This window comes from Adelges cooleyi, unplaced genomic scaffold (assembly GCF_023614345.1).
Source record: "Adelges cooleyi isolate 19-005CV unplaced genomic scaffold, UGA_ACOO_1.1 ACOO_flye_CR_arks_rails_tigmint_CR_PRNA_108, whole genome shotgun sequence".
In the NCBI taxonomy this organism is placed as follows: Eukaryota; Metazoa; Arthropoda; class Insecta; order Hemiptera; family Adelgidae; genus Adelges; species Adelges cooleyi.
The window spans coordinates 6,144,504-6,249,133 of record NW_026095761.1 but is presented as its reverse complement, the minus strand read 5'-3'; the positions used below and the strand labels follow the sequence as shown (position 1 = coordinate 6,249,133).

The window sequence follows — 104,630 nt, the reverse complement described above, 5'->3', positions numbered from 1 at the left end:
CAAAAAATAATAATAATAATAGTAATAAGAATTGTAGTATAACGCGAAAATTCTGGACATCGGTAGCCCATTTCCGTCAGTAATTTCATACGAATTTTAAAATTTAGTAAATATTAGTAATGATACGCTTTTGTTGCATACATTATTCAATTATACTAAGTACTCAATATTTTTGAAGAAAAAAAATAGAAAATGTATTTAAAATAATAAATTGTAATAATCTTATATTATGTTAATACAGTACAATCATCATGATTTGTAAAAGCATTTATAGGTATAATCTCTTATTTTCTTTAACACAGTACTGCAATTCCTCATTACTATCTGTATCATATTTTCTATTTGCGCTATTTAACGTGATATTATTGGATAAAACTAGAAAAATGTAGATGGACCTGAAGAAAAAGAGTTTTTACTTTGTTACCGACACATCAAATCTAGTACAGTAAGTCATGGTCGCTGGATTTGATTCCACAGATGTACACAAGGTCACGGGCTTGGAATTGAAATACATTTAAAAGCGACCAATGTCACAGAACATTTTTTTAACTTGACTGTAAAAACTTCCTCTCACCACAAGAGAACAAAAAACAATTTATATTAACAAAATTTTAAGATTTAAACAGTTATGCATATTATATAAAATATATAAATAAGAACTAAGAAACCCATGCTATGGTCCTAGAAATATCGACTACTTTAAAACAAAACATTTTATCATAGAAAAACTAGTACACTAATTATCAATATAATTATACTAAACAGCATAGATGCTAATTGTAAGTATTTATTTATACTACCCTAGCTACCTAGTTTTTTAGATAATTCTTATAAAGTAATATTTGTTTTTAACTATTGATGGTAACAATAAACATATAATTCTATCAAGCAGTTAATGCGTATTACACAGCGTACTAACAAAAAAATTATATTATACAAAGCCGTAAAAAAAAGTATTTTACATTAAGTGCAATTATTATTTTACATTTTATTGAAATAAAACTCTGTATTAATATTATAACACATAGGATTGGTTATAGTATGATAGAGTTAAAAATCATAGTACAATCTAATTTATCAATGATATCCATTTTTTAATATTATTAGTCATAATCGCATGCCATTCTTTATAATGAGTATTGTACCTAAGATTTTTACGTTCATGTAAATTATGTTGCCTATACCTTATATTGCAGGCGAAAATAGAACAATTCAGTAAGTCATAATTTTAATATTTTTAATGTATTATTAGTGGCGTACTGATATAAGGCTAATATTAGGTCGGCAGCCAGCTACAAGCCCAAAAAATGCCAAATCTAAACCGTCTATGCTAATCGGTAGGAATAACGGACATTAAACGTAAGAGAGAGAGAAATGTATTATTAAAATCCAAAATTTGCAGCACTCTATATGTTGATTAACGCTGACCAATGAACGTGAGACATACGCTTAAGTATATCGGAGTAGTCTTGTTGACAAGTAAAACTTGATACTATGATACTTGATACTTGATTGAATTTCTAAGTACTACACAACAGCCAGCGAACGTAGCCCACACTAAAACTGTAATTAGCCAGTAACGCTTATTACGGTTGTCAATCGAATTAGAGACTATTAATTCTGACTATAATCAAAGCTAGACCAGTGACTATATCTTCGTGTCGAACTCCAGAAGTTAGGAACTATATTCATATACTTACTACAATATACCCTATATATATATATATATATATATATATATATATACAACATAAGTTCGCAATCTTCTGTTTATTTTCAACTATTCATTTTTAAAACGGCGGCTAAAGATTACGAACTACGTATATAGTAAGTTACACTCTTTGTGGAAGGGGGAAGTGTGATTTATTTCAACATTCACCTCCCCCTTCTATGTGGAACTTAGAAGGAATTTAGGTGTTACATTTACTATTATTAATTTTCATAGTTAGCTGTGTAAACTATAGGTGATTGAACGAGGTGTAGAAGATAGAGCTCTATGAAGGTGTAGGACTATGGTGACCGACCCCATATAGTTGGGATTGTAAGGCAAAGATAAAAAAATAGAAGAAGAGCTGTGTAAACAATTCATTTATTTTTTCAACAAAGTTAAGATGTATTAGTACAATTTTTTAAAGAAACAAAAGTAAATTTTAGAACACACGTCAAATGAAACAAACATCATTAAAAACAACTTTACTTTTAAAATCTCAACTAAATTATATCAGCGTAGTATTCTGGATGCAAGGCTAATTTCATCTTCAAGAACATTGCAGGGCACATCATAATAGACCCTAAAATATAAAAATATTTGTTTTTAGTTTAGAAATAGTTTTCATTAGAGTTCTTTAGAAAAATTACAGTCTGAAAAAAAGGTATTCATATCGCTGTTAGGTGTGTGAAATCTTGCCTCTTCAAGTTCATAAATATCGAGCAAACCATCTTTGTTTAAGTCATAGATAGCGAATTCCCACATATACTGTCTAACTTGAGTTATAAGAGGTGCCTGCAGAATCATCAATGTACAATTTTATTATTCGTATCTTACTATATGTATGCACAATGCAAACAAAGCATGCAAGCCTAATAAATTCAAAATTTACAACATTACACTTCTGTCATATTCCTCATTTTGTTCCGACCAAAAGACCAAAAGCTCTTGTAACTCCAGAGCGGCTGATCCTATAAATAATGATTGGGTATTATGTTTTTTTTACGAAAATGATAGTTGTTATATTAAATAAATTATATAATATTATTATTTTATGCTTACGGACGTGCTCGAAATCCAATAAAAAATTATACTTTTTGGGAACCATTCCCAGTGTTTTAAATAACTTTTTTTGTTTCTTATTATCAAGGTATTTTTTTGTACTCTTGTACAAAGCTTGGCATTTGTTTATCTGCGCCTCGTTCAGGTGTTTCAACTAAATGGTTATAATTAAAAATATACATATAACAAATTATTGCGTTTATTGTGGTCATTGGTAATATATATTATTGTATAAGATGAGAAGAAAAAAGTGGATTTTTTAAAAATATATTTCTTATATTTTGTCTATCAAATGTTTGTGCTTTTTACAGCCTATACATTTTTTTATTATGTTAGCCTATAGATAAATCATATCATATACATGAACAAAATTTAAAAAATTATACATCTTTTTAAGGGGTATTATTTACCCTTTTTAATTTTTAACTTTCCTATAATCTTAGGATATCTACTGATTGACCCAGGAAAATTGAATACAAGAAATGTTCAATTTGTTTTTATTTCACTTATGTCGTGGTTTATGGATTTTAGATCCAAAATTAGATCAAAAGTATAGAAAAGGTGTCTAGACTGTAGTATGAACTTAAGTGTTGTATACTTAGGCATAAATGTGTAGTGTGACCCTAAAGACTTATAACTTTCTAAAAAATTAATACCTATTTAAAATTTACAAAATCTTATTTGATCATAATCTATATTATGGAGGTATACAAACAGAAAATATTAATTAAAGAATTTTCTTACTTTGGATTTATGTTTCAATATTGCCGCCAAGTACATCAATACATTTATTGGTTCACCGTCTAAAAATAAATTGAAACTCTTAAGTTTATTAAACTAACCTACTCTTAAACACAATATTACCTGGAAATTCATTCTTTACATTCTGTTTATGTTCATCTGTTTGATTTCGGAGGTTATTAAATAACTCAATTATTTCAGATCCGTTAAGGAGCCCATCGTGTACACCTCTTTTATCTTGTACAATAAACATTCTTACAAACAATTTTACTTCATATGTTGTGAAACCTTCATTCTGATATAATTTTAAATACAAGAGAACAAAGTAATAAAATTAATTAATCATTTTTTTATTCAAATATAGTCATATATGTTAGGAGAACATTATAATTATTAATAATATAACTTAAACCTAATTTGGAGTACCTACAGAATATGTTTTATATTTTCAATATATTTATATTAATCCTTGACGGGGACTCATGATTTCAAATGTCATCACTGTCCCCAAAAGGGTTATTGTAAGTAAATAATTTAAATTTGGATTAACTTATTCGGTTTTACCTTCCAGCAGTCAGTGTTCTTATTGTTATCGGCCAACAATATCAAAAAGTCCGGCATGGTTTTAATATTGACCACAAATTCTACACAAATATATTGGCAATTGAGAAATAAATTAATAACACATTTATTAAAAAATATATACTAAGTTTTTAACAAAACTAAAATTGTGCACTTTTGATTTGATATCTATTAATTTATTGTACACTTTCCTCCACTCCAAATTTCTGAAGCACGCCAATGTTTATGTATAGTAGTATTATTATGTATTAAGACAAATATTAAAACATTACCTTTTTCCTTCGATGAGCAGAACGGAAGGGATTGTTTTTTTTCAAGTTTTTCGTCATCACCTGTGTAGCCCACGTCCGATAAGTAATTAATGTTCGCATCGTTAAGAAATATACTCTTACTATATAAACACAGTGCTTCCAAAACAGAGCAACTAATTTGCCTATTGATTTCGAATATTATAGTTTTTTGTGTACAGATAACATGTTACTAGCTCAATGCACTTTGTTAAATCAATGTAATGAAAACATTGTTCGGATATTGATCGGAGGGCCAATCGGACAGGTGACGGAAAGGAGACCAGACACGGAGAGACCTAGGGAACGTTCCAGACGAAGATGGAAGGATAGAGTGGTCAAGGACTTGAAAGAACTTGGAATAGAGAATGGGGAAGAACTGGCGAGAGACAGAGACCGATGGAGGCAAGTGGTTGTTGCGGCAATGGGCCTAAATGGCCTGTAAAACGCCTGGAAGAAGAACAAGAATGAAAACATTGTGTTGTCCCTTGTAAAATTTGGGCTATAACATATTAGGAAGTCCCTACTATTCACTTTTTATATAATGTTATGTTTTTTTTTATAAATTAATAATGTGTATAAATAATTTTTTATACAATTTCCCCCACTCTACATTTCTGAGACACGCCAATGATTATGTATGAGTAGTATTATGATGTATAAAGAATAATATTTAAATATTACCTTTTTCAAATTGTTTAAGATCACCTGTATAGCCTACTTCTAATAAGTAAGTAATGATCACAATGCTGCGGAATGTACCCTCATCATTGGGCAGAGCAACTAATTTTCTAATTTGGTCCTTGTCTAATCCAATGCTCTGTAAAGAACCATATACGCAATGTAATAATTAAAAAAAAAAAGCTTTTATATGACTATAGTGAACTTATTATACTGTAAATGCTTAATTTTTAATTGTTAATATTCTCTGTGTTTTTCTTACCCATGTTTCCGTAAAAAAGTATAAGACGCAAAAAAGAACGGACGTTTTGAAAGGCATTATATTTTTTTAGTTTTTAACTGAAATTCGCTTACGTGTAAAACGAAAGTATCTTCTGTACTGAAGTCGAATCAAACAGTTAAACAAGAATGGTATGTGTGTAAGGGCTTTTTTTATATTAACTCAAAATTTACTCAGGTGATTTGCACATTTAATATAAATCTGAAGTTCGTTTTTTAATTTTAAGTTTTATATAAATTATTCGTATACATTTCTACAGTAGCTATTATAACTGAACGTGATAGTTTGCATGATTAAAATGGCTCATATAGATCGATTTTTGTCAAATATTATCTATATTTTGCCCCTTAAAAATAGGTAGGGTAAAGTGTGGTGACCGTAATTAAATAGGGCAAATGCTACTGAACAATTGTACATAGAGTTCATAAACTTGTTTTATTAATGTATTTAACGTTGCAATACTTTAACAAAAGGTAGTTAAAGTGATTTAATTAAAATTGACTATTTATCATTTTCAGTTGAGAACATTAGAGCTGTTGAACTTGCCCTATTACGTGGCAGCCACTTAGCTCTTTTAACCGTTCTTTTTGACATGGAAACCACCACAATCTTGTTTTAACTGTCATGGCTTTATTTTACACTTCATATATTATTTTAAGTCGGAACAAAAAAACTACGGACTACCTATTACATGGACTTTTATATTAAACATAAGCTTATTAAAAATTAATAATGTAATCGTTTTAGAATTTTAAAACGATTGAAACGTCTTGAAGTTTCTTGTAAAATGTGCTCGAATAAATAAAATACCGCTCATCGAAATGATTTAGTAGTAAATTAGTAATAAATGAGAACGTTATTTTACATTAATTTGTTTATTATAAATCAATTTTGAAAACCCTATTGAAATATTGGCATTAAATTAGTTTTAACGTGTTTATGTTAAAATATATAAAATCTGCAAAAATTATAGCTAGTAAATGTTGAAAATTGAAAAATCGTATACTTCGTTTTTTTTTGTTTTTCCCGATTTTGAGGGTGGACAGTGTATTTTTTTAACTCTCTCCCCCTCTCCACCCTTAAGGTACCAACTAGATAACATTTATAGAGTTGCTACTCGAGGGAATTGGTTTAGTATAAACAAAGTTACTAAAAAAAACACACATCATTATAAAACCAATAGCCTTTCAGCTCCGCATCAAAACTAAAAAATTTAGCTGTATCATTGTAAAACCAATAGGATAATTAAAGGAAGCTATGACCGATAAACCTATTCAACCGGTAAGGCATTAGACTGTATAGTATACAGTGTATACATTATACGCATGCCCTTTGTTTAGTGTTGGTATTGTTTTGATGTTTAATTTTTGCAGTTCATAGTTACAAATGAACTGCTATAAAATACAGGTAGGTAGGTGGACGTTTCTGATTGAAACATTGGTGCTGTCTATGTTATATTACTGTAACAGTTAGTATGTAATACTATGTTAAAGTTATTATTTACTATGTAAATAGTAAATGATGGTATAATTTATATCAATAGCTTATTATTATTAACGCATTCCCTCGAAACGATTATTTAATAACAAAGTAAGTAATGTATTTTAATGCTTTCCTAGTGGAAACTAGGAAAGCGAGTAAGTATGTACATAAAAGGCAAGTTATTACTTAGAAACTGCACTTTTAATGTAATTATTTTTAATTAAGTTGTAATAATATGTAATGAAATTAACATAAAGCTAAAACCTGAAATCATGTTTACACCCAAAGAGCTTCTTACTTTTTTGCTCCACTAGTAGTTCTGTAAATGTACTTATAGAATGTACTGTTAAAATTATTGTTGTAACTATTACCATTGATTATAAATAATCAATGCTATTACCTAGCCTGCAGCCTTCTTTCAATAAAATAAACACGTTAGTAAGATTAATTTAGGAATATTTATTAGCCATAAAGCCATGCCCCAGTATTAAATTAGTACTTTAATCAAATATGAAAACCCTTGATAATTCCTAAACTATGAATGACAAAAAAGAACAACTGTTTGAAATATTAGTATTTCTTCTTCAAATATTATAGTTAGGTATTTACATAAAATAACATTATTCAATATTCTCGCCCCGTATTTCGGTCGGTTTAATAGTATTGTGTATTGTTATAGTATAAAATTACATAAATGTTATTGTTTTGACTGCCGTTTACTGTAGTACTGTAATATCTGTTCAAGTTCGTGAACTAACTAGGCAAGGTTATTTTCCGTGCTTATAATTGCTAGCAAGTAAATTTGTGGAGACTGCACGAGGTTAGGTCAACCGTAGAGCGAGGACGAGATGACATTTATTTTTATGCGCTTTTTCCAAATAGATTCATTATATTTTTTCTAGTCGTACGATAAAAACATACTAGTCACAGCCTAATTATATAAATCCAGACCGTCATCGATGGTATATTTTCTTTTGATTATTATCGGTAATTATACAATTGAAATGAATCCAACAAACCATTTACGAATATAATGATTTTCCTAGTTACATAAAGTATATATAATACATTACACGTTAAAGGTGATCGAATCGATGCAAAAATATGTGATTTATGCGTCATAAATATAATATGGAAAATTCTTAAACTTTTAAATTTTAATTATGTCAACCAATTTTTTGCATTATAATTTATTAGTTTGTATTACATATTAGTCACAATTTTTTTTACATGAACTATTGTTATTTTGACGGTGAAAATATATTTGCGATGAAATACTCTCGTGCCTATGACTAACCACAGGGAAAAAAATTAAGTAAAAAGTTGGACTTATTCCAACTCATATTGTAGAGGTTAGTAAATCGAAGTCCATGCACCTTGTTGGAAGTCTTCCTCTTGTCAACATAAAATGTAATGTAATCAGACTTCTCTTCGATTTGCGAAAGATTAATTTTTTATTTGACTAATTTATTTTAAACCGTTAAAATCGGTAAAAAAGTAGTCTTTACTCTTTTATTGGTCAACTATAGTGTTCTACAAAAAACAGATTTAGTTATAATGTTTTATATACTTTACACAAATGGGTTTTTATGTCTTACCGAGGTAGTTATTAGCAAATTATTTTTTATACCTACTGGTTTATCAAGTCTAAGCGCCAATCTAGGTTTGCGCGGATGCACATCCTAATGGATTATTTCCTGCACGTAAACAATTGTTATTCTGTTAACCATCTTTAATGAAATCACATAACTATGCTCATTTGTATTGTACCAAAAATTAATTTTTTTGCATTTTTCGGTTGAGGTATTTTTGCATTTTTGAGTAACATTCATAATAATAGGTACATAGTTAATATGGTCAGAGAAGTCATGGTAATAAAACTAGATTTAAACCTTTAGTTAACTTACGCAAACTAATTGCGCATGTAAAAAAATAATCGTACTTAGCTCAGTTAATATATTTTTAATGCTTGAGTTCAGACGGTGCCTGAAAAACAACAGTACAATCGTGTAGTTTTTGGTGTGTAAATGGATATTTTAGGTTTAGAATTAGAACTGAACAAAACACAAAAAGGACAAGTAAATTTTAAATAATTTACTCATTTAATTTTCGCAAACGGATTGCATGAAAATTCATGTATAATGTATTAGTTTGTACAGTTTTACTGAACGTGTAAACCCACCTTAAGAGGACGCCACACACCCGTTTTTTCTCAAAAAACCCCGCCTTGCGCGGATTAATTTTACAAAGGCTGTAATCAAAACTAAGAAACCAATATTTCACATAATACAGACAACAGCATTGTCTGTGCTCTACCTTGGCAATTTTTAATATTTCAACCAGTTAATGAATAATTAATTAGTTAAGAAAGGACTTTTTTTACTTTTTTAAAAATGATATAGCGTCGGTTGTATTAGGTATATCGAAAAAATATGGATGATGGAGCACAGCTAATTTTGTCACCTATAGTATGCATGAATTTCTTTCTTTGACTATATATGAAGCCTGAGAAAAATTAATCCGCGTAAAAATCAACTTAACAGAATTTTTTTTTTAAATCGCTGTCAAGGATGCTGTGAAAGTCCGAAAAATAATTTAACTAACAATAAAGTGTCCTAACTACTGAACTAATAATTACACATCACAGTTTAACCAAAGTTAAGATTTTGGAAAAAATTGCCTATACTTAACTCCTTAAAAATGGGCGGCGTGTCTCTTAACACAATCTTAATACCTCTGGGGTTATGGAATCTAAAATTTTAAAGATAGATCTTGTTTGTTTTTTTTAAATGTGTTTCTAAAACATTTTAAAACCGACTTTGTCAAATATTTGTAAAATCATACATACTCTAGGAAAAATTTATTTTCACTTTTTTAAAAACGTATCAAATGCTATCGAAACATTTTTAAATTATCTCAATTTAATTTATTTTATTTTATCTATTGTTACATTTTTTTTTTTTTTTAATCTAAATTGAATTTAATTATGACCTTGCAACACTCAGTCATAAAGTTTTGCTTTTAGGCTAGTCTTACTTTTCATCATACATGTTAATTGTATTATTTCGATGGTATTAACAAAAATGATTTATATTAATTAAAAAACTAATATTATAACTAAATATCTACAACTATATTAAATATACCGATATAATTATTAATCATAATTTGTAAAATTATTACTATTTGTTAAAACTTATTTTGATAATATAAGAAACAATATCTAAATTCTAAATCACCTTATACCTAACTAGTTATACTTCACACCTACTCACACTTCAATGATTACGCAACCGGAAGTTCAATAAACGAACATGAAAGTTTCCTAGGAGGTAGTAAATCCATAGAAAATGTAAAACAAAAGAAGAAGAAGATTTTCCCGACTATAATTCACTAGCAGATCATATAGCAATTTTTATACGGCAAGTTATAATAACATACCGATTTCGTTGTGACAATTTCATAAATGTAAATTAAGAGTCTAGGCTCTAGTGTATTTTTAAAATAATTTATAAAAACCAAAATCTGTAATCATCTAGAATTCCCCAGTGAGTGTTTTTAACTCTGGCTTATAAATTCAATGGACTCTTATAACAATAGTATCCGACATTAAAGAAAAACAATAAGATTTCGTGTCCTGGATTGTAAATTGTTTGTTTGTTGCCTGTTCAACCGCCAACCGACGGATAGGTAGCCAAGCGGCGTCGCGCGGCGCTAGCGTTGTGTTATCACCGACCATATCTTGGCGGCGAAAACCTGTGTTAAAGGAACCACGTTGCCCGTTACTCGTTAGTCCGGTGGTGAGCGAGCACACCGGCCACCGCTGCCGCGACTGCTGGTTCTTGTCCGTCGGTGATATTTTCAGTGTCGTCCACGATATAGCGAAGAACGCGCGCGAGCGAATTACACCGCTGTTAATAAAAAAATAGTGTACAATTTACTATTCTCGTTGAATTGAATTGATTTTATTTATTATTATTGTTGTTATCATTGTACAATTTATATTATAATATTATCATTATTATCAATATTATTATTTCAACGAGTATTGTTTACAGTCGACTGCGCGTTCGAATTCTAATTATTATTATTGTTCCCGAAAACAACATGTTGCGATTCGAGTCGAACGCCGACGACGCCTACGGTTTTAAAGTATAATATTATATTCAGAGAAGTTATCTCGTGTGTAGTCGCCGTGATCATTTTGTGAACAAATTTGTACATCCAATAAATCACCTACTGTCGTCTACACAATCGCAAGGTATTTATAATTAGTTCATATTTAATTATTATCAGTGTTATCGTAGTAGTAAGTTTTCTCCATACCGGGCCTAGTTGTCTATGTTTATGGTCTTCTCTATAGCATCTTGTTCTGACTTCTGTGTAGGTACTCATAAGGATTTAATTTGCATCCTGTTTGAACTTTGTGTAAAACGTGAATTTTACTTACCGCAGATTGGTACAGTTATTTCATAATAATAATTTAGCCACGTATGTGGCAATTTCACTATTCAATTAAACATAACACTCGGGACTTGATTGTTGACAGAGTTCGTACACGTATTTTACTCATTTTTTCTACTTAGGAATAAGTAATAACTAAAAACAATACTCAAACAACGTATTTGGACCTGAATCTCATTTAAGTAAAACCCAGGTGACGAGGACATTTATAATTTATATTTATATTTAACCTAAACTTGTTATCTTAAACAAATAAAATCTCCTTAGTCATTACTAATACGTAATTAAGTAAATATTATTAAATATATATTATATGGTATTATGATAGTGTTTTGGATTATAAATATAGATATATAGATAGATAACTGTAATGTAACAATCGACAACATACTTCATCACAGTGGTAAAACAGATATGTATTATAGACTTAAAAAACTAAAAAAGAGGAGCGACAAATATTAATAGTTGGCATTTTCCAACTATAATTATATACCTTGTTTTTGTTTGTAAAAATAGTTATTGATTAAATATTGCATAACTTAAAAATAGTTTGTGATATATATATATATATATATATATATATAGGTACCTATCATTTTTATAATCGTTTCTATAATAATAATATATTTATGTGGAAAATGGTGTCATGTAACTAACGTTTTAATAAAAAACTTTTTCCACGAATTTATTCGTCAATAGCTTTCGTCACTCGAGCACTATACTTTTATATTGAATTATTAATCTCATTTCCTTTCCGGTTAAAGTTTGAATACATTTTTTTTGTTTTTGGTACTATAATTTTAACGTTTTACTTCTTTAATTAGTAGTAATTATTTAAACTAAATTAGACCAATAGAAATAGGTTGATTAAATGCTTCATATTGTTTTAGAGGAACTGAGATAAAATGTCAAGTTTAAATATGTCAGCAGTCAGACATCAGTGTGAATGTGTTAACTGTTAAAGCTTTAACATGGTGGTTTGAAATATTAACTTGATAATCTTTGGATAGATATCGTTGATTCATTTCTGATGATTCGGACTCATTGTAGAGTCCATCCAGTTTCAAAGAGGAACTCTGATTAGCGCTCTGAAGATGGAATCTGCAAAGAATCCGAAACGTCAGCAACTAACAAAGACATGAAAACATCCTAAGATTATCTTTCAAAATTCAACTAAAAAATAAAAATGCCTGCTTTGTTTCATTGTACATGCCATCAAATGTTTTTTATATCTATTCAATATGCTGAAATTATTCATCGGGCATTATTTTTATTTATAATTGCATTTTTCTTTTAACAACACCTTGTCTCATCTACTAACTAGCAATCTCCTAAAAAATTATAAAAAGTAACTAGCTACCATTTTCTTTATATCTATATGTATATTTTCAAAGATCACTAATTTTTTGATTTTGTAAAAATATCTTCACTTGCACTTGAACGAATAACTTCACGGTGTATTGAATTAAACTGATATTAAACCATAGACTTTTACCTATTCATAAACTAGTTATATTTATAATGTGATTTTAGTGTTCTCATAGTCTCATTTAGTTTGTCGCTATGTAATAAACATGCGAGGAAGCGGCAGTGGTGATAACAATGAAATATCGCATATAATAATACAATAGATAAAAATATGTATGAAGTATGCCGTAATTTTACCTACCACTAAAGAAGCTGATTGATTGTAATCAAACGGTTCCTGCAAGCCATTATTATGACAATTTATAGAGCTCGTTTTGATTCTTGAAAATTTAAGATAACTCAAAATACTTGCCTTTTTTTATTTAGTTAAATCATTAAAATACATTACATTTTTACAAGAACGTAAACAACTTGTCAGTTTATTTTTTTTTAGTCATTTATTTTTATTTACACATAGTTTGACAATTTTTTTTTTTTGAAAGAGAAAATTCAGATATGCAACACGCCACCAAAAACAGCTATTGGTTATTATATATACCTATTTTTAGTCTGCTTTATAATTAAGTGCATGTGTAGCGAAACTAATTAAAAGTGATGCTTTTAAAACGATTTGTAATTAGTAATGACGTTAATGCTTGTAATGTGTTTATTTTTTCGGTTTGTTTATTAAAACTATACAGTTTAGTTTACGATTTTGTATAATAATTGGTGATGGTAAAACTGTATGATTACCTACGTCGAGTTACAGTGTCGGCGAAAAGCTTCTATCGTTAGACAACTATATATTATGAGGAGCGATATTGTATGCCAGGTATCAGGTATATGTGACTAATTATTTATTTAAAGTTGTTAAAATTAATATTGATGCGGTTTCTTATACGACATTTATATAGCTTTTGTACGGATTGTAATAAGGTTGCAGTTTCTCATAGCATACCTGTAGTCTGTACAATGTACACAAACATATTTGCATAATATTGCGTTATACTTCTTATTTTGTTGTGTACCTATCTGATATTGCCTTGGTTGGCCGTAGGGGTTGTATCTTAAGATTTTAGCGTTATCGTTTTAGTTTACAAGACCAAAAGCATTACAGGCTTTTGTAATAAAAAATATTATGATTGTTGTTGGCTGTATGTTCATCATTTTAGTGTAATGCCGACGAATCCATGTGTAGGTATAACTGTTGTTGTGTAATTATAATATACATATTATGTGTACCTTTACAGCTGTAACGTATGGTTCGTTAAAATGTTTTGGAAGCACACTTGCGTTTGCACAAAATTCAACGTGAACGCTCACATATCGTGCCTGTTGTATGAGAGTGTATGTGTTGAATTCGTATATGAGTATGTGTTTGTATTTCATACAATTATTAATCGATAATATTATAATGACTGGCGGAAAAACGCGTCGTGTCGCGTGTAAACTGTTGGCGATGTTTTTGGGAATAAATTGAGTGAAAATGTTGATTAGAACAATCACCACCACCCCTAGTTCCTACTCGAAAGGTTACAAGTTATTATAACATATAACTCGTCAGTTTGTTAACGAGTTTATAATATTCTACCTTGTAACCGCCACGAGCAATTTATTGTATTTTACAATACGAACGAAAGTTCGTTCACGATGCGGCTAAGTGGTTTATTTAGCCAAAATTGTCACCGAAAAAGAATTAGCGCTTTAGCTCAATTTATAGTTAAATGTTTTATTATATTGCTTTGCCGCTCTGGTTTGGGTGACAACTCAAAATTATAACATGTTATCGACATTAAATTTATTACTTTTGAAGTTTTGGCTATAGTGTAAAATCATCATTTTAACAATGTAACCTGTCACTATTTAAAATAACATTTTTTTGAACTATTGGCTTATAAACCTTAAATTCGTATATTATTATATAATAGAGATTACTATTAAATTGTCACTGTAATTTTGAGTTGCTGCTGATTTGAAATGAAGCGTCGATATTACCTATATCTGCGCACAGTTCAGCCGAGTGTGTTGTTAACAATTATTGTGTTTCCAATTTGCGTTGACATATTATTTTACTACATATAGAGCTCAACAATACCCCTTTACGTTTACTTGATTAGCTTTGGTTAAGATATCGAATAAAAATGCGGACTTTATGTGAAAAAGCTATGCTCTATGTTAGGATATTTTATTTCTTTTACTTTGATAGCTACTAGGTAGGTTGTAATATTATGATAATTCCTGTTTTGCGTTAACTCGGATGGTCCATGGCCGGATGGTCACAATATGATAACCCACTCTTACAACAAAAACTTGTTTATTTTTGTTATTGTTTTTTCCGTAGATTTTTTAGTTAATAAATATTATTGATTTCCTCGCGATAAACGTGTCGAAATCGATCAAGGCAACAAATTAATGTAATATTTAAGACGGAAATCAGGAAATTCAGTTTTTAATGCCTAGCCCAACGCATGCACCATAAATTGTGTGTTTTTGAATGCACTGATAAAATATTATTAAGTATTACTTTGAAATTAGCCCATCGTTATTGTATTTTAGAGGTACCTACTGCAGCGTTCAGGAAGCTTAGCGCTATAATTATTTTGAAATGAGTGACCTTGAGTGTGCTAGCCAATGAATAGGAAACCGATAATCGTATGTTGCGCTCAAACAAAATATTATTTTACTATTGATGTGCATACGTGCTTACCTATTTTTCATTTTTTTTACACTAATTTTTGGGTCATTATGATTTCAATGGTTGGACTATTTGTAATACTAAATTCAGCTTTTTCCTAAATAATGTCCGCGAGTTGGGTTTTCCTGGGGAAATTTTTTTTAAGCAATCACTAATACTTTGTATGTATTATTCGACTGAAGTATAAGCCCCTAATTTGCATAATTAATGATCTTTAGATTGTATACACTATATAATAAAATATACATAAAATATATGCTATAAAATATACACGTAGGTTAAATATGATTTGTTATAAATAATTTATAATACATTAGGACAAATGTTTTATTTATTATTTGTATTAATTGCAATCCACCTACATTCATGTATCTATTATATTATGTTTTTTACTTACTCTGCATTATTCGTATTTTTAAAAACAGTAGTATAAAATGTATTAACACTGTATTAATAACTCGTATTAATCGACTCTAAAGAAAAACATTTTTTTTATCTAAGTATACATATTGTAGTACATTATGTATATAATATAAATCAATGTATCATACACCGTGAGTGTACAAAACTAAGTATTTTTAATTAAAAAAAAATTTTTTTTGGAAAGACCCTGACAGCAACTGAGGTTATAACCCCTTATATTATTAAATTGTCCCTGGGCATTGGGCACCCTGTGGTTTTGTGAGGAGGTCTTCTAATTCATAATTGCTTATAGTATAATAAGTGTATATATTTATAAAGAGTAATGTAATAATAATGATAACGTAAACAAACTATGCTGAATTTAAAATAAAAGTGCTAGTATATTATTGTAACTCGTATTGTTATCTAATATTACTCCAATGAACTAGTTTTTAGTAATTACTTATTAAGTTTTATTCACGAGTAATAATTATATTTCACTTACTATTTTTTTTTAATTATATAGAAAAAAAAACTTTTTTTGTATCTATGTGTATTAGTTAAAATGTTATCAAAAATAAAAGAATAAAACAGCACTCAATTATTAGGAAAAGCTTTTGTGATGATTTTGATAACAAAACGCCAAGGTCAAAATTGGTATGTATACTGTGCCGTCGCCGTTGGATACCGATTGTGCCTTTTTTTCTTGTTACCATTTTGTATTATAGCGTTACATAGCATGTGCGTAGGTACTTGGTTGGGTTGGGAAGGTTGATTGATTTAGCAAAGGTTTCATGAGGTTTATACTATAGAATATGTAAAGACTCAATTAAACTTTAGGTAAAATGTAGGTGGAATGCACCCCATGCGTAAGTTGTATTACCACATTAAGTCTCAGCTGAACAAGTATAGAATTAGGCTTTGTTTGGGTAGTAAGGTGAAAAAAGAAACGTGTTAATTCCCACGCAGTTGACCCTTTGAGAGTACAACGACTAAAACAATAAGTATTTTTCAAAACGGAATAGCAGTACAATAAATAAGATTACAGACAAACAGAATAGATTAGGGTAATTTAGAGTATAATTTTAATTTATTAAATAATTGCAATATTTTTTTCAAAACTGTAATAATATATTTTTTTTATTTAATAAAAATTGATATTTATAGTGTCTAAACATGTTTATAAATGCATTTTATATTGCTGGAATTAAATTTATTCTTTTGTATGTATCTTATATTTTTAACTACACATTGTAAAAGATAAATGATTACAAATCAGTTGACTATTGCTCTTCAATAATAACTGTTTCATTAACGATAAGAAGACATTTATGAAACCAAAATTAATTCATAAAATATACACGGATATTCAAAATTGTCCATATTTAGTTCTGTTATCAACAGAGCATAGTATATGTGTAACATGCACATATTATACTAAAGTCTGTTAAATTCAGTTAAGCAACATGCTTAACATGAGTTTGTAGTAAATGTCTTAATTGCTAACTTATCATTTCATTGTGCTTTTTGCTTAATTTCTGCGCACAAAACTAAGACAATTTAATTGAAAAATTGAAAAAATTACAAATTTATATCTTAAGTGGGTAGTAATAATATGTGTAGGTACTTTATAAACATTTAATCTTATCCTATTGTTGTAACTGCATGGTTATATTTATAAGTAGGTATTAAACGATGTGCCTTAAATTGTAGATTATATATTCAAAAAAACAATTTATTCTGCGTCATATTATTTGGCTTATATCATAATATACTATTTCAAATACTGCGTTTTTTTTTTTAATCACACATTAAAATAATTAATTGGTAAATTCAAAATATACGTAAATAAAAGAGATAACGTTCTTACATTAAGTAACATAACAAAAACTATTGTAAATATGTGGTTTTTTGTTATAGATTCTGAGTAAATGTAAAAACTAACATCAAAGAGTAGGGTTTTATTAGTTGGTAATATACATTATGTTAAGGTGGACTTAGACAAACCACGCAAACAAACTGTAGATAATTTGTAAATAATTAAAAATCGTATGAATGCACAGCTATAAAATGAGAATTGCGTTAGTTCAGGCGGTGTCTAAAAAAAATGTAAACGAAAATCTTTAGAATTTGAAATGAACATGTATATATTGTCCAACTTATTTTACTCAGATCATTTTCGCAAACGGACTGCACAAAAATACCATAAAATATGATTTTGTGCTGTTTTAATGAACGTGTGAACCCACCTTTATACGACGCATTGAGTATAAATTACACGGTAGTATAATTTAATTGTAAACATTATTAGATGAACTAAACTTACTCATCGATCCGGATATTAATATTATTCTAAAGAGACAATAGAGCAATTGTACGCAGCTACTATAATTTTTCGAGACAAAGAACCATGAAATGAAAGTATATATTAATATTTGTCTGAGGCTAATGACCATTGTGATGGCAAGGTCAATCATGTGCTTACCTATACTTAGTTTTATTTTGTCCACAAACGTAAATTACACTTCTATCCAAACGTATTCGATTATTAGCGATAATAAATTATTTCCAGTTTTTAAAAAAACTAGTACACAATACTTAAACTGTCACTTATCTTGCACCGAACGTTTTCAGTAGTATAATCGCACCACACTGATTTATCATATTAAAGTGGGAGAAAAGTAATTATTATTAAAGTTAAAAATAATACGTGCTTACCTATATTATATCATTAACAGAACCGTAAGAGGAAATTACCTTGGTATGGAAAACAATACAGTTGTTTTTTTCGAAACACCTACTAATGAACAAAAATCAATGAGTACTCTATTACAGATTCAAACAAAAGCCATAAAAATTAGATATGCACATATATAGTCTTATTAGATACTTTTATTATTCTTTACAAGCAAATTTCTAAATATAAATTAATATATCAAAAAACTTGTGTGAAGTTTAATTTTATTAGATTTTGTTAACATAGATTTTTTTAATATCATTATTGAAAAATAGTTTTATATATATATATATATATATATATATATATATATATCAAATGAATAGCTAAGAATTCGCTATCCTGGACGGCTCGTCAGTTCGACTTCGAGGAGAAGAATGGTTGATACTTTTTTAATAATATGTCTTGCTAAAATTCAAAAAGTTAATTTTTATTAAAATGTATATTATAGATAAATGTATGTTCAATGTGAAGCTTGTTATATTACATTAAGAATGTTAATGTCTAATGATTTTAGAGTGCTGGTAAACTTATAATAGGTGAATGCAGGCTAAAATAAATACAAATTTGATTAACCTTCATTGAGTTTATAGAGTGAATTGACAAGGCCGAGGCATTTCAAGTTCTTTAAAACATGTTTGCCTTTCTACTTCGTAGGTATTTTACTCAAAACGTATTGGTTTTTATTATCATTTTATACCATAACATTACTTACTTAACCAAGTTTTGGTTAAATTATCATATTTAGAACAGGCGTATAAACAACATTATAATATATTATATACAATATTATATTACTAAATGATTACACTGTAAGAGTATTAATGTGAAGACTGGATATATTGCATTCCCCAATCCTTATACTAATAAATTATAAAATAAAAATAGTTATGAATTATTAACATTTGGAAACAAGACCAGTTTCTTAAGTACACTCGGTGTCGATAGTAAAATGTAAGTCAAGAAGTAACAATAATGTATTGTGATGTATTTTATAAAAGATTTTAAAAATTTAAATGTTCACCCATTTATTATTTTGAATTTTGTATTGTAATTTGTGGGTACATAAGTTTATACTTTCACGTTACTTTTAAATAATTTAATGGAAATGTATATTATGATCACTGTATGTACAAGTATGTATAAAATATAGTTATTTCACAAATGTGTATGTATCCGTGTTAAATAAATTAGGTGTTTAGTGTATGGAAACATGGTCGTTGTATTGTGTACCTATATAATTAAAACGTAAACCAGCCAACCAAAAATGTGTAAGAGACACATTACAGTTGTTACAAAATACAATGCAATCCATATTGCGCTCATGACCAGAGGATGGTTTTTGAAATTTTAACTGGAGACAGGTACTGCTATTACATGATACGTTTATTTGGGATTAATACAGTGGAATTCGAACGAATAACCTTTAATAAATAGCACTTCTAGCTACGTTTTACATTCAGTCAACAACCGAATAGTGGTGAATGGCTTTATTTTTAATTATTATTAAATGAGATTTAAGTGTACTGGCTTTACAAGTCATCAACGTAAATGGTTTTTTTTTGTTGATTTATTCTTATTGAATTTTTTTGAAAGCATATCAATAAATTCAATGAACCAATGAATTGATAGTGTTAAAAGTTGTATATTATTAATTATTATACATAATAAAATGTTTAAAATAATACATTTTTATTAAGTACGTAACCGGCATGACTCAACAGCACAGAGCGTATGCATTACTAATGCAAAACGGTTTTGTGATGTGCTGTACTTCCGGTGATAGACTTATCTGTGTGTATCATACTATAATGCACCTATAAGTTTATAGGAATTAAAATACTATTGACTTATGAACGATGTTTAGTGCTTAAATTTAAAAAAAAATCCTATCACAAAAAAAAAGTTAACTTCAAAAAAATAGCTGATGTTTGTGTTAACCAAATACAATTTAAGTTGAACAGACTTAATACAGACCTTTCGCCAAAGCTGACGAGATATTATACCGATAAAGCATGAGGATCGTGTAAAGAATGAGTATTTAGATAAAAAAAAAAATCCAAACCAGTTTCGCGTAGTAGACGTTTCATGGAAACAGGAAGTTTGCTTGTTTCAAGGTTACGGCAGGCAGTATAAATTATTATAAGCAATCGAATTTACCAATACAATTATAAAATAATATAACACACGATCCGTCGTAATAATATGTGTACATACAATAAATAGTTAAACATTATATGTAAAAGGCAGCTATTTCTCGTCTTCTAATTGAGAAGTTAAGTTTAACTACTTTAGGGTTCACAGACGCAGTACATTTTGAAAAAAAGGTGTTTATCAAAAAAAAAAAATGTATTTCTAATATTAATGACCATATTGAACTACATATTGACCTAATCAGCATTAGGTCGTAATAAAAAATAAATTAAAATTTGTATTATGTTTCAAATAATAGTCGATACATTTATAATAACGATAATACTGTATTGTTCGTAAAACTCTATTCCTTCGTAAATTATGTATACTATTAGCTTAATTTACTCCTTACAAATAATACAAATGAAAACTAATGGAAGCTCTACAACAATCAAAAAGTACATATTCCAAAAATATGTATTACACTCAGAAAAAAAATCTGGTGATATTCAGTCGTGAGTGGAAGATGCGGGAACATAATACGCTTCAATTGCTTCAGACACGTGACTTATAAATTATGGTATGTCTGTTTAACCCTTTTTTTCAAAAGTCATGTGATTTAGTTTATTATGTCAATAGTTTTATCGTAAATTACGAGAGTTTTAATGACGTTAGTTTGATAAACGTTAACACCTCGATGAATTTTATCTCGTTCGAGAGGTTTTTTTAGATGTTTTTTAGCATTGATAAATGAATAGTGTTTATTTTATATTCGTTCGCTGTTGCTAAATTATTAAAGTTTTTTCCGCAATATTTTTCCACACTTCTGAAACCGCTATAGACAGTACATTTCGTTTAAATGATTGAGGTAATTATTTTTAAAATATTTAAAGTTAGTCGACTTAATTTATACACAAATATAAAGGTAAATCACTATCGAATACATAAATTACGCTTATTTTTTGTAACTCAATGGAACTTATCCGTTATCATGCAAAACAACTTAGCAGTAGAGTTACTCTAAAGCAATTCAATAATTCTGTAACTAGTAGTAACTAGTAAGTTAATTTCACTGCTTTAACAGTTTTTGTTACCTTTTTTCAGTATTTTAACTTATTTGTAACTATTTTATTGAAAAGTCAAATTTAAAGTAACACAATTATTTTAAAACAAAGTATAACTAGTAAGTAGGCACATGTAAACTACTTTAATAATAATAATAAAAAGTTATAACAGTTTTAACAATAAGTAAAAACAATTTAAAGTTAATTACAAACTATTTTACGAAATGTTACTATAGTTTGTAAACGTCTTACGGAAAAAACAAAATATTAACTTTACTAGTTAAAGTTCAATCTTGCTTCTACTGTATTATTTAAATTCAAATTTCAAATTTATAGTATAGCATTGAGTAATAAAGGGTTAAAGTAATAAATATTAAAGGAGTAAATTAATAATTTGTACAGCCAATGGTCGTTATATCGGGTCATAGGAATATAAAACATGTATTGAAATGACACAAACAAAGTGTTGAGAATTAACATGGTATAATTAACAATGGTATACCAAAACTATGCATCCAGCTTTCTATCAAACAACATAATATATTATTATACTCGTTTTTCAGCAGTTTAATGATATTCGTTACGTCGAATAGACATTTAAAATATTTTTATGCAAAAAAAAAACCCTATATAAAATATAGAGATATAAGTACTATGATTTTTGATCGAATAACATAGAATATATAATTAAATTAATCATTTTTGATAACCAGTTAAAATCAATTTGTTAAGCCGTTTTAATGCGAATCGTAAAGAAAAAAAATACAAATTTAATTATGAAGTGAACTGTTATGTATCTGCTTGTATTGAATATATAATAATTTTACTATAGGATGTATCACAATTAGATGATTAATCTGCGAATGAGTGTGTTAGATAATCGTGATGTATCCTGTATAATATTTGTTGTGTACGTATATATTAAAACGTGTTTGGCTAATGATCAAAACAAATTCAAACACGTGCTTACATACATGAAATACGCATATAATAGCCTAGACACTAGAGAAACCTATTGGCATGATAATTACTCGTTTATACTTCGGTGTCGACGGTTGTCTTTCTGGCAAGTGTGGTAGAAGCAGTTTTTAAAACATACCTACTAATAATAGTTGCTTATTGAAAAAAATATTTTTTAATCGCTTGCATGTAGTAATATTTTGATATTTTTAAAAAAAAATTTTTTTCTTTACTATTTATTTATATATAATATAAACACATTTTTTAATGGCATTATTATTGACTGGTTATTCTCTGTTAATATAAACAACAATAATTTACACCGACAACATATATTTCATATATTTTAATTTAATTTACCATTTTTAAGCAAAAAGTAAATTTACAATAAATATACCTAATTGTTTTGTTTGTTTATTAAGTAGTTTTTTCAAATTGGATAGATAATATCGGACGTATTATTTTAACTATAATTTGTTATGATGATGAAAAATAAAATATTATTATTATTATAATTTGAATAATTACTATTATTGTTTTAATCTATAAGTTAATATATATATTTCGTATTTTTTTTTCTATTAAATATTTTCATCGCTCCCTCTCTCCAACTAAATCATAACGGAGTTTGAAATCGAGTAGGAAACGTTTCAACATTTAGTTAATGGTTAATGAACAACAACACAAATACACATGAATCACACGAATTAACTAAAACGATATTTCTTTATGTTTAATTATGAATTATTATTTCGGTTTTTTAACAATTAATTACAAATATTTTATCACTAGTTCACTATTATTGGAATTCATAGATCACAATATGCGATGGCAACTGAAGAGCTTGGAACAACAACCACTTTTTAAAATTGTTCAGGACCGTCAAAAGAAAATCCATTATCCCGTTTATTACTATAGACGGGGAAAAATGCGTTTTGTAGTATTTTTGTAGGTATTAGTCTGATTTTACTGTTTGTTCCGCCAAAATGTAGATAATTTTTTCGTGAACATTTTCCCATGAAAAAACAATTTTTGATAAAAATGGATTTATCTGGTTGTTGTTCTAAGCCCTTCAATTGGTATTTTTACTGCACCAATAGGTTAAATGTCTTCGTCTTATTGTCCTTTTCGTTTAAAGTTATCGACTTTTGTTTTAATAGAAATAATGTAATGTAATATATTATATTTTTTAAGATAAATTTTTCATGAAAAGTATGTCATGTTATATATTATAGGAATAAAAATACCTTGACAAACATTTTTTGAAAATTCTCGAGTAAATTAGCAGCTTAAAGCTTATTAGCTTATACGATAATTATTACTATATGATCAATTTTGACCCGTTTTGTGTTCTATGAATAATTTCGTTGTTCTGACCGAGATAACGATTTCTTGATGGACAGTCAACAAAGGATCAATTGAAATATTGATAAAAAAAAAAACCTACATATTTCTATGGTAGTTAAACATATTGTCCTTGTGGTTATTTGCGAAAGTTATTGGAAAATTGAATGAAAGTAAAATTCTTAGTTGCATAAATATTGTGCGAAGCAATAACATAATAATAATATAGTGTATAGTAAATAGACGAATATTGTATACAGTGTTGTTGTACTATACAATTACATGTAATATACTATGTATTATAAAACAAAAATAAGAGCCCTGCGCGTCAGGATGTCGGACCGATGTTCCAAATCCCACGACCTACATTTTTTATGGATATTGCAAAACTAAAATAAATGCGTTTAGGATACGACATAGGCCGCGATACTATTAAGTAATAACTAATAACCCGTTTTTGGACACACAACAATACAATATTACTATTTGTAACACTAATATCATATCAAAAGTGATAATTTTGATTTTGGTTGCCGTAAATCGACACAGGATACAAGGACGCCCGCAAGAATACATTACCAAGAGGAAGGGCAACTAAATTGTATTGTACGTTGTAACTATATTGCCGCCCCGGTAGAACAATGACACAACTGCAAAATTTGGTAAAATGGACTAAATGCTTTAATGTGTTTAGATATAGCGAACGCATAAGGTAGAAAAACGGCGGAACTGTAGTTGTAATAATTAATTCTGCATTCATGAATTATTAACATTTTAGTGAAAAATAATTTGTTTTTTTGGTTTTCCTGTAAAATTTCAATTATTGCAGTTGTGTCATTGTTCTACCGGGGCGGCGATATGATAAATAATAATATTGATATGCACTCACACTTTTTATTTGAAATTGATTGTGTAATGAAGTAAGTAATGAAAAGGTTTTACATCAATAAATGTATAAAAAAAATACCCTCTCAGCATCGCATTGAAGCTAAGGTAATAAAAATGTTGTGTTAGTTACACAATGCTCGTAAATATATTTTTTTTTATTTTTTCTTTTAATTTAGATTTAACATATGTTTAACATATGTTAACTAGTAATTATTGCGACCAATTTGGTTTGAATCTTTCTGAGGCGCACGAGATCTGTAAACAACGATAAACAAGGGCTTACGTTAATAGTTATAATTTGAGAGCAGCTGATAAAACTGCATAAATACAATAACATTATAAAGCAATAGCCAATATGCTAAATAGCCGTATTATATTGCTGAAAAAATCGTCGTTAAATATTGTTTATGCACCGTTTACAAATAACAAAAAATAAAAACAAAATTCGTTATCTCGTTAAACATATTTTTACCATTATTGCGCTTGTTTAAGAATACTAATAAATAATTATAATAATCCTAATTATTCCTATTTCAGTAATGACGTGTGTTTGTGCGAACGTAACGCCGATAACGTTCTATTTACACTTAATTGTGATGTACATGCGTTTTTTGTGCGCGTATAAAAATAATATATTATGTACATGTAATACACACATACTGTAATTCTATATAGCGACCATAAACAGTTGGACGATTAGGAAAATAACCTGTGGTTGACGGTTTAAACGATATCAAGGTTCTGATAAAAAAAAACGTTAACCTTTAGTGAAAAGAGAGCATAATATTGTATTTTCGCGACATCCAAGCCGAATCCTATTTCAGATTAAAAGCAAATGGATTACAAAATTGTATAATTATGTGCAATTAATATAATGTGGATGGTATGGTTGGTGAGGTCATACGCGATTCAAGTGTAGTGCAGTATTGTGTTATACAGTAAAGAAAACAATAATAATTAGTATTTATTTCACCTGGTTGTAGTTTACCGAAATAATTTATTTATTTTTTGTGTTTTAATGTTTTAATGCTATTTTCCCCGTTAAAATATTATACCAAACTGCAATGTGAACTCGCTCGGTTTTCTTATAATCAAACAGTATTATATAGTGTAACACCGACGATTCGATCGAGTTCTTGCAACGTCGTCAAATGGTTTTACAATTGAGTAATCTAATCATTTTACGAGCCGATGAGCTGTTTGCGGTCGTCATTCGTTAATAGATCGTACACACGGTCGAATTAAAAATTGTAATCTAAGTTATTAAAAAAAACAACAGTGTAATAGCATACGTGACGAGTATTTGGAAGCACCAATTTTGATGGTACTAATTTTGTAACTATAATAGAAACCTAACCGGTCAGATTAGTAGTGTCCAGTGCGCGCTAATGAACTAGTTTTCATTATCATAAAGGCCCAATTGTCATACGTATACATGTGGCTGTCAAAATCGTCATTTTACTTGCCCGGCGTGCCTAATATTTACACCAGTGTCTTAAATTTGTGTTTTTTTAGTTTCAATCCGTGGAACAATGATATTTTTGTTTGTGTCTGTCCACGCGATGTCTACAAAAAGAGTTAAGAAACCTAGGTTTTTCTTATATGTAAAGTTTATCGATCAGAAATCATAAGCGGTTGGTATTTTGAGGCCTGAGGATCAAACATTGAAAAACTTACCCTTTTTTTATAATTTCGCAAAAATAGTTTAACTAGTCGTATACACCAAAAAGCAAAACATTGAGATTGACGCTCTCTTATGTAAGTAATTACACGTTTTGTATCTTATTAGTGTACCATAGTCCATACGCATATTGAATATATTTATTTTGTTTTAATGTCTTACCTTCACAATTTATCAGACATTAATTTTTTTAGTCGGTTGTTATTATTTTACTTTTTAGATTAATCGTATTTTTATACCCAACTTGACTACATCTTAGACTTGGACTGGGAGTGGTTCAGCTTACTGTTCTAGGCCAGCACGAGTTCCAAAAATGTGTACTTGAGGCAAGCTACAGAGTTGGACAAAATCTGGAATATTTTTAATTCTAATAATCCCATAACCCACAATCTTAAAACTAGGTAATTGAAAATAAAAATAAATTTTTGAATGAAAATATTTTTTATTTTAAAGTTTGAATTTTTTGATTCCCAAAATTTTTAATAGCTATTTACATTTGGCGAAATTGAAGAGGTGGCACAATGGCCCGGATTTGTCCGATAGCACCTCTTTATCTTAGTTTATGCTCGGTCATTCGATTACTGTTACATGAATTGCAACAATACAAGAACCCTGTGTTATAATCATCGCTGTTTTGTAAACGATATTCATACAGCCAAAAAGACATCACAATGCACCTAAAATCTCTTCATAATATAGATTTAATAAATCGACTTAGTGTTTTTTTTCTCCTCAAGACACTAGTTGTGGTTTATACGTCACAAATACAAAAATTAGCTCTGTCTTAACAGTTAAATTTGGTATATCATAGGTATATAATGTCGAAACACAATGTATAACAAATTTGTTTGTGTTTCGAAACTGACTATCTACTGGAAACAACTGAAAATTTAACTGTATTATCCACAGACGGGTTATTCACATTCAAAACGATAGTACCGTATAAGGTCTGACGCTAGGAAGTGATTGTAATTGTGTATGAAGCGCTACAACCGGTGAACCGTGAAGTGACATCGGCTGACTGCTGTTGCCGCCGTTACTGCGTTAGTGACAATTCAGAATAAAAAAATATATTCAAGTTCACTCACCCTAATATTTATCAATCATTTAGCTATCATTTAACGTTGTAATTGAAACAAATAATAATATTTAGCCTACTGAAATTATTTCAATTGATTATGCCTGATGTAGCACTTGAACGGTAACAATTATATTCACAATACGATCAGTATTATAATTACACATTTGATATTCCAAACAAAAGAAAAGCACAATATTAAAATCATTAAATTTTCGAACGTTGAAATTGTAAATAACGACGTTTTGCACAAACGCCGACCTCGCGGACATGGTCTGACTTACGATAACCACTTATTTTGGTATACTTACATATATTGTTTACTTTGGTTATGAAAATTTCTCGGTATACGTTGCCTCTTATCGCCATGGTCAATTACTTTTGAATAAATATGAATGCCTCGAGAAAAATCGAAAAAAATAATCGCCAATGCTCTGCCGTAATTAAATACATGACGGTAGTCATCATTAACTTATGAAATATATGTCAGGAAATCCGCTTTTGTTTTTGTTAACTCTGCAGGGTATAATTTTGAAATTGTCTTTCCGTCTCGACCGTAGTAGTTAATTTATTTGTATTTACCTAAGTACCCGCTTTGGGCTATAGCTAAATAATTATTGTTTTGCTTTTGTGTTTTAGTTGGACGAAGTGATCCGTTGGAGCTACATAACCATTATTTCAGTCTAGTCGACGCTGCCATAAGGCGCCGCCACTCCTTTCACAATTGTGGCATCTGTCACAAGAGATTGGCTAACGATGGCGTTGGTCGTACCGGAAGAATCACAAAGGCCGTACCGATTCGGCATGACGTTGGTGTGCATTGGTGCGCTGTTCAACTGGCTAGGGTTGGCAGACCATCACACCAAACCGGTGCCTGCGGTCAGATACATTGGAGTTGGTCTGGTCGCCTCCGGTGCTGTGCTCATATGTATGGCCATGTGCTTTTGGATGAACAGCGTACGCGAAGAAGAAGATGACGTGAGTAACGATATAATATTATAATTTACAATTTACTTGTGTTAACGCCCCGACACCTATTGACCATGAAAAATACACTACGTTAATTGAATACGCCTTCCGGCACTGTCTTAATATTTTCGAAACGTCACATTACACATATCTGACTCGTTAACCCGAAAGGTACACGACGCCCGCAGCCGATGTCCTCTAAAAAGGCTTTTTAGTGTCCCGACGAGCAATATATATATATATATATATAATAATTTGTAATATAATATTATATTTTGAAACGCTTCCCGACTCAGTACATTTACATTATATGCTGATTAAAATAATGTCTTAGTTTAATAACGGGTTTGGCTTATAGTTCAGTTTAGCTTTACGACTGTTAAAAACATTTGCTGCTATTACACAACTTTTCCATTATTATCTATGTGATCTCTGTTTTGATCAATTCTTCTTAGTTCGTTTAACGTATTTCTTCCGTATTTTCATTTTTTCTAACGTTTCTAAAAATGTTTTTTTCGTCTTTGCAAGTTTTCAGTTTATTACCGCTCTTAACATTTCATTGCTATAACATATTTATTTATTCTTTAACCCTTGGCAAATTTCTTATAAATGACATACCTTAATTTTTGTTCTCTTAGCCAAAATATGTCTTTGTCTACATTCGATAACAACTTGTGTGTTAAGAATCTTTAAAACTATAACGAATTGTTTGGACATCATCTAAAAAAGAGTTTAAGAGGCCCAAAATATTGGAAGCCCAGAGGACGATCACCCTCTCGCTCTATAGTCCCCTCTTCATCTGGCTATTGGCCTTTGTAAACGAAGGGGTGGAGCTGAATTTTAAAATAAATATTTTCAAGATATTAGTATTTATCATAGTTTATTAAATATTCAATAAATAATGTAATATTTATAAATGTACTAAACGTGAACTGTGTGCAATAAAATTATTAAAGGTTTTCTTTTTTCGTGTGATTAATTTGTAATCCTTTAAAGGTTAACGACTATACCTTATATATACGTCCTAGTCCCACTATTGTCGTTGATCAGTAAAACCCTATATTGTCATTAGCTGTGGTACTTAGCAAATTAGACGTCATGTTATCTTGACTTAAGAAAATTGTATCGTTATAAACTTCTGTCGCTTTTGTTTTATAATCTACAACCTGGTAGTTAACCGATTTATTTAAGCTACAGATTATGTTTAAGTAGAAAATACTAATACATCAACTGTGGCAACAATATTTTATAGATAGGACGTCATTTCTTTGGATTTCATATAGTAGTAAAACTATAAAGAAATCCATAATAGGGACGGAAAGTCAATAACACGCGCATCATTTTTCTATGGTGTAATTTTATCTTTGTTTAAACAACGTTTAATAAACATCAATTTGTCGATTCTACCAATTCAAAATCAACCTATATTGTGTAACAAAACTTATTTACATGATTTTTAAACAATTACCGATAGCTATCTTACTTTATTACAGTACGACATAATATACAGTTAAAAAGTGTCGAAACATCTTAAGGTTTACTTTTTTCTATAGATTACATTATTTACTTTTTATCTTATTTAATGGATGTAAGTTTATTACGTAAATAGGCACTTAAAAGGTCTGATGCTTTATTTATTGTGGGGGCCTTGTTTTTTAATACATATTTAAGATCCGTTTTAAATTGTATTCTTAGTTCAACGAACTCTTTTTCACTATTTTTATATTAATTTAATGAAAAACATTTTTTTTAGCAAAAAATGTCAGTTTTATATTAAGTTTGCAATTAAATTTTAAAAAATGTCAGACCTATTACTCATAATACCAAGTCAGAACAATTATCTTATTACGTATTATCTGCGTTTTCTGCGATTAGTTACTGCACTGGCGCGTTATTTTAAATGTATTAGCAAAATTACTAACATAAAATAACACTACATGGACACACTTGGCCTAGTATGGTTTTCCTATATACCAGGCAAATGCACTCACCGCGTACCGTATATCTCAGTAACCATATAATAATATGCACGTTGTCTACAGTAGTTCCAGTGTGTTCTACATAGGTAAAAAGAAATGAGGAAACCTTCGTTCATGGTTATTTGGCAATCGGTGGTGAGCGTGACGGGTTTTTTACTTTTTTACTTAGCCCGTACTAGTACGCCTGCGTTCATTTCTCACAAAGAGGGAGGCGGTAATAATTTCTCAGAGTGATATAAATGTAATTTGACACGTTTTCTGATTTTATCTCGAACAATATGTTTGTCAAACTGCGTTGCTGTTCAAGTTTCACACAGGATAAAAGATACTGTCGTTTTATATTATATATTTACCGATTTACATTACACGAGTAGTGGTTCATTGTACCTAACTACAAGTACATAATATATTTTATCATTCCGCCAGTAAAGAATTAAAAAAAAAAAAGTATAATATATTTAATTTTCATATTAAATACTGCTGTAAAAATTGTTAAAACATTTTCAAATAGAAATAATTCATTTACTATAAATAATCTTTAAATTGTACCTTGATCGATGCCTTGTTGATGTTATTAACAATCAAATGTTTTTTTTTAAAACTTAAATAGGAATATTTTTAGGACTGTACTATTGTTAAAAGTTGAAACATATGTTTTTGTACAAAAGTAAGGCCTATGTGCGTTATAATTATTGAAAAATAAATAAACATAAAAATAGATACCTATTATATTAATACACGAGTTTATAAACTTTAGCTCAATGTTAAATTTTATTGAAAAATTGCTTTTATAATGTACATTAAATAATGTATCCTAATAATATGTATTAAAACTAATAGTAAATAGGTAGGTACAGCAATATTGTGCACCTACGAAACAACATTTACCGATTGAAACAAGGAGGAGAAGTACATAAAAGCGATACATTGTACGCAATATTTCTTCATACACTAAAAATAAAAGATTTAAAATAGCGCCTTCCCGATTTTGTATAGGCCACACAATGTTTGCATCAATAATCATTACGTCTTATTTAAGGGGAACGTAACTAACCCAATTGTATACAAATGAAGACTATGTATCCTTATCGAAAATGGAACAATTTAGCATTCATACAGTGTATATGTGCGCGCGTTTGGTCGTTCATCTGCACAATTATTCCCATATCGGTCGGTACCTATAGCGCCTATGCGGATTTGAATTTTTTCCTAAAATCGTATTAGAGTTGGTTTGTTCAATCGACTAGATGATCAGATTAAATGTTGGTGGCGACGCGCGAGAGATAGGGTGATAATTATTTCATTTTGACGGGAATTTTATTTTTTTCTAAATAATTATGTTCCTATAATTGGGAATCCGATTTGTTCACAGAGCATAATGTTAAATTTGGTTTTACAGGATTCGACGGACCACGTGCACGTGATTTCGGTAGATCCGCCGGTGCGGCTGGACGAGAAGCCTCCGGATTACGCTTCGGTGGTGGACGTTCCTCCCAGCTACGACGACGCGATCAAGCTGGATCCTCAACGGTTGTTGGTCGAGAGCCAGATGATGGACACGTGCGCCATAACGATACCGGACGACAGCTGCGACAAGACGAATATCAATAATTCTTCGTCCGGCGGCACGGTTACAGGCGGACAACAGTCCACGTTGGCCCAAGCCATCAGGAAAAGTATACGCGACATACGTAAACAGCTGACGAACACTGTGAACGATTCAGCATCGACTGATGACAATGAACAGCAGCAACAGAGCCACAGCCTAAACGGTTCGAATGACGGCGCGGCCACGGGCAAATCGACGACAAACACGACGCACGCCTCAACCAATTAAAAAAAAAATATATATTAACAAATAATATTTTGGCGTTAAAAAGTTTTCAACAAGACTGAAATAATAATGATATTAGAGTATAAGGATTTTAATCTTGATTATTATTATTATAATATAATACGCGATATTATCGCAATAATTAACAATTGCGACGTATTATTATGATTTTTAACGTAATATACCTAATCTTTCATTTTCCTAACTTGCGGGAAACATAATTGTGTTTGAAAAATAATGGTTTTTAAATAAATTATTATATTTTTAAGATGCGTATTTTGCTATAAATTATAAATACAATTTGTATCGCCTATTGATACGACGTACATAAACGTGTTGCTACAAATTACTTTGTGTATACAATACCATAAGTGCCTAATCATTTTTCTGTTTACTTGAAAAAGACTACAATCATAAGGTTAGCTTTAGTAACACAAATGAGTATAATATACATAATAATTGTTACTTATATATTAAACACTGTCTCCGCGATTATTTTTAGAAAAAGATAAAATAATATTTTTATAAATATTAATGCTATGTACATTTGAAAAAATTGCAGACAAAAATGTGATATAATGTAACTATTGTATAATTTTTTAACGTTCTCTTTTGTAATACATTGTGTTATTGCTCTACAGACTACACCATTATGAAAAATAGTTGTACATATAAAAATTATAATAAATATTATTACTATTAAATATTGTTTACAAAAAATATCAAGTATTTATGAATAATGAAATTTGAATAGAAATTCAGTTATTTGTTGTTAAGGTGCATCTACACTTGCATATTTTTTATTGAAAACAACACATTCTAATATTAATCGTAGTATTTTGAAAACAGACATAGATTTTTCAATACTTGCTAGTAGCATGATGTAGGGCGTAGGTACCTATTGATCGAAGTACATTTTTAATGTTATTGTAAACAAGTAAAATCCAATAAAAATCTTATAAAATTGCAATTTTTCTCAAAGATATTGTAAATAAATTAAAAAAAATATATTAAGAATCCAAATGTTTTTATACAAAAATTGAACCTGTATGGGTTATAAAGTAAAAAAAAATTAAATACCAAAATAGAACCCGTTCCTATGTTAGAATATATATGTTTAAAAATATAAACTTACTGTTAAATTTTATTGAAAAATTGCTTTTACAATGCGCCCTATATAAACTAAGATGATAAAATGCTAGTATTTGATGTCCCATAAGCTGAAAATGGTTTTTTAAACATTGTTTTTTTCTGGATTTTTACTAATTGACAATCTTATGAATATTAAGCTAATTAAAAAAATCTTTATTTTCAAGAATTTATAACATTTCATATAAAACCTAGAAGGTTATTAGTTGTTTGTATACGTATATATTATATTTTTCAAACATTATATATGATCAATCTAGTTTAGTTACAACAGTAATTATTATAAGGTTTTTTGAAGTAGTATTTTATCTACTTTCTGTAACAGTGTCATACATATCAAAATGCAATTTAACATCAAAGTAAAAAAGTTATGCTCATATTTTAAAAAGCTTCGAGTGATTAAAAATGCATTATTATAATAAAATAAGCAAAAATTATTTTGTGAAATGAAAAATAAAGAATTACTTAAAGACTACTTTTACTTTTTGACACATTACTAATATTAAATACTATGCACATTTTGGGGGTGAATGAGTTGACTTTATTAACTTTTGTCATAAATGTATTAATTGCATACAATTGCAGTTTAATACAGATGCTACTTAAGTAAATTGGTCCACAGGAAAAAAAGGTAATATGTCTTTACAAATACAAATTCTTCATAATAAATTATTTTTTTTACTTGGTAGATTTGTTAACATAATATAATTTCTGAACATAGCAAAAATGTGATATGAAATATGAAAATTACCCATAATTGTACTTGAAACAAATTATAGAACTAAAAATAACAGTTAAAGTAAACTTATCAAGAAACTGTACACGGATTTATCAATAATAATCTTTTAAAATTAATTATTGTCATTATTATTTCTTTAAAATTATTTAAGAATTTACTAACTAAATATACACAAAATTATAATTTAATTAATGCGCAACAAGAAGGCAAACTTATTTGGTTAAAGATTATATCTACATAGAAAAACTCAATGACGATGTACTAGGAGTTGCTCTTGAAGATTGGCTGCTGCTTTCTCTGTTATCGTTTGAGTTTATTTGCTAAAAAATATATATTGATAAATTAGCCTTACGTAACATATAAAATATGAGTTTAACTAATAAGATGTTAAAATTCTTACTTCGTGAAGTACCATTAAAGCATTCAAAGTGTCTGGGAAAACCGGCCTTACAGAATTAATTTCCATTGGTGTTAAATGATTCAGAGATGCCTGTACCCGACCATCTTTAATAAACAAATCAACAGACGATCGTAGTTTTGCTATTCTCAAATCCCATAAATCCTGTGAAAAAAAAAATTATTCATAATTAGTATTTTCTATTTTAATTTTTTTAACTGATTATTTTAAGATAACTGATTTAGGCACACACTGATGGAAGTTTGTTTAAATAAATTTTTAAAATTTGTGTATAGACTTGATTTAAATAATTTGTTTTACAATGTAGATTTAGACACTAAAAGTTGTACAAAAATTGATACATTAATTGGTTTATGTAAATAAGCATCACTTTACAATATGTTTGAAAAACCACTAAATGTCTACTGATTCATTTAACCTTAAGCGAACATTATTATTTTATCTTATTTGGTTATAATTATATTAATCAAGTTTTATTTGATTTAAAACATGAGTAACATCAACATGAGAATTATCAACTGAAACAATATTTTTAATAATCACAAGGCCGTTTTTAGGTTTTGCGAGGCCTACATATTCATTAATAAATTATTTTACAAGCAAGTATAATACAATCAATCAAGACCTTTAGCAGTCTACCCCTAAGGACGGTAATAATATTGACCAAAAAAAAAAATTTATAATTACATTATTTTAACTAAATATTAGTTAACAACAGTCATTATATATTTGTTTGTGTGCCTTAATCTTTGAGAGATCTTGTAGGCGATATTTACACCGCCTATTTTAAAGGAAAAAAAACAAGCAACATCAAAAAAGCATCAAGTTAGTCTAGAAAGACTGTCAGGTATTCTCCAGTTACAAAACATAAAGTATAAGCCAAAAATGGTTCTAACGAAAGTTTTAAAGCAGTACTAGCTGCGCCTTGCAAGCGATGGTGAACTTTTAAATAAGTGAGCGCTTGAGGTTAACGTACACTTTATAAATTTAACAAAAGAATTTTAAATATTAATTTCTTTACATTTATGAGTACAAGTAGCTACAAGTAAATTACTTTAACAGCTGTTTTAATTTCATTCGCTTTTGGAATATCTTCACTTGCAACAGTTAACAACATTTGAGTGATTTCCAAATAATAGTTAGATGGTAGCTTTGTAAAAAACCTAAAAAGTAAAGTAATTAAAACAAAGATATAGATAACTCAGGAACATTTTAATATTAATATCAATACTTGGATGTTTTTTCCTCTTCAATCTTCTCTTGTAACTTCTCAACATTCATCCAATCGGGAGCGAGAATTCTGCAAATTTTCTTTTGCCGCAAATTCAGCGCAGTCCAAACTGGTACGTTAAGTGGTAATCCGGCACGAAATGGACCGAACGAACCACATATTAAATGAACGTGGCTAGCATGGTTGAAATTCGGAACAATCTGTATGATTTCGTTTTCGGCCAAAAATTCTATTTCACTAGGGTGCATCATCGTGATCGATATATATTATACAAAAAAAACAATAAATTATATGTTATATGGAAATATTCAAACGCGTCTAAATCCTGAGTTTTGATTTCATGGTTTATATTTTCTAAATTGAGAAGCTATAACTTAAAATAATAATGCATTGCGTTTAAATGTGTTATCATCATAATGGTTATCAAATATCAGAAAATGGCGGGATTTCCATTCAATATAACCACAATATTTCAGCTGTTTTATAATAATTTATTATCAAAAAAATATTATGTGACCTGATAAGCCGTACTAGACGGCCTACGCTAAAAATTAAGTAAACTAAAAAAACATAATTCGGGTCCTAAATTATAAAAATAATTGTTCATTAAACGAACAATAGTAATAACTAAGATGTGTACATTTTTTTAATAATAGTTGTAGACATCATTTATCAAAGTAAACTTTCTTATCGCCAAAAAAAAATTGATAAAACGTTATCATCGGCAACAGAAAATTATCATTATATTGAAAGTTGCCCTGATGTTGTTGGCTTAGCTATTGCTGTATTATCAATTATGTTACTTGTGTTTTAACTCTGAAGTCTAAATTGGGATGTCAAAAACATTAGTCAAGACAGAATTAAGTATTATAATTTATTTACGAACTTATAAGCCTTCAAATTTAAGTCAGTTTGACGTCAACTATTTAAAAATATCAAGAATTCTATCAATACCTTAAAAACTTCAGTCTCAAGAATTTGTATAAAGATAATTTTAAAGTAAGTAAAACATTGTGTATTCAATTTTTTTTAGTTCAGATTGTGGCAGGAATAGGCTGGGATAAGTGTATATTGGCTCGGGTCATTATAAAATTGAGCATACAAATGACTAAAAAATCAGTCTTCCTCAGTTAGTTTGTATAAAAATCTCAAGTGACCCAAAACCTAAGAATTCCCGCAAGTGATCATCCTCTTGCCCGTTCTGCCAATGGATTGTTGAACATTAATTCACACCAGTTATACTAATTTTCTCTTAATTTTTGCTTAAGATTAATTAGCTTTATAACTATAAATGAACTTTGCATTGAACTGTAAATATATATATATACCTGTATAAACATTTATTAGGGTGGCTCTTATATTAGTTTTTTTGTGAAATTCCACTTTGAATACCTATCAATCAGCTCTAAATAGGAATTAAATAGCGCCAACATGATTTCAGATTTTTATTACATCCCATGAGTCTCGCTGTTTGCACGTCAAATTCATAATTATGTGGAAAAATGTATAATTTTACATTAGATCCAAATTAAGTTTAATACCTTAATTTTGTTAATTTAGATTTTAGGCTATTTATTTGGTTTTAAGTTCTTAAACATAATTTTTAACAGGTCCCAAGTAATCTTTGTTTTGTTTATAAGCACTTGTTTTCAAATTTTATGACATGGCATTAAACATTTTATAGATTATTTTATTATTTGCTTGAATAATTTTTTTCAGTCGGAAGATTGTGTTATCAGTTATACAATGCGTCATTTACTAAGACACATTTTTTCAACGAGCCAGTGTTATTGCAAATTGTATTTTCCTGAGTTCAGAATGTGCTTGCCTGCAGTACATCCATCCAACACGCCGCTGTTATCTACACGCCTGTACAAAAATAAACGAATTGTAACGACTGTCTATTTTGCTGATGATCGACTTTCTAAGCGCCATAAGTTAAAAAACGCCATTCGAGACAAACAAATTATTATTAAAAAAACCAAGGAAAAATTACAAACCAAAAGCAAAATCATATTTGACGATATAAAAATGACAAAAATAAATATACACGAAACCATAAAAGAAAATGTCTGGACCATACCGAACATGCTATGTATGACACGGATAGCTCTAAGTCCATTTTTGGGTTACCTTATTGTCAATGAATATTTTGACTATGCTCTATGTTTTGTCTCCATTGCTAGTATAACTGACTGGATTGACGGTTGGATCGCTAGAAGCTTTGAAGGTCAAAAATCAAAATTAGGTAGCTTTTTAGACCCAATGGCCGATAAAGTACTTGTAGGCACTATGTTTCTAACATTAACTTACATAGATTTAATACCAATTCACCTGACTGGTCTAATTATTTTGAGAGATTTATTTTTGATTGGGGCCGCTTTTCATATTCGCTATATATCCATACCAAAGCCTATAACGTTCTACAAATTTTTTGATGTCACAAATTCAAATGTTCAGTTAGCACCAACATTCATTAGTAAAGTCAATACTACAGTTCAGTTACTTATGGTATGTGCTACTCTCGCTGCTCCAGTGTTTGATTTTGTCGATCATCCAACACTAAAAGCATTATGGTGGCTGACGACTGCTACTACCATTTCATCTGCAATTAGTTATATAATTCATAGAAAAAATACTTACAAAATATACAATAAATACAGATGATAGTTTGTCAACTTTTGTATGTACCTATTATTATGTTTCTTATAAATAGTATTTATTATAGTACAAAAATGATAAGTTTTATTGATTACATAATAACACTCAAAATACATTTAGATTTTATGTGTCATTTCAATTCATTAATTTGTATGCGTAATATTTTATGTATACCTATATAGTTCAATAAATATTTTTAAGATTTAGTTTTTATGTTTGTTTAAAAAGAAGTTAAATAAATTATTCTATCTTTATAATTATGTGTTTAAAAAATTATACAAATTACTTAATTCCCAAATTATACATTTTATAGGTATTTCATTAATATAAATTTCAAATTGTTTAAAACATTTAGGTTGTTTAAAAAAAAGTTAACCTTTAATAACTTAAAAAGGATACTTACTATGTACTAATAACATTGTTTACACATAATAAAATTATGGTGTATAAAGTTTCACAAGATATCTTCTAAAAATGTACTTGCATGCATATAGTTGTGATCCTATGCCACATTTTTACTACGGTTTCTAATTTGTGCTCACAATTTTAGGGGACCCCTTATCTCTGTTATGAGTTAACGAAATAGAAATGTACATTACACCAGATAAAATTTAAGATTCGGGCTCTAATTAAATTTAACCAGGCCCTATGTGTGAGAATACATATAACTAATAAATACTGCAGTATTGCTATGAAATAGTTTTAACAGATTAATTCTTAAATTAGAGTAAAGAACTACCCAAATTGTTATACATGTTGCAACGTCAATATTTAATGGCACATACATAATATTAATTATTTATTATAAGATATAAACGATAATAAGTAATAACCCATAAAGTAAAAAATTAAAAAACTCAATTAGGTATATAAAATTAATACTATAAAAACAATATATATATTTTTTTTTCTGATCTCGATTTAATACACTAAATGTGCTGATGATTAAGCAAATTTAAAAACGCCAATTCTTCACTCTTGTGGAAACTGGAAATTACACTTGCGTATTACCAGTTCCTTAAACTTAACAATAATAAACTCGTTAAAGCATTTTTTTTTTTTTGAGCGATAAAAAAATATAAAATTATAAAGGTAATTATTTACAGGATTTAGTTATTACATGGCAAATTACATTAAGCCAAAATAATATACCGTAAATATACTTATAAATCTAATAAAAAATTAATTAGTCGAACAGTTTATAACTTTTTTTAACTTATTAGTAAACGTACGTATAGACATACAATATTTGAAATAACAATATAAAGTGTTACAAATAACAATATGTACTGTAGTTATCACTTATCTCTTTATATTAGGTTAATCAAACTTGATATAATTAGAAACACGCGCTATAGATAAATTTTAAATTATAATTATTATTCTGCAGGATTCGTTGCCCGCACTATAATATTATAAATTATTATACTTGTCTGCCGTCTAATATACGATTCTAAATAGGTACGCCAAATGATCATTTCGAAAAACCGTTCGTTATGGATTAATATGGTTTGTAAGTAATGACTTATTATTATAATATTACAGTAATAACAACAAAACAAATAAGGATAGTCAACAACATCATTGCGGCGGTTTACCAATAGTTGCGATGAGCGATCGCAATGGCTTGCGAGATACAGCGTGTTTACTGATTATGATCTGCGAGTAATTATTATGAATGAATATTAAAGTCGCATTAGTGGATCAGTTCCTGCCGTTTCTGACTTCAATCACCACGCCGCCGTTGTTGTTGCTGAACCCGTTGATTTTGCCGGCCACCGGGTCTCCGCCGTTGTACCGGCTCTTGGTCACCGTTTTCGTTTCGCTAGACTCGATGGTCTCCACGCGGCCGTCGCGAGGCACCGTCTTCTTGCTAAAGTTCTGCACCGTGTTGGTGACGCTCGGCCGGTACGGGTCGTCCGACTTGGACGTGATCCTCACCGTCTCCGAGTAGTCGTCCTTGCTGCCGCGGCGCGTCACGCTCCGGTTGGTCACCTCGCCGCCGTTGCTGCTGCGGTGGCTGACGGTAATCGGCGACGACGAATGGCCGCTGCTCGAGTACGGGCGGTCCACTGTTCTGGCTGGCGAGTACCGTTGCTGAGCTCGATCGTCTTGGTTGTTCAGTGTCTTGTACAGCTCCGGCGCGTGATCCATCAGACCCTTCATGAATATCTTCTTCTTGGGATCATCTCCGCGCGGCCTGTATGACCCACCGCCGTTGCTCAGCTCGCCCGGACTCGCCCAGCTGCCCGACAATGACCGGTACCCGTCGTCCACTCCCACCGACTGCAGATCCTTGGTGCTCCGGCTGATGCTACTCACGATGTTCGGACTTTTCAACGGCGGGGGTGACTCCTCCAGTCGGTGTAGCGTGCTCACCGAACGGCGCGAGAACTGTCCCGGGTCAGCGGGTTGCACGTTGAAGCTTTGGCTGCGCAACAGTGACGGCTTGGAGAATGTCCGCAAAGGCTTGGCCGGTCCGTTTGCAAACGATACGTTGATCATGCTGCCACCCGTGTTCGTAGCCGAAGGACGGTTCAACCCGTTGTAGTCGTTCTCGCGGGACGAATTATACACCTGCGAAAAAATCAAAACATTTGTATCACTGAATTATAAATTATAATTGTCTAACAAAACTCATTTCACACTTTTTTTAGCTTCATTTTGATTCATAAATGTCTGAAGGAACCCTAACCTGTGGGTTAGGCCAATATTTTGTCAGAGAGTAAAGCACTATCTATCAAACATTTTGTACACCAGATAACTAGACATTTTCAAAAATGAGTACATTAATTACAAAGGCGGTTTACCCTACTGTACTTTGTTTTTATTTGATTCGTAACGCCATTTCTACACATGTATACAGACTACTCACGACAGTACTAGCACTTAGCAGTACCCTGCATTTTTATAATATTAATTATACGCAAACTGCAAATACTACTTATTGTTTGAGGATACGCTTACTCAATTTCACATACTCATACATCTAACTTACATTTATATACTTTTTTTGGTTATTTTACGGTAGTACTAAAAACGATTTGTTTTATTTCAGTAAATTTATTTATATAAGTATTTGACGTTGGGTAAATGGAAAAATAAATTAGCTTCGTCATCGCTGTCAATACCTATAGTTTCAACAAACGACGTTCCTCTTTGGGTTTTAAATAACTTCTCCCGTAGCTATTTTTTATTTTTAATAACATTATAGGTGTAGTATGGGTATGGACTATGGTATCGTAAATAACATAATGATGCGGCGTTTTAATATTAATGTAATGTATATAAGCATCAAGCATGTATATTATGAAATGTGTAAATGTTTGTAATATCCAGAATTTAAGCTTAGTCCACTTGTACGGATAATAAGCCAAACATTGTAGTATTTTATAAATGTATAACACTAGACCTAACTAATAACTCTCAAGAACTCGATGCTGGTTAAAACGTTAGATGTGTTTATTTCTTACTTGTTTCTTTATTTTACTCTCGGTCCGAAGCTTCCTGGGCAACGTTTGCGATCTATCTGTCGTGCCGGTACTGTAATCGTCGGACAATAGGCGTCCTGTAGACTTGCTTAATCTGCCCAAAGTAGTGCTGGACGTGTTCACCGGTATGGTCCTGTGAACGACAACAATAATTAAGAGTTACAATAAATCATACACAATACCGGTTTGTATCAAATCAATAGCGTGCAAAATATTATTGACCGAGATAATCTGTTGATGACTTCGCACCCTTTAGCGATCGCTATCGGTTATTACGGGACTTCCATCGAACGGTGTGCACTTATTATGTCACTTCTGACCGCTCAAAGCAGAGGAACCCATAAAGTACCTAACTATCACGAAGTGACGGTTAGGTCAAACAGTTTTTCTCGTGTAAAAGACGGACCTCGCAGTCTTGGCCTAAATGTGTAAGCACATATACACTATGTTTATGTGAACCGAGAACGGCACGATTTTTCAACAAAACCACCAATCGTCGAAGCAACCCGATTATTATCACACACACATAATAAGTATACAGTGCACTCTTACAGGTATCGCATCTTGACGGCGTGACTTTAATACACATTTCTGCAGTATAATATTATTATAATAAGGGTCTTTCGGTCTTTGCAACGGATAATGCACCTACATAGTTGCATGTTCACATTTGTCGGGTGTCCCATTAGTTTGGAAACCGGTTTCTATATTATGCAAACGGGTGAAATTTCTAAATTTGTTGAATATCCTGTAAAGAGTCTACTTGGGACAAAGATCTATAAGACACGGGTCTAGCTTAAAAATGAGGTTCTATTTTTTACCCATTAAAAATAATATAGACTATAACCAGAGTTGATAAAATTTTTTTGGCATTTTTTTGAACAAGGAAAAAATTTACTTGTTTTTTTTTTTAAAGTTATTGTAAACATCTATTCTAAATAAAATACCCTTAAATTCTTAACGTAACTACCCCGCCAATAGGCAAGAACAAATTATTGTAAAATTGATATATTATTATAAATTGATTTATAGTACGTTATTTACAATCTTTTCATATCGCGCCTACGTCTAGCCAGCGAGGATTGTTATTTTTCTTCTACGCGTTTTCTGACGTTTTTTTATGATACAGAAAAAATAAAAACAGTAAGTCGGATATTGCCGGATTTGGCGTTTTCGCGTTGGAGTACGTATTTCTGCGATGCAAAACATTAAGTCTCGGCTAAGGATGTCGTCAGAAAATTAGGCTCTGTGGGCCCACGTGGATATGAATTAATTGCGAACCCCCCTTCCCCTACTCCCCCCCGATGACCAGAGCACTCCCCTTCGAACACATAATTGGTGTATGTATGCAAATGAGAATACACCTGTAGGTAATAACAATAAGATATATATATATATATATATAACATGCGATATGACCTTGAACACCGAATACGGATAAGGCCCAAGCCGGGAATACGACTAATATATGTGTCGTACTCACGCGTTTCAAAACTAGCTCCTTACACAAAATATTAATGGAAAATAAATGAAACAAAAAAAATAGGCTGGCCGTCTTGAAGGATAATATTATACCAACAATTAGCTTTAGCTTCTCGAGAGGACGCAGTGTGACCTTACAGAAAACCATATTAAGAGTTAGAGCAGACGAATATTATTTAAAAACTATTTTTGAGTGAAAAGTTAACCATTAGACGTGAAAATCTTCTTGTGTGAGAAATTCCAAATTTTCATTTTGTTAGGAAAAATGAGTGCATTTCAAAAGGATTAAGTTGCTAATAGTTTGAATTAACGATTTATAATAACATTTAAGCTCGAGTGAACCTTTAAGTGACAAAATTGATAGTAAACCAATAATAATTAGCAAAATCGTACATGCAATAAGATTTTTTTTCAGTATTTAGATCTTAGTGATTTAAAAATTACATCATCCAGATTTTTGCACACGAAACACGGAATCATTATTCATAGTAATATGTTAATTTAGTTTTATATTATTGGGTAACATTGACCAATCGACAATCAGTTTTAGTGTCTTTATCGATGAGAAAAATTGCCAACGTGACACGATGACAATCGGGTGTGAAATAGGACTTACATACGTCAAACTTTTTGATTCCTTACAAAAAGAACGATTTCCACCGAAAAACCAACATCAATAAATAATAATATGATTATTATATATTTCTCCGAAAATAATTCAATATAATAATCTATCCGAATTAATCAGCTAATAATTATATTAATAATTACTGTTATTATATCTTAACCGTCATGTTATACGCATATTATATTTTAGCTATCCGAACCGAAGTATTATAGTGACCTCCTTGAGGTACATATCTAACGTGTTATTACATTTTACTTTGTTTACACAGTTGAAGAATCTGCAGAAAATTATTGTTACCTTGAGAACCGCTGACACGGAAAATCTGTAATTGGACAAACGGATAATAATATTATAAACCATTTCTTCATTCCTATCACTTGTTGTTGTTTTGCAAAAACATAATAATATTATTATAGACATACCCACTTGTTACAATAACTACCAACGCGAAAACCGCCATGTATGTATTCTATGTAAAACGAATTTAATATAAAATCTATATGTCTTTTGTATGGTGGAGTTATTTCTATACCTATTACTGTGTGACTCGCATATTATCAAAAGGGTTCTTTGTATATAGTGCAGAGTACAATACCAGTGCAGTATAGTGCAATACCAGACAATCGTACCTAAGTTTTTCTGGTACTTTTAACTGCTGCAACATAAATCACAAAGGTGCCTGTTGATTTTATACAGATTTTTGCATGGTTGAATTTCTAGAAAATGTACAGTTTATAAGAGTAAAATTATTCAGGTATTCGGGTAGAGGGAAAATCTAATAAAAAAAGGCGAGGCGGCTAAAGTTATTGTAGCTAGGGTCAATCTGAAGTTAACAAATTCGGTACTTCATCTCAAAAATCACGGATTTAACATACAGGCTATTGCTTATATACTTCCGACTCATTTATATGTCAGTACACGGTAATTAAAATGAGTACCTATGTATGTCTTGGTAAATACTCGTTAATTTAATGCATTTGTTTATCCTATTTTGCCTAGCAGATAAGTGAACAGCTATTATAGCGGTCGCTTTATACATTCGCCACTGAAAGTCACTGACTACAGTTTAGGTTATGCATGCATAACCTAAACGGTAAATCGGTCAAACGTTCTAAATGTTACATAAATTAAAAATGCGTTTTGAATTCATCATCAAATTAACCATCAAATTTATAATAACCAAGTCCTAACCGTACTAGGAGAAATTATATTCGTACATATGATTTAACTGTTACATTTCATTCAGTATGTAACATTAAATATTTCTATAATAAATGTCCGTTGTGGAATCTCAACAACTTGTTTGTGTCACTTGTTTATGTTCTTTTTATTTGTGACATAATACTGAAACTATTTAGGTTGAAATATATTTAAATTTTAGAATATCAAGTACAACATTAATGCCGTTGCTCGCAAGTCTCTTAGACCCTTATTGTTGGATAAAAGTTGGCGGTCTCTAACATTGAAATACAAAAGTACATATTGCCAAGTACTTTATTTTAACAAACAATTCTAACACATACCTTTGAGAGTTTTTAAGGAAAAGATAAAATGTTTGTTACGTCATCGGGGCATAACCCTAAACAAACTTTCATGGCTAGACGTTTGCACAAGTGAAACTTTGTTGTCCGCCTACACATATGGACCGAGCACCCCTCCTTGGGCCCGAGGGGACTCCGCTTTCGTTCGCACACGCAAAAAAAAAAAAAGTGATACTGCTTGTACCTAATTAATTATAAACGCTTCGATGGCAACACGCCGAACGATCACCGGCACACCTTGTGCGAAATTTTTCATTATATTAAATTATTTACTATTTCTTTCCCCCCTCCTCCCCTCCTTTCCTCTCCACTTCGAGTTTCACGACCATTTTAAGGCGTCAGCACACGGCACTGACGGATTTGCACGCGTTTATCAATATATTTTCGCCCGTGCACAAAAATGAAAAAGCACTGATCGGAACGCATAAATAACATACAGCGCGTCTTGTACGATTAAGATATTATGTACCTATTCAGCGTTGGCGTTACCGACAGGAGTGTCTCCCATAGAATGCTAATATCTTACAATATCTAACGCGATATTGTGTCTCGATCCAATAGCCTTCGCTGCTCTGCTCTGCGATTAAATAAATAACAAAACGATTAACAATGGATACTTAATAGTTGATGAGTTACACGGTATGGCAACGTATAGGTTAATCTAGTTGTGCTTAACGTTTCTTTTTCACTCGTGGCAACTGTACGCTGCTTACAATGTACTACCAAAGAGTAATATTTTCAACTTGTCACAAAAATAGTGTTTAAATGTTTGCCTCGACTAAGCAATATTCAATTGTCGATATCGGGAAATACAACAATGTACTTTCGATTTTGACGCAATTTAAGTAAATTAATATCTAGTTTAAGATTTAATCAACACGATTTTATTTACCTCGCCCAGGCTTGCTTCATAATATAATTAAAAAATTATAATCCTTAGAACATAGAATTATTAAAATGTTATTTAAATAGAAAACCGAAATTTGTTGGTAACCATTCAAATTATGCCAACACCCAGCGAATCAATTTTGAATAAGTAATATATTATACGTTTTTAATTTCAATTTTTTTCTTTTGTTTTTAGATTACAAGGGAAAATTGGGTGCGGGAAACCTAAACATTGTTTAACTAAAATGTGTTACACTTAACAGAAAGCATAGGTATTAGTGTGTTTAAGAATTATAGCGTGATAAATAAAATATGATAACAAGTTTTAATACAATCTTATTGTGTTACGAACCTAAAGCAATCGTTAGAAGTTATAACAATAAATATTGTGTGCTTTTGTTCAAAACTGCGACAACTTGGAAATGATTAATACTAATACGTTTTTAATAGTTTTTTTAATTTATTTGCTACAAAATTTAATGTAATACATTTTAATAGTCATTATTTAAAAAATAAGAAATTCTTTATGTTATTGCAGCTTTGAACTAACTCGTTAATGCATGAGCAAGCAGTGTTTGCGTGCAGCGACAAAAACCTACCTATACATTTAAATATTTTATGGTCGACTCACGATTATAAATTGTGTTAAAAATATTGACATTCAAATATTGTTATTTTTTTGGTAAAATAAAATATAGTAGGTAATTTTAAGCGCTAAAATAATATTTCAAAACGAACATAACAACAATAAAATGTATTTTTCAATAATTAAACAATAACATAATAGTATAGCTTATAATGTTATAATGCTTATAATGTTTTTTTTAAATACAATATTTTTAATACAACAATTGATTAACGTACTTTTCAATTATAACTATAAACATTATATTAGCTAAATATATTTATATAAAAGTGAATTAAAATTAATTTATTAAATTTATCTACAGCCTCTATAGTTTCACGAATGTTTGAGCAAATAGTATCCAGTAGTATCAGGCGTAGTAGTTATTTTTTTTATAGTATAATAAATTAATATAAAGTTGTTAGCAGTTTATTAAAAACAACGATACGAGTGAGCGTCAGGGAAATAAGAAAAATAATAAATAAATACATTGTTTGGAAATTAGCATTAAAATCGTGACAAACGATTTGCCGTAAAACTTCTATTTAAAAAAAAATTATAATAAAAAAAATTGTTAGAGAAAAAGTAAAATTTACGAAAACAAATTAACTGTCGCGTGTCATTGTTAATGTTATTAATAGCGGTAACAAAACTACGGGTGAAGGATAATAATTAAAAGCGATTTGTCGTTACCTTTGAACGTAGTAAGTGGATCTAGACTGTTCGTGACCGTTGGGGACGCCGTTGGACTTCTTCTGGTGTTTTCGCTTGTACGTGGTCACGCCGTCGTATTCCTTCTCGCGACCGTAGATACTTCCGCCAAACGGATCCTCGCCCAAGTAGTAACGCTGGACTCCGTTGCCGTTGCTGGTGATGCCGTTCATTGCGCGTGACGGTGACGGTTCGCAACTAACGTCGCGTTTGTTCGCTGCGGTCCGTCCGTTGCGGTGTCGGTCCAGCGTTTGCGTGCTGCCGAACAACCGCTGGTGGCGGTCGGCCGAAGCGCGTCCGTCGTCGTAACTCCTGTAGGCGTCGTCGTGGTGGTCGTCGTCGCTGTAGCCGTCGCTGTAACCGTACTCTCCGCCATTACTCGGCACCGGTTCTCCCGCCGCCAAAGCCACCGTTTTTTTGCGGTTTTTCTTCCGGTCGGCGGCGTCCTTGTTGCCCGTGAACTTGCTCACCAGCCTCCGAAACGACTCACCGAACGACTTTTTCCGGTCTTGCTTTCCCGGCTGTTGCGCCAGCCGCTGTTGTCCAGAAGCCGGTGGTCCGGCCTCGGTGGCGAATCTAGTCTTCTGGTACACTTTTTTGGCCCGTCCCGCCGAACCGTTGCTGGCCCGACGTTCCGGTTCCGGCGAGTAATCCGGTTGCGGTTCCGGTGCAACGATCTTGTCCGACGACCGTCGCCGCCTGTCCCACGATCTGTACGCGTCCGGTGATTCGGGCGTCTTGGAACGTCTCTCTGATGACCGGTCCGTCTGCGAACAAAAAAAAAAAATTCAACGTTGACATCGATATTGTAAGAAAGTACCCTTGCACCCCCCTGAGGATTCCTTTGAATTAAAATAAATATTTTCTACCATTGTTCCTAGATTTCCATCAGAATTTATATAACAATAACTCTAATTTATTACATCTAAGCTTGCATGGCAGCTATGCAAGTTTGTTAATAAATAGCTTAACAAAATAGGTTACTTTTTTTTTTATCGTGTAACTGTATTACATGTATAATTTATTAGATTGTCGTTCTGAGAAAACGTACGCATAGGTATTAGAACTTATTGTTTGTAACAGACAACAGTGAACACGATGAAGATGTTGCGTAAATATATTTTGCCATTTTAGTCAGACGCAATTATTTTCTTTAAATATGTGACGATGCCCACTTGTATTTTGTTCTATAGCGTAACCTTCAATGTCAATATTATGCCATTATACAGTTTCTACATTATCTATTCTTATGGAGGAAGTGTATTTTGTAGTTTTATTCTACTGAAAGTTCAACACCTACCTACTTATGCGTTACAACTGATTACAGTAAGTATACCTATTGGTACATAAAAAAAATAATAAAAACAAGAGTATATTTTAGTAGTAGAGTAATATTACAAATTATAAGAACATTGTTACAAAACATTTATGCAATTATAACTAGTAATTAATACGTGGAACACCTACGGTCTGACTACGGAATACTTGTGGAGTGTTGACATTATTAGGATGATTGATTAGACATAAGCTTTACGCTTAGAATACATTATGTGATTACATACAAGTTTTACTTGACAGGAATAAATTGAGATCGAATTACACCATTTCCTAAAATTATAGTGATTACATTTTTTAAAATTGAATAAATTAGTTTAAATATTATACAAGTGAAAATGATTTAAAGTTAAAACATAGCTGTATAACAACTGTTAAATATATAAATTACAGTATATAGTGATATTCAATTCAACGGCGACGGACTGACGACTCGTACCGAAAGCGAGTGCGCTAAGAAACTATATCATGATGGCAACGTTGGAGGTCCAAGGCCTGAGTTACACGATGATGATGATAGTGATATTCAAAAGGTTTTTCATTGAAAATAATTAATTTCTTTTTATAAAATTGCAAAATATTAGTATATGAACAGTATGATAATATATTCAATAATATAAGTACTTTTATGTCACAAATTTGTTAAAGTAAAATAATGTTTGATACATTTTTAACATTATAGGTTCATGCCATTTTTAAAATAGAAAGTATGATTACTATATGACCACTGTTAGTATACTATAATTGTTTACTACAGCAATGAACAAATTTACATTAGTAACAAAACTGTATATTCTGTACATTAATTAATTATACCGCGTGTGTTATTGGTATGGATAAAAATAAAACAAACATAAATTGTTCTAAAACCTAACCAAACGACAGTAGTCCCTATTTTGTGTTATATAGCTTATGTAAGCGACACATAGAACCTTCACGCATATTACCGTGGTGTATCCAGAATCAAATTACAGTAGAAATTCCAGAAATATTTCAAACAGACGGCTATTATTATGTTACCGTCTACTGATGATCCTGATTTGTGTGACTCAAATCTCATTTAACAAAATAACATTTTTATTAGATATTAAAAAAAACCACTATAGAATCATAAGGGATAACGTGAACAAATGTAAATAACATAAGACTATCCAAATCCTCTAGTAAGGAATAAGTATTAAAACATTTTAGTTGTTATTATAGAAAAAAAATGTATACACTACTTATGCATTTACCTACCCGATTCGTTTGCTCTAAAAAAAAGGTTACAATTTTCCCTTCCAGTCGTCCAGGTATTTTGTCATTAGAATTCATCGGTGTGGGCTATTGAACATGTTCTACGTGGTAGTATTTTTTATTAGAATATTTAATTTCCCCCCTCTTGTAGTCCATATTAAAATTCCAACCAACTACTGTTTACACTTTGTTAATACCTACTACCAGCTCATGTTTTTATTATTAACTGCGCCCTTGCGTGTTGTAATTTTCTCGATCCGTATGAATATACACTGAATACTGTGTAATTTATCCTGACCAATAGGCGTCCGCCCCAACATACCTGAACACATCTACTTTCTCTTTACATTTGCGTTTTATACCTTTTTCGGTAGGCATATCGCATTTGTTTGATTCAAATAAATTCTATCCTAGAATCGAGATTCGTGTACCGCGTGGCTCGCGATGCGAATTCCATATCATTACCGTTTCGCTTCTGTTGGCCTGTTATTAAAATATTAATAATACAACATAATTATTATTATTGTTGTTGTAGTAATATTTTGTACCGATATCGGTTCGAATACTTTCATATTTCGGTAAAAGCGTGGTGTCGCGTCACGTACACAATAACCTCGGCCCGGTCGAATATAATAATATCGTGTACGTTTATTAGTAATTATACACGGACATCTTTCGGTTTGGATAGAACGAGGAAAATAAAAGAGAGCTACTCGAAGAACAAACTATTCGTTCTCAGGATAAGGACAATTGATCTCCCCTCTGACTTCGGTTAGACCGCTAAGTATTGCGCCTTAATTGCGCGTTGTGGCAACCTATGCGTTGTAGTAGCTTACCGGGGAGGGAGCTCAAGAATCAACACACACCAATGCGGTAATCACATTTAAATCCTAAGCCATATCAGCGGCAACCCCGCGGCCGTAATGCGTCGATGATAATTTCTGATTAGATTTAACGTCTCACCTGAACGTATCCGCCGTTGTGGTGGTGCGACTGACTGTATCCGTTAGACGACGAGTTGCGGGCCGACAGCTTTTCTTTGGACATTTCGTAACCCTGAACTCTTTTCTGGACGGTGTTGAACAACGGCAACGATTCCAGCTCGTTGACCGCGCTCTCGTTGACTTCAGCGGCCCTTTGTTCCTTTTTCCTCCTGGCGGGCCGCACGACCGGCGCCGGGTCCTTAGCCTTCCACTCGGATACGCCTTTGAAGTAACCGTTGACCGGCGGCGCGTCCGTTGACTTCATGGTGACGTTTATGAAACTGTTGGACGTGGTCCTCTGCGCCCGGTCGTCTTCCTCTTCTTCGGAGAGGTTGCCGGTCGACGACCTGGTCGACTCACTGCCGAAATGGTGTTCGAGCCATTTGGCCGTTTCCACCTGTAGGAAATCATACATAAATACCATCATAAAGTGACTAGCACACGGTGTGTCAAACTTTGTGTACTTACCTTTCGGGTACGTTCCTCTTCGTCGAAGTCCGCCAACGTCTTGCCGGCCACCGCCGGCTGCTGTTGCTGCCTGTCGCGCATCCTGCGAATCCTTTCAGACAGGCTCTCCCAGCCCGAGGTATCGTTTAACATCAACTGTTGGTCCACGTCGCCCGACCTGCCCCCTTCCTCGTTGATCGCTTCGTACCGCATTTTCTCACCGATCTTCTCGCCGTCGGCCAAGTATTCGATAAGATCCTGGTCCTTGGTCTTGACGTAACGATGCGAACTCTCGCGAACCGAATCCTGTAGCGCCGACGTGGGTAATGGCACGCTGTCCGGTTCGTCAACGCCGTTCACCTGAGGCAACGAATGTTTTTTCAATTATTAAGCGCGAGAAATTATCAATAAAATAATTAAAAAAGAGTCAAAAACTGTGAACTAAATGCTATGGTAGTGTTTTACGCAGAGAGCACTGTTTGTCGTAGAACGTTACACGTACTAATACGACTGAAGCTCATTTAGTGTGTCGCACATGTAAACGAGTGGAATATTAAAAATGTGTTTAATGAGAACCGAGCAATACAACTAGTATGGAATGCAAATTGAAACTATACTGAAACAAGTGCCAAGTATAGTGAAAGGACGCAACAACGCCAATAAATGAAAAGAAAGGTAGTAAAAAAAAAATTGTACGTTAAAATATACATTTAGCAATAACGGTAAGGGTGATATCAATTGTAAAATTCAACCAGCTTTAGAAATACAGTTCTTTATTTAGGTGACACTAATTTATATTACAATGTAGCTATCTGTGGAAATCGTAGTTAATATTTTTAGCTTCGTTACGGAATTGTGATTTTAAAAGGCCTTTTTAAAAAAACTTGTATATTTATTGCCAATTTCCGCTGCTTACGGATTTCATAAGCCGTACGACTTAAGGAAACCCATATACGATTCAGCCTCAGAGACTAATGATTTTAGCTGGCTCTCTTAGGATCAACTTGCCTCTGGCTCTAGCGGTGTAAACATATCCGTAAAATCGTACGGTAAATCGTGATACAAACTAAGCAGTTTTTACTATTTAGAGCATTCCTTTTAAAAATCAATGCAAATCCAATCACTCGTCAGCTTTTTTTTTTTTTTTTTTTATCACTTGTCTTTGTATTGCTTACAATTAACACTGAGCCTCCAAAATCCCAAGGGCGGCCTTGATAGAGAGTGTTATTATTACCGACTTAAAAATTACCAATATAACTAATATTTGAGAATATTATTAAAAAATATGGAATATTTTTAAGAGTATACCTAATACAATTTGTTAAACCCGCATTCACTTATTTTATCGGCTAAAAACAACAGTTATGTTCTATTCCTCTGTAGTAAACGAATGACATTCAAGGAACAAATTTTGCCCTTACTTGCTAACCGAATACACGTGAATCATGTGCTTACCTCTTCGTGTTCGGTAGTTTTCGACGTTTCCGTGACAATTTTACCGTCTTTTTGCACCTCCCTCGTGTGCCTCGTGTCTTCGGTGTCCGTGACCTTTTTGTTTTTGCTGCTTTGATGCGTCACACGGGGCCCGGTACTGTTCACGTGTACCAATTTGTGGTTGGATTCTTCGAGTGCCTGTCGAATGTCTTTCTTACTCTGCACGGCTTCCTGGTACGCCTGCAACGACAAAAAATTTACAGCGCATTAACACAGCGATTTTTTTTCTGGTCTACACTGGATAGAGCTGTTTACCGCAGGATTATGTCATGGTATTTTTTTGTTTCTGGTAAAAGTGAAAGCGAAACCCGAGAGATAATACATTCGACAAGTGATCGGCTTTTAAATACTGAAATATCTAAGATATAGAAATGGACACAATGGACGGCGGCAACTTCGATTCCGGTGATTGGGATACGCACGATATAATGATGCGTGCCCGTGTCTTACAACACGACACGACAATAACCTAACCGAACCGTTCTCGTTAACTGTTCATTTACGACTCGGGTGCATGGTCGTTGCTTAACGACTTACAAGGTCACTATCACGTGCTGCACCGAAGGACGCGCAGCGTGAACAATAACTTTTATATTAGAATATCACCACCTAACCTAAGTATGCGCGCATTGTTAGGTACCTCAAATAAACATATAGGTGTAGATATATATATTACACATATCGTCATTATAATATTATATCCAATATGAAAACGATCGGATTCGGACTGGGGAGCCCTTACCTTGGGTATTGATTAATCAACACAACGCTAGCTGCCGGCGCAGGGCTAATGATGCTCATACAGTATAGTATAAGTATAATGATATGATATCTCCGTGTAGCTGTGTTTAACTAGCTCGGGGGATGGCGGGTCTTGGATTAATACCGCAGACAACGCAATCTTACTGCACTACTACTCAAATGTATGGCCGGGGTTATGTTGTTATTGTGATTTCTTTTAAAAATCTTTTATTCCTAGTACTTATAGTCGCGCGTTGATCGGTCGAGTGTTTGATGTTGTCATTCAATTAAAATTCTTCGGGACCGACACCGGTGGGGGGTACCTAACATTCACGTCGAACAATCCGCAAACTCGACGGGTGCGCGAATAATTTGCCATTGTGACGACAGTGATCGTTTTATAGATCCGTCCATGTATTCGCGGTTCATTGATCTGAGTGGTCCGGCCCAAAAAAGTGCCCAAACGGCACTTTCACCACGCGATTTGACCTTTACCGGACCGGAGCGACTTCTAATATGAAGTTTTTAAGCCGACATAATACAAACTAATTTGTTTAAAACAAACTACAATGTTGTTTATGCCCAAAGGAACCGATAATCGTTAAAGCCGAAGTGTAGACACTAACTTATTTAGTAAAATATAGAAAAGAAACAATAACGCTAACGTGGTTTTTGTATTTAGAATATTTACAGCTTTAGGGGGTATTCGTGTAAAATTCCAATTTTTCATCTTCATTTTGGACAAACGTTGCTTTGCTTACACAAATTATCTTTGAATGACATCGCCTTTTGTATACTTTTCACACCAACTAAGCGCGAATTGCCATACACCTACACTAGACTGTTCTTCTTCATCTCTTCAACGTTATAACGTAGCCTCTAAACTATTGAACTTTCTAAAATGCTTCTTTTCATACATCTCTTCTGAACTTCATCCGCAGTCTTTCTTACATTTTCCAAACCAGCTTCGAAATATATTCTGTTAGGTTCGGTCCAAATAACGTGCTATTGATCACTTTTAAGTTTTTCTTTTTGTTTGCAGAATAATTATTAAGCTATGAAACCCATTGATAAAAGTTTGGTTTTTCTTTGATACTGTAACAATTACGGGTTGGTTCCCAGCGCGTTATTTGGACCGATCCTTCATTTATTAAGTTTTAGGGTTTTTTATAATATGCAAATGTTTGTGTTTAATACATGTTTCCCGTAGTGACGATAGGCGTCCCAAACACACACACAAGTTGGTGACAATGTAGGCGACCGACTCTGTAAAGTATACCGTTAAGGTGCCATTTGTATTGTGATTGGTTTTTTCGGAAAATACTGATTCCAAAGACCCATTAAATTCGTTTTTCCGGCTAAGTCATTTTCCAAACAACTAGAGTAATTCCGTGTCTCCCCGGTCGTTCCTCGATCTGACTGCAAAACTAATTATAGTAACAAAGGCCGCGGTAGTGTTTCAGTTCCAATATTACAATATTACAATACAATATTATATACAATTATACGCTACCGCCTTGTTTGTAATCTGTACCCAGAGACCTTATGGTTTCATAAATGGAAGTTAGAAAAAAATAATATTAGAACGGTCTACAAATATGTAGTAGGTATCAAACTATATCAACTGCAATCTTTGCAGCTCATGCCGAATAAAATTGCTTTCTACACAGACTCATTATCGAATGTCTCCCGGCTCCCGCACCATATTGTTATGGCCACACGCGAATGACATAAAATTATACGTGACCGTGTATAGACACACAAAAGGCGGTTTCAATTATGGTATTGTATCTGTTTTAATTATACGACTGTTGTGAATTTATACTACCAATCGCCCGCGAGATATTGGTGAAAATCTATGCTCGATCTACATTATGTGTATACTGGAATAAAGCATAACATGTAAGTATTACCAAAGTACTTATTACGGCCGTGATAGCACACTGACTGATCTCGGATCGCAAAATGTGCTGATAGCCAGTTTAATGTCATCAATTGCTTATCAGATCAATAAGAGTCACTCGAAACAAGACCACTTTGGGTCCTGAACTCGTTGGTGCTTTACGAACCACGACCTTGCCATTTCACGTCAAGCGAAAGTCAAATTTTGGGAAAATTGGATATTTTTTAGTAGGTCTGTCCAAGACAAGGTGACCCTTGTGAAACAGTAGCCATCTACACTATTGACTGGGCTGTTATTTTATGTAAACCTAATCTGATTATTGTAAATCCAATGTCTTATAAAATCTCTTGAATTGTTTTGTAACCTAATTACTATTGTTTTAGAAAAAACGTTTGGATTTTTAGAAATTTAATGGGATTCGACGATTTAGGTAAAGTGAACGTTTTTTTATTGTTTTCGGCCCTGAATTGACAACCTCGAAACGACGATCTATGGTGAAAATGAGATATAACTGTATCCAATGCACTATCCACGACAATTTGAGGACAACAATTTAAACCCCGTAACACAATGTTATTAATGTATTTTCTACTATTATATTATAAGTGCATGATAAACTATACATAGCAACGTTTCTACAGTGCGTTCTCGTGGAATCGCATCCCCGGGGCTTTGAATTCTTTCTTAAGTCCGGTCACGGAATATGTAAGTATACTTTCGCGATAATATTTATTACGGCCGAACCGATCGACCGAGCCTCGAGTATATTTTATTAACTCTAATAAACTATACAAAAACAGTAACCGCACAATCTACTGCTACAATATAGACCATAGTGTTTTACATCGGCAGATACCAGTAATGTCTTTATGTCGGCTTCATATACAAGATTGTGACTCGTGACGGCATTTTGATGTATTATCACAATCAGACGGACACATATTAACGCCTAGTTTTTACGGTCAAAAACGGGCTTATCCACATATTATACAGTGATTATAGGCCTGGGCGGTACAGAGAGTTACTCATCGCCCAGGGTAGAAATATAAGCTGCATCGCCGGCAATGACCTTAAACGGAGCTAATTATCGTAAATATAGGAACGCACGGAATTATTATCGTTTTTTTTCTTAGCGGACGAAGCGAAACGTATAATATTGTTCTATGTATATACTGTAAATAAAACGGCAAATGCCTCGCCGCAGAGACTTCAACGACGTGTGAATACGTATAACGGTAGACCATGAAGGTGGCTGTCACCGGGAGTTTTTGAGGGCTGTTGGCTGTTGGAAAAAAAATGGTTTCAAAATGTAAAATTTCATTAAACGATCATCGGCCATTATGTTATCGATTTACGAATTCTCGGTACTACGCGAGTTACACAATATAATAATAACGATAATATGTTAGACGTGAAATATAATATTAAAAAAGGCATACGACAACGACCGCGTATAAGTGCGCGTGCAGTGTAAAGCCGACCATCGACACACAATGTGCATACATACAGACACATTGCTATTCGTTCGCCTCCGGTCCGAATCCATTATTCACGAATCGAACACGGCAGACGGCATAGAAGTCGTTGGACTCGTCGGTGGAAACTTGAACGCACACCTACACGGTGCCGGAGACTATAGTGCTTGTAGGTACGAGTACAACCAAAGAAACCCCTTTGTCGCGGTGAAAACGGCGTTTGGCCGTACAGTGTCTTAAGGTAAATCTGAACACAAGCACTGCAGCTGCGGTACAAAAGTGCAATTCCTTTAAATCAATAAAAAAAAAAAACAAAATTGAAATTCGTAATTCTCGCCTGTTATTTATTAATTTGGCACGCTAAATGAAAAATAAGAAAGAAACTCGATTAGACAGCAGAAAAACTGTTGGAAATTCGTCTGTCTGCGCATATTAAAATCAAGGGTTTTTTAAACATAATTTATGCGACCTATTCTTTACGACGTTATTATCGAATTATAGATTGTTATTGTTGTCCGGCGGATTTTTGTCACCTTCCTAAAATATAATATTTTCGGGGAGAGACAATATAATTGATTATCGCAGTTGACATTATAATATTATAGGGATATAAATGACAATATAAAATATACCATTATTTTCAGGTCTCCAAGTTTGAGTAGTTTTCTGTCAACAAATAATATATGAAGCTCTATAAGAAATACCTTTTTCAACTATTGTATACCGTGCTCGGCAACAACTTTGCTGTTTGCACTTTTGTTAAGCTTCAATAAGTATGCCTGGGGTCCGTATGTATACTATCGTACATATAATTATTAATCTTTTGTCTACTAAATTCTAAAACTCTTGGGTATTCTTTCGTTTTAGACGTCACATCAACAAACCAATTTCGGATTTTAATTCTGTTCATCAACCATACTTGAAGTGACGAGATCCAAAAGGATACAAATGACGTTCTTTTCGAAAACAAGTTTTTGATTATGCAATGGTTACATACTTTTGCATATCCGTGTTGCTAAATTTATATTAATGAACGGACTTATATGAAATCTGTTTATACCATAATATATTTTCATCGGTTTAAAAAATTATTAATATCTCCCATAAGAACACATTAAAGTACAGTACAATAATTTTGTTCTTCTGTATTATTTTAACAGTTATACTTTTATTTCATTCTCATCACTTTAATTAGACGCAAATGAAAATCATGATACCTTAACAAAAGTTTGTTGGGCTCTATGAAAACCAGATTATGTAGTTGTATTTACAGAATGATGAACAATAATATTGTTATATATTAATAATAATATATTCATTAGTTATTCTAACCAAAATTCTAGTTATAACTACACATTTATTTGATAGAAATGTTATTTGGTGAGTACAACTACAAAATTTGATCGTCACGGATGCAACAAAATTTGTTTTTCTTTGTCAGCTCGTCAAAAGTAAAGTGGTGTAAACAATTTTTTTCTCTTAAAAATTCAAATCATTATAATGGTGTAAGTGAAAGTTGTATCTATTCCCTTCACTTACACCAATAATATAAATTTTTGAAAAAAAAACTGCTTACACCACGCTTAATCTTTGATTAGCTAATTATGAAATCATACACCTATATTTCAGCGACGACAACGAAAAATGTGTCGAAGGACTATGTAATCAATAACATAATGTCATGTTATGTCTAGAAAATAAACATTTTAATCAAAAATTCGAACAACACAGCATAATGTGTTATTTTTTGTGATGGAAAAATCGAAAGATTGTATATTATTTAAGCGGCATCCTTTGTATGTCATAGCCCATAGGTATCGGCCTTTGAACCCTTAAATAAGGAAACTTAATTAATCTAAACTATACTATGGAAGTACGCTGGATCTCAAGTGAAACGAGCTTTGTTACACAATCCAAGTAAGTAAGACGTCGCGACAAGCTTAGCAAGTCAAATTTTCATTGTTGAATTTTTTTTTGCTTATCATGGCACCATAAGCTATAGATGTCATGCCGGTTGCGGATTAAGAGCATACACTGAAGCACTTACCGTTAGCCATCGCGCCCACACGCATTATGCAAACGAAGACGACCAAGGCGGATTCTGGTATCTGCTGCAGTTATATGCCGTGCGCGTTATTCCGGTTGACTGTGTTCTTATTATATTTTGCCATCGCTATAACTGAGCATATAGTACTAGTACATATTCGATTGTCGTCGACCCGCGGTATAAACTCGCACAAAAACTTTAGGATATACTTGTAATGTATTGAAATGAGCCAATAAACATCCAACTGAGGCTTGCACAAGCATACGTCGGAAGACACCCATCCGGTTCACTGGAATTACACAGACTGGTCAACGCCGGTATACCTATGCTCGCTCCACCACCTCGTGTGTGTGTATATACTAGTATGTTGGTATAGGTATAATAATATGATACACTGGCGCACATACCGGACGCTACCGGATAGGTTCGTGGAGGTGGATGGTGCCGGCAACCACTCTCGGTTTTTACTTATTTTTCTTCCCTTCCAGTGCTAGCTGCATGTGTCGCCGCATACGCACACACGGTCACCGTATATATGTATATTATATACACCGGGTTCTCTAAAGCATAAGTAAGTAAGTATATAGGTTTTCATCGTCGTCGACCGTTCCCACTATTTTTCACCTTAATCGTTTTTTTTCTTTTTAATTTTCGGGGGAGACACTATGTTATAGACACCGTGTCACAATAGCCACGACGTGATTGCACGCCAATATGCCCACAAATCGCCGGTACATATATTATCTATTATTATTTTTATTGGTACGTCATGTAGTAGTGGGCAGAAGTTTTTTTTTCTATCCCGAATAACAATTTGTTTTTTGGCAAGTATATTATAATACTAAATATAGAGGAAACTGCGAACCCAAAATCCAATAGAGAAATCGGCTAACCGCGACCAAGATGAAAGGCATCGGGTGTTTTTTTTAAACCGGCTTTAACCGCACATAATTCGGTATGCCTATGAATTAAATGGCCGAATTAAAGAACGTGGTTAAAATTTATTTTTTTTTTTAAAAGATATATGCGTCTTATTGCGATTACAAGGAAATCGTGTCTCTACGGTGAGTAAGGTGAAGTGTACTTATTTGAGAAAACGCGAAATCTCTTAATTATACTACTTATTATAAAATATCTATAAGAAAACGTTGACCATAATTTAATCACTAGTCTTGGTTGACATTTTTTTTTGAGTATATTAAATTATTTTATAAAGCTAAAGAATACCTTTTCCTCGATTTTTAAATGCAAACGTATTATTTATTAATTAACAATTATACCGAAAATCTACAACCATTATCCAATTATTATTCTATAAAAAAATAATTAAAATAAAACATAAACTACACCATAAACATTCTTAGTAAGTATTATACTTATATATTCTCGTGAAATGATCATTGTACACAGATATACACGTATTATTAGCTACATGGTTTGCACGACTATAGCAAAGAAATATGTAGAACTATTACTATACATACTGTAATGTGTTATACGTCTGCGGCCATAAACATTCTTGTACAGCCAATTAAACGTTACCGTCTGTTTTTTATTTGAATTATTATTATTATTTTTTGCTAAATCGTGTATCGTATTTTTCTTATTTATTCAGAACTATCGTTACTCCCCACACTATTAAATTCCAACAACAGCATTGTTTCTACAAAAATATGCTTCAAGTATTATACAACATTATTATTACAAATTTAATCCACATGATTATTTGGTATAATTTATAATTTACTGCGAATCGTTACTATATATTTTTACCACATCTCCAAATACAATAGTTAATGTTTTTTTTGAAATTGTGGAAATTAAAACGCTGTGGTATGAAATGTAACAATCAAGTCTTAAGTCCGCTAAAATCGCTACTAATATGATATAGTAAAACTATAAAGAAAAGAATATTACATTAAACTGTTAGAAAAACATTGTCCGGTGAAGGCTTCCGATAGCTTCGCCTAAGCTGGACATTGTTGGCCTAGCATGCGTTTAACTGAAGTTCTGTGGGTGCAAGTAATTATTGATGATGAGCGAGTATCCACAAATCGTACATTATGTTTACTGGTAACAATATAATAATATGGTCTATCGTAAAGGATTTTTCAATAGAATGCCATAATGGTGGTTTAACGAGCCAAACGAAAAAGTTATCTCAACGACATCAGCGTCGTAAAAATATTAATGCTTGGGTCTTTACGGTCAAAGGGCGTCACGCGCTTACTGTTGTGTCATAACCGCCGTGGCCATATGTAATGGCCTATCATATTCAGCTATGCTTTGAAAATATCGAAGGCATATCATAGTGTGAATACACCATGAGTGGATTTTTAAATAATTTTACAGAAACGACATTGTAAAGTGTGTTATGCACGAACGCATCATTCCGTGCTTTAATATTAATACATTTGCACGGTATCTAGCACCAACAATTTGAATCGTTGGCTATTGGCTATATTTTACTATACAAGGTGATTCATTTAACGCAAAACGCTTGTTATCTCGGAATAATTACAATTTTAATAATCTTACTCAAGTTTCAAAAGTTAAAAAGTATAAACAATGTAAATATTTGACAATATTGTAATAATGCTGAATGCACAATGACCTAATTATAAATGTTTTCAAAAAGAAAAACTAAAGCATTGTAAATATTTTTCGAGAAAATGCTTGTATCGCGTCAATTTTTATAAAATGATCCTGTCACCTTTTTGTACTGTGTCATTAATCAATATTTCAACTACAAACATGTTGTGAAAAACATAATTTAATGCAAAAAATTAATAGTAATAAATTAAGTACCTATCCGAATTTGAATCCGTTGAAGTCCGTTGAAATAATAGCGCGGATTTGTTATTTTCAAAATATAATATGTTCACACTTCGTAAAAAAGAAAAACCTAATGCTAACTGTATATTTTATTGTTGTTGTACACTATACATAATATTATTGTTGTATCGTATTAAAATTAATGACTAACGAATTCGATACTCACACAGCATCAGCACAATTCTCGTTATAAGAAATAAAAGTAATATATGTATGCGGGTATAAGGAATACAGATAGATAATAATGAAAAATATAATAGACGCCCGCGTTCGCATAAATACCGTTTTAGGTCGAGTACAGTTAAGCACAATATAGAGAACGGCATCATGTAGGAGCCTATACGTTTTGTAATAGATTGGGTCGGTAAAGTCACGAAATTCGTACACCGTACACAACACTTGTGGTTAATAATTCGTTGCGGGTCTATTTATATTCCTAAAGGCTTTTACGGTTGCGATATGGACGCAGAAGAAGGAATGTTTCCCTTAAAATAGTAGCCGTTACTGTTTATGCATTAACACAGGGGTAAGTGGATATCTTCTAGTAATCATAGCTTTAGTTACCTAAAGGATATTGCAATGAACAAAGAAACTGGACATATATTATACACAATATTTATCGATTAATATTTAAAACGTGTACACGAAGATTATAATAATATAATAACTATGTGGGTAAATTGTAAGTTTTGTTTTCAAATCAACTCGAAAATTTAAATAATTACATAATCGTTAAATACAGTAATAACACAACTGACTTAGTAAGTATAAGTATTCATATTTAGTGTACGGACAAACTAAACGGGTTAGTAGGACACAGTTAAACGGCAAAACCTATATAATAAAACTGCCATACGAAGAATCATATTGAGTAAAACTAGTAATTTTTATGAACTTGATCACTCTGAATTTTGAATTGAACGCACCCAGAGAGGTATTCGTTTATTGCAATTTTTTGCTTGAAACGTTTGATTATTTTTTTTATTTATGTCCGAGATAAACAATAACTTTTAAATCATTTCATCCATTTTTTTTATCTGCAACATATCTACATATTTACACACATTTATCTCAAGATATTTAAAATTTGTTTTGATTTTCTTCTGCATAAATTAATTTTTACTCAATGATAATATAAATTTTACCGCAAAAGCAAATCTCATTTGTTTTACTTTTGGTATTGTAAACTGTTAGTCATAAAATTTGGGATCAAACAACAACCCATTTCAATATTATTTACTTATAAGAACCTATAATAAACACAAGTATGTACCTAGTTATACATTTTAAACTTAAAAACCGACGTCTCTTTTATAACGAATAATTTGAACGTTGATAATGCCTTTTAAGTTATAAAATCTGAGATTGATTGTCTTCGAGCATTGTCCAATTTCTGCCGCAAAATAATATAAACTCATAAAAAATGCTTATGAGGTCGACACGGCCTGTACACAGCGTTTATTTCTCCGTTTTAAGTGTGAAAATAAAGAGTGACAATTAACCACGCGGACACCACCAAGTGCAGTGGCTCACCTTGAAAAGCGCACAAACAAAATAGTAAAAACGAAATAAAGGTACGAGGAAAACACATTATACCTATGGCATAATTACTGGCCGGATGTGTACTATACGGCTATTGACAGTTGCACTCGACTATATCGACAAACACATTGTGTAACTAGCCTGATATGTATGTTTGTCTGCTGTGCCCAGCAAAATCTACGGTACTCGGAGACCTGAAGTTTTGAACAAAGGTCCACTTAAGAAAGTGCAAATTCACCTCAAAGCCGGATTTTCAATTTTCGGGTTCGTTTGCTAGTTATGACAGTAACTATAGATTGCACACAACATAATTTCCGGCTAAAACAAACACCGCCATCAAATGGGTATGTATTAATTTCGTTCACTGTGTTGTTACGGTGCTCTCGTCACGTTGTTAATACCCACTTTCTAGTAGTCAATTATTTTGACAAAAAAACAAACATGAACAACGAAAATGTTTTATAGCTGGGAATTTGTCAAGGAAATTTGCGTGACGCTTTTTTTTTTTTTAACGCGTTTGTAACACACTGGGGATGGTGATAAGGGAAAATCGTCAATGCCTGAAAAACTGAAAAAGATCATTGATAAGCGTATAAGTTGTTAACAGACAATTGATAAGTGAATCGGCGTATAAGAGTTGATTGGTAAAATAGGGCCGAAAGCGGATAAGGCATACTATTACATAATTTCTAGCCGTCATTGTTTTTTAGAAACATCTAACATGGCTAAATGGGTATTGTTTTCGTGTTGTAGTACGCTTAGAACAATATTAAAAAATAGAAAAAACAGTTTACCGTATGTACATTAATACAAAACTATAAACAAATAAAGGCCCACAAATTGGATAATTCACCGTGTAAACATGAAATTCCGATTTTATGATTGAGACGTTCAGATACTGAAAAAACTGACCAACATAAAAGTGTTTACAACCTTATTGAAAAGCCTATATACAACGTCTCTAATGGTTGCTGCTAAACTTATTAAATTTATATCTATTTCCTAGGAAGGTTTTGTTTAGTAGGCAACAGTATTCAACGGTGTCCTGCATACGATAATTCAAGTTACCTGTTTGTTCAAAGATGTAATATTATAATATGATGAAATCTAGAAACTGGCCATCAGGAAAAAAAAATATATCCGCTTGGCACAAGTAGAATCACTAAAGGTCAATGAAAGATCAAGACAACGACTTTATAAAAACTTGTATTTATATATGTGAATATATTATATGATTTATACAGAGCGAGCAATTTTTTAGTTTTTCTTTTTGGAGATACTTGAGTTTATGTTATTTTACAATATTTATGTGTTCAAGAATTTTTTTTCAGCTTGCTTAATATATTAAATTAAACAAGCTAAATTATAATCTCGCTGATGATTATGTCTTTGAGAAAAAATAGAAAAAAGCAGCTGGTAAATTTCTAAATGTATCGGAGGAATAACAACTTGTTAATTGTACAGGCCAACGTTTCCATTAACAACGATAACACTTACATTATTGATTATATTATACTATATATATATATATATATATTATATATATAGTATAATATAATATATAATTGAAGCAGTCACGAAAATCTGCTACTCCCGTAGACGCCCAAGACACAAGTTAATATTATTTTGTTTACTCATCTTACTGTATACAAACGACCTGACATGTATGATATGGTTACAATATAACACTGCTCACCGGTGTAATATCTTCGCCGTTCAGGACGTCAACATGACATGATGAATAAAAACGGCTCAAAGTCCAAGTTGATCTCGAGGAACTGATAAAAAAAATATTTTTCTAACAATGTGCGTGTGCGCCTATATTGTGGCAAAATAAAAAAGACCACTGTAAAAACGAACAAGTGCGCTGAAGAGCTAAAGAAATTCTATGAAAAACCGGTTTTATTTTGAACTACGGTAACGAGCTTCGCTTTATGCGTGTACCGGACAAAACTAAATAGCGTACACTATCCGAGGCGTACTATGTATACTGGTGAGCTTGTAAATTCAAAGAGAAAAAAATGTGCGTGAAGATACGATCGCAGCAGAAGTTCTCTCGGATAATAAAAGGAGAAAATCCAATAGGAAGATTTCTATCAGATGTTATGATATTGTTGATTGAAGGCGTCACTTTAGCTTCCAACGCTAATAATTATATTCGTCAAAACGGCAACATTTAACAATTAACAATCACGTTAGCTTAACTCTATAACTGTATAATAATAATATTATGTATATATATGTATCTATAAGAAAAAAACTAAACCGCTACAGCCGAATTTTTGGATCGGCGTGTCGATGGATTAGCCTGTGTCTTTCCGGCCAATTTTCTACAACAGCCAATAGTGTGCGGGGTTCAAACAACACTTACCGCGTTCTTAAGTACTTGTAATAGTATAGTGCGCGGCTGTAAGATTCACTTGGGCGATATGTGTCGGACGGGGTGTAATAATAAAAAATTATACACAATCTACCGCATTATTTGACCGGAAAATACGACGAGATGTATTATGTAGGCATGTTTAAAGATTATCGACGGTAATAAAAAAAATAACATAAATAAACTTTATTTCTTAACCGCGAATGGAAATAATACGTAAAACGTTAGCAGAGATAAAAATCTAACAGAGTGTTTTGAACCGAAGTAAACGTGTAACGTCCATTTGCAGAACTCGATTAGCAGCTGTATTCACTGTAATAATAGGATTTCATAAATTAAAATATGTATAATTCATTTCTTTAATTGCGCAACATGTAAACGACCGCGACTTAGTGTGACAGTATGACGTTATAAATGCGATCATCGAGCATGTAGAGCATGACGTGTATGTGGCGCCTGTCATGCGCATGTTGGATTAAACCAAAAAAACGTTACTGAGCTTAAATAACATAAAAACATAATCGCACAACGGTCATAGACTGTGACGATACTTTTGATGGGTTACCAAGTGTAGAGCAAAGATAGAAAGACTTTTTTAAAAAAAAAACAATCTAGTTGATATCCATTTTGTCAAAAAAAACACCTAGTATAATATTATTATAATAGATAAAAAAGAAGTCCCTATATAATCTTTATATGGTATAATTAAAACAGTAATGTAAAAAAATAAAAAACTCACCTTATCACTGATATTGCCGAGATGGACTACGTCTTCGGTTTCGACTAGTTCTTCTTTTTCTTCCCGGCTTTTAATTTTCTTCTCCCTAACCTCTTTCAGAAGAGACGGGTTTCCTTCCAACGAAGACGCCCTGACTACTACTTCTTTGGTACTGCCGTCGCCGTCACCTTCGTCTCCTATTTGACGGTGCTGAAATATAAACGTTGTTTGGTATTAAATGTATACATTTAAATGTCAACAATCCTAATTTAAACAGCTCGCGTACAAGTATACTTGAGATACCTATAGGTCTGTATGTTAGCTTAGTAACATTCCTTATATGCGAAAAAAACGTTTATTATTTTATATTCATATTATTCATTTTTTTTTCAAATACAGTATAATAATTCATACATGTTTAAAATTCTATCCTAAGTCAAACCAACTATTTAAGAGAGGTTTAAAAACGCAATTTCATCATTCCCCTCCCTGATAATTTCCCTGCGGGCGCTTATGAAAATATATCAACAGTGTTTCAGAGAAAATCGTAAAAATCCAAAACTCAAATGTTTCCAGCGTTCAAATCACTTTTGATCAATAATTATAATAATCATATTATTAGACATTTTTGTAATATTAGCTTCGATCGGACATTCGCTTTCTGACGGGCTAGATATGTTGCAGGATCATCGTACTTAAAGAACGCGCGCATTAAGATTTACTCGTAAGTTAATGCACTGAACGTGACAGAATAACCGAATAAATAATTAATTATAACGCTATGATTGAGCATTGGGTAAAAAACAATACAACTGTGTATCTAATTTATTATTCGTCGTGCAAATTAATTTTTCTCCGATTGACTCTTTTCTATTATACACTGTATTATTGATGCGCTTGTACCTTGTAAACGCCATCGGATTAGATTGAACACAAAACGAATACGTGTTATATTCACATTTGATTTTTTATAGGTACTCGTGTAATCTTTATTGTTGTATTCCTTTAGCACAAAACAAAAATGTGTAATTATTATTTCGAACATTGATCTAATTCAACCGCTGCAGGTTTCTTGTAAGATGCGCCCGTGTGATATCTCCGTGAAGAGTTCAATCATAACAATATTCTCATTATATATATATATATATATAAATGTTGTTGCGCGCTGCTAAGAAAACACAATTATTGTTTTGCAGAGAGCACAATAGACGGTCGTGCGCCGCCTACGTTTGAAATGAATATAAGAAATGCACCTGTTCCGACTATATTGTTTTTAGTTTGACACGTGTCAATGTTGCAGGCAAAGCATTAAGTGCATAAAAAAATAGCGCTGCTCGTTCTAAAATCATATTGAAATTATGTCAATCACCTTTAAAAAAACACAATGTACACACCTAATAAACAACATAGTTCGTAAAAAAGTGTTGTTAATTATTATGTTGTTTGTGAAGCCTATTAGATTTACTATTTATGATTGGAACCTCCCCTCCTAAATACTTGAATTGGTTTCTGTTTATGGTACTATGCAAAATATGTATTGTATAATCGGACTAGTAGGCTTAGCACTTTTATCTATCGTATCGTTAAATTATCGAGTGAATCATGTCCAGAGGCACATTCGAGGGAGTTTTAAACTCAAATCACATGGCTTACCTCGGTCTGTTGGTGTTCCTGTTTTTCGGTGTCTTCGGTTGTATTGGTAGTGACGATCGGTCCAGAGTCTTCGACCACCTTGCCGTCTTCCAAAACCACTTGCCTTTTGACACGGGTCTCGATTTGCTTTTTGGTCGTTAGTTCTACTTTTTTCTTAGTTACCCATTCTTCTGCAATACGAAACGAATACTTATTATTATTATTATTATTACACTATTATAATGCAATATTTCAGGGAAAACTTCAACAGCGGAAACGGGTTTTTTTTTAACTCGTGCAAATAGGTCGACATTCAACAGCGGACGCGGAAACGCAGAGACATTTACAATTGCCCACACATTCGTACAAAAAATATAGATACATTATGTCTGTACCAATGCGGTTAAGCAGGCTATAGCACTTTCTTTGGCAAATTGCATACACACAATATTTCTAAGTCCCGGTTAGGAATAGTAGTGTGTCCACACCACATACATGCACCGGGGACTCTATTAAACTGTCAACCGGCAGTTATGAAATTTTATTAATGAGCGTGCGTGCAAGAAAGTATAATATTAGGAGCACACTGTTTCGGTAATCTTTTGTGCGTTAGCTATCAATCACCTCTGAAAGATACAATAAACGATTACCGTCTACCTAAATTTTTTTTATGTATAAATAGTAGGTCTCTGATCTTTGACTTAATCGTTTTTGGAAAAATTGTGTCAACACTCGATCGGCTTCAATACTTCTTATTTTTATTTGCACTAAAAATCCATGGACAATATTGTTCACGGACTATAAGGGGTCAATTTGCTTAAAAATGTTGTCTTGACGGCTGTTTTTTATGTGTTGTTAACGTTAAACAATATAATTACTTATAGATATGAATACAATATTCTCACGCGTTGTTATTATAAATTATATTTGTGTTCGTTGGATAACCGACGTTTAAGAGCTCATTGAAGGCCTGAAAAATAGCATAACAACTTAACAATGACGGGTGGAGAAAGTGTACAATGTTGCTCACAAGAAAAAAATTATCCTTAAGAACATCAGTTCGAGACGTTTCCGCGTGAATCATTACGGTAACACAAGTATGTTAATTTAAATATATTACAACAGAGTAGAACAGTTGCAAACAGTGTCACGGTACAAATATTATTATGATATTTATTTGTATCATATTTATTGACCATTTGTCTGGTGTACAAAATGTAGATTGTCGAAAGTCGAAACTGGCATTTCATGTCCAGAATATACTGTAGAAACCGTTCATGTTAACGACATTTAAGGGACTAGCAATTTTAAAACAATAATAAATGAAAACTGTATTATCATCAAAATAAAATATTAAACTATACAACGTTATATATACGTTATATTACTAAAAAAAAAAATTTAATTTTAAGTTTCTAATAACATATTCATTGTTTATATTTAACAAACTTTTAAAATATATTATCATTTTTATAAATTTACTGATATAACAGTTTTTATTTTTTGTACTTGGGCAGTGGGCTCTTCGGGGTTTGGCAATTGAAACTCATGTTATTAAGTTAGACATTTCTTTATTTACTAGCAAAATAAATTACAAGAGCCAAGAGGTATATCGGTTATAAAGTTGAATGAATATGTATATATTTAATGCTATGCTTTTAAGAGACTAGTAATATTTTTGAGCTAAGCATTTTCTTAGACTCTTTTTAGTATGTCATAATTGTTTTAATACAGGCAGTAGGTATAAAGATTTTAGCATTGTTTAATTACCTTTTTAATAATTTCCTTTTCTCGTTTTACTCTGTTCTACTATCAAATGTGCATACAGAATACAGACATTTAGTGTATTACATTATAATTCGTGCTCCTTACAAGTCACGCGGCTATAAACAAAACAACTAAAATGTAATATATGTTAGAATCATACATATGTTTCGGTGGACAGTAAAATGTTATCTAAATATAAAAATCAGTAGTACCTACCTACCTTATAAAACTGAGAAAAAAATAATTCCCAAATAAAATTGTTTAATATAATTTTGTTGGAGTATTTGCCTAATTGTGTATCATTTTTCTAACAAGCTTACCTACTTTAAATTATTATTTTTCTATTTTATACACCGCTGTCAACGAAAATAATAAATTTTCAATTTAAGTATTGTATAAAAGAATTACATATATTATAAGGTAGATATTACGAATAAATACTATTTGGTGCTTTCTTTTACTTGTGGTATACATATATAACCTATATTTCATTTGTAAAAAAAACATTAACCAAATATAAGAAGATATTATAAAAAGTTTATAGCTGAATAGTACGGGAACAAAATATTTAAAAAAAAATATTTTTTCTACGTTAGTCTAAACGTTGAACGATTGACATACATTTGTAAACAAGTTAAACGTTAAAAAGTTAAATTTTGTAGTTTATGGTTATGATCAAATTTAGTTGAGTAATAATTTTGAACGTACTGACTTGAAATTTGGCACACGGATAATAATATTATTATATTATACAATTTAACATAATATTATAAAAAACGGTACAAAATGTCTATTTTAAATGTTTTATAAGTGTGTTCTGTACATCTTTTAAAATAATTTATTATTTGTATCAAGGACCAAGGTTAAGAATTGAACGCACTTTTATTTGCACCTGAAGGATAGGTAATCGTTAAGAACGACCAAACTGATAACATGTTTAAATAATTAACATATACTTTATATCTATATTTTATTTATGTAAGACCAATACTGTCTAGAACAGCGAGGACAATAGTTATTACTGACACTCGTACTCACACCGCACATTGACGAAACCTTGGAGGATAACTTAGTGGTCAAAATGTATATTATGAAAATTGCGGTAGCGCACTAGTGATTAACCAAGAACACAAACAAAATATCCTCAAATATTATATGAAATGTAATACTAAAAAATAATAACGTATAGAGTGTGTTACTATATATATATATATATTTTTTTTTTTTTTTGACATATAGTATTTAACATTAGAATCATCTACAAATCGTTATTGTATGCCATTTTTTATCGCTTCACTTTTAAATAGTTTTATTGCGATCAGTTGTACTACATATTTCACGTTCTATTACTTTCTTCGATAATATAATTCGATTCAAACGTATTAACATTTAACACTGACATAAAATAAATCTTTATTTTTTTTATGTTACCTATTATTAATATCTTTTTTTATTACCATATCGGTTATAGCGCCTTATTTTTTTTTTCATGTTTTTTGCTAGCTGATATAGATAATATTTTTTTTCAACACATCTATCAAATATTATTATCGAATTTTCTAGAATACTCCATGGAATTCTATTGAATACTTCAACCACTTCAAACGCTCCCACGTCACCTATCTCATTATCAATGGGGCGAGTAAATCGTGTATGTAGCACCAAACGGGGTTTCTTCTTATTAATATATGATTTTTATATTATGTACTCTAGTTTTGGAATGTACATCACCTAACTTTAGACATTTTCAAAAAATGTCCACCAAACAAAGCGCCATTAATCAAAAATACATAAACAGCTACCTAATGTATTTTTAATAGTTTTAAAGTTTTAAATATTGACAAATTATTGTCATATTTATTTTTTAAAAACGTAATAACATAAGACTATATATCTAACTATGACAGCATGTCATAATATGCTGTATGTACAAAGCAAACTTTCACGCTTTGTATTCCTTTGTAACTGATACGGGTAACATAGGTTATACACCATAATTTGCAAACATCCGTAGACGATGTTTAATTAAAAATACATTCTTGTACGTTTTAATAATGATAATGACATACTGCCATTCCGCCGAACCGAATACCTTCAGTGTAGGCTATGAAGTATTTTTGGGGTTTTGTAATAATTGTTTAAACGTCGGTCCGTTAGCAAGCAACGAAGCAATGGTTGCAAAACAAAAATTGATTTTTATCCGTCCATTGTGTTCAGGATACGTCACGAATATTAATAAGGAAATGTGCAAGGAATAACACCATCATGGCGATTGGTTGTAGTGTACTTACTAAACGTGTTATTAATATTCCTTTAAAAATTGTTTTTTTTCTTACAATCTATGGACAAACACAGTTTTTCAAGAGTAGTAATTGTCATGGCAACATGCAACAGAAAATACTTCTATTCACCTCTTTTAAATGAATTATATGACATTGTTATTATGATGAATTTTTAATAGTCTAAGAAACTGAATAATGACATAAATGCAAGATGATATTAAACAATTTGATTTTGAAATATTTAGCCATAGTCGATAATCGGTTTAAGTAGATTATTGAATAGACTTTGATTCGCGCCTAATTTTAAGATTATCCCACCTAGGCTATGTTATTAAAAATAAATGATACATTTAACTGTTTATAAAAATGTAATCTGCCTTTCATTAATATAATCAGTAAATAGTTTACAAAGATGAGTTGAGCTCTGTAATTATAGACTGATTGATTCATGTGTCGTGTCGATATTTTTTATGTTTCCCTTGATGATTCACGCCTATAAACAATACTAAAATGTTGAATTGTGAGCGGTTGAGTAGTCAACAAAATTACTTCTATAAATCAAATTACTATAACATAAAATTAATTGACAGTGTCACGCGAGTAAAAATTGTCGTTACGGTACGCTGATTTCGATAGTACTTCAAGGTGCGACTTACATTTAATCTCCCAAAATCCACTAACATTTGTAATATTATTGTATTTGGCAATGGAAATTCAACGGTATCCGGTCCGTGCAATTTGACACCGATTTGTGTTTACTCGGTCTTTCCGCTGGTTTACCTTATTTAAAAAATATAGGTTATTCCAAATTATCTACCATTGTCGTACTTAATCGCATAAGTATATAATACAATGTACTGGATTTCATTGGTTTAGTATGATTGTAATGGCTTCACTAAATTCGATAAGTGGAGGAGTCCACCATGCTCTGTATTGGTCGTACTATATTACACTACAATTTACAAATACAATCGCATTTAACCAGTATGAAATATGCATTTTTTTCCTGCGAACTTCAACAGTTAACGCAAACGATCCGCCCTTGAACCGTCAAAAACTGAAATGTGACAATTTTTTTATATTAATAACGACAGTGGCCAACCTATTTTTTTGTCGTGAAAACATTTCACCTACTTATAGAGCTTAGTGCTTACACAACATTATTACTAACAGTTTATTAACAGTTTTTATCTTGTGATTGTGTTTAAATAGTTAAACACAATATACCAAAGAGCCAGAGTAAATGTTTCAGTGTATATCAACAATATTATAGCTTACGCCAAGAAGGGTTCTGATAACTTATTATATGTAAACTTGCCCGTTATAAGATATATTAATAGAGTAAAAGAAAATTATACTTTATCAACCCAAATATCTCACATAAATTAATCCTACCTACTCAAATACACTAGACAAACATGTAACTCAAGTTAAAATTATTATTATTATCATTATTGCGCATGGCTTTTATTGACCAGGAGTAGGTTTATGTGGAGGTTGGTACTTGGTAATATCTCTCTATCTCTATACAGTTTTTTTCTTAAAGTGAGTGACCATCCGTAGCCAAACGTCGAAACAACGACAACAAGGTCTAGCGCACTGCCGCTATACCTACTCAGCCACTTGTCCTCCACAAGTTTAAATTAACATTCAAGCAATCAAATTGTCAATAATGAGAGCTTAATTAACTACCTAAAAATCTACAAAGGTAAAAAGGAAAAATCTAACCTAGAAAATACACATAATTACCCAATTAAAAATGAATCCAGAATGCCTACAAATGAAAGGGTTGTATCTTAATAAACCAAAGTTTTTTCATTTTTAAAATTTTATGTGGAGCGAAAAATCTTTCCCGCTGAATTATAAATTTATTCAATTGGCTTTTTTTCTTCTTTCGCACCTTACCTCATATAAATGGAGTCAGCCAACTATATCCTCTCCTTCCACAAATGCCTAACCGTCACTATTTCTTTTTTCACTACACTCACCTGTATGGCTGTATGTCTTCTATTTATAACATTTACCTACTTCTACTTAACATTTGGGTACCTTCTTTTCAGTCCACTCCTGTTTCTAAATTCATTAACACTAATCGCGATGCATTTAGATGTTTAAAGGACTCCTAAAAATAAGACATTTAAAATCAATTCCACCCGTTACAGCTATACTAGAGTGATACAAGTAAAACCAAAATGTAAATACTCAACCAATATGATGGACGTTTGTTACGTTGATTGTTTTGCGGCTGTAATTTTGTTTCGTGCCATTTTCGAGTAGTAAACACAATATTATGAAATATTATAAGTATATATGTGTACACACGATGTTAGGCGATCGAGTCAAGATTATCGACTTGCGGAATTGATTGCAATAGGAATAGTGGCAATAAAGTTATTTAAAAAAAAATTAATTACCATATTCGTGGACGATAGTCGCACACGACGCGTTGGACTTGGAAACGTTTTGTGTTTTCACTATTCGATGATATTATTATTATTAGGTATTCATACTGTGTCGTGGATGTGCAAAGAACATTATTATTATTTTTATTATCGTTATTTAGAAATGCGTTTGTTGATACATACGCCATCGTGTAGGTATTATAATATGGAATTCGTGTACGTGAATCGTTTTCAGTATTAAGTCCCGTGTGACTTGTCTATAAACTTCATATAATATAAGATTTGCGTCAACGGAACGCACGCAATCCCGCCAAGAATAGAAAGACAATTCGCCACTCATTGCGTTTAATTTTTTTTTTAATAATTCATTATATTATTTGTACGTTGTATTGACTGTCTATAAATGCAATGGTAGTAGAGTTTGAGCGTGTGCTGTTAAACGACTGCAATTATTCACGTCTATGCTAATTTTGTACTTGCGCACACATTTTTCTGCAAACTAACGTTGGACATTCCAAATGCTTGAGGTAATTGTTGGTAAATGCTTGAGTAATTGACCAAGCGATTAAGATTTATTGGCGTTTTGTCAACTCCATTTTCTCTCAGGTTAATGATAATAGGCAAATAATAGGTATGAGAACATATTGTATATGTACTTTTTACCGGGGAAATAATTCATTCAGTAATAACTATACGAGTTCTAGACTTAATGATGTTCACGGTTTGCCGCAGTTGTTTTTAATTCATTTTTTTTTCCAAATTAAATTTCAAACAAAATCACTTGTGTAGAATCTCTAATAACCAGATTGCCGTAACAATTTTATGTAGGTGAACTACTCGTGTTTTCATTTTTCCCTACATTAAGAAATTGACACGGACTATGGTTAGCAAATATGTTAGGTGTATGGTGTATACATTTTGTATAAACAACAGTGAAAAGTATACTCTGTACACGATATATCTATGTGTATGATTATAAGAACCTATTTAATTTAATAAACACCCACAAATGTAGCTATATTATACTAAAAAAGACATATTTCCCAATGTTGAATTTTAAAAATATGTATGCATTTGTTGACGAATGTTCTAGGTTTCTTTGGAAGGCGATTTTCAATTTTCTCTTTTGAAGACCTCCAAAATTATTTTTTATTATATTTGAAAATTCAGTGATAATTCCCGAATTACATTTGAATTTAATTTAGGCATACCAAATTTTAAATCGAAAATCGGCCCTCTTAAGTAAAATAAGACATTAATTTCGCCCAGAAGACAGAGTACTATAAGTCGAGTGCTGAAATCCCAAAAAATGATATTATATTTGACGTTTCAGGGCACTTCGTTTGGTACAAAACTTAAATGAATCCTATTAATTAAACCGATAAAATGTTGTTGCCCATTAAGAAGGTTTTTGTTTCCTATGTGTTATGTACGATTGTGTGACAACTATTGTAAATATCTCCACATCGAAAATGCTTGGTTGATACGCATCTTTTATTAGTAAACTTGACGACTGATACAATATAAATAACGTATTCGTTATGATCCAAGTATAAGTCGTCTCTTCTATAACGTGTCGAGGACTTAACGCTTACCTAATACTTAAGGAGATTGTATAAATAATAAGCCATGCAGATAAAAAGCAGTTAATGTGCATCTTCGGTTTAGAACAAAGGGACGTATCAATCGTTCGTTGACTTTTCGATGGAGTAATTTTACATCCTTTAGAGTCCTTCATATGTTAGAGGGTCAAAGAATGTTGTTGGTTAACTAAGAGCGAGTAAAGTATGTACTCGAGTGTAAAATTATGCTAGATTTAATTTATGTACATATGAAAAACACGATAAACTTTTATAGGAAACCATATTTTACAAAAATCGAAAAATCAGTTTGGCTGATACGTCCATCCGGTTCAAGACTTTACTAAATTTAGTGTAAGTACAAAAATCATTGCGCTTACCTTCTTTGGTGGTGGCGATCAGGTTGTCCGGGTCGACCTGCGAAAACGAATATGAAGATGAGTCATTGTCGGAAGACATAAACGATATAGACGTGGTCGTGGTGGATCTATCCCCGGGACTTTTGGCGGACGGGCGATGAGGATATATGCCATGGCCGCTGTCGGGGGTAGATGGTGGTGGCACTATCAATATGACTACCATTCGAACAGACTTACGGGGTCGTTTTATGTGAGTATTTTATAACATTGATAGTTCAACCCCGTCGTTTCATTTTTACATTTAATAAAGGCAATTCGTACGGGCGGTTTTTTTTTTTTTTTGTTCAATTTTGTTTAAATTCAAATGAAACGTTTACCGCCAACGCGCGAGCGACGGGTTCGCCGACGGACGGACAGACTGAACGGCTAACCGTCGTGTTGTTGCGGTGGCGGCAACGATGCTCTCCGCCTCCGCCACCACACTGCTGTAATATTATAATGTATATTTTCTGCTCTTGCATATTATAGCGCGCTTACTTCCACTTTCTACACAGCTCATTCACTTTTCACTGCCAGAGGATAGAGTTTGTTTTAACTTTTATGGAAACCCCGCGCAAAGGTGAGAAAATAATGGTCGAGAAGTTTGCTAACGCTAGCATTCCACCAATCATAAAAAAATGATTCTGCGTATAAAAATGTTAAAGTGAATTGAATTTTAAAAAAAAGAAATTTTAAGGTCGTGTCACACTCCCTGTGTATTAAAAAGTAAATTGTATTTGTTGTCGAAACTTACTACTGGTGCCACTATCGATATGACTACATATATTCGATATTCGAACAGATTTACAGAGGGTCGTTATATAGTTATAACGCCAGTATCTGCATTCCCTTAGAATTTAGTTATTTTTATTAAAACATTTGGCTTTCATGCATTTTAACGGTCCATTCTTGTATAATATATTTTCTAATGCCAAAGTATTACTTTTATTTAAGCTTACCGGTACCCTGTTGTTTTATAACAGTTTACGGGTAATAATACATATACAGGCGTAAACTTTGCATTAACAGTGTAGTTGTCGGCCAAGCCGCATACGATAAAATACTTCAATGTATTAGGCATTGACAGGTGTCTAGGTATATACAAACATATAATTAAACTATATTGTTATGTTCTAATAACGCAAAACACATTATACCATACGAACATCAAGAAAAGTTGTGGTAATAAAACATAAGATGATTTTATGTATCAGACCGCATAAATGGATCGTTAGAAAGTACATAAACGATACGTATCGATTTACATCTACACTCTTATTTGATACACACATATATTATAATATATATATATATATATATATATATATATAGATAAAAATGTATATTATAAATACAACGCTACGCTTTAACTTATGGTCAACAGCTATCTCGCCCAAGTTATGACCCTAGTGTAAATGTACATTATAAAATACTACTACTATGGATCTTGATCGTTATTATGTTCGACCTCCTTTTGATATTTTTTAATGAACAAGATATCTAAGTTTCTACCGTATTTAACCTAAAAGGTTTATAATATATGTTGTATGTTATTCAATTTGTTTCATTAAAACCGTTTAGCTCTAGTACCAGAATAGATTATAGTTGTTTCATTTATTAAAATAAAACGTTTTCCACGGTAAATGGTAATTATCAAGATTTAATCGCTTACCCTGCTTTAATATTTCTATACAATCTGTATGAATTTTTCATTAGCTTTTTGTACATTACACATTTAAAAAATTTCAAGAATAGTGTTTTATTTTTGTGTGATCACGTTTCTAGTTAATTTAAATTTAAAAAAAAAACCATAATCATTTACTTAAAACTTGAAACACGCTGTATAATGGTTACATCCCAGAGGAATAGACGGATTTCATTTAAACATAATGCTCTTACCAAATCTAAGTTTTCCGGTGGTTTCGCCTCGTAGCGTCTGACGGACAAGACTTTTTTGTCGCTGTCATCGATAATAGCAGTGGCAGATGTTCCATAATCGACGTTCCTGGTCGTCACTTCAGTCATCTGAAACATTCAATGGTTTAATTTAGTCTAATGCCGACCACTACAAGGTATACACAACCGCTATTCAACCATATTCTATTCATATACCGAAGCTAGGTGTATGTACACGACACGTTCTGCACCACCGTCTTAAGACGAAACGGTGTACCTTTCTTTACCTACTGTCATTGTTAGCGCTACACAACCGATACACCTTAAAGATTCAGCATAGAAAATTTCCCACTACATGGCAATAACCAAATTAGAGCTGATCGAACACTGAGTACTCTACATGGTGCTACACGCATAATGTTATAATATCACAATGGGTGTATCACAGAATGTAACAACACACAGAACGAAGCAGCCACAAAATAATTCTACATTGAATTAACCAAATGATTAAACATAAGTTATAACATATACCCGGTGTAGGCGATTTTTGGAAAATGTTAATTTAAAGCTTAAAGTGTAATGTGTAATTATTATATTTAGTACGGCGGTTATGACTCATTTTTGGTCATTTATTTTTGTGTTTGATTATCACAGCATCCTCGAAAGCGAAATAAAAACATATTTTATTTTTCATATAAACATATCGACGCAGAATGAATTTTTTACTCGGCCCGTGGTGGTTTTAAAGAGAAAACATCTGTAATGAAACCTAAAGATTTTGGAGATAATATCACAGCTGTTATTTAATATGTTAAGTATTTAACTTAATATTAAATGTTAAAAAAAACTTTTTTTACTTTTTAAAACAGTAATTATATTTTTTAGGTCTTATTTTAAAATAGGATATAATAATTCCTCCAAGATGTCATCCTTATACGATTTCGTAATAGGTGCATTTGTTCTAAACTCCGCATAGAACGTGTAAAACGCATTTTGCGAAAATGAAAATATTACATTTCTTAATACAATGAGTATCATAATATTCACAATAGATATACACGGGTTTAATTCTTTAATTTGCAAAAAGAATTATACAGGTAATGCACATTTAAAGACTCATAATAAACAACATTTAATATTTAAAAACATAGTTATAACGCAACATTAATTACATAATATGTTGAATTTTGTTCAGGCTTTCCGTTTGGTTACAGCGCTCTTTGGATCACTGTACTTTGGTATAATTATTAAATTAATACACATTTGAATATACAAGTTATATGGTTAATATTTGCTCATTAAAACATAAGAACCGTCTATTTATATTAAATCCGGCCGTTATCGATAGTAATATGTATTGTAATTCATTTTTTTAACATATTGTTTTTTTTTTTTTTTACATGTACTAGAAATATCTATTATTATATCCTTACTAAGGAACAGACTTAAAACGTGCTAAGGCCAGCGTGCAGAATTCCGTGACCGTTTCAAGTCGAGAAGTATAGGAAGTACACATGGCGTTAAAGGTTGTCTAAAATTATACAGTCGGTATGCAACGTTTATTATAAATGTGTCTGAACCGAGCACCCGTAATACGCACGTTCAATGTATAAAAGTGGTCGTTTGTGAGGTCGCCGTCCGGATGAAGATAATAACTACAGTCGTATATATATATACATAGATAAGTGCTAATATGTGTGAACGTTTCATTAATGCAAACGGAATTCACGCGAGTGTTTTCTTCCGCTTACATCGAGACGTTGAACGCTAATGCTGTTACAAGTTAGGTGTATACACATTGGCCAGTTTAATTACAGTACACCGAGTGTTTCCGTAAAAGAGTGTTTTTTGTATAATAATTCAAGAATTAACGAAGTAGATAAATTTGAACTGTTCAACGTGTGACTTAGGTTTATTATTATATTACAAAAGACATTTTTGTAAGAGCTGTTCTATCCTATATACGACACGGCGTTCTTGTGTTTTTTAACTCACACCGTTAGAAATACACTAACAGCCTAATAAAATATGTTGTTTGTTCATTACGAATACAGTTTAGCCTCGATTACTCGACATCCGTCAACTCCATGATTATGTTCATCGGGTCTTGTGGGAATACAAAATCATAGCTTCTCCAATAACAAGTTTTTTTATTATATAGTATTTATCGATAAAACATTTTTTTATTTGTAATGATTTTATAGTTACCTAAAGAGTTATTAAAAAAAATATATTATGAAGCATAACCCTTCAAAATCATATAAAAATCCTTTAGTTCTAAAATTACTTTGATAAAAAAATGCCGAACTAAAATTATAATAAAATTATTATTATTATTGGTATGAATGATTTAACTTGCTTGAGTATAGTAACACAATGTGTTAGGTTGGTTATCTTAATTATTAATTTAAATAATTACACATAATTAATACAATGTTCAATAATTAATTACACGTGGTTATTATGAATAAAATAATTTTACAGTTAAAAGCGAATTGCTCAGACTCGGCACACAGTTATGTTGTTGAAATATTTGAAGTCACGTGGGATAAACATTTAATCATAAAGCGGCGATTCAGATAGGCAATAAACGTGCGCGCCGGCAAAAAAAAGCCTTTCGCCCAATTTCTCAATATACTTTTTTTCTAATATTATGATTATGTACTTAATAATATAACATGTCAAATTGTTCTGATATTTTGGTAGTTTTGTTAACAATAGCTTATTGTATAGTCATTTCAAATCATCATGCCAAACTAATTTTCTATCCAAACGTAGCATTTTCTTATTCTTAAATTGACGACAATTAGGTAGAGTTAATCATTTTTCCCGTGGCATAATTGTCTAAAAACCCTGTTTTCTTATTATTTTAAAGCTTTACCGAATGAAATTTACAAATCTATGAATAAATAAATATCATTAGTAGACGTTTAAATTAGAAAAATTAATTGTGCGATATAATCATTGAATAAGTGACTGCTTTGTTGAGATAAACAGAGTACTGAACAAGCTTTTTATGAAAATATATAATATACATTTTGCAATTCTAATATATTTGTAATGGAATTATAAAATTGTTAGGGATCATGAAATTAGACAAACTCATAAAAGTAATAACAACTAAAATATCCAAAATATATTTTTCAGTTTTTCATACTGATTAATTTCAAAAATGATTAGATGACGTGATAGTTTAAAACCATATATTACAATCAATCACATAAGGGAAATATCATGGCATCTCATGGTGGCATGATATTGGCATGATGATAGCGTTGGGCTTTCAAGGCCTGTTATGCTACATGATGTTGGTGATAATGGAAATATGGGGGAAATAAAATATACATTTAGGTTGGGTAAAAGTTACACAAATTATAAAAAGCCACTCCCATATTATTAATTAAAAAAAACATTATGGAAAGTAAAAAGCATTTTGATTGACTTTTAAAAGATTGTTCTCATTATTTATTATGTATCAAACAAAATAGAGTAATATTGACGATGGTTGTGTTTTTAAATCACACATAAAGTAAATAATTTATAGATTAGTTGAAGAGAATAAATTTTTCCCCCACCAATACAATTATTATCATGTACGTTTAAAGAAGCAACTGCAAACGTCTACACAATAGATTTTCTATTTATTATTAATTTTTGGTTCACACTGTTCCCAGCACTCATAAATCAAACGATACGAAGGACACACTTTTGATGACAAACGCTTTGTTGCCGACCGGGAGGTCAGCGGCACAATATGACAATAGGCACATTATTTTTCTGCAAGACAAATGAGATATTAATTCTGCCGAACGGGTGCAATATCGTATTCTTTTATAAAAGTTAGTTATTTTTTTAATATCCGATGGTATTAAATATCAATCAAAGACACACGCACAAGCCAGCATGACCCCTGAGAGGTCATTAGTCATCACCGATCTGCGTACACAAGTTCACGTCTTTAACGATTGTCATTATTATTTTATTATCTATTTTATTTTACTGCGAAATAGTGGCATTCTTTATTTTTATACTACAACGGTTTACTTGAGAATAATTGCAAAAGTTACGAGAAAGACATTTGTACGACAATGGCGACGACACTATATGAGATAAATCGCACAAACCATATCCTAATAGATAATTATTTCACAGAAAGAATGTACTCGTTCAATTGGTCCAGGAAAAGATGAATAATTCAAACTAAAAATCAACGTTGCGTCTGTTTACGCCTATCAGCAAGTTAGTCGAACAATCATTTTCATAATTTTAAATAGTTTTTTTTTTAGTTTTCACTTTAAATGTGATAAAAAAACTATACATCTATCAGATGTATATCTATACAGCTGATCAGATCGAGTGAGGTGTGTCAATTTGTAGCTCTAACTTGCGGTGTGTACTGTAATTGTCATACAACAGTTATTCGATGTAATTACGGCATATTTTTTCAAAAATGTTATGCAACATATATATATATATAGGCATATATTAGATAAACAAAGAATTAAGTGATTGTTGTGCTTGTTAACTGTAATTGCCTTTTACCAATAGTGCATCGGAAGGTTTTTTTCTTTTACTAAAATCGTGACCCTCGTAAATTGAAATTATTACATTTCCTTTCTCCGTTAAACTAGTATCTGATAATAATAATAATAAAAAAAATTTTTTATTTTTATTTTCAAAGGTTGACAACCCGTCTGCGGCAAATCCATGTCCATCAGCGTCGATTCGAATATTATATATTTTACCGTTGTACGATGTGTTTCTTATCTGTGTTATAATGTCGCTTAATTTCTTACATGCTCATTACATGACTATTATAAGAGTGCTAATTAAGTTAGAGGCGTGTTGGGGAGGACTTAGGCTAATTATACGTTTCCATAAGACGAAATCATTATTAAATATCCATATTGTGACGTCCATTAATACTGAATTAATATAAAACGATTTAATGATTAATTAACAATTAATTTAATATGAGCCAGTGGAACGGGACTAGACTAGATATGCAGGTACAGTAATGTACACTTTAATACATGCTGGCGTTATATACTATATATTATATAGTATATAACTTTTATGACGTCCCCCTCGGCAAGAGCTCATAAATAGTAATGAATATTATTGTTGTGACATTGTAACCATTATAAATTAATGTGCATGCATATTTTGCCGGTTAGATTAAAATTAATTTTTTACACAAAAGTCGTACAATTTTATAATAAAATATTATGTATTGCAACACACACCTTTGTTATTTAAAAAATTGACTACTATTTGATTTATGTTATACCGGTATCATGGGTTTAGTAGAAGTGTCAAAGTAATTTTTTTTTGTTGAATAAGTAAGACCACTAAGCATGTGAATACAAACACTTTGATGTATTGTTAAAAAAACGTCACTCCTACTAACGAACACTTAAATACCTTAAGCTGATGTATTTTAAAAAATTGGAAATTATCTGTTAAAAGTCATGGTTCAAAACATTTTCATAAACATAAAAATACATAATTCCTTTAAACTAATGAATATAATGCGTTTCTCGTGTTTTATGGCGACTTTACGGTTTTACTTCAGAATGATATATTAAAATATCGTAGCATTAGTGTGTCCTTTTTGTATATGATTAAAACATATATGATTCTTTATTGTATATTATAATCTTACCGTTAACGATAACATATTATACGGATGCTGCACAACGAACGCCTTATTATAAATCACAGCTTTAAATTCACGCAACGACTGTCGTATTAAATATAACATCACAGATAATATTTATTTGATATTTCAATAAACTATACAGGTGATGTGATTTATAAATTTTAAATGTGGAACTTTAAATTAACTAATAGTATCTTTTTTAAATTTATTTACTTCAAACAATTTTTAAAATGTCCGTGCGTTTCGTAACCAGATCGGTTACTTATACAAGTTTGTTGAGCAAAACAATATGAGTCAGTGCTTACATTTATAGACACACCAAATCCGCCGAATTATGCAATCGGGGTTTTTTTCCTTTCATATCCACTTGCCCGCAGAGAAACGGGTTTTCTCGGAGTTTTACGATTGTTTCAAGACTTACTAACGTATTAAGACTCGAGCCCGCCCCAATCTTTAATGTCGAAGATTAACCCCACGCCGTGCCGCGCGTTGGCCCGTTCCTAGAATTTGAAGCCCTATGAATCCTAATCCTTACTCAGAATTACGCTTCCACTCCTTGTCCATTGATGTATCTATGTTGCCTGTGTATAATCTTTAATTTCAAATTACACCGACTTTGCGTTAAACGTCGTTAAACCCGAGGTCCTGCGCTTACATTTAATACTGACCGTCGACGCTGGTGCACGCTTATAATATACACAGACACATACAATATAATATGGAAGTCAAATAATTTAATGCCGCCATATAAGTCATTTGTAATCGAAATTGTACAACCAATGTAAGCGGAACGACGTTGCTCGCCCTGTTGTTTTACAGGTTAAAAAACAAATACATACATAGTGTATACTTTTTTACATTTATTGCTTTATTTTCTTATCACGACCAGATTCCGAGATGTATGTATATATATATATTTTTTTTTTTTTTTAATTAATTTAAAAAAAAAACTCGATTTATTCATTAACGACGTTTGTTTGTGATCTGATCACAGTGGTTATCTAACATTAGTGTTATGCTGCCTAAAAGCAAAAAATAAAAAAACAAGTTACTAATTTAAACAGACGATTCGACTCGGCACTCTAGTGTCACTTGGAATCGCATTGATATGCGTAATAATTATACACTGCACTTAGAATTTCCCCGGCCGGTTGGCCACAACGAAATGACCCGGTCAGCCATTAAATTGACAGTGCACATAAATAAACACACACACACACACATTTGTATATAATAGAAAACAAAACTGGACCTTGTCTACTGCGGGCGTTAACACTGTTAACAACGCGTTAACACTGCGGTAAGACTTTCACGATTGAGTAAAAACATTCAAACGATATGAATCATTTGAAAAGCAGTAAAAATAACTTAGAAATCGAAATTTGTATATCAAAGTTGCACTTTGATATACAAATTTATGAGATTTCATGCTATGAGATTTAATTTTAATCCTACCATAATTCCGGATTTATGGGCAGGCAACATAGACATTTGCCTTGAGCGACATTATTTTTGGCAAATGGTTTTTGATGAGTTTTGTTTCACTCCATCTGTCAATATGAAAATTGATAAATCTTCAAATTGACCTTTGAATTCTACTACTAAAAACGCGAAAAAAAGTGTATGCTAGTTCAGTAGCCTATTATATAGTCGACTGATACATATTATAATTATCGTTGCATTGCAGTGGTATATTGAAACCTATTGGGAAAATGTATGTAATTGTTCTATATTGGCCAATTGCTATATAATATGTGTAGGTATATCGATTCGTCCGCCAGTTTTTCACACGTCACAAAGTTGTAAGTCGTTAAGAAGTAGTTGCACAACCACCGCACTGTCGCGACGTTGGCCAGAACAAAATAGTAATTTATTGTTGTGTAATTCGGACGGCGTGCGACCCACGTTTCGGTATCGAAGACGTCGCTGACCCTCATACATAACACCTATCGTTATAATGATGATAATCATTTTGATAATATTATGTACAGACATATTAAATGCGGTATCGGCAGACTTTTGTTTTGGCCCGGAGTGGAGCATTGAATGTCCTTAACGTTTGGCAACGCACTTAATGAGCCGACGCGTCGAGTGAAGAGACTCGGACCTATATTATATTGGTGTTGTGAAATTCGCTATAGTTTAATAGCATGTGTGTGAGAGCATCGTGCGCTGATATTGTGTTTTACAGGTCACACCGTAGGTGCGGATGAACACGAAGACGAGCAGCAAACTCCTAGACTTTTTAACTCGTTTACAATAACTTTATACCCATTATATATTATTATTATTTTTTGTTATACGTTGTGAATTGTGTGGTTGCTAATTGTGCGGTATACGTACCATTGCAAAACAATATATTGCGGAGTACCTACGTTTTAACGTACATCTGATGATGATAATATAACTAAACTATGTGTGTTAATTGTATCTTGATCTTGGTCTTGGACGTGACTATAATTTTGGAAGTCAACTAATAATTTATGCGTAAACCTGTCGATTTTGGCTAAAATTATATCGTCGATTCTATTAACGATGTACAATGATATATTTCACGTGTTGACGTTCACACCCACGGAGTAGGTAATATTTAATAAGACGAAGTAAAACTAGTTCTTGAGTCAATGGCGACACCACATCGACCAATGTATTATTTGATTATGCGTGGGTGCGCTACAGCAACAGGAAGTCAGCAGGTTTTCGTGCTTACATATATACATAATGTGTATAAAATGTACAAAATATATATTTTGTGAACGGTCATTTGAGCCGAATCGCTATACTTAATCGTTGGCACCTATCCCGAACTAATCCGAACAATTATCCGCGGTACCTACCACAGATACCATTCTTTGTTTACCGTAGGCAAAAAAAAAACATAACGAGAGCGAAACAAAAAAAAAAAATGTCGGTATAATCGATTTTGTTTTTTAAACTTATAAAACCTCAATAGATGACATAAGGAAAGAAAATGTATAATTTCCTTTATGATATTATCTTGTATAGACGTTTCCATACCGAAAGCAATTTAATGTAAAAAGTGAGAATTGAAGAACTATTTTTTATTATTTCCTATAACGACGGTGTATAATTAAGGTACATAAAAAGTAAGCTAGCCTCTGGCGATAATTATTTGCGTAAATCGATAATTGTACATTTTTACATAAATTAAAAAAATATACTGACCGCTAGTGATAATATATAATTTGCTAATTGAACGGTCAATTAGGCTTACATCCAAAAACTAAGACAGTAATAGTTTGAAATTTCAACATAAATATTTGCAGACAAGCGAAAATCATCTACACATGAACTAAATATATCTGAGTTAAGTATTTCATAACTCCCAAGATGGCCGTTTGACCGTTACGTCTCATTGTGTCGATTACTCGGATAACATCAACGAGTCTGGTGCTCAGATCATATGTGAACTAAATTCACAAAGAACCTTGGCTAGTTAATTATAGTGCATATCCTTATTTATATTACCCGTATTTCATACTTAAAGCATATCAGTTATTATTTCATCATGTCAGATATTCGTTGGAAACGATTTAAATATATTAATCTGGTAATTGCGAAATCTACTTTGAATTTCCAAACCTAAAGATATCAGTTCGTTATAATTATAATACAATTATTTACATTTTTTTTTCTGTTAGCCGAGACCTAACCTAATATAAATAAAAGGTAACAAATTATTTCATTGATATCATAATTAAAACAAAAAATAATGAGGAATAACTAATAATTATTATCAAAAATATTTAAAATTTTAATTTTATTAGAATTCTTATTATTATAGTTCAAAGAAAAAATTGCGACCAAAGTGTGATGATCGGGTAAAAATATTTTAGCAAACTCACCCTTAATTTTTATTTCTAGTAGAGTTTGTACTTTGTCCCCCGGAATTTAATGTCCTTTTTACATTATATGGTAATTTTGTCAAAAACCTAGATGAATGTTAAGTCCTAGCAAAAAGTTGTTTGAATTGTTCCTGTTCAGTACTTTGAGCTAATAATATTGTAGTTGAAAACAACAACAAACTAAAGTAACATAATTATATACAATGGCGTTTGACGCAAATAGAAAACCACCGTCATTTGGAACCAATACCGTAGAAGGTTAACATAAATATTATGCTTTAAACACCATATGAAGCAGATTTTCCATCTAAAGAAATAATAATAATTAACGTATTTCTTGGCAGCAATTAAATTGAAAATATTTTGTAAACATCGGATAGCTAAAATAAATTATATGAATAATTTTCACGTGGACACCATGATGTAACCAAACCGTTTCAAAAAACACAATGTCATTTGCTTGCTCAGGTCTCAGACAATATTGGATCATCACCTTGTCTTATGATCAGTTGTTTGCCTTAAACACTGATTCTCTTATCAGTAACAAAATGTTACACAAAAAGCGTCTTATGAATTTCAGTTAGACCCCCAACCAAAGACAATATGTCTTTTATCATAATGACCGAGTCGCACTATAGAGATATCTCCATACGGTTTCTTTCTAGTTTCGACCGGTCTCATTAAAAGTTTATGAGGTACACCTCAGCAGCGTTGGATCAATTGTCGGACGAATCAATTATTAATAATAGTGATTATATTACTACCATTGTTATTATACATTATGTACACCGGATTGATAAACGAGGTGTGCCCATCGAGTACGGTTATCTCGGCACGTCGTCGAGGTTACAACCGTCATCCATTATGACAATAATGGAAGTCGACAGCAGCACTGTTCTTTTTTGTATCCCTCTGCTTTAAATTACCGACTGTAAAACAAAACAAAAATTGAACTCGAGTCTTCAGTGAATGATTGATCTTTCGTGACTGGACAATGTAACAGAAACGAACGGTGTTGCTAATTGCTCGGATGCCAGCGAGTTCGAGTAACGTCCGATAAACTGATTCAATGGGCGTTTTGGCGGTTTCTTCCCACGTGCTGAGCTCAACCGCATTCTATTGGATCACGATTCCCCGTGCAACTTATTCGACTCTATTTGTTATAAGAACAACAACAACAACAACGTGTGCAAATATCTTCGAATCGCTCGAATTGAGCTCGGGGCTTTATATGTGGTGTTTTCGGCTCTTTGGAATTTTATTTTATTTTAAACTCAACGTTACAATATAGTTTCGGCACCAAAACGATAATGAACAAAAACTATATTAACTACATATTTTATTTGTTACAGAAATGTGTCAGCTAGACCTCGTTGTGTCCTAAAACGCACTTATTTCTTTCTTAATAATTTTTTTTTATGATGACGTTTTTTCTACCGTCAATAAAGTTTTCAATGGATAATCTACTAAAATACTCTTACATACTCCATGTACGAAAGTATAAAAGTGTTTATTTAAGAACTGAAGAAAATATAATTTTGTTCCGTGCAAAATCGTCTCAACTTTTAGCAAATTGTATAATACTTATCGTCATTTATATCCAATTACCATTGCTCGGAGGACTGAGGTTACTAACATCAGATTCGTATTTCATTACAAAATAACTAAACCAATATTTGTTTTAACTTAACAATTTCAATCTATACACGCTCAACATTTAACGGTTTAGCCATCATTAACCATTAACTGGAATCCGTCACCGCTCATCATTACTTATACATTCTTTTTATTCTCTTAAATCTGTTGTAATTATGAATTTACCTATATTTAATAATAATTATTAACTTGTATGTATTTTAAATGCACAGATGAAGATTCGTATAATTATTTCTCAACTAGCAAAAACTAAATTACTCGATGATATTACATTATAAACATTACTTTGAAAATACCCCCAAGCTTGACAGTGATAAATGCGGGTTTGCTAAGTATAATTTATCTGACCTATTAGTATAGGAAAATATTTTCTTTCAAAGCATGCATACCCAATGACCAAGTTAAACATTTATAATATATACATATAAAGTTGCTAGGTACTAGAGAAAATTGTAGTGAAGAATTACATAATCAATCATTAAATGGTAATATGTACATGGCGTCTCATATTGTTTTTGTTTTTTCACAATATGTCATAGATGTGAAACTTGTATATTTGCCAAACAGCGTTCGATGCCATTAATAATAGTATCGATAAATTTCCCAATAGTTATGTAAATTAGTTGTCTGTTACATACTAAGAAATGGAAAACAGTTAAGAACGCGATTGAAATAGTGCCACGCAAATAAACTATTATAATCTGAACGTTATTCCACATTAGACCGATGACAACAACAGCTATTTAAGGTGTGTAAGTGCGTTGATCCGGTAAACACAATTAAACATTCCGCCGGCTTGCCGAGTAGAAAGCCATTGAAGATTGCAACAGATATACACGCGGTTTTTTCTCCCGAGATCACTAGAGATTAGTATATAGTTACTCTTCAATAAATTATTGTATTCCATGTGTATAGGTGCGGTGGAAACGTATGCGTGTACGACTGATTTAAATCTGTAACGGGTATATTAATTAATTTTTAATCTATCCCAAACTAATTAAAAAAACAGACGATTTTTAATGATACACTTCATTCGTACTACGCGAAAGTAGTATGACGTGAACTCCGTGATGATACCGCAAAACCAAATTAAAACTCACGGTCGGGTTTAAAAATATAAAGGTAAATATTTTTGGTAAGCTTTCATTAACCTTATTAAACATTTTAAAAACGTAATAGTTATAATTCTTTGTTCATATACGAAACAAATTTAAAAAATAGCCACAGGACCAATATTATTAGCCATAGTATATAAACGTCTCAGTGTTTAAAATCACAAGAGTGATGGTTGTTTCAATCAGGGCAACGGCCTGTATTAGGTATTTACACAAGCATTTTGTTTTTTCATGAATAAAGATATTATTTCATTAATGGAAAGCATTGTAAAGTTGCACGGTCATAATGTATAGTTAATCTGTTATCCTGTTAATCTTCATCGGTCCGTAACAATCGTGGCTATATAATATTTTATATGATATATTTATAATAGACTACGAAACGTTTAAACGTTTAAGTCGACAATTACTTTTGTTGTAAACGAATCTATTACACCTGGTTACATTCTTGAGTTCTTTAGCTTGTTTATAAATTACATAAATTGTAACTTCGAAAAAAATAAAATACCAAATCTTTTAAACGGTATGTCTTCTTCTCCAGACAACCGTTTGCGCTTGGGTTGTACCTAACAAAAACCATAATTATGCTCACAGAACACGTGACTCGGTTTGTAGATTTACAATCGCGTTCGACGTGCATGCGCTTAATCGCCTTAATTTACTAATTTTTTTTATCGGCCTTGTAGTCCCAAGTATAAAAATGTAAGTAAGCGATCCAACGACAAGATAAGAACTATATTTAATACCCGGTAACATATTATTCTAAATGATCTTGATTATCCGTAAAAAAACCACAACTACAACGGTATTGCGGTGCATAGTTTGTGTCCATGAGTTAATAATTACCTAAATAAAAATGTCAAATTTGTAAGGTCACCCTGGCAAATATGACAAAGATTTTTTAAGACTCTCGTCTAGCGACTGGCTACAAATTCAAAATTTTAAATTTGTAATCACAAATACAAAAATAGTACAAGACAATTGCCAATTGTGATAAAAACAAGTAAATACCTAGTTAATGAAAAAAAATAGTAAAAGTAAAACAATACTTTTTACAATTTTCGTTTATCTATAGTGACTTCTACTAAATGTTGGATATGAAACGCGAAGTCACCTTCGTGGTATTTGTATTGGCCTTTGTCAATAGCTTCCTTTATTAGTTTTCTTAGCTATAACCCACTTCCTGTTAGCGGTTTGTAACAGATTCCAGTTCAGGTCAGATGACAAATAGGTATTAGGAAAAGTACTGCAGAGTCCTTTCGGTTGTTTGGTTACCTCTAAGCCCGAGGCATTCAAAATTGTGACACGTGGCGTTACGAATTCTTTCGTATCGCTTGACCCATAAATAATTATTAACCGAATTTGAATTTCTCCGAATTAATCACTATATGTATTTCAAAAAGTGAAAACTGGTCGCAAAAAATGTGTTATTGTCGTTTTAAGTTAGGCGAATCTTCCGTAGCCCGTCTGACCACTTTCACACGACATACCGACGTCTTATATACATGGCCTATGGTCTATGCCAGCACACGTCAAAGATGCATCTGCAAAGATTACCTATAACCATCGAGAGACTGGAACGCAAATACACGTGTGATTCGAGTACAAATTAATTGTAATCTCGACGACGGCCAAGGTCAACCGTTCAATACCGACTTTCCCTCGGGGGTTAAGTTCAACGGGTTACGCCGTCATGTTTTATTTATCTTACACGGCAACGTAACTTTTACTCAGGGATCTCGCGCAAATAAATATGTCTTACAAGGTACGATAACGGTTATAATAATGTTGTTTTATTATTTTATAGCGGGCGTGCGATCACGCAAAGAAAGGAGTCGTCACTTTCACCCCCTCCCCAAACTCGCTTGCTTCTATGAACCACATAGTCAAATCGAATACCTTGTTTCCTATTGCCTGTTGCCCAGAGCCATTTTAAGTATCCATCCGGTATCGAACAAAAATAATACCAATATAGCATCTACCATCTATGCCCATTCGTATATTATTGGATCCTCTTTAATAATAATAATAATAATAATAATACGATGCCTATGACTCGACCATCGGTTACCGATTGACCGTCGCACTTTTCTATACACTGTATAATGTATATTATTACCATACTATGTAAATAAGCAAATCGTTGTCTGCATAATGATTATTATTTGTTATTCTTCAACCCACGAATATATTTTGTTTTCATAGTTTCTTGTGCATCGCCGTCATAAATTTGCCGTAGCGTTTCTTTGCTTACCGCGTACAAACAATACAAACAGTTAGGTATCTAAATCGTTTTCCAGACAATATACCTACTCGAACAGTGTAACGCACTAACCGACCTAATGATGCGATAAAACTTGTGAAATAGATTTGAAAACGTCCAGTGTCTTGTTTTGTGTTGAGCGCTATACTAGTATTAGGTACCATTATTGCCTATAATTAAACGTCGGAATAGCAGGACGAAAAACTGTGTATATGACTCATGAAGTGAGTGTTACGCTCGATAGTATAATAGTGCACACTGCACATATTATTTGAATGTTTAAGGATAAACCTTGGAACGTTGATGACAGTTGTTAGGCGTGTAATTCGACTGTACAATAGAATGATTAAGCGGTTAAATTGAATTAGAACACGGCGTTCGCCAAATGTACTAGTCGGTAGAATTAGGTACTACTAGTACAGGACACTATAGGCGCACGTTGTATACTTACATGGGTATATTAGAGCTTGTCTTTTATAACATTACACCTACCGTAAAGTGCATTGTGTATTATGCAATGACGTGTCACGTGTGATCCTTTTAATTACTTATTCCGGTACTTCGCTACTGAAAACCAGTGTGTATTTCAAGGTCAGGATTGATGATTACATCAATGCATTTACCATTCGAGCGTGAATGCACTTTTCCTGTTGTTCGTCGGCAGATGCGCCGTCAGAAAATTAAAAGCGCGACTGAAGCCTTTCCTCGACATTCTCATCAACGTGAAAAACAATAACAGCCGATTTCGTTTTTGGTAGCAGCACGTTTACGCGACCGCACACAAAACAACCGTGTAAATGTTACCATCCGTGGATTTTAAGGTTATGGCCATGTATAGAAGTCGCATGCGAGTATCGGTCGCCCGTATACGGGCAGACAAGGTAAAATCTGGTGGACACTCTTGGATGACTCACTCTCGCTCGGTGTAAATGCGTCACAATACAGTTTCGTTGTTATTATTTATTTTCGCTTGTTGTTTAAACGCCTTAAGGACTTACCACCCCAGCAATTATTGACCACCTTTTGGATAGAGAAACAAGTATAATATAACTTATAAATTAAAAAAAAGCCTATTAGCATAAATAGTTTTACGCGAAGAGTATGATGTTTAGTCACCCACATTTGAATATTAGGTAATAACATTATGCGTCGTTGTTTGTTGATTAAATAATATTATAAAGGCCGGCTTGGATGTAGCACACTGAATACGCCTGACGTTGACCTCACTGGGTCTGCCCACGGAAATGGAATCTTTATTATTTTATGTTCGTATTTCATAGAATGAAGTTTAATTTTTTTCAAAATACTATAAAAATTCTCGATCCAAGAATGTCGGAACAACAATAAGGTTTCACATCGTCTGTTTAGTACTGTTATGTACTGTCATGTATCTGCCATCCAATAATATCAAAATTGTATTCATAAGATGGGAAGTGTATTATGCAATATTTTGAAAATTTGAGGTTAAAAAAACAAATGTCCTACTCAACAGGAATTCGGATGATAAAATGTCCATTTTTGAGTAGAAGCGTTTGAAAATAATCATATTATCATTTCGTACTCCGACGAATTAGATGCGTATAATGATAATAATAGTGTAGGTAACTGACGGTGGCTCGTTGACCACAACTCTGTGTTTGCATATTTGATTTGGGCTGTGAAGGTCAGTTACACTCAAAAATCGGATATTTTGATTAGCCGTCCTCGGCGTACGGCGCTAATAGCTCAAATACAATAAGGCCCGGCGCATAAAAGCGTATTATGCTAGGTATAATATAGGTAGGAAGCACCGGAATGACCGGAAACAACGTACAGAACAAATAAAAGCAACGGCTGCAACAAGGTCGCTCGCGAGACTTCAATAACAGCCTAGAGCCCACGCCACGGCGGCTATAGACACTTGCCGTTCGTTTGTTATCGCGTTCCGCTATTAATAATTACAATACCTACTGATAACCATTGTCACTTCGTAGCAAACGCAGGATACTTAGGTTACAGCTTCATATTATTATTATTGTGCGACCGTTGGAAATGGCTTATGGTCAACCGTCGGCCCAGCCTCTAGGGATGCCATAATCGTCATTGAGTCAAGGACACGACAATGTATGAGTATGAGCATCTTATGTGTGTGTGTCCAGATTGTTTACACGATAATTACGAATGACGCCCTTTGTTGCGGCATACAAGCCAAATGATCTGATTAAAAAACCGTCTTGGGTTACGATCGGTTGGCAATCGAATGGTCACAATAAGAAGGACAACGTGAAGTGATCGTGAGTCGTGAACCGCCGGCGATGCGTTTGCAATCGGCTATGCACAACTAAAACGTATCATGGTATTATGATTCATAATACCGTCGTAGTTTTGAGAAAAGCGCGAGACTCGAGAATGAGAAAAACTGAGTTGGCTAAGAGATTTGTTAAGTGATTAATGTGCTAAGAGATTTATGTAAACGAAAAAACTCTGAATTTATATATTACAATAATGTAACTTTTGAACTTTCGCAACAATATCACTTTTACAAACATTGTTTGGGTACATTTTAGCACGGTAATGACTTTTTAAATATATATTGTTCGACACCGGTCTTGATAAAAATGTAATTCCGCCATTGATCTATCAGGCTATGCTCTACTCGGACTCGCGGTATCATAAATCTTTATTAATGCTCTTCGTGTAAGTCCATTGAGCTCATCGATTCTACTTTAGTATTGAAGAAATGTACTCTGCGACGGCTCGTGTTCAAAACACCAGGTATGTATACCGGAATTATATCGAAGCCTCACGGACGTTGACGGATTACCGTGCAATTATAATATATACTACCGCCATTGATTGACATCTCGACGGTTTCGATGATTTTTTTTTGCCCCCCAGTTAAAACGCTCATTTTATTCTCGAGTATATTCTTTTTCGATAAATAACAATAATAATATGATGATGAAACGCAAATAAATTCGACTGCACCCAAAACGCCGTGAGAGATGTATGGCCACGGTCGTGTAGGCGCCGCCCGACTCACGCAACTTATGCTCAAACACACATTCAAACATACATAAACACACAGACACACTAGAATATTATAATATAGATGCATAAAATTATAATCACTGGAGAATCGCGAATCGCAATCGCAGCTCGCCTGTAAAATTAGGATACAATAACTATTATCATGATACCCATAGGTAGTGCCAGCGGTGTTTACCGAATGATATTCACGACGTTGTCGTACAATAATAATATAATATAATATTGCACACACGACGATGACGCATATTATGTACGACTCTCCTATTGCGAACGTGATCACACAAGAGTATATTATGCGTTAGTAGTTTTATGTTTATGTGTGTTTGTACTAGTACACGTTTTCTGTACTTATATTTTATGTGTACTCAAGGATCGTCGTGATGTGTCTTTATTTTGCCGGTTACAAAAGCTACGCGGTACACCATCTAAATCTTAGTAGGCGCCGTCCTACTAAGATTTCTTCCAAACGCGTCTCCGACATACAGGGATCTCCACAATAGGGAAATAAGCCGTCTATAAAATCCAGTTGGTGTCGGTTATTTTTGGGCTCTTTACAGCATCAGATTCTTTAATATTCAAAAGAGTTCAACGCAAACGTTTGTATTCTGATTGTCTTAACAAAATCCATTGTCACCTCGTGGCTGTATCAACCCTTACATACATTTGTCTGGTAATTCGCCTTAGTTGCTTTTCCTTATCGTACAATTATTATTATTAATTGCTTCTTTTTGTCAGACAGCGTATACTACTATTTTTTGTATCGCCTTCTCGCATACAGATTGTAATAAGCGCACATAGAGCCCTCTCCTCTATGTGTACTTGGAGCTCTTAGACCCTTTGAACTCTTTGACCTTTTGGCTACGTCTGTTTTTGTAACTACAATTTGTTCATCGTTCCCTAGCTACTCCATTAGTTTCATATGAAGGCTACACAGGCAAGTTCCTGGTAGTTTATTTAATTATTGGTTGTCACTCTTACCAGAGAAGTGCGAATAGTTTTTATATTTTTATGACCTTTTTTCTGTTATTATTGTAACCGCTCGGAATTTAAATTTTGTTTTAAGATATTATGTAGGTAGGTACACCGAATATTATCCAATAATATAATACTTGTGTAGTCAACACACACACAATAAACGTCGGGGGACGTATACAAACACTGTGGTTGATTCGATACGGTTTGTCTCCATACACGGGCAGACAATAGTAGCTGTAACGATCCGAAGAATAGGAAAACGTCTTGGCCATTAAAAGCGAACGCGGAACCGGCAATTCGGCAAAATTAAGGTAAACACACGTCGACGCGATTCTATCCAAACAAAATCCTCGTAAACAAAACCCTCTAAAATAAAAAAAATCAATGACGTTTTAGATTTACTCAGGACAACAATAACACGTCTTGTTCCTCTACACAAGCATTTGTTCTGCGAGTCGTTTATTACGATATTACGTTCTTTGGACGACCACCACACACAGTCGCGATAACATAATTATTACTATTACAACTATATTATACTGTCGGCATAATGGAAACCGGTAGTATAGTAATTGAGACTGTGCGGATTGCGAAAAGTAACAATAAGACCGCGACATTGTGTCCTCCGCACGTACAATATAAGAAGCCGCCCCTGTAATAATCGTAAATGGTTACCTTTGGGTGAGCTAAGATCGCCTCGGGAAACGCCTAAGCCGCCTACGGTTTACGCGGCGAAACAAATAATTATTATGTTCGGTTAACGCCGAGGACGAAGAAATGTACTAATATTTTGCGATTTTCGCAAAAAGGAAAAACCACGCCGAGCATATGACATTCCGTCCAAAGAAGGAGTGCTTAAGTACACACCCGTGCGTTTGAAAATATTATTATCTACCTATATCTCTTTACCGACGCCGTCTCGCAATGATGTCACAATGTAATCACACGTCATGTACCTATCTCTGTATCTGACGGATACGCGATTAGTCATCGCAAACTCACGTTCCAGGCAACAATCTAGCCACCGTGTGTGTATACGAAATTATGCCAGTACACGTTTAAACACTATATTATTAGAATAAGGAAGAAACAAAATATACCCATAAAAATGGGCCTTTGCGGGCTGTCGCTTCATCATACATATAAAAGTATGATTTTCCCATTTTTCCTGAAGATATGCAAAAATTATACACCCAAAATATGATAAACGCTTTAGTCGGACCGCGGCTGCAGCAGATTTCTATTTATCCGAAAGCATACACATAATATTTTAATACATACTTTATATCATAACATGTAGGCACACATATATTGTTTTTTTTTTTTTTTTGCAAGTAGTCTCGTGTGCATAAGCATTAATTTGGCGCGCTACCTACACGCAAAAAATTCATCCGACTCTTGACTAGAATTTGGTTTTTTTATTTTTTTATAAGCCCCCACGTATGTCTGCGAAGCTGCTGCTGCTGTTATTATAGTCGACACCTTATACGCCCAAATGTCTGTATAATATATAGAGACGGGCGTTAGTATATTATTATTATTATTGTATTGTAAACTGCCAGATCTCAAACCATTTATCTTTTAGGTTCGCAGAACGTCGCTTTCATAGAGCGACTCAATTGGCGCATGAATCTCGAAGGCTGCATTCCAGAGACACCGAACTTTGTCTTATAGATAAGAAAACACAACCGTACAATTATAAACACTCGCTGTCGCGATATTATGTTTTATAATAACCCCGTTAATTATTTTGGTAATTATAAAAGAACTAATTCGTTGGGTAAGTGTTGTTAAGTTGTTCTTTGCTTTATATGTTTTTTGAACTGATTAAGGTTGACTTATGCAAAATTGATGTACAAAATAATATTGACAAGCTCTCTGGGACGATTACTTAACCTAATGCGGCAGGTCCTTGTAGGCTAAACGGTCACTGTTTATCATTAAATGATATTATTAAAACTAATATTATGGTTAATATAAGGACACAATAATTCCTTGTTGGAATAACTAAATAAATAATTGGACCAACTAAAATTAAAACATTTAGTTGACCAAGCTAAATATATAGTTGCTTTAACTTAAACTTTAGTTGGACCATTTATGGTTTTTTATCTTATGACTTAACTTGTACAATTTACAGGATAGGCTTTTGTTTTGGTGTACATCAGTTTCGAGTGAATGTCGCCGACATATTTTATATATACCTACCTATTATTCATTTCTATCGTATGATTAACATATACATATTTGTGAATATGTATAGTGCACACGGTTCTATGTATAATTTAATATACTTAGGTACAAAATGACGATTAAAAATGGGTTACCCTGGGCCGGGCCGCAGTGAAACTCAATAACACCGCTGGACTCATAAAACAGCGCTGACCCGTTTCCGAGGCAAGTCCGAGTATGTTTTAAATAATTATACATTTCAGAGTTCATGCATGATTATACTGCAGGCCAACCGATACCAAAGAAAGTGCGGAGAAGACAAAGGACGACAGATAAAGTTTCATCGACATTATCAATGTACATAGATCTTCCCAAAAGGAATGCAGCGAATAATTTCTCTCGGACCGGTTCGGCTGTTTTCCAGGCGATTACACCGTCCGCTCATGAATGAACATAAATCAATACGAGCGAATTACTGGAAGAGAGAATTTCTGCCGGTTGACTTCCGAAATTCCCAATGACGTTGGTATTAAAAAAAGTGATACTCTTGTGCGAGTTTTGCTTTATATTTAATTACAATTCTGTTCTGGTCTGGGTGAGTTACACCCTATATATCTTACCGACACAGTATAATGTTTATTATGTAACGTTAATGATACACCGTCCACATAACTAATTTAAATAAATATGATCGTTCGACGACAGAACGAGAGAGAGCTCAACGCGAGACAGCGTGCGGGTTTGCAAATTATCAGTCAGCTTGTGTGCTCACATAATACATTATTAGGCTGCAAGTTTTCCAGATAAAAGCGACCGAATGATACCTTACAATATTAAGACATGTGATGAAATAGACACCGCACAATACCTAAGCTATGGTGTTATTTTTCAAGCTCTGGCTTTCCGTAGTTTTTACATTGTTTACTACATTTTTTTTTATATTGTATTCTAGACTAGGTTACATACGGCTTTATAATGGTTATACGGTAATCTGTAAAACAGTGGACGGAAAGACTAAAGTAGGCTATTTTAAATAGCCCAATAGGCACGAAGTTAATAAGATCTAACTACAAAGTCCTACAGAAAATAATAAACATTAAACCCTCAAGTTTTTCACTTCTTATTACTATAATATTGCTATTAATTTTGGTTTCGCCACAAACTTTTTATTAATATTACTACTCTATACGCTATAGTTAGTGGAAAAAACAAAAGACATTTTTAAAATAGAATATTAGGATATTTTTTAAATGTTTAAACGAATACGATTTTCATTAATGTTCATTGGATTACTTTTTTAGACTAGTTACAGAATATTTCCTAAAGCAAGCATAACTTTCGATATGACAAACATACAATCACAAAATTATGGGGAACAAGTTTTTAGTGACAGCGTATGACAATATTTAATAAATACCTATACTTAATGGCTGCGCCCGAACCGTTAATAGTTATTATTATAAATATTACAATAGTTTTATAATTACTATGTAAAAATTGTGAAATACGAAAAAACAATAAATTCAAAAATATAATATGGTTGTCCAACCCACTTTTAAATGCCATTTATATCTGACTACTACTAAAAAAATACCATTTTGACACTACGGAAAAGTTTTTCAACGGGACATTGTTAACGAGTGCAGTCATTGTGTCGTTTTTCGATGTTGGCGGTTCTAAGGTGTAGTTTTTTTAAAATTTTTTTTTTTTTGTCAACAATTTATGAAAACCATTTCGTAAGTACACTCACCTTTATGGATCAGCTGACGTGCGCGTACATACAAATTCGGCTGTATTCAAAATGGCCCGCCGATCATTAGCGGCATTTACGGCGCTGTGGTTTTGATTGGATTCTCCGACTTGAACGACAAACAAACAAAAAACACAAAAAAAAAAAAAAACCAATAATCTTTTTGAAGTTCACTCGCGCGAGTACAACAAAATCGCAAACACGGTACGACACTGATCGCGTGCGCCAGATTTTGGAGGGAACGCGTGACTGACGGCAGCCCGCAAGCATCGTCGAAACGTGGGGCCTCCCAGAAAAAACCGTGCCGAGGCGGAGACATCTAGCGGCCAGTTAGCTGTCGTAGGCAAACCGGTCACTCGCTGCCTACGCCAACAAAGTCTCGACTGGCCAAAGGTAGGAATGTAAGAAATCGCATTGGACGACCAATTTTCGGAAGACGTGTCCCCAGACAGTACGCTCTGAATTTCTGTTGTTATTGATCTTGCTTAATCAACTCCGACGTTTATGGAGCCCTTTAATAAAACCACAAAAATAACATTAACGTTTTTTTTTTGTTTTTTCCCAAAGCACCGTCCGCATACGATTCCGGATAATTGGAAGTGCTACACGAGTAAATCGGTCCATAAGAAAAAAGTTATGGTGTCTTCAACACAAAAAAAAAACACATCATTACCAAACAAACATCAAACCAATAATTTCTTAGCTATCCCATAAATTAAGCAAGTTATTTGAACAACTTCTCCTCAAAAGTATTAGGCCAATACTACAAGAGCACCACATCTTACCCAACACTCAGTTTGGATTTCGGGAGAGACACTCAACTATACACCAAGTTCATAGGTTGACCGATACAATAACTTCAGCATTTGAAAACTGAAAATACCGCGCTGGTCTATTTCTCGACGTAACCTAAGCCTTTGATAGGGTGTGGCATGACGGGCTGCTTTGCAAATTAAAAAAAAATATTTCCAGCGCCTCTATATTTAATAATAAAGTCGTACTTATACGAAAGGAAGTTTACGGTAAGACAAGGTTGTGCAAAATCTCCTTAGTACAGAATTCAAGCAGGCGTCCCTCAAGGAAGTGACCCGTCTCCTGACCTTTACAATATTTGTACCGCAGACATACCCTAGAATACTAATACTCTTTTTGCTACAGTCGCTGACGATACAGCAATACTTTTTACTCGTAGTAATATTATTGAAGCAGCCCACCACCTACAAACGCACATTAACGTTATTGAATCTTGATTCAGGAACTGGAAAATAAAAATAAACGCAAATAAACCAAGCCAAGTAACATTCACCCTCCGATCCGAAAAATGCCCAGATATAACATTAAACAATACAGTTATTAATACCCAAAATGAAACTAAGTACCTAGGCATAATTTTGGACAAACTATTGATTTGGGACCTCACCTCACAAAAGGAAAAAAAGCCAACAGCAGACTTCATCTCTTTCGTCCACTACTCAAAACAAAAATACTTATTTATCAATCAATAATCAGGCCAGTCTGGTCATATGGCATCCAGATATGAGGACCAGCTAGACCATTTAACATTCGACCAATACAAGCCTTTCAAAATATAACATTACGACTGTTAACCTGTGCGCCTTGGTATGTAACAAATAATAACCTACACAAAGATTTAAACATCAAAACTGTCAAAGAACTTGCTATTTTACACTATTCCAGATTTCACTCAAAACTCAATATAAACACAAACCCTTTAATTAAACGAATGTACACAACGTCAATACCTGACAACCCACCTCGTCGACTTAAACGCAACTGGAACCGAGACCTTTTGACATAACAAAATAACGACAACAATAAAATCATAGCTAAAATACAACTATAAATAAGACTAATTGAGGTGTTACCTGATGACTTCCTTTAACTCTATTAATGCCATGTTATTGAAAATGTAAAAAAAAAAAGCCTTATTGTAAATTTATTTTATACAGATTGTTTTTCTTAATAAAAAATAAAAAATCGCATAAACAACTTGGAACCACCAATGTTGAAAAGTAACACAATGACCACACTCATTAGAAACGCCAATCGATGTTACCCAAATCTATCCTACCTGTAATTTTAAAATTTTTGACATTTTCGATTATAGTACGTCTATAAAGAGAAATGTTCCCCACTTTCGATTGATTCAATGAAACTGATTTCTTTAAATGGCACTTCAATAGTTCAAAACGTATATCTAGTCGTTACTTAAGTCAATGGCTGAAAATGTCCTATTCTTCGCCCTCAAAACAGTACCAAACTATATAAATGATTACAATATTATTTTTTAAGTTTCAAAGTTTCAGTCAACTGTTGTCAAGAGTTGAAGTTTTCCTAGAATATTTATTAGACATTAAAACTATTTATTGTATTCGTATTAATCAAAGTATATAAATCAATCTTCCACTGGATATAGTACATTTTTTTAAACGAATTTCAAAAAGTCTAATATTTAAAATTAACATGATAACCACTCCTAAAACTATTGAAGAATGCTCTAAACATTAAAGTATCATTATTTTTGTAAATCAGCATATTAAAAGAAACACTAAAACATAATTTACAGGACTATTCCTATTTTATGATGTAACATAATAACATTACATGTAAAATGTAATATCAAATTTTAATAACCCTGTTTAAACTGTCCATAGGTATTTTAACTTGAAATTTATACCTATTACCTATATAATTTTATAAATAGGTTAAGCGATTTTGAAATGTTTACATTACTTGAGTATTTATTTGTTTCGCCTGTATTTGCTAAACAAATAATTATTATTTTTTTTAAACTAATTAACATTACGATACCATTCACGGTGTTAAAAAAAGTAAATACTTTACCGCTGTCAATAATATTAAGAGGACGCCACACCGACGTTTATAGGATTAATGTAGTATGACAGTAGGTAGTTGAAATACCTTCAGAGTTATATAATTTTATGGAATTTATCCACATAGGTACAGCCATTACTAAAAAAAAATTGTATTTTTATACGTAT

The 104,630-nt window shown here is 32.2% G+C and overlaps 5 protein-coding genes across 11 annotated transcripts; 2 read left to right on the top strand and 3 right to left on the bottom strand.

Moving 5' to 3' along the window:
• Window positions 1–2,162: 2,162 nt before the first annotated feature.
• On the bottom strand, window positions 2,163–5,430 carry LOC126844957 (uncharacterized). Of its 2 annotated transcripts, none has more exons than XM_050583485.1 (10): window positions 5,324–5,430; window positions 5,065–5,200; window positions 4,366–4,425; window positions 4,076–4,155; window positions 3,635–3,806; window positions 3,515–3,573; window positions 2,771–2,924; window positions 2,609–2,679; window positions 2,359–2,503; window positions 2,163–2,291 (listed from the first exon to the last, which is right to left on the bottom strand). In XM_050583485.1, exons 1-10 carry the CDS (start codon window positions 5,378–5,380, stop codon window positions 2,212–2,214), a joined length of 1,014 nt encoding a protein of 337 aa, XP_050439442.1. In that variant the 5' UTR covers window positions 5,381–5,430; the 3' UTR covers window positions 2,163–2,211. The 2 variants fall into 2 exon arrangements, with proteins under 2 accessions (XP_050439442.1, XP_050439451.1); XM_050583494.1 differs by having other exon boundaries at window positions 5,089–5,200.
• A 5,186-nt stretch (window positions 5,431–10,616) lies between these two features.
• LOC126844976 (uncharacterized) lies at window positions 10,617–33,083 on the top strand. Of its 5 annotated transcripts, none has more exons than XM_050583519.1 (3): window positions 10,617–11,084; window positions 28,316–28,654; window positions 32,024–33,083. In XM_050583519.1, the coding sequence occupies exons 2-3, from the start codon at window positions 28,433–28,435 to the stop codon at window positions 32,459–32,461; spliced, it is 660 nt and encodes a 219-aa protein (XP_050439476.1). In that variant the 5' UTR covers window positions 10,617–11,084; window positions 28,316–28,432; the 3' UTR covers window positions 32,462–33,083. The 5 variants fall into 5 exon arrangements, with proteins under 5 accessions (XP_050439476.1, XP_050439486.1, XP_050439514.1 ...); XM_050583529.1 differs by lacking the exon at window positions 10,617–11,084 and adding an exon at window positions 21,405–21,529; XM_050583557.1 differs by lacking the exon at window positions 10,617–11,084 and adding an exon at window positions 26,218–26,241.
• A 909-nt stretch (window positions 33,084–33,992) lies between these two features.
• Window positions 33,993–36,398, bottom strand: LOC126844996 (DNA replication complex GINS protein PSF2). The gene is made up of 4 exons (XM_050583570.1): window positions 35,996–36,398; window positions 35,819–35,927; window positions 34,747–34,908; window positions 33,993–34,666 (listed from the first exon to the last, which is right to left on the bottom strand). Exons 1-4 carry the CDS (start codon window positions 36,244–36,246, stop codon window positions 34,580–34,582), a joined length of 609 nt encoding a protein of 202 aa, XP_050439527.1. The 5' UTR covers window positions 36,247–36,398; the 3' UTR covers window positions 33,993–34,579.
• Window positions 36,399–36,726: 328 nt separating this feature from the next.
• LOC126844968 (probable cardiolipin synthase (CMP-forming)) lies at window positions 36,727–38,815 on the top strand. Its single transcript, XM_050583507.1, has 2 exons — window positions 36,727–36,994; window positions 37,715–38,815. Exon 2 carries the CDS (start codon window positions 37,742–37,744, stop codon window positions 38,660–38,662), a length of 921 nt encoding a protein of 306 aa, XP_050439464.1. The 5' UTR covers window positions 36,727–36,994; window positions 37,715–37,741; the 3' UTR covers window positions 38,663–38,815.
• A 264-nt stretch (window positions 38,816–39,079) lies between these two features.
• On the bottom strand, window positions 39,080–101,848 carry LOC126844933 (uncharacterized). Of its 2 annotated transcripts, XM_050583451.1 has the most exons (11): window positions 101,608–101,848; window positions 79,119–79,244; window positions 77,202–77,238; window positions 68,812–68,981; window positions 67,180–67,368; window positions 53,479–53,697; window positions 52,045–52,383; window positions 51,557–51,973; window positions 48,005–48,789; window positions 42,130–42,280; window positions 39,081–41,233 (listed from the first exon to the last, which is right to left on the bottom strand). In XM_050583451.1, the coding sequence occupies exons 2-11, from the start codon at window positions 79,242–79,244 to the stop codon at window positions 40,361–40,363; spliced, it is 3,306 nt and encodes a 1,101-aa protein (XP_050439408.1). In that variant the 5' UTR covers window positions 101,608–101,848; the 3' UTR covers window positions 39,081–40,360. The 2 variants fall into 2 exon arrangements, with proteins under 2 accessions (XP_050439399.1, XP_050439408.1); XM_050583442.1 differs by lacking the exons at window positions 79,119–79,244; window positions 101,608–101,848 and having other exon boundaries at window positions 39,080–41,233; window positions 77,202–77,603.
• Window positions 101,849–104,630: the final 2,782 nt, after the last annotated feature.

Bases quoted from the DNA above. Each gene is read 5' to 3' on its own strand.
- LOC126844957 (XM_050583485.1), bottom strand. From the start codon at position 5,380: ATGCCTTTCAAAACGTCCGTTCTTTTTTGCGTCTTATACTTTTTTACG. The intron at 2,925-3,514 runs GTAAGAAAATTC...ATAACCATTTAG, and splicing joins TATTGAAACATAAATCCAAA to TTGAAACACCTGAACGAGGC. The intron at 2,680-2,770 runs GTAAGCATAAAA...CATTATTTATAG, and splicing joins ATTGGATTTCGAGCACGTCC to GATCAGCCGCTCTGGAGTTA.
- LOC126844976 (XM_050583519.1), top strand. From the start codon at position 28,433: ATGGCGTTGGTCGTACCGGAAGAATCACAAAGGCCGTACCGATTCGGC. The intron at 28,655-32,023 runs GTGAGTAACGAT...TTGGTTTTACAG, and splicing joins TACGCGAAGAAGAAGATGAC to GATTCGACGGACCACGTGCA.
- LOC126844968 (XM_050583507.1), top strand. From the start codon at position 37,742: ATGCGTCATTTACTAAGACACATTTTTTCAACGAGCCAGTGTTATTGC.
- LOC126844996 (XM_050583570.1), bottom strand. From the start codon at position 36,246: ATGATGCACCCTAGTGAAATAGAATTTTTGGCCGAAAACGAAATCATA. The intron at 35,928-35,995 runs GTATTGATATTA...TTTACTTTTTAG, and splicing joins GAAGAGGAAAAAACATCCAA to GTTTTTTACAAAGCTACCAT. The intron at 34,667-34,746 runs GTAAGAATTTTA...TATATTTTTTAG, and splicing joins CTTTAATGGTACTTCACGAA to CAAATAAACTCAAACGATAA.
- LOC126844933 (XM_050583442.1), bottom strand. From the start codon at position 77,403: ATGGTAGTCATATTGATAGTGCCACCACCATCTACCCCCGACAGCGGC. The intron at 67,369-68,811 runs GTAAGCCATGTG...TTTATATTTCAG, and splicing joins AGGAACACCAACAGACCGAG to CACCGTCAAATAGGAGACGA. The intron at 52,384-53,478 runs GTAAGCACATGA...TCGTTGCCTCAG, and splicing joins AAACTACCGAACACGAAGAG to GTGAACGGCGTTGACGAACC.